General features: G+C 45.3%; 6 protein-coding genes and 1 long non-coding RNA gene across 10 annotated transcripts; 5 read left to right on the top strand and 2 right to left on the bottom strand.

The window, feature by feature from the left end:
- Window positions 1–1,280: 1,280 nt before the first annotated feature.
- LOC121546005 (thymosin beta) lies at window positions 1,281–4,138 on the top strand. Its single transcript, XM_041856967.2, has 3 exons — window positions 1,281–1,459; window positions 3,053–3,157; window positions 3,653–4,138. The coding sequence occupies exons 2-3, from the start codon at window positions 3,058–3,060 to the stop codon at window positions 3,688–3,690; spliced, it is 138 nt and encodes a 45-aa protein (XP_041712901.2). The 5' UTR covers window positions 1,281–1,459; window positions 3,053–3,057; the 3' UTR covers window positions 3,691–4,138.
- A 3,769-nt stretch (window positions 4,139–7,907) lies between these two features.
- On the top strand, window positions 7,908–13,017 carry LOC121545996 (protein Wnt-8a-like). Its single transcript, XM_041856956.2, has 7 exons — window positions 7,908–8,205; window positions 10,205–10,338; window positions 10,478–10,511; window positions 10,774–10,909; window positions 11,131–11,256; window positions 11,500–11,642; window positions 11,938–13,017. The coding sequence occupies exons 1-7, from the start codon at window positions 8,185–8,187 to the stop codon at window positions 12,511–12,513; spliced, it is 1,170 nt and encodes a 389-aa protein (XP_041712890.2). The 5' UTR covers window positions 7,908–8,184; the 3' UTR covers window positions 12,514–13,017.
- Window positions 13,018–13,439: 422 nt separating this feature from the next.
- LOC121545985 (protein Wnt-8-like) lies at window positions 13,440–16,009 on the top strand. Its single transcript, XM_041856947.1, has 6 exons — window positions 13,440–13,538; window positions 13,646–13,679; window positions 13,998–14,136; window positions 14,660–14,785; window positions 14,894–15,036; window positions 15,227–16,009. The coding sequence occupies exons 1-6, from the start codon at window positions 13,468–13,470 to the stop codon at window positions 15,782–15,784; spliced, it is 1,071 nt and encodes a 356-aa protein (XP_041712881.1). The 5' UTR covers window positions 13,440–13,467; the 3' UTR covers window positions 15,785–16,009.
- Window positions 16,010–39,461: 23,452 nt separating this feature from the next.
- LOC123481827 lies at window positions 39,462–53,561 on the bottom strand. Its single transcript, XR_006657332.1, has 3 exons — window positions 53,288–53,561; window positions 40,168–41,138; window positions 39,462–39,796 (listed from the first exon to the last, which is right to left on the bottom strand). It is a non-coding gene; the product is annotated as an uncharacterized LOC123481827 (long non-coding RNA).
- LOC121540248 (synaptonemal complex central element protein 3) lies at window positions 43,859–45,336 on the bottom strand. The gene is made up of 3 exons (XM_041848976.2): window positions 45,254–45,336; window positions 44,731–44,839; window positions 43,859–44,464 (listed from the first exon to the last, which is right to left on the bottom strand). The coding sequence occupies exons 2-3, from the start codon at window positions 44,837–44,839 to the stop codon at window positions 44,310–44,312; spliced, it is 264 nt and encodes an 87-aa protein (XP_041704910.1). The 5' UTR covers window positions 45,254–45,336; the 3' UTR covers window positions 43,859–44,309.
- LOC121538126 (MORC family CW-type zinc finger protein 3-like) lies at window positions 52,712–74,298 on the top strand. 2 transcript variants are annotated; one of them, XM_045206935.1, is made up of 16 exons: window positions 52,712–52,967; window positions 53,117–53,189; window positions 60,743–60,875; window positions 61,301–61,521; window positions 61,662–61,809; window positions 62,183–62,345; window positions 62,647–62,775; window positions 62,994–63,113; window positions 63,372–63,475; window positions 63,608–63,751; window positions 63,957–64,073; window positions 68,776–68,853; window positions 69,811–70,077; window positions 72,371–72,911; window positions 73,132–73,301; window positions 73,415–74,298. In XM_045206935.1, exons 1-16 carry the CDS (start codon window positions 52,929–52,931, stop codon window positions 73,572–73,574), a joined length of 2,607 nt encoding a protein of 868 aa, XP_045062870.1. In that variant the 5' UTR covers window positions 52,712–52,928; the 3' UTR covers window positions 73,575–74,298. The 2 variants fall into 2 exon arrangements, with proteins under 2 accessions (XP_045062870.1, XP_045062869.1); XM_045206934.1 differs by having other exon boundaries at window positions 52,713–52,967; window positions 69,811–70,122.
- Window positions 74,299–74,543: 245 nt separating this feature from the next.
- Window positions 74,544–97,022, top strand: LOC121540228 (coagulation factor VIII). Of its 3 annotated transcripts, none has more exons than XM_041848930.2 (26): window positions 74,544–74,920; window positions 75,121–75,221; window positions 75,349–75,471; window positions 76,731–76,943; window positions 77,421–77,597; window positions 77,723–77,826; window positions 78,028–78,148; window positions 78,348–78,609; window positions 79,159–79,324; window positions 79,425–79,512; window positions 79,904–80,121; window positions 80,309–80,459; window positions 80,590–80,799; window positions 81,021–82,302; window positions 82,754–82,919; window positions 83,259–83,507; window positions 83,696–83,924; window positions 84,095–84,277; window positions 84,480–84,596; window positions 89,418–89,489; window positions 89,872–89,957; window positions 90,163–90,324; window positions 91,429–91,573; window positions 91,839–91,987; window positions 95,879–96,061; window positions 96,334–97,022. In XM_041848930.2, the coding sequence occupies exons 1-26, from the start codon at window positions 74,769–74,771 to the stop codon at window positions 96,487–96,489; spliced, it is 5,265 nt and encodes a 1,754-aa protein (XP_041704864.2). In that variant the 5' UTR covers window positions 74,544–74,768; the 3' UTR covers window positions 96,490–97,022. The 3 variants fall into 3 exon arrangements, with proteins under 3 accessions (XP_041704864.2, XP_041704873.2, XP_041704883.2); XM_041848939.2 differs by having other exon boundaries at window positions 79,186–79,324; XM_041848949.2 differs by lacking the exon at window positions 96,334–97,022 and having other exon boundaries at window positions 91,429–91,589; window positions 95,879–95,971.
- Window positions 97,023–116,746: the final 19,724 nt, after the last annotated feature.

Genomic DNA, 116,746 nt, shown 5'->3' on the forward strand with positions numbered 1-116,746 from the left:
GACGCAAGCCATGACTCATTGATGATTACACAGTGACAGTAAACCACCCATCACCTTGCCTATTCAGGACATCACAGATGAACACCACACATATCACAATGTACTGTATGACCCTGGAGGGATACTATCAAACAGATCTGTTCCCATCCTGGAGTATGAACTCAATGTGTGTATGTGTGTGTGTGTGTGTGTGTGTGTGTGTGTGTGTGTGTGTGTGTGTGTGTGTGTGTGTGTGTGTGTGTGTGTGTGTGTGCGGGTCACCAAATGTCAAAAACCAAAGTCCTGCTATAGACGAGTCATGTCATATTTTAATCCACTGTTCCAATGGTTGGAGAGATATGAGTGAGCAGCCTGTTCTAAAATAGACATGAGCAGGGGTCATCCCCTGTTCAGCCATGCCGTATGTAATAGCCTGTAATACAGTCCTCTGGGAGATGTAAGTGTTTTAATCAAAAGAAAGGTATGATGTCAGCTAATAGATATAGTGTATGTGCTGTGTACAGAGGGTTTATTCCTACTGGATGACTCCTTCTATTGGGTCTGTTCAGACGTGGTACACACTATCCCCTACATAGTGGTACACTATTCCCTACATAGTGGTACACTATTCCCTACATAGTGCACTACATTGGCCCTGGTATAAAGGGAATAGGGTGCCATTTGGAACAAAAACAGGAAACAGATTAGAAAACGATATACTGTACAGACAAATGACAGTATTTAGAAAAGGACAATAGTTCCACCATATGTATTATCAAAACCAATTTACTTATTGTACTTATGAAAAATATATAAATAATTGTATTTTGAGACATTCAAGTGTTACGTCATCTGTCCCTGACCTCAGAATGCCAATACCCCAAAATCACCTCAGTGCATTGATTAAATAATGCATCATATACTTTCTTCATGAGCAGCACAGCAGCTTGCTATTGGTTGGCTCTTCCACCAATGTCTTCCCTGGAGAACATGAATATTAACTAGATGAAGAAAGAGAACGGAGACGGCAGACCTCTCTCTCTCTCTCTCTCTCTCTCTCTCTCTCTCTCTCTCTCTCTCTCTCTCTCTCTCTCTCTCTCTCTCTCTCTCTCTCTCTCTCTCTCTCTCTCTCTCTCTCTCTCTCTCTCTCTCTCTCTCTCTCTCTCTCTCTCTCTCTCTCCCTCTCTCCCTCTCTCTCTCTCCCTCTCTCCCTCTCTCCCTCCCTCCCTCCCTCCCTCCCTCCCTCCCTCTCTCCCTCTCTCCCTCGCTCCCTCCCTCCCTGCCCATCTTTTACTGCTTCCTCTCTCCCCCTCCCTTTCTTAGTTTCTCCTTCCTCCCTCCTCCCTTATTCTCTCTTAAACCCAAACCCTGGTGCAGACCTAGACGTGAAGACACTGGAAGACACTCACAGCCTTGCCTACCTCCATCTCTTTCCATCCCTGCCCTGGAGGATTAAAGCACACTGCTGTGTGTAACAAAGGTAAGCCTCAGTCTCTCTCCTCTCTCTCTCCATCTTTATTTATTTGGCTTTGTCTCTGTGTACTGAAACAAAGGATCTGAAGACTGAAGTGTACTGATCTGATGGGATAGAAGGATAGAGAGAATGGATGGATGTGTGGATGGAAAGATAGATGGAGAGAGTAAGAGGTGCTGTTGGTAGGATTTCAGTAGAGCAGGGTTATGTAGTGAGCAAGGCAGGATTGGGTTGAGTTGGTCTGGGGCTGAGGTAGGGCTGGGATAGGGCTGAAGTAGGGCTGGGATGGGGCTGAGGTACAGCTGGGATGGGGCTGAGGTAGGGCTGGGATAATATAATAATAATAAAAAATAATATGCCATTTAGCAGATGCTTTTATCCAAAGCGACTTACAGTCATGTGTACATACATTTTTACGTATGGGTGGTCCCGGGGATCGAACCCACTACCCTGGCGTTACAAGCGCCATGCTCTTCCAATTGAGCTACAGAGGATGGGGCTGAGGTAGGGCTGGGATGGGGCTGAGGTAGGGCTGGGATGGGGCTGAGGTACAGCTGGGATGGGGCTGAGGTACAGCTGGGATGGGGCTGAGGTACAGCTGGGATGGGGCTGAGGTAGGGCTGGGATGGGGCTGAGGTAGGGCTGGGCTATGAAAGGGGCAATGCTAGCCAGGACTGCATTTTAACATTGTGGAACAGTGCTGAGACTCAGGAGGAGAAAAGACGGCAAGGATGCAGAGATTAGAGGGTGAATAGGGAGAGAGAGAGAGAGGAGAGAGAGAGAGAGAGAGAGAGAGAGAGAGAGAGAGAGAGAGACTGCAGAGCGATTGAAAAAGAGACCAGCCCCAGTGAATGGAGAGAGAGAGAGAGAGAGAGAGAGAGAGAGAGAGAGAGAGAGAGAGAGAGAGAGAGAGAGAGAGAGAGAGAGAGAGAGAGAGCTAGAGGCAGAATGGCTGCTTTCATGCTAGAGGCAGAATGGCTGCTTTCATGCTAGAGGCAGAATGACTGGTGTCATGCTAGATAGCGTGTGTGTAAGCATGGTGTCATGCTAGATAGCGTGTGTGTAAGCATGTGGAAAGGTGTTATGATGGAGACTAACACGTGCTGGGGCGGTTGCAGCTCATGTGTGTATGTGGGAACAGGGGAGGGGGAGGTGTGTGTGTGTGTGTATATGTGTGTGTGTGTATATGTGTGTGTGTGTGTGTGTGTGTGTGTGTGTGTGTGTGTGTGTGTGTGTGTGTGTGTGTGTGTGTGTGTGTGTGTGTGTGTGTGTGTGTGTGTGTGTACGAAAGAGGAAACTGGCTGTGACCTTCACTCTGTGTTCAGTCTCTCCCATTAACCTTTCTTGCAAAAAGCACATATCTGTCATCTTCTGTTTTCAACACGATGGCATACATATAAGCAGAAAGGATTCTACCAACGTTCCCGACGCAAGATTCTGCCTGTGTAGCTTGTTTGTCAGCTGGTCTTAGAGGGACCAGCCAAGGTCAAATAACTGACACATGTTGATTTCTCTCTGTCCCTCTCTCCTTTTCTCTCCCTCCCTCATTTCCTCCCTTTCTCTCTCCCTCCCTGCTCCATCTCTCGCTCTCTTTCACAGCAACTATGTCTGACAAACCTGACCTGACAGAGATCACCTGCTTCGACAAGACCAAACTGAAGAAGACCGAGACGAAAGAAAAGAACCCACTGCCAACCAAAGAGAGTGAGTGACCATGGCTGGGGCTGGGTCTCTCTCTCTCTCTCTCTCTCTCTCTCTCTCTCTCTCTCTCTCTCTCTCTCTCTCTCTCTCTCTCTCTCTCTCTCTCTCTCTCTCTCTCTCTCTCTCTCTCTCTCTCTCTCTCTCTCTCTCTCTCTCTCTCTCTCTCTCTCTCTCTCTCTCTCTCTCTCTCTCTCTCTCTCTCTCTCTCTCTCTCTCTCTCTCTCTCTCTCTCTCTCTCTCTCTCTGCTGTCAACCTTTCTTTAGCCCTGCAGTATACAAACACTTGTCTACTACAAATCACTGAATCAGCAGCATCACTCTCTCCCTATAGGCCCTGGTCAAAGTAGTGCACTATATAGGGAATAGGGTACCATTTGGGACAGACACTGTATCGTCTCTGCATTGAAACCACACACCTAAAAACTCACATTCTCCCTCCCCAACATCTCCATACAGATGTGTGCACTGACATATGTGTCTTCCTGTCTTCTGTTTCAGCCATTGAACAGGAAAGGAAAGGGGACGCCACGCCTTGATGTGACTTGGTGCAGAGGAGGAGAAGAGGAGGAGAAGAGGAGAGGAGGCAGAGATGCCACCAACAAAAGCACTTTGTTTTGACTGTCTGTCTCAGTATTCTACTCTAAGTCACTTTTTGTTGTATAACAGGGTGCTGTAGGTCCCCAGGAGATGCAATAGTGGAGGGTACATGGGATGCATCCCAAATGGCACCCTATTCCCTATATCGTGCAATACTTTTGACCTGGTCCACTATATAGGGAATATGGTGCCATTTGGGACACAGAATTTCATCTTCACAGGGGTCTATCTATCATTAGGGGAATATAGCTGTAGCCTGGCTGCCAGGATGGTTCTGCTTTAAATAACAAGTATTGGGCCAGAAACAACACCTAATCTCTACCCCCTTACTCCCTAGCTTCTACCCCCTAGCCTCTACCCCTTTACCCCTATCCTTTACCCCCTAGCCTCTACCCCCTAGCCTCTACCCCTTTACCCCTATCCTTTACCCCCTAGCCTCTACCCCCTAGCCTCTACCCCTTTACCCCTATCCTTTACCCCCTAGCCTCTACCCCCTAGCCTTTACCCCTTTACCCCTATCCTTTACCCCCTAGCCTCTACCCCTAGCCTCTACCCCCTTACCCCCTAGCCTCTACCCCTTTACCCCTATCCTTTACCCCCTAGCCTCTACCCCCTAGCCTCTACCCCCTTACCCCCTAGTCTCTACCCCTTTACCCCTATCCTTTACCCCCTAGTCTCTACCTCTTTACCCCTATCCTTTACCCCCTAGCCTCTACCCCCTAGCCTTTACCCCCTAGCCTCTACCCCCTTACCCCCTAGCCTCTACCCCCTTTACCCCTATCCTTTACCCCCCTAGCCTCTACCCCCTAGCCTCTACCCCCTTACCCCCTAGCCTCTACCCCCTTTACCCCTATCCTTTACCCCCTAGCCTCTACCCCCTAGCCTCTACCCCCTTACCCCCTAGTCTCTACCCCCTTTACCCCTATCCTTTACCCCCTAGTCTCTACCTCTTTACCCCTATCCTTTACCCCCTAGCCTCTACCCCCTAGCCTTTACCCCCTAGCCTCTACCCCCTTACCCCCAGCCTTTACCCCCTTACTCCCTAGCCTCTACTCCCTAGCCTTTACCCCCCTTACCCCCAGCCTTTACCCCCTTACTCCCTAGCCTCTACTCCCTAGCCTTTACCCCCTTACCCCCTAGCCTCTACCCCCTAGCCTTTACCCCCTTACCCCCTAGCCTCTACCCCCTTACCTCTACCCCCTTACCCCCAGCCTTTACCCCCTTACCCCCTAGCCTCTACCCCCTTACCCCCTAGCCTCTACCCCCTTACCCCCCAGCCTTTACCCCCTTACCCCCTAGCCTCTACCCCCTTACCCCCAGCCTTTACCCCCTTACCCCCTAGCCTCTACCCCCTTACCCCCAGCCTTTACCCCCTTACCCCCTAGCCTCCAGCCTTTACCCCCTTACCCCCTAGCCTCTACCCCCTTACCCCCCAGCCTTTACCCCCCTACCCCCTAGCCTTTACCCCCTTGCTCCCTAGTCCTTATTTCCTAGCTTATACCCATCCAAACCACTCAGAACTACCAAAGGTACTAGGGTAGGGGCTAAGGGCTAGGGGCCCTTGTTGTTGAACACCAAACCAAGTCAGGGATCCAGGCTAAGAGAGGTCGAGGAGAGGAAGGTGGGGGGATTATGGAGATGTTTTCATATTTCACTTTTTACTTTTCTTTATGAAATAAAGACAAAGGGGTGTAATACAAAACAACAGATTTGGGTCTGACTTTCTCTTACGATGAATGATGTTTGAGAATAATATAGTAGTCTCAAAGGGGGTATGGACAGTCCCTACTTAGAATATGTAGTACATTAGACAAATACAGAACATATGTACAAAATTAGGCTACCAATACAATAAATGAAATTATGAAATAATACATGATTCTTGAGTGGATAGAATTAACATGGCAATAGTGGGGTTTTGCAGACAGTTTTGCCCAGTAGAGGAAGACAGAAGTTAAATCGGCATATTCACACCTACAGTTCAGACATGTCATGAATCATAATTAATACAATTACAAGCCTGATATCCCTGTAGTATTGAAAACCAGGTCAAAAACTCGGTCTAACAATTAGAGATATATTTATTGCCCATATTCTTCTTTGCAAACACACACCCATAAGGTAGGCTGGTACCATTTATAACATAGATCTTATTGTATTGTTTTAATGCTTGTTAAATCGCAGGGCCGGTTCCAGGTATATGTGACATAAGTGGTCGCTTAGGGCCCCCGGCTGCTAGGTGTCCCCTAACCAATTATTACTAAAGAAATTTAGGAACTTAGTCGGGGTCTCAACTTACTATTGAGCGTTAGAATAGTAGAATACACCAGGTGCAATTTCAAAATGTGGTTGTGCATAGGGCTGGGCCGTATACCGTATTTTACGATATACCGGTATTGATGCACGGACCCGTTTGGGTTTTTACTTGACCTTCTGTAACGGTATTTGAATCTTTGGTTTGTTAAACGTGATACGCCGTGTGTAACGCACATTTGTATAGTTTACTTCGCTACTTGAGTCATCTCTCTTCGCTCTCTCCTTGCCACTTTCCACACAGACCTAGCCCCACCCCCCGTATTTGTTGTTGCTTGACCACAAGACACTTATGTTCAGTCTGCGTGGTCAATGCAGCGCATGCAACAATGTTGATGACAATGATGCTGTTTTCACTTTGCTTCTTAATATAAATCCACAAGTGTTCTATAATTACACTATTAGTTTGTGTTTCTTACATCTGCAAACAGCCAGTTTGTCTTTTCTTAACAAGTTGGGCCTAAATCTTGTTAGCCGCTAATGCTAATCGCTAGTTAGCTAGCTAGCTAATAAACATACAGAGTCAGAGCAAACGTAATTAGCTATACAGCCTGATAATACCAGTGACAGTGTCTTCTAAATCAAAGAGGAATACGCAAAGCATGAATATGTTAGCTACATGAAGTAGCTAAGAGAAAACATTAAATGTAGCCAAAGATTATAGGGTCCCCTAGGAAACACTTTAGTTCCTACCCTGTCACAATAACTCCTCCCTGGCATTTTTATTCGTTGTCATGTCAAACAACACTGTATTCAAAGTGACCACTATTACAGTATATTCTAACTATAGAATTAGAATAATAATTCTATTTCCAACAGTTCACCCAAGTGTTTTTCTCTAAATCACAAGTCAAATCGCAATTGCAACATTTGGTTAAATATACAAATGATTTTAAATTAGTGCAGGAAATGCAGACATTTCTGAAAATGCTGAAAATTATTATCTACTCATAAAGCAAATGTAGAACTTTTATTAATCAAAAAATACTGTAAAATACTGTCATACCGTCCATTTTTCCCCCCATGCCGTGACATGATATTTTGGCCATATCACACAGCCTTAGTTGTGCATCATTAGTTGTTCTCTTGTTATGTCTGTCACTGATAGTCACTCAATTAGCCATGTCAGCTAACAATTGGTAGATTGGTAGTTAGCTGGCTAGACTATCTAACCTTGTAATAATCATGACCTAATACTGACCATGCCCAGGGGCCTTGACCTCCAGGGGGCCCCCATTTATTTTGTTAGTCATTCTCACTCAGATCATATAAGCATGGCATAAGTCATTAAGAAATGTGTAGACTTGCAGGAAATTAGCTTTAAAGAAGGGGGCCACTAAAATGTTTTGCCAAGGAGGTGGCAAACGATTAAGTGCACTACGTTTAACCAAAGCCCTATGGCTATGGTTACTAGTGTTGGGCCAGTAACCAAAAGGTTGCTGGTTTGATTCCCTGAGCTGACTAAGTGAATAACCCTTGAGCAAGGCACTTAAACCTAATTGTTCCAGTATGTCTGTTAAGATGTAGGTGTGCCCTCCCCCCACCACCAAATCTCGCTTAGGGCACCCAAAAGGCTAGAGCCACCTCTGGCTAATGTGTAATAGTTTGTGAGGCAGGCTCTCTTTTGAACTACCTGGGTCGCTGGCGTCGCCAGTCCTGCCACGTCTAGCCTCTCACCTCCTGCTCCCTTTATCAGTTTTATGACTCCGCTTATCACACCCTGCACCATAAATATAGCCTAGCCTAGGCAACTTGAGGTGAATAACAGCTGCGTAAATCGCCAATCACCACACCATGGACGCGCCTAATGAGTCTGAAACGTCAGTTAGAACAATTTAATTAAAACGCGTTTTACATGTTTATCTTAATCTGTGATGCGGGTCGATGTCCAGTGCTTTGAACCAGTCCGTTGGATAATACACATCACTCAATCAACGTGTACTGACTGTAGTGTAGGTAGTGTATTGTATATTAGCCCCAGAAAATCCCCAATGTCCCACTACTATTATTTTATATTCCTGTTTGTATGCAATCAATGTAAAGCCTGTCTGTCTGTGTGAGCCATCCGCACTGACCCTGATCATTAGCGACAGCTGAGTGAGTCCTGAGAGGAAGACAACATGGAATACCTGTGCGAAAAGGTGAGCACATTACTGGGCTATATTAGCCTACTTATTTGATATCATTTTAAGTTATCAACATGCGATGCCCCTTTTGAGTTGTAGTGATGATTTATCAACTTGTAATGAATTTAAATAATAGCCTATCGACTCATTCACGATCAATATTGATTGATTTATTTCGCAATGAGCTTCTGTTTGTGTTTTGATTAAGTTTCGATGTTTATATAGGCTTGTAGCATCAATGTAAAATAACGCCCAGATTGATGGACTATTGTTTTACAGGTTGTTATGAACCCATAAAGCCAGTAGCGGCAAAGCCTATTTGTAGGTGTCTACAGACAGAAATGGGTTGAGATCAGCCATCAAAGATAATCGTTTAATCGCCTTTTATTTTTCTCGGCTAGGTGTGGGAAATGTAGCTTTCAGCTACAGTGGAACGGCCAAGTGGCCGATATCTAATTAGTCCGGATTATCGTCACCTGCGCGCGCCTATATTGTCCTACAAAGACGTTGCTATTGTCTGACCGTGGAGTGAGAAGTTGTTTTAGGGGATTTTGAGTGACTTATAGAGGATTTAACATGCCCCAGTGATCTGATTGAAATGGAAACTATAGGCTAGGCCAATGGTAATCAATAGTGATCACAGGTTAGGCTAATCTTTCTCATATCAAATCCGATATGAATGTGAATTAGGCCTAATAGAAACTGGCAGATGATGACCGGTGATTTGAAATAAGACAAAACTGCATCAAATCATGTCAGTGAATATCAAGTTTACCCATCATTCAGACACTCATGGCAAATTTGTTAACATATATTTAATTTAGAGGATTGAAATGAATTTTTTGTTTGTTTCAACAGTAGGCCTAGGCTATTTAAAATATAGAGTATTGTCAAAAATATTGCATTTCTTACAAATGGCCTACATTGTCTCTCTCATTTCGTTTTACATCCCCATCCTCTCCTTAAATTCCAGACTATTTTCACACCGACTTCGTTCCCATGGAATCGGCTATTATCTTATTATCGCGGCGGTGCCAATGTCGCCGATGTGTGAGGCTTTATTTACATGACTCTTAGCGAACGGTGCTGAATGAATTTATGACTTTGTAGTCACCCAGTCCCTCCCGAGACCGCAGTGTTATTTCCCCAAGAACAGAGCTCCTACCAGGTCAGACAGACAGACGGACAGGGCGGGAGACTCCCTAGGGGATGAAGTCAGTATAGGGGACACACACATATTCAGTCTGATTATAAATACTATGTATTATTGCTAAATAAATATATTATGTCATATTATGACATCTAATAAGTTGGTATAGAGAAAAGGCCTACCCTGAAGAGCCAAGTGTATGCATGTGGGGACAATATACTCTGTGTAGGCCGATTGTAGTGTATTTTGAATGGAAATATAGGCTATGTTCCTACACAATATATCCGTGTATATCCAGGTAAAAGACAGCGACTAAAATGCACACATTTAAATGTTGCGCCAACAACCATATAGTGTTGTTTGGGATGTGTATCCATGCAAGGGCCCATTTCACATCCAGAAATGGCTGCACGTTTAGGCTACACAACCTCGTTGAATGTGTATTGTAGGCCTATAGATCCGAACCCAATATAGTTAATACTAATCATGCTACTATACTACTACAACTAATAATAATAATCAACTCTGCAATTTAGCACTTGATACACTTATTCGTGGGAAAAGTCTATAAAGAGTTACCCCTGGGAAATGGAATGAATGGATGGATGGATGGATGGGGGCTGTTAAAACTGTGTCTGTGCTGAAGCTTTGAAGTGCAGTTATGCACCGACGTGTTTCCTATGTCTCTATATAACACGGCATTCAATGACATGGTTGGCGCATTTTCACAGTGAAACGTTACCAACAGAACAAATCTGTCAATCAAACACAACGACACTATAAATGTCTTTACGGTCCAGTCACAGAGCTCAGTTGCATCTAGCCTACTCTTTCTCTCTCTCTTTCTCTGACCGCCCGCCTCAGTATTTACGCTTGGGATACTCCACGGAGGCCGTTGTTTTGGACGCAGAAGACTCATTAGCTGCCATGGGACCGTGCCAACTGCTGACATCACTGGTCCTGTCCATGTGTTGTCATGTTCTGTACGCTACCGCATGGTAGGCTTTTTACCTGTTGTCGTTGGCATTTCATCAGTTATGCCACGACCAGTTATATAGGCAATGGGGTGGGAAAAATCAGTTTACACGATGGCACTATTACCATGTCTTGACTGTGTTTGGTTTCTGTTTTCCATAGGTCGGTGAATAACTTCCTGATGACTGGACCAAAGGTAACGGATCTTTATTTACTTATTGGGCTCGTGCACTTAGACTGCTTGGTTAAAATAGCCCTTAGGGATTCAGGTACAAAAGGAATATCACGTTGCAAATGTTTTCGCTGCAACTTAACGGGAAATGTGTTTTCTAATAAAAACAAAAGAATAGCTCAAACAAGGATGCCAAGCTGGAAAACACATTAAATGTTTGGTCCAATACTTATAACGAACGAGAACCTGTGATTTACACTGTCTCTGTATCCGTGTGCCCCTCCAGGCCTATCTGACGTATGCCAGTAGCGTGCAGGTGGGCGCGCAGAGCGGGATTCAGGAATGCAAACACCAGTTCGCGTGGGACAGGTGGAACTGCCCGGAGAGCGCGCTCCAACTGTCAACTCATGGACTGCGCAGTGGTGAGAATAGATTTATACTTACCAGGCAGCGCTCTATAGGCTGCCTAATCCCTCGAAATAAAAACTTTCCAATGGCAAATAGACTAGGCTTGTAGTGAGTCGGTCTAAGGAAATTACACATAGCAATTTACAAGAGTCTGATATTTACCAATGTCATCACACTGACCGTGTGTGTTAACTTTAACCATAACATTGACAACCATGATCTCTTTAAATTCCAGCCTCAAGAGAGACGTCTTTCGTCCACGCCATCAGTGCTGCAGGGGTGATGTACACTCTCACCAAGAACTGTAGTATGGGGGATTTTGATAACTGTGGATGTGATGACTCCAATATTGGACAGATAGGTGAGTTTATATACCATTACCATCTGACTTTATAACATTGAGTGTAGCAACCTATTTGAATTATGTGACCATGTATTATATTCTCAAATAACAGAATTGCACACATTTACACCATTACGCACAGAACCAAAAATGGGCAGAATTACACATAGAAGACATCACTGAAATTCTACAGAAGTAAGGGCAGTAATACTTGGACATGGACATACTTACATAGACTAACCCTGCCGTATCTCTCTCCAGGTGGTAGGGGTTGGATCTGGGGGGGCTGCAGTGATAACGTGAAATTTGGGGAGAAGATGTCCAAACAGTTTGTGGACGCGCTGGAGAACGGCCACGACTCACGCGCAGCTGTGAACCTGCACAACAATGAAGCTGGTAGACTGGTGAGTGACAGATCTCATACAAGCTATACTGCCGGTGGTGATCTCATACAGGCTATACTGCCGGTGGTAGGCCTATATGTGTTTACTGTTTGTTTAAATTATGTTATTTCCTTGGAATGTTTTGTACATTTGCGGGCAGATGTCATCTGTTTGGACTGGATAACTATTTTGGTTATCATTTGGATTCGTTGTTGTGGAGTTTTCGTTATTTTCAGCCTATCAGATCGAACATACATTTACAAATGAACTGGTGTGAGGTATTATTGAATACATAACTGACTGAAGCTCTCTCTAGGCGATCAAGGCGACCATGAAGCGAGCCTGTAAGTGCCACGGCGTCTCTGGGAGCTGCTCCGTCCAGACCTGTTGGATGCAGTTGTCTGACTTCAGAGACATCGGCAACTACCTCAAAGTCAAACACGACCAGGCGCAAAAACTGGAGATGGACAAGAGGCGGATGAGGTCCGGGAACAGCGCCGACAACAGGGGCGCCATCGCGGACGCTTTCAGCAGCATCGCCCGGACAGAGCTCATTTACCTGGAGGAATCTCCAGACTACTGTACCAAGAACAAGAGCCTGGGGCTCCAGGGCACCGAGGGGAGGGAGTGTCTGCAGGGGGAAAATAACCTCTCCCAGTGGGAGAGGAGGAGTTGCCGCCGGCTGTGCCATGAGTGCGGCCTGAGGGTGGAGGAGAGGCGGATTGAGATAGTCAGCAGCTGTAACTGTAAATTCCACTGGTGCTGCACGGTCAAGTGCGAGCGGTGCACGCAGGTCGTGACCAAATACTACTGCGCGCGCAGGGACAGGGGGCGCAGGCCTCAGAAGGGCACGAGGAAAAGTGGGAGAAGGCACCGCGTGCAGCGCAGTTGATTTGCGCCTGCACAGACTGTGGCTATCTATGCATGAGGATAATTATGAAGGGGACAGTTTATTTTCATATTCGTTATTTAAACATGTTTTATTAGTTAATTTAATCCATATTCATCTGTCTGGGATTGTATGAATTGTATGATGTTACCCAAATATTTGACACGTGATTTCTCCTGTAACTTGTTCATGATCAACATGTATTCTCATCCATTCCACATCGGGTGACAGACTATTTCCACTTTTGTCCCTTATTTAAAATGCACTTTATAGGCTCTAACATTTTGACAATCCAATAGATTTATGATATGTTCTAAAAAAATAATAATAATCATTCCTGTGATAAATGTGTATTTATCATCACAATGTTATTTTGTTCATGCTCGTTTAAGTTTACTTGTCACTTTGGGGGTGTATGCAGATAAATATAGTTGTCTAAATGGGTTAGAGGCCTGTGTGTAAATTCGGTTTGTCAATTTTTTTATATAAATTATGAAATTGTTTTAAGTGTCATTATCACGTTATGTTTTATTTTTGTACTGGGAATTGCATATTAAATATTTGAATCTTATTTCGAGTCCTGTTCTGAATTTACATCCTGTGCCGACGAAGTTTGTTGCTTTTAATGTTCTGATTCGGCAGTCTGTTTTTGTTTATTGGTGGTGTTGAGGGCGAGGTCTCCACGGGAGGCCGGGATCATCTCATTAATCTGGCCGCTGGTGTCATCGCCTGAGGGAAGAAAATAAACTGTCTTGTCCTGACACCCTTTGAAGTTCTCAATAGGCGTTTCCTCCAGTCTTATGTGGCCATTGTCCAATCAGCATCCTCGGAACACCGAGACAAAGGACAAGGTACCCATTTGTTTCTGATTCCTTCTCTTAAATTAAAGGCGAAAGCTGCGTGTCCTCATCACATGCCCAGATCTCTCCCTTAGGGTTGGAGGTAAAAACACTCACAATGGTCTTCTGTTCGTTCCTTTGTCTCCTGGTACTTTTCCTTCTCCACAACACTCTTATTGGACATGCCTGGTAAGACCCCACTTCTAAACACATTTGATTTATAACGTCTTTAGTTTTCATTTAGCTAGTGTCTCGGTTTTAAAAGGTTGTTTCAGGCTATATTTTCTCTCTTTTAGGGCCGTGAACAATTTTCTTATGACTGGACCCAAGGTAAGATTTTTATTCGAATTGTTTGCTTTATAAGTAACCTTAGGGAAAACAAGTGTTCCAAACTATTATGCAAAGATTCCCAAAAGGTACTCCTGGCATCATGAGTGCACAAAACATTTGTCTATTTCAATAGGATCGTTTCAGTAGTGCGTAATGATGGACGAATGCATAACCTGCTTTAATAGCATTTTTCATCACAACTCAATGCGTATTCAATAGTAGAAAGGTATTCATCTCATCCAAATGTCACTTGGATTATTCTTTTTTAGTTTTGAGGATATTCAATTGTGGATTTAACATGCTCTCTCTTATCTCCAGGCCTATCTGACGTATGCCAGTAGCGTGCAAGTGGGCGCTCAGAGCGGGATCCAGGAATGTAAACACCAGTTTGCGTGGGACAGGTGGAACTGCCCGGAGAGCGCGCTCCAACTGTCTACTCACAAAGGCCTTCGCTGCGGTAGAATGTCTCAGAATACATAGCCTACTGTAGCATTTACGTCTGAGAATGCAAGTCTCTGTTGCCTATGTTACAAACAGAGCTTTGATACCCAATGAGTAAAATCTAATGCATAGAATGTAATATGTATGCGAGTTGTGAAGCCCTAACGCCTTGATTACATCTACAGTGTTCATGCGTTTTGGTTCACCAGAAGTACATTAATTTCCAACGGAACGCTGCGGTTGCCTTGCAGCACTGCGTTGCAGAGGCAGTTGCAGTGCGTTCTGTGTGGTGCATACATTGGATAAATCGAACGTATGCGTTGATGGCTTGACAGAAATGGTAGCAGAAGGTAAATGTTGAACTTCTGTTGCACACATATCCAGATTATGCAGCGAACCATTTTACACAATGACGCCGTAGGTGTGTTCGAGGCTATGGCTACACCATGCATACCATTAATTTATATTTACCTGACATTGTGTAAAAGTGAAATATTTGAATACATATTTATATGTTCGATGTCTATCTATTCCTGTAGCCACGAGTGAGACCTCTTTTGTGCACGCGATCAGCGCAGCTGGTGTGATGTACACACTGACCCGCAACTGTAGCCTCGGGGACCTGGACAACTGCGGCTGTGATGGCTCGAGAAACGGTCAAATCGGTAACACACACAACAATGAGAGAGTAGACCTGAATAAGAAAGTGATAATATTCTTGCATCCTGCTATGTGTGCCCATACTCATGTTTTTGCTTGTCTCCTGTCCCCAGGGGGGCGTGGGTGGTTGTGGGGTGGCTGCAGCGATAACTTGGACTTTGGGGAAAGGATGTCAAAACAGTACGTGGACGCGCTTGAGACGGGCCAGGACTCACGGGCGGCTGTCAACCTTCATAACAACGAGGCGGGTAGACTGGTGAGTTATTTCGTTCCAGACTCCTGCATGGAGAGCTATGGCATTACGCATGGGTTGACCATGGTATTACCCATTAGTTAATCTTATTATTACACATGAATTGGCCATGTTATGACGCATTGGTTGTGTGCTTTCATTCAATCACACTTTTTAGTTATTACCCACTATAACCCCTGTGTCTGTTGAGCAGGCGGTGAAGGCCACCATGAAGCGCATCTGCAGGTGCCACGGTATGTCTGAAAGTTGCTCCGTTCAGACCTGCTGGATGCAGTTGTCTGATTTCAGAGACATCGGCAACTACCTCAAAATCAAACACGACCAGGCGCAGAAACTGGAGATGGACAAGAGGCGGATGAGGTCGGGGAACAGCGCCGACAACAGGGGCGCCATTGCGGACGCGTTCAGCAGCATCGCCCAGACGGAGCTCATTTACCTGGAGGAATCTCCGGACTACTGCGGTCAGAACGTCAGCCTGGGCCTTCACGGTACTGAGGGCAGGGAGTGTCTGCATCACGGCGAGGGCTTGAACCAGTGGCAGAAGAGGAGCTGCCGCAGACTGTGCCATGAGTGCGGCCTGAGGGTGGAGGAGAGGAGGACTGAGATAGTCAGCAGCTGTAACTGTAAGTTCCAATGGTGCTGCACGGTCAAGTGTGAGAACTGCTCTCAAGTGATGGTCAAACACGTGTGTGCCAGAAGAGAGGGAGGCCACGGACACAACTACAGAAGGAGATACCGAGGACCTAAATGATTGAAAAGAGACAGGGCTATAGCGTTATTCTATGCAAACTATTATGATGGCAAATGTAAAATCATGAGCATATGTGTGTCAGCTTATTTCGAATCTATCTTTATTCACAAAGACTGTCCTCCACTCCACGTGATTATGTGAAACGTTGTTCTGCACTTTCCCACCTCACCTGACCACGTTTGTCTTATTGTAGGCCTATATGGATGTAAATTATATATTTATGTATGTGAGTCATTGGATATATTTAATAAACAAATATAAAATATACTTGGTTGTTTTTGCTTCTCAATAATTATTTATGGGACTACATACAAATCTTCTGATGAATAAACAGTTAAGAAACATTTATTTTTGCTCAATGACTGCATTTTTATCCTTCTGCATAACAAATTAGGACAACATGAAATTCACTTAGTAAAATAATAGGTGAATAGGAAGGCAGCGGTGAATACATTAGAAGGGGTTGTGTAGCTCAGTTGGTAGAGCATGGCGTTTGCAACGCCAGGGTTGTGGGTTCGATTCCCACGGGGGGGGCAGTATGAAAATGTATGCACTCACTAACTGTAAGTCGCTCTGGATAAGAGCGTCTGCTGAATGACTAAAATGTAAAGTAAATTATTACCATGTAGCCGTTCACACCTCGACCAAGGCTCAACTTCAGCGTTGATTTAACCGCACTTTGATATGATGGCATGTTTAAGGATTGGAATGAGGATCAAGCCTTTTGAAGGAAACTGAAAGGAAGCCTCTTTACCGGTATGTTTATATGTGTTTGCCATGGTAATCCGGGACACTGCTGTGACCGTGTACTTTGTCACACTTGAAAAGCCAGTGCAACTGCATCACAATAAATCAAAGCGGAACGCTACATTGTAAAGACAAGACTATGGGAAGGAATGCATCTCAACATATTTTTTTAATTGTAGCCAATTATGAAAGATTGCCTGTCAGCATTTTGCGTAACGTAGCCAAATGTGTAATGAAGTAATCTTCACTTAAAAGCTGCACTCCATCTTTTGGATAGTATGAACGCTAGTCTGCTACAAAAAGTGGAAGGTAGTTATCGCCGACGTGTTTCAGGAACATTTCAATTTTACCTAATGAAATTATTGGAAGGACATTGTTTGGATTGGCTATGAGCATACTACTATGATGCGTTCTATTTGTTGCAATGATTTTCTGTGCCACTAAAGTAAATCTAACGGTTTTCAGAGGATAGAGAGAGAGCATTACCAGGAGAAAGCAAGCATAATACTATTCCATTGTCTCTCTCCTCTCTCCTGTAGATCACTCATTCATCCCCTCCACCCTCCCCTGTTTCTCCCTCTCTGCTGGACATGCCATAAACCTGCCACTGGGTTCCTGATCAGTGGCTGATGTCAAGGATATTACCCCACCCAGGGGTCTGCCTCAGAGAGGAGAGGAGAGGGAGAGAGAGTGGGACAGGGAGGGGCAGTGTAGTTGTGGAGAGGGAGGTCTGGCTGATGAGAGGGAGAGAGAGTGGGACAGGGAGGGGCAGTGTAGTTGTGGAGAGGGAGGTCTGGCTGATGAGAGGGAGAGAGAGTGGGACAGGGAGGGGCAGTGTAGTTGTGGAGAGGGAGGTCTGGCTGTGGGAGGTGAAGAGGGGGAGAGGAGATGTAGGCTATACCCTGTGTTTTGTGCATCATGTGACATAGCAAGATTGTATCCTGTATTTTAAGCCTTATCCAGAAATAGGAATTACACCAAAAATGTAATGAATTGTCTGAGGTGGTGCTGGACCATCTGACATCTCTGTGTGACATCTGTGACACGTTGTGACACAGAGAAGACCTGCTGAGGCCCTGCGAGTCAACCAACCAACACACCTTAACACTGTTCTCTAGAGGCCCTGAGGGTCAACCAACACACTGTAGCACTGTTCTCTAGAGGCCCTGAGGGTCAACCAACACACCGTAACACTGTTCTCTAGAGGCCCTGAGGGTCAACCAACCAACACACAGTAACACTGTTCTCTAGAGGCCCTGAGGGTCAACCAACCAACACACCGTAACACTGTTCTCTAGAGGCCCTGGGGGTCAACCAACACACCGTAACACTGTTCTCTAGAGGCCCTGGGGGTCAACCAACCAACATACTGCAACACTGTTCTCTAGAGGCCCTGAGAGTCAACCAACCAACATACTGTAGCACTGTTCTCTAGAGATCCTGAGGGTCAACCAACATACTGTAGCACTGTTCTCTAGAGGCCCTGGGGGTCAACCAACCAACACACTGTAACACTGTTCTTTAGTGGCCCTGGGGGTCAACCAACCAACACACAGTAACACTGTTCTTTAGAGGCCCTGAGGGTCAACCAACCAACATACTGTAACACTGTTCTCTAGAGGCCCTGAGGGTCAACCAACCAACATACTGTAGCACTGTTCTCTAGAGGCCCTGAGGGTCAACCAACCAACACACTGTAACACTGTTCTTTAGTGGCCCTGGGGGTCAACCAACCAACACACAGTAACACTGTTCTTTAGAGGCCCTGAGGGTCAACCAACCAACATACTGTAACACTGTTCTCTAGAGGCCCTGAGGGTCAACCAACCAACATACTGTAGCACTGTTCTCTAGAGGCCCTGAGGGTCAACCAACCAACATACTGTAACACTGTTCTCTAGAGGCCCTGGGGGTCAACCAACACACTGTAACACTGTTCTCTAGAGGCCCTGAGGGTCAACCAACCAACACACTAACACTGTTCTCTAGAGGCCCTGAGGGTCAACCAACCAACATACTGTAACACTGTTCTCTAGAGGCCCTGAGGGTCAACCAACCAACACATTGTAACACTGTTCTTTAGAGGCCCTGGGGGTCAACCAACACACTGTAACACTGTTCTCTAGAGGCCCTGGGGGTCAACCAACACACTGTAACACTGTTCTCTAGAGGCCCTGAGGGTCAACCAACCAACATACTGTAGCACTGTTCTCTAGAGACCCTGGGGGTCAACCAACCAACACACTGTAACACTGTTCTCTAGAGGCCCTGAGGGTCAACCAACCAACACATTGTAACACTGTTCTTTAGAGGCCCTGGGGGTCAACCAACACACTGTAACACTGTTCTCTAGAGGCCCTGGGGGTCAACCAACACACTGTAACACTGTTCTTTAGAGGCCCTGGGGGTCAACCAACCAACACACTGTACCACTGTTCTCTAGAGGCCCTGAGGGTCAAACAACCAACACACTGTAACACTGTTCTTTAGAGGCCCTGGGGGTCAACCAACCAACACACTGTACCACTGTTCTCTAGAGGCCCTGAGGGTCAACCAACCAACACACTGTAACACTGTTCTCTAGAGGCCCTGGGGGTCAACCAACCAACACACTTTAGCACTGTTCTCTAGAGACCCTGGGGGTCAACCAACACACTGTTACACTGTTCTCTAGAGGCCCTGGGGGTCAACCAACACACTGTAACACTGTTCTCTAGAGGCCCACATAGGTTTCACACACCTTATTTCCTATATAGTGCACTACTTTTAACCAGAGATGGGCCCTGGTTAAATGCAGTTCATGGTATGGGTAATAGGGTGCCATTCAGCAGCAGCCTCTGTGTGAAGGAATGTCTCTCAATATGGTGGAGCCTGGAGGATGGGGGGCAGCCTTTGTTAGGACCCCCCAGGGGTACGGCTGTATTCATACCCAGACAGCCCTGCATGCCTGGGGGTTCACTGATCAGCCTTCCCCCCTCTATCCCCTCCTCTCTCACCTTGGTGTGACATACCAGACTCAGCAGTGGGCTGCATGTTGGGCTGGCTATCTGTGCCATCACAACAGTCTGCAGGCTTGGTCCCTGTAGATAGAAATGCAGTAAAATAGATATTCCAATTTAAATACTATGATCCAAGTGGGACATTCGGCCACCATATTGGAGTGTGAAGAATATAATGTGGGGTTTAGAGCTACATTCATCTGTTATTTTATTTCTATGCGTTTGGTTTTCAAACACAGGCAAATCAAATCAAATCAAACAGGCTGATTAAGACATGAAATACTGGAAACAGGCTGAATAAGACATGAAACACAGGAAACAGGCTGAATAAGACATCAAATATTGGAAACAGGCTGAATAAGACATCATTGGAGCCATAGCCTGCGTTTAGACAGTCAGCCCAATTCTGAACTTTTTCCCACTAATTGGTCTTTTGACCAATCACATCAGATCTTTTCACACCTTATCTTTTTCAGAGCTCATCCGATTGGTTAAAAATATCACAATTGGACTGCCTGTCTAAACGCAGCCATAGAGACTCAGGACACAATCACATATCTAATAATCACTGTTGCTGGGCAGATATTAAACTCAACTTACTATATAGTAATAGAGGCACAAACTGTCTTTCTGTCCCTAAACAATCTTACAAGAGGAGGGTACAATGAGAGTGAGACTAGCAACTGTAGCTAGGTCTCTGTGTTCGATGACACATATTAGTCTGAAATGTAATGTTAGATCTAAGCAGGCTGAGTTACTACACATAGCACCCAGTCTGATGCAGAAGGAGAGGACCATATGATAAAGGACCAGATCAGAGTCAATTATAATGACCTTAGACCTGGTTTACGACATATTGATATTACAGATGATCTTCTATAACCCTTAAAGTCACATGGTAGTTATACATTTAGCCACTCATCATCAGCTTCTAAGTATAGAGAAGGCCCGTCTATAGGCCTACACAGTGAAGCAGGCTAGCTCTTGGTTTGCGTCCCAAATGGCACCCTATTCGCTATATAGTGCACTACTTCGACCAGGGCCGATAGAGGGCCATTTGGGACGCACTCCCTCTCCTCTTCTTCCTCTGTGGCCTATAAAACTTACTATTTTGACTGCCTGTGACAGGATAGGCAGGGGGTGACAAACTGAAGTCCACACTGCCTCCTCCACTGAACTCACATTTACAGAGCCACCAGAGAGGCCTGTAGAAACAGTACCATTGCCAGTTAACTAATGCTAAGTATTTATCTATCCACTTATATGGCTAACAGGATGAGCATGGTGTAGCAGCTAAGGACTAACACAAGACTAACAAGGGGAGACTTACTGTTAACTCCCGTCCACATTCACTGAGGTGGATCTGATTCCCTTGTGTGGATTGTCTAGGAGGAAAGCCCTGGAACTTACTCACACTTGAGAAAAGCCTTGGACTTTACTAAAAACTGTGGATCTTACTAAGAGAAGAGCCTTGGACTTTACCAACAGAAGAGCCTTGGACTTTACCAACAGAAGAGCCTTGGACTTTACCAACAAAAGAGCCTTGGACTTTACCAACAAAAGAGCCTTGGACTTTACCAACAAAAGAGCCTTGGACTTTACCAACAAAAGAGCCTTAGACTTTACCAACAAAAGAGCCTTGGACTTTAACAACAAAAGAGCCTTGGACTTTACCAACAGAAGAGCCTTGGACTTTACCAACAGAAGAGCCTTGGACTTTACCAACAGAAGAGCCTTGGACTTTACCAACAAAAGAGCCTTGGACTTTACCAACAAAAGAGCCTTGGACTTTACCAACAAAAGAGCCTTGGACTTTACCAACAAAAGAGCCTTGGACTTTACCAACAGAAGAGCCTTGGACTTTACCAACAGAAGAGCCTTGGACTTTATCAACAGAAGAGCCTTGGACTTTACCAACAGAAGAGCCTTGGACTTTAGCAACAGAAGAGCCTTAGATCAAGGAGAAGAGATTTGGACTCAAGGCTTACGAAGACTCGAGGAAAGCTTTGGACAGAAGACGAAGATGACAATGTATGGTCTGTGTTCTTCTGTAGATAATGCATCTCTTAACATCAGTGGTTCATCAGAATTACAATTCCCATCTTTCTTTTTATTTTGGTTTAGAACTGAATTGCCCATATGAGTGCCAGCAGTTAATATGAGACAGATCAGGGCCTGTATGATGCCTCTCAGAGTAGGACTGCTGATCTAGGACCAGTTTCTCCCGGTCCATTCATTATAATCTAAAAGCCAAAACTGGTCCTGGATCAGCACTCAGGCACTTTATGAATACAGACCCAGCTCATTTGCATGCATTATGAAATTGAGTGTGAGCTCTGTCCTGATGTGTGACGTTCTCAGCTGAGGCTGTCCAGTTGTGACAAAGTGGTGATGAAGACCAGCACAACTGGGGCATGCTTTCTGGTAAGAGTGTGTGTGTCAGTGTTATAGTACTCGAGACCGGTCTCGAGACCATATATTGAGTATCTCGGTCTTGTCTCGGTGTCGGATACATTTGTATAACAAACCAAACAGATGCCTCACATGTCCTCAACTGGCAGCTTCATTAAATAGTACCCGCAAAACACCAGTCTCAACGTCAACAGTGAAGAGGTGACTCTGGGATGCTGACCTTCTAGGCAGAGTTGCAAAGAAAAAGCCATATCTCAGACTGGCCAATAAAAATAAACGATTAAGATGGACAAAAGAACACATACACTGGACCTTTTCTTTGCAACTCTGCCTAGAAAGTCACATCCCGTAGACGCCTCTTCACTGTTGACGTTGAGACTGGTGTTTTTGCGGGTACTATTTAATGAAGCTGCCAGTTGAGGACCTGTGAGGCATCTGTTTCTCAAACTAGACATTCTAATGTATCTGTCCTCTTGCTCAGTTATGCACCGGGGCCTCCCACTCCTCTTTCTATTCTGGTTAGAGCCAGTTTGCGCTGTTCTGTGAAGGGAGTAGTACACAGCGTTGTACGAGATCTTCAGTTTCTTGGCAATTTCTCGCACGGAATAGCTTTCATTTCTCAGAACAAGAATAGACTGACGAGTTTCAGAAGAAAGTTATTTGTTTCTGGCCATTTTGAGCCTGTAATCGAACCCACAATTGCTGATGCTCCAGATACTCAACTAGTCTCAAGAGTGCCAGTTTTATTGCTTCTTTAATCAGCACAACAGTTTTCAGCTGTGCTAACATAATTGCAAAAGGGTTTTCTAATGATCAATTAGCCTTTTAAAATGATAAACTTGGATTAGCAAACACAACGTGCCATTGGAACACAGGACTGATGGTTGCTGATAATGGGCCTCTGTACGCCAATGTAGATATTCCATTAAAAATCTGCCGTTTCCAGCTACAATAGCCATTTACAACATTAACAATGTCTACATTGTATTTCTGATCAATTTGATGTTATTTTAATGGACCAAAAAATTGATTTTCTTTCAAAAACAAGGACATTTCTAAGTGACCCCAAACTTTTGAACGGTAGTGTATGTAGCAAGCTAAAAACACGGAGCCTAACGTTAGCTAGATAGCTAGCTGCTAGCAGGATGTCATGTCATGCCATTGGAGGAGTGGGTGAGTGAATTACTTTTTCCCCTCATATTGTTTTTCGGTGGCTTTACACAGCTAGAGATGCAGCTGTCATTTGGTTAGCTAGCAAGAACTTGAATGACTGTTATCCAGTTAGCATACAGTGGGGGAAAAAAAGTATTTAGTCAGCCACCAATTGTGCAAGTTCTCCCACTTAAAAAGATGAGAGAGACCTGTAATTTTCATCATAGGGACACGTCAACTATGACAGACAAATTGAGAAAAAAAATCCAGAAAATCACATTGTAGGATTTTAAATGAATTTATTTGCAAATTATGGTGGAAAATAAGTATTTGGTCACCTACAAACAAGCAAGATTTCTGGCTCTCACAGACCTGTAACTTCTTCTTTAAGAGGCTTCTCTGTCCTCCACTCGTTACCTGTATTAATGGCACCTGTTTGAACTTGTTATCAGTATAAAAGACACCTGTCCACAACCTCAAACAGTCACACTCCAAACTCCACTATGGCCAAGACCAAAGAGCTGTCAAAGGACACCAGAAACAAAATTGTAGACCTGCACCAGGCTGGGAAGACTGAATCTGCAATAGGTAAGCAGCTTGGTTTGAAGAAATCAACTATGGGAGCAATTATTAGGAAATGGAAGACATACAAGACCACTGATCATCTCCCTCGATCTGGGGCTCCACGCAAGATCTCACCCCGTGAGGGTCAAAATGATCACAAGAACGGTGAGCAAAAATCCCCGAACCACACGGGGGGACCTAGTGAATGACCTGCAGAGAGCTGGGACCAAAGTAACAAAGCCTACCATCAGTAACACACTACGCCGCCAGGGACTCAAATCCTGCAGTGCCAGACGTGTCCCCCTGCTTAAGCCAGTACATGTCCAGGCCCGTCTGAAGTTTGCTAGAGTGCATTTGGATGATCCAGAAGAGGATTGGGAGAATGTCATATGGTCAGATGAAACCAAAATAGAACGTTTTGGTAAAAACTCAACTCGTCGTGTTTGGAGGACAAAGAATGCTGAGTTGCATCCAAAGAACACCATACCTACTGTGAAGCATGGGGGTGGAAACATCATGCTTTGGGGCTGTTTTTCTGCAAAGGGACCAGGACGACTGATCCGTGTAAAGGAAAGAATGAATGGGGCCATGTATCGTGAGATTTTGAGTGAAACCTCCTTCCATCAGCAAGGGCATTGAAGATGAAACGTGGCTGGGTCTTTCAGCATGACAAACACACCGCCCGGGCAACGAAGGAGTGGCTTCGTAAGAAGCATTTCAAGGTCCTGGAGTGGCCTAGCCAGTCTCCAGATCTCAACCCCATAGAAAATATTTGGAGGGAGTTGAAAGTCCGTGTTGCCCAGCGACAGCCCCAAAACATCACTGCTCTAGAGGAGATCTGCATGGAGGAATGGGCCAAAATACCAGCAACAGTGTGTGAAAACCTTGTGAAGACTTACAGAAATCGTTTGACCTGTGTCATTGCCAACAAAAGGGTATATAACAAAGTATTGAGACTTTTGTTATTGACCAAATACTTATTTTCCACCATAATTTGCAAATAAATTCATATTATAAAAAATCCTACAATATGATTTTCTGGATTTTTTTCCCTCATTTTGTCTGTCATAGTTGACGTGTACCTATGATGAAAATTACAGGCCTCTCATCTTTTTAAGTGGGAGAACTTGCACAATTGGTGGCTGACTAAATACTTTTTTCCCCCAATGTATCTCTTGCGTTCGCAAATTCACTCTGGCTATCTATTCTGATTTCAGAGCACTCTCGTCTGTGTGCTAGAGCGCAGAACAACTGATGACTTTAAGAACGCTCAACACCCACTGAATATGACCGGTGTCAGTAAACTTAGGCAAAAAAAGTAGTAGTTAGTCAAAATCGCTCTAAATAACAAGTAAACAGCCTAACCAGCTCTGCTACGATGAGTAAAATGGTCAGAGTGACATGTTCTCTCATTTGTGTCTGGAAGTAGCTAGCTAGCAAGCTAGCCAACTTTAACCAGTTAGCTTGGATGCTTGGTTGGGACTAGCATGCATTGGCAGGCAAGCTGCAGAAGGACGAGGAGGCTACAATTCCCCATCGTTTATCAGTGCAATTTTGATGGCCAACTAGCTGAAAAAGTTTGAGAGGGTTTATCTAATGTTCCTTCGTTAGATTTGAGCTCATCTTGCTCTGGCTAGCATTAGTTGTTGATCTTGTTGTTGTTGATGTGCATAACTAGGGAGAGAGAGCCTACCTTTTTATTGTTGTTTGATCAATAGGACTGTAAAGTTCCCAAATGTAAGAGGACTCCCGTGGTGTTTACATACAGTATTTACAGAAATTCATTTGATGTATTTTGTGGCTTTTGGCGAATGCGTTCTAATGATCTAAAGTCGCGCTGTTGTAACTACCTGTAAACACACAGTCCAGTTCAAAGTGAATGATGGCAGGCCCGTGTGGCAAATGGCTTGTTTGTATAAAGGCCTACTGTAGCTCTGATTGGCTATAGCGCTCCGGTCTGTGTAGACTCCGGTCCTGGACAAGACAGATGTTCTTATTCGGTTTTATTTACTGCAGTGTCTTCATTGTCCAAACACACGGTCGCTTTCCCACTCTATATTACTATACATTTTCAAATGCCTTAGTATACGTCATTCCCTAACATTCTATGAATTTATGAAAACGTGAAAATGACCATATCTAAGCGGTCGCTTGTCAGAAAACGTTTTAAAAAGTGTAATATTCTTCCTGGGGGTGTATATGAACAGATTTGAATAAGATTTCATGTTGCTAAAATGCTTTCATTTCCTTTAAATGCAACAATATTTCACACACACAAGTTATTTTCAAAGAGATGGCTAACAACAGCAAGAGCACTGAAATAAAAAACACAGTTCCACTCACAAGATGATGATAGTTTGAAAGTTAACTTCTCGTTGAAAGTTATTCTTGAAAAGGGAGAAGCTAACAAATTAGCAACAACATCCTCTTTGATAACACCTGCTGCAGCTGCTGCAAACTAGCCGACAACAAAATCTAGCTAGCTAGCTAGACCATGGGAAAACTACTGCTCATTATTGCGCAGTGACCTGTTGGCCTTCAATAAGGCAGAAATTTACATACATTTTTGTAAAAACCGTCCCACCCGTTAAGTCAAAATGTGATTGGTTGATTCCACTGTCACTCGAAAATGTTGCCCTAATACAGTTGAATAGCAGATTACTTTACCTCGACTTCTTGGCGCTGACGGAAACATGGATTACCACTGAAAACACTGCTACTCCTACTGCTCTCTCCTCGTCTGACCATGTGTTCTCGCATACCCCGAGAGCATCTGGTCAGCGGGGTGGTGGCACAGGAATCCTCATCTCTCCCAAGTGGACATTCTCTCTTTTTCCCGTGACCCATCTGTCTATCTCCTCATTTGAATTCCATGCTGTCACAGTCACTAGCCCATTCAAGCTTAACATCCTTGTCATTTATCGCCCTCCAGGTTCCCTTGGAGAGTTCATCAATGAGCTCGACGCCTTGATAAGTTCCTTTCCTGAGGATGGCTCACCCCTCACAGTTCTGGGTGACTTTAACCTCCCTATGTCTACTTTGACTCATTTCTCTCTGCCTCCTTCTTTCCACTCCTCTCCTCTTTTGACCTCACCCTCTCACCATCCCCCCCTACTCACAAGGCAGGCAATACGCTTGACCTCATCTTTACTAGATGCTGTTCTTCTACTAATCTCACTGCAACTCCCCTCCAAGTCTACGACCACTACTTTGTATCCTTTTCTCTCTCGCTCTCCTCCAACACTACTCACTCTGCCCCTACTCAAATGGTAATGCGCCGTCGCAACCTTCGCTCTCTCTCTCCCGCTACTCTCTCCTCTTCCATCCTATCATCTCTTCCCTCTGCTCAATCCTTCTCCCTCCAATCTCCTGATTCTGCCTCCTCAACCCTCCTCTCCTCCCTTTCTGCATCCTTTGACTCTCTATGTCCCCTATCCTCCCGGCCGGCTCGGTCCTCCCCTCCTGCTCCGTGGCTTGACGACTCATTGCGAGCTCACAGAACAGGGCTCTGGGCAGCCGAGCGGAAATGGAGGATAACTAGACTCCCTGCGGACCTGGCATCTTTTCACTCCCTCCTCTCTGTTTCTGCTGCTAAAGCCACTTTCTACCACTCTAAATTCCAAGCATCTGCCTCTAACCCTAGGAAGCTCTTTGCCACCTTCTCCTCCCTGCTGAATCCTCCTCCCCCTCCCCCCCTCCTCCCTCTCTGTGGATGACTTCGTCAACTATTTTGAAAAGAAGGTTGACGACATCCGATCCTCGTTTGTTAAGTCAAATGACACTGCTGGTCCTGCTCACACTGCCCTACCCTATGCTTTGACTTCTTTCTCCCCTCTCTCTCCAGATGAAATCTTGCGACTTGTGACGGCCGGCCGCCCAACAACCTGCCCGCTTGACCGTATCCCCTCCTCTCTTCTCCAGACCATCTCCGGTGACCTTCTCCCTTACCTCACCTCGCTCATCAACTCATCCTTGACCGCTGGCTATGTCCCTTCCGTCTTCAAGAGAGCGAGAGTTGCACCCCTTCTCAAAAAACCAACACTCGATCCCTCTGATGTCAACAACTACAGACCAGTATCCCTTCTTTCTTTTCTCTCCAAAACTCTTGAGTGTGCCGTCTTTAGCCAACTCTCTTGCTATCTCTCTCAGAATTACCTTCTTGATCCAAACCAGTCAGGTTTCAAGACTGGTCATTCAACTGAGACTGCTCTTCTCTGTGTCACAGAGGCTCTCCACACTGCTAAAGCTAACTCTCTCTCCTCTGCTCTTGTTCTTCTAGACCTGTCTGCTGCCTTTGATACTGTGAACCATCAGATCCTCCTCTCCACCCTCTCCGAGTTGGGCATCTCCGGCGCGGCTCACTCTTGGATTGCGTCCTACCTGACCGGTCGCTCCTACCAAGTGGCGTGGCGAGAATCTGTCTCCGAACCACGTGCTCTCACCACTGGTGTCCCCCAGGGCTCAGTTCTAGGCCCTCTCCTATTCTCGCTATACACCAAGTCACTTGGCTCTGTCATATCCTCACATGGCCTCTCCTATCATTGCTACGCAGACGACAAACAACTAATCTTCTCCTTTCCCCCTTCTGATAACCAAGTGGCGAATCGCATCTCTGCATGTCTGGCAGACATATCAGTGTGGATGACGGATCACCACCTCAAGCTGAACCTCGGCAAGACGGAGCTGCTCTTCCTCCCGGGGAAGGACTGCCCGTTCCATGATCTCGCCATCACGGTTGACAACTCCGTTGTGTCCTCCTCCCAGAGTGCAAAGAGCCTTGGCGTGACCCTGGACAACACCCTGTCGTTCTCCGCTAACATCAAGGCGGTGACCCGATCCTGTAGGTTCATGCTCTACAACATTCTGAGAGTATGACCCTGCCTTACACAGGAAGCGGCACAGGTCCTAATCCAGGCACTTGTCATCTCCCGTCTGGATTACTGCAACTCGCTGTTGTCTGGGCTCCCTGCCTGTGCCATTAAACCCCTACAACTCATCCAGAATGCCGCAGCCCGTTTGGTGTTCAACCTTCCCAAGTTCTCTCACGTCACCCCACTCCTCCGCACACTCCACTGGCTTCCAGTTGAAGCTCGCATCTGCTACAAGACCATGGTGCTTGCCTACGGAGCTGTGAGGGGAACGGCACCTCCGTACCTTCAGGCTCTGATCAGTCCCTACACCCAAACGAGGGCATTGCGTTCATCCACCTCTGGCCTGCTGGCCCCCCTACCTCTGCGGAAGCACAGTTCCCACTCAGCCCAGTCAAAACTGTTCGCTGCTCTGGCACCCCAATGGTGGAACAAGCTCCCTCACGACGCCAGGACAGCGGAGTCACTCACCACCTTCCGGAGACACTTGAAACCCCACCTCTTTAAGGAATACCTGGGATATGTTAAGTTGCGTCAATTCAAATCTGGTATTAGGAACAAAATAGGTCAATACACGTCTTCTAAAATAGACTAGTATTTTAATTAATGCAAACCACTTCAATGGTAAATATGATGTTCGTATATACGGGTCCACTGAAATACCACGCAGGGCACTCAGAGAACTGATCCATTGTTCTAAGTTCGTCTTCAAATACTCTGACAGAGATAGTTCCCGCTCCCTGCTGGCCAATCAGAGTAGAGACTGAGCGTGGTTTAGACTTACTCAGCCAATCGTTGGCGCACAGGCTGGTCCCAGATCCTTGGCGCTTCACTGTTGCACACTGTTGCCAGGCATAAGTTGTTATCATCACAACCTGTAGAGTTAGCACCCATAGACACTGTTCCCCTGTACTCTTTGTACCTACGTCCTTGGACGGTTCACAGATCACAAAGAGGCAGTGTTCGTGTATGTGAGACACAAGTTCTTATCTCCCCCTACTCCCTAAAACAGCTCCTCACATTAATCACAGCTTGTTAGGTTAAACAATTTATATCAGTACAGTACAAATATTTTATGTTTAATCATTAATGCATTCTTTCTAAGCTAGGCATCACATCTAGATCCCCACAGATAGGATAAAGTAATCCTTCTACCCCCCCTTACCCCACCCCAAAGAAAGAAGAAAAAAAAAGAAAAAAAAGAAGAAGAAAAAAAGACATATTGTAAAGTGGTTATCCCACTGGCTATAAGGCGAATGCACCAATTGGTAAGTCGCTCTGGATAAGAGCGTCTGCTAAATGACGTAAATGTAAAAATGTAAATCTGGCTTCTGATGTCCTAGCCAATGGCTGACTTAGCTCGCTAGATTTATCTCCACAGAGACCAGCAGTGTTAACCCTTTCCTTTCCAACAAAAACTGAAGAGATTAAATCAGAACCTAATTGTTATTACAAAATATTATTAGAATCATTATTTTATAAATCCTTAAAGTATTTTATACATCTGAAGGCATAGAAGGCCCATTGTTCCCCACAGTGTTTGAGTTAGTAATAATTTGTAGACTGGCTCTATTTTCCATCAGCATGCATTCTTTCACTATTCTGAATCTCTAAAGAATCCATATGTTGTTCTGAAATATGAACACAGAAATACTGGACATTTTGAACTCTTCTTATGTGGTGATTTGACAAAATTACAATCATGGTCTTGAATTGGAATCGCAGTCTTGACTCGGTCTCGAACCCCTTGTCCCCCTCCCGGTCTCGGTCTTGACTCGGTCTCGGACCCCTTGTCCCCCTCCCGGTCTCGGTCGTGACTCAGTCTCGCCCCCCCTCCGGTCTTGACTCAGACTCGATTTGCTCCAGTCTTGGTCTTGAATCGGTCTCGCTTTAGATGGTCTTGAACACAACACTGGTGTGTGTGCATTGGTGTGAGGGGTTGTGCTGGTGTTGAGCATGTGTGTGTGTTTATTTGTGTGGGTATGTGAGGGTTTGTTGGTTTTGTGTGTGTGTGTGTGTGTGTGTGTGTGGGGGTGTGTGTGTGTGTGTGTGTGTGTGTGTGTGTGTGTGTGTGTGTGTGTGTGTGTGTGTGTGTGTGTGCAGCTGCTCTTGCTTTCATGAAACTCTTGTATACTGTGATACAACTAAGATGGCTAATTCAATTTATTGAATGATCTATGCTGTTACTGTAACATTACAGAAGATGACAGAGAGGGATCTTCAGAAGTTTCCCACCATTCATATTCCGTAAATCTAAAGTCAAAACGATTTAATTTTATATTCAGATAAAGTAACCCTTGTGAAACAACTCTGGTCCCTTAAGCAAGTCTTAACCAGTCTCCTCTACCACACAAAAACCTCCTTGAAAGTCTTTTACTGAGATCATTTAATCAGTATGTTAAAGAGGGTGGAAATTATGGTCACCCACATATAAATACAGTTGGTTTGGACATGGTCGTGTGTGTGTAAAGGAGGTCACGCTGCTTGCTTAGCGAGTACCGCTTCGGCCCATACCTGGCACGGACTTGGGACCTCTACCTCACAAACACACGTGACCATCCTCCCTCAAGCGTTTTAGCCGATCGCGCTACCTAAAGCTAGCTAATGAGGCGATGCAAGCGGGACACTTCAGGCTGAGGAGTATGTTTCACACATCCCCATGTGCTACGTGTGTGTGCGTGTACTGTATCAGTCAGCGGCTTATAATAACCGTCATGTGGTGTGGTGTGGTTACTATATGTTGTGTTGTGTGGTGTGGTTACTATATGTTGTGTTGTGTGGTGTGGTTACTATATGTTGTGTTGTGTGGTGTGGTTACTATATGTTGTGTTGTGTGGTTACTATATGTGGTGTGGTGTGGTGTGGTTATTATATGTTGTGTTGTGTGGTGTGGTTACTATATGTTGTGTTGTGTGGTTACTATATGTGGTGTGGTGTGGTGTGGTTACTATATGTGGTGTTGTGTGGTGTGGTTACTATATGTGGTGTTGTGTGGTGTGGTTACTATATGTGGTGTGGTGTGGTTACTATATGTGGTGTGGTTACTATATGTGGTGTGGTTACTATATGTGGTGTGGTGTGGTTACTATATGTGGTGTGGTTACTATATGTGGTGTGGTGTGGTTACTATATGTGGTGTGGTGTGATGTGGTTACTATATGTGGTGTGGTTACTATATGTGGTGTGGTGTGGTGTGGTTACTATATGTGCTGTGGTTACTATATGTGGTGTGGTGTGGTGTGGTTACTATATGTGGTGTGGTTACTATATGTGGTGTGGTGTGGTGTGGTTACTATATGTGGTGTGGTGTGGTGTGGTTACTATATGTGGTGTGGTTACTATATGTGGTGTGGTGTGGTTACTATATGTGGTGTGGTTACTATATGTGGTGTGGTGTGGTGTGGTGTGGTTAATACAGTTGAAGTCGGAAGTTTACATACACTTAGGTTGGAGTCATTAAAACCAGTTTTTCAACCACTCCACAAATATCTTGTTAACAAACTATAGTTTTGCAAGTCAGTTAGGACATCTACTTTGTGCATGACACAAGTAATTTTTCCAACAATTCTTTACAGACAGATTATTTCACTTATAATTCACTGTATCACAATTCCAGTGGGTCAGAAGTTTACATACACTAAGTTGAATGTGCCTTTAAACAGCTTGGAAAATTCCAGAAAATGATGTCATGGCTTTAGAAGCTTCTGATAGGCTAATTGACATCATTTGAGTGAATTGGAGATGTACCTGTGGATGTATTTCAAGGCTTACCTTCAAATTCAGTGCCTCTTTGATCCTAACTGACCTAAGACAGGGAATTTTTTACTAGGATTAAATGTCAGGAATTGTGAAAAACTGAGTTTAAATGTATTCGGCTAAAGTGTATGTAAACTTCCGACTTCAACTGTATGTGGTGTGGTGTGGTTACTATATGTGGTGTGGTTACTATATGTGGTGTGTGTGATGCTGGAGGAAGTGTAGCCGTGAAAAACCTGTTGAATCTTCTAATGAAAAGGCAGAGCGAGAGAAAGAGAGAGAGAGCAAGATGGTGTGTGTGTGTGTGTGTGCCTGAGAGAGAGAGAGAGAGTTGAGAGAGAAAGAGAGAGCGAGAGAGAGAGAGGAAACAAGAAAGAGGGGGATGAGGTGGGCGAGAGAAAGTACTGAATTTGATAACGTTGTGTTACTCAATTATTTCAATAAATTCTCGACTCATCACTAAGATCTGTAGCGAGATCAACAGGAGTGAAGTGAAGAGGGGGTTTGGTCAGAGGTGAGAAATACTAATCTACTAGCCTAGATCCATCATGAGAACTAAACTCTGCTGTGTGACAGGACAGCAGAGACACAGGACACACCCATGTTCCTCATGTCTTTAATAGATCAAAGGAACATAAGAACCATCAACAAGGTAAACAGAACTGTACTGTACCACGGCTCCTGCCCCACTGCCCTAACACTACAGCTACTATATCTCAGGAGAAACATCTCCCTCCCTCTCCTCATTGTATGGTTGGTTTTCTCTCTGTAGATTGTGTACAAGAAGAAGAAGCAGCCTGGGATTCAGAAGAGTTTGAGAGTCTGTGTACTGTAAAACACTCTCACTTTTACATTACATTGCTACCAAGCCACATATCCATCCACACAATGTAGAAATGTAGCTTTACATCATCAATAGAAGACCCTTGTCATCAAAACCATATCACTAATCACCAACCTGTCATTCTACATTTCCCACCTCTCCTCTCCTCTTCTCCCCTCTTCTCTTCTCCTCTTCTCTTCTCTTCTCCCCTCCTCTCCCCCTCCTCTCCCCCCTCCTCTCCTCTCCTCTCCCCCCTCCTCTCCCCTCCTCTCCCCTCCTCCTTTCCCCTCCCCTCCTCTCCCCCCTCCTCTCCTCCTTCCCCCCCCCCTCCTCGTCTGTCAGGATATGAGTGATAACGACTATGAGAACCTTGAAGAGGACGACAGTTATATCTGTGCCTTGTCTGACCGCCTGCCACCCCCACCACCAGCAGCACCTGCAGAGGGAGAGGAGGCTACAGAAGAGATCCCACGCCTCCTCAATTTCACCAAGCCCCTAGGAAACAGTGACTATACAGGTACAGTAGCTGTACAATTAACCATTACTGACTGTCTTTAGTGAATACATACTGTCGGTACTATAGCTCAGCTGTGTGTGTGTGTGTGTGTGAGGGTGTTTGTTTGTTTGAAGGTCTGTCAGTAACCCCTCCAGTTGGAAGGACTCCCAGACCACCCCAGCGCTCCTGTCCTCAGGCCCCCAGTCGTAACATGGTGAGTGTCTTCTTCATCATAGTCTTCATTACAATATCACTATCTATTTTTTCCTCTTCTCATCCTGTCTTCTTTACAGACCCCTACCGTTTCATTCATGTTACCATCCGTCCATCTCATACCCTCCTCACTCTTTCTGAAATCAATCATGGTTAATGAAGCTTCCAACTCTCTCCCGCTCTTTCCCCCCTCTCTCCAGCTGGCCAAACCTCCCACATCCAGACTAGGCCCCTCCCATTCAAAGCTGCAGGCAAACGTAAGTCATTCTTACCATGATTCAAATAATCAAAGCTTGTTGATGAGTTGGTTATGTGAATCAGCTGTGTAGTGCTAGGGCAAAAACCAAAACGTGCACCCAGGGGGGCACCAGGACCGAGTTTGGGAAACCCTGGTTTAGAGGTAGATCAAGCTCACCGACGTAAAATTAGGACAAAAAATCAGGACAGATTACATTTTTGTTATTTAGCAGACAATCAGTGCATTATATGAGGTAGCATTCAACGAAGGTAGGTAAAACCATAGAATTAAAATGACTAGAACGGACATGGCCTAATCTAATTCCATGGTTTTCTCTACCTTAGTTAAAACAACCTGTCAGATCATACCTCTGCAACATCTTTAAATGCTTATTAGTGGTTTGTTTGAGACATTTCTTCCTAAATATCTACCTCCCCCACCCCCAACAGGCCCTTCTGTCCCCCTGATCGACCAAAGCAAGAAGTCTGGACAGCCTCCTCCCCCCAAGAAACAACCTCCTCATCATCACACAAACACCAAAACAACTCCTACAAGTAATGCTCTGTCAACTGTCTGTTGTCCTGTTGATTTAGCCTCCTAGTCTGTTTATTCAGGTCAAGTCTTTTCAATTCAATATTGAAAAAAATAATATATATTAATACCTAAGGGGCAATTAAAAAGGCATTGTCAGTGTGTGGAGACCCATTATGCTATATATTATAGTTGCCTTGCAAAGACAAAGAAAAGTCAGCTTCGGTAGGAACTGATTGCCACCATTATGGCTACTGTTGACTAGTAGGTTGAGAATGCCTAACTTCTATATTTTCTGTGTCTGTTTGGTGACTACCCACTGTGTCCAGGAGAGGGCAGTCCATTCCGCTTTCCCCAGGCGGCCATAGTGAAGCCACCTCAACTAAAGGCCCCAAAGTCACTAGACTATTCTAACTGGTAACCTAACCCTGACCTCTCCATTCCCGTTAACCCCTTGGCTGTATCTCAACAGTCTAAAGGCGCTTCTTCCCCTTCTCAGTTGTTCTATTGAATAGAAAGTCTTGATGACAACAAAGGAATTTTGTTTTTACCGGTTCAAGTTCCTTCAGTAAATTCAGAGAGTGAGAATTAGAGGAGAATAATTGAGATGTAGATCGAGCCAATCCTCCTAACATATTGTACTATGATATCTTCTCTACCAACAGATCCAGCTCAAGTAAACCTCCTGCTCCTCCTTCTTACCCACCTTCAAAGGTCCCCAACACAAAACCAGGCACATGGAAGGTGACAGATCAATCAATCAAATGCCCTTTTTACATCAGTAGTTACATCAGCAGAGCCTTTATGCAATCCATACGGTCCATACCACTTTTCAAACGTTATTTACATAAACATACAATACATGTAATAAAATGAGCAAAACACCAAGTTTTACTGATGAGAATGATAAAGGACATGTAATTAGCGTCACTGGCCACTAGATGGCACTGTTGCAGAATACAAACACTAGGGCCACGGCTGCATTCGTCTTTTAGGGTCCACACACAAAACACTACAAAACCGACCAAGCACAACCAGGCATAAAAACCCCATAGATACAGTGCCTAAGAATTTAACATCATTAAAAAACAGGTGTAAAAACCGCACACTAGAGAAGACAGGTGTGTGTGGTCTAGAATGTTGGTTTTTACACTTGTTTTTGAACAGCCTACTAGTTGTTCCTGCACAACCAACACGTGGATCTAGACACAATGGGTTTTGTCTTTTTATTTTGTATTCTAACTCTGTTGATCGGTTGCTGTTCCCTGCTGTGTAAAGGGCATGGTCCCTGTGTGGTATGGAGGACTGGTCACCAGAGGCCAGGCTGAAGCATCTCTCAGATGGGTTAACAAGGTCAGGAATCCCCCTCCCCTGGTGGGCTTCACTAACACACACAGTGTGTATCAACGTAGCTGTGTGTGTTTCAGGATGGAGCGTTTCTGGTGAGGGACAGTTCCAAGGGCTCTCCTGAGCAGCCCTACACCCTCATGGTGCTGAACCAAGGCAAGGTCTAGAACAGGGGTGTCAAACTCATTTTAGCTCAGGGGCCACATGGAGGAAAATCTATTCCCAAGTGGGCCGGACCGGAAAAATCATGGTATACATAACTTAAAAACAACAACTTCAGATTGTTTTCTTTGTTTTAATACGATCAACATACAACATAAAGCTGGAGCCTGAGGACAGTGTGTCCAAAATAGTACAAGCACAACATCACTATTAATCATAAAACACGTCAAGTTTATTTGAAAATTCTAAAGAAAAAGAACACACAAACACACAATGCCTCAGTGATTAACAGAACTGTTTCACAGATCACAGAACTATATCAGGGTGTCATTTTTCAGGCAGAAATGTAGATAAAAATAATGAAATCCTGTTCCCCAAACAAGTGCAAGAACCACAGAGTCAAGAATAGGTTAAATATACAAATAAAATAAAAACAATTAAAAACAATAGCACATCAACATAAAACATATAAACATAAATCTGAAAGCGTTGCTCAAACTCCCGTAACAGTCCCGTTATTTTATCTTTGAACCGCTTCATGTCTGCCACATGTTGGGTCGCGCACACATTTTTCAGACAGGGGAAGTGAGCTGCATCACCACCGGCAAGTTGCGTCTCCCACAATGACAGCTTCCACTTGAAAGAACGTATGCTGTCATAATACTGCGTGACAAGTTATTCAGGTGCTCTGTAACATCTACCATAAATGCAAGGTCCGGCATCCATTCTGCGGAATGAAATTCTAACACTGGTTTGCCCTTTTCTTCCATGAACTGTTCAATTTCTTCTCGGAAATCAAAGAAACGCCTCAGCACAGCACCTCGGCTTAACCATCTTACCTCAGTGTGGTATGGCAGGCCATAGATGTGGTCTTTCTCTCTGAGAAGGCTGTCAAACTGACGGTGATTCAGGCTTCTGGATCGGATGAAATTAACAGTTTGGATGACCACCTTCATGACGTTATCCATCTTTAATGACTTGCAACACAAAGCCTCCTGGTGCAAAATACAGTGAAAAGTCAAAAAATCACGTCCTCCATTTGCAGATTGCACTTTCTCTCTGAACTTTGTCACAACGCCTGCTTTTTCCCGATCATTGAGGGCGCACCATCTGTAGCCAGGCTGACAGCGCGGGACCAGTCCACTCCGACCCTGTCCAGCGCGCCCGACGAGTGCGGTAAAAATATCAGCTGCTGTCGTTGTATCTGTCATCGGCACCAACTCCACGAACTCCTCGGTGACGGTCAATGTGTCATCAACTCCGCGGATGAAAAAAATGGCCAGTTGTGCAACATCTGTAATGTCCGTGCTTTCATCAATTGCAACCGAAAACGCAATAAATGACTTTACTTTTTGCTTCAACTCGCTGTCCAAATCCACTGAAAGATCGGAAACCTGTCTGCAACTGTGTTTCTTGTCAGGCTGATATTTGCAAAAGCCTGCCGCTTTTCAGGGCACACAATCTCCGCTGCCTTCATCATGCATGTTTTTACAAATTCACCCTCACTAAATGGTTTTGAAGCCACTGCGATTTCATTAGCAATGAGGTAGCTAGCTTTCACTGCAGCGTCACTGATGTCTCGGCTGTGAGTAAACACAGACTGCTGTTTCTTCAGACCCGCCAACAGTTCATTCACCTTCTCTCATCTCCGCTGTCCTTGAAAGTTGTCATATTTGTCGGCATGAAGACTCACATAGTGGCGACGAAGGTTATATTCTTTCAGCACTGTAACATGCTCTGAACACACCAAACATACAGCTTTCCCATTCAATTCCGTGATTAAATAGGATGACCATTTTTCTTGGAACACTCTGCACTCTGCGTCCACTTTTCTCTTTTTTGACAGAGACATATTGGGGCAATGAGGGTGCCAAAGCACATAATGTTAAAAGTAGAAGCCATAATAAATATCGCGGGCAAAACAAAGTAGCTCATTGGCTGCACGTGCTTGACCTACTTGCTCTGCCCCGGTATAAACAGTTTGCTTGCTTAACACAATTGCTATTGCGCCATCCAGTGGACGCAATTGGAACAGCAGTTTATTTTATTGAAAAATTGCAGCGCATTTTTATACTTTACAAATAATACATTTTTTTTTTTTTTTTTTTATCATCTCGCGGGCCGGATTAAACCCGTTTGCGGGCCTGATCCGGCCCGCGGGCCGTACGTTTGACACCCCTGGTCTAGAACATCCAGATACGTCACCAAGGCAACACATACCACCTGAGCACCCGCCTCATGGGTAGCGCGGTAAACAAATAGCCTCCTCTCTGCTCCGTCAAGGGATTCCCTCACAAACAAGAATTCGACTTCTTTAAAAATAAAAATAAATATTTTAAATGATTTTATTGAACAAGATAGAGGTTGTGTCAAAGGTAACTAAGCCGGATTTAAACCTTTGCCGACACTGTGTGCTGGCGTCATTACCACTAGACCAGCCAGGCCACAGAATTCAAGGGTTTTCAGCTTAGCATGCAAATGCAATTAAACATTGGTCATCTAGTTAACAGCCGCTTTTATTACATTTTACATTTTAGTCATTTAGCAGATGCTCTTATCCAGAGCGACTTACAGTTAGTGAGTGCATACATTATTTTTTTATTTTTCATACTTGCCCCCTGTGGGAAACGAACCCACAACCCTGGCGTTGCAAACGCCATGCTCTACCAACTGAGCTACATCCCTGCCGGCCATTCCCTCCCCTACCCTGGACGACGCTGGGCCAATTGTGCGCCACCCAATGGGTCTCCCAGTCGCGGCCGGCTACGACAGAGGCTGGATTCGAACCAGGATCTCTAGTGGCACAGCTAGCACTGCAATGCAGTGCCTTAGACCACTGCTTACAGCTTACAGTTTACAAACAGATCTGGCACTCAGGATGTAGGGTTTATTGGCTGTGCACAGATAAACACCACCCACTTGTTGACTTGATGCCTTAATGGCCCAGTGCAAGATTTTGCTGTGTTTTATATATATTTCCACAATATGATATTGGAATAATACATTGAAATTGTGAAAATGATAATGTCCTTTTAGTGTAGGAGCTGTTTGAAAAGACTGCCTGAAATTTCAGCCTGTTTTTGTGGGATGGAGTTTTGGCTTGCCTGGTGACATCACCAGGATGTAAATTAGTTAATAGACCAATAAGGAAGAGTTCCAAACCTCTTTGCCAATAACAGCTATTTTTCAGTTTTCCCCTCCCTACTCAGACCACTCCCAGACAGTCCTGGCAAAATTATTGCTTCTGAAATTGCTCTTCCAGCTACAAGGTCAAAATTATCTATATCTTAAAAATTCATGAAAACAAACATTTGCTTTTAGGTCTTCATTTAAGGTTAGGGTTAGGCATTAGGGTTAGCAGTGTGATTAGGGTTGAGGCTAGGGTTAGGTTTAAAATCAGATTGCATGACTTTGTGGCTGTGCCAGCTAGTGACCACTCTGCAGAGTTCATGACAACAAATGCCAACCTGCTACCACATCATAAACTAACCAATGGGCCTTTCCATTATATGCTGCTGTGTTGCTGATGCAGAGTTTCCCAGGAGTGAAGGAGATGATAGACCACTACACACACACACCTCTGCTGCTCATAGACATGGAGAGAGGAACTGGAGCACAGAGCCAGTGCTGCCTGCTGCACCCTGCACCACTCTGACCATAACCAGCAGCACAGGAGACACAGTGTGTGTTCCTTTATGACTCACCTGGTTATATAAAGGGAAGAAAAAAAGGAGTGTATAAAGTAGCTTGTAGGGAGAAGAGAGGGAACCAGATTTGTATTAGGTACAGTCGCCAATTCACAATGGAGGGTTTCTTTTCATGTTATAAGGTTAATGTTATGAAGTTGCATGTCGTAAGTTAAATGTAGTGAAGTAGTATATATTACACTGGTCTTCACCTGTCATTTTTAGGTTGTGATCATTAAGCTGAGAGAAAAATGTGTTTGATTACAAGTGTGACTATGTGGACTAATGATGGTCCCTATCCAGTTCTATAACCCACTGGCTCCATGCTTTCCTCTCACACACACACACACACACACACACACACTTCCTCCTTTCCTCTCCTTCTTCACCTTCATTTACTCTCCATCCTCCTCCATCTTCTTCATCTTCTCCTCCTCCTCATCTTCTTCCTCACTCCTCAGCCTGAGGTCATGTTTGGCCAGGTCACCCACCCCCTGTTCCACTCTGTTCAGAGAGGCCATCTTGTCACACGATCAGGTCACACTGTCTCAGCTGTGTCCGCACTGTGAACCGCACTGAACAGAAGAAAACATTCACAAAAAAACACACTGTAAAATAAACTTCTGTCTATTAGACAAAGCTGGCCTAGCTCTGTGCACTTTTTAAAAGAGGTTTAAAATCAAAAGGACTGAGTCTACCAAAATGTATGATTTTTATTTAAGAACAGTTGATTTGTTGATTAGTTGAACTGCATGTGGCATTGCAGGGCTAGAACAAGAATGTGGATTGTCTGACGGTTCCCTAAGTAGGAGAGGATTGGGAAACACTGTAGTAGATAAAGGAGAGGGTTGGGAACACTGTAGTAGATAAAGGAGAGGGTTGGGAACACTGTAGTAGATAAAGGAGAGGGTTGGGAAACACTGTAATAGATAAAGGAGAGGGTTGGGATCACTGTAGTAGATAAGGGAGAGGGTTGGGAACACTGTAGTAGATAAAGGAGAGGGTTGGGAACACTGTAGTAGATAAAGGAGAGGGTTGGGAACACTGTAGTAGATAAAGGAGAGGGTTGGGAACACTGTAGTAGATAAAGGAGAGGGTTGGGAACACTGTAGTAGATAAAGGAGAGGGTTGGGAACACTGTAGTAGATAAAGGAGAGGGTTGGGAACACTGTAGTAGATAAAGGAGAGGGTTGGGAACACTGTAGTAGATAAAGGAGAGAGCCCAGAGGGGTAAAGAAGAGAGATACAGATGTATCTACAAGCCAGTCTGTCCAGACACTCAGACATGGAGTCCAGCCCCTTCAGAATGTGGTCCAGATCAGTAGTCACCCTGTTCTGTACTCCTCTCGCTTCTCTCCATCTGAAACACAACAGACAGTCAACAACTGTATATTACATTCAGTCAGTGCAAAGTCAACGTGCATGGCCACTGGTTCACATAGAAAGAAATAGCCTACATTCAAACATTCACATTCATCAACATACACTGAACAAAAATATAAATGCAACATGTAAAGTGTTGATCCCATCTTTCATGAGATGAAATAAAAGATCCCAGAAATTGTCCATATGCACAAAAAGCTTATTTCTCCAAAAAGAAATGTTTTGCCCTGTTAGTGAGCATTTCTCCTTTGCCGAGATAATCCATCCACCTGACAGGTGTAGCATATCAAGAACCTGATTATGATCTGGGGACAATAAAAGTCCACTCTGAAATGTGCAGTTTTGGCACACACAATGGCACAGATGTCTCAAGTTGAGGGAGTGTGCAATTGGCATGCTGACTGCAGGAATGTCCACCAGAGCTGTTGCCAGATAATTTAATGTTTATTTGTCTACCATAAGCCGCCTCCAACGTCGTTTTAGAGAATTTCAGTGGGCAAATGCTCAACTTCGATGGCCACTGGCACACTGGGAAGTGTGCTCTTCACGATTGAATCCCGGTTTCAACTATACCGGGCAGATGGCAGACAGCGTGTATGGCGTTGTGTGGTCGAGCGGTTTGCTGATGTCAACGTTGGGAACCGGGTGCCCCATGGTGGCGGTGGGGTTATGGTATGGCCAGGCATGAGCTACAGACAACAAACACAATTGCATTTTATCAATAGCAATTTGAATGCACAGAGATACATGACGAGATCCATTGTCGTGCCATTCATCCACCACTATCACCTCATGTTTGTATGAAAAATGTATGCACTCACTAACTGTTAGTCGCTCTGGATAAGAGAGTCTGCTAAATGACTAAAATGTAAAATGTAATGTTTCAGCATGATAATGCAAGGCCCCATGTCGCATGGATCTGTACACAATGCCTGGAAGCTGAAAATGTCCTAGTTCCTCCATGGCCTGTATACTCACCAGACATGTCACCCAATGAGCATGTTTGGGATGCTCTGGATCAATGTGTATGACAGCGTTTTCCAGTTCCCACCAATATCCAGCAACTTCGCACAGCCATAGAGTAAGGTTACATGCACACAATAATGTGATTGTGGATAATCAGATTAATTTAACAGTTTGATTAAAACGTTTATATGCTTTGCAAGAAGAACGATTCCCTTAATAATCCTGTTTACATGGACACATCTGAAGTCAGGCTACCTGATGGCACTCTGATAAATGGAGAAAATCGCCAATCAAAATAAACGTTCTACCACAGCGAACACGTTATTTTTGGTAAGCATATTTGATTCTGAGTTCGGACATAACGTTTGTATGTGAAAACTAGTTCTACTATGCTACATTCAGTTGTTCCGAACTCACTTCACTCGCACTAATACGGGACGCTCGCTCAGCTGGTGCTTACACATGCGCAGATCAAATACACAGCTGGAACGCTGATTAAGGTGTTTACATGTCCTAATAATTCGAACGATTGCTCAGAAAACCAGTTGTTTTAATCGGCATATGCTTACTTCGATTTTGACCTTACGCCGATTAAGATAAACAGAGTAAGGTATTTAAATGACTATTGCATAATCTGCCTACGTTATATGGGCATTGAATTGGTGAAGGCCAGGTAGGGGAGGAGATAGGGATAAATTACTTATCCAAAGAGAGACATATTGGATAGACCGCATGTGCACGCTTGCCCCAGCAGGCCTTAATGAGGAATGTTAATTTTCTTGTTGTTTGTAGTATGCTATTATAGTATGCTATATAATATAATAGGCCAAACACTTTGGTAATGGCATCTTAATGTAATTGTATTGTGTGTCTATGTATCTTTATTAGATTGTCATGTTTCCCCCACAGCTCTCTCTGCTGGGATCTCTTGATTGGGCCAATACTGACTGGGAATTTAGAATTATGCCCACCGGTGTGAGTTCTTGTTGTGACATTGATTGACATTGCCTTGCACACTGAAGAAGGGCTCATACCCGAAACGTTCGTGCGACAATAAAAATATGTCATTTTAAGTTTATTTACCGGAGCGCTGTCCCATTACTGTTCTTTGGATTATATACCAGGATCCAGCACCTGATTTAAATTGATATAAAGTGGAGTCGAGCACATTGTTTATCTTTTCATAATCTGCCTACTGCCATAATCCGTTTATCTAATTATTAGTGTACATGTAAACGTACTGATTGACGAGGAGTGGGACTACATTCCACAGGCCACAATCAACAGCCTGATCAACTCTATGCGGAGATGTGTTGGGCTGCATGAGGCAAATGGTGGTCACACCAGATACTGACAGGTTTTCTAATCCACGCTCCTACCTTTAAGGTATCTGTGACCAACAGATGCATATCTGTATTCCCAGTCATGTGAAATCAATAGATTAGGGCCTAATGAATTTATTTAAATTGACTGATCTCCTTATATGAACTGTAATTTAGTAAATTCTTTGCAATTGTTGCATGTTAAGTTAATATTTTTGTTCAGTGTAAATACTACTCTGAAGAATGAGATAAAGGCTTTAGAAACTGTAAGCCTTAAGTACAACGCTACAGTACCATGACTGCTGGGGGTATGACTAGGATGTGACTATCAAGATGTAGAATGTCAACATGTGTATGCACATTTTACCAACTCCTTTTGGCATCCCAATAAACAAGCTAACAGTCAATATTCTCGATTCAAGTTTTATCTTATTATTTGACCAAACAGGCAAACCACAAATTCATAACACAACACTAAAGTTAATTGAACACCCTGTCCTCAGGTACATAAACAACCATAATCTACATATAACAGCACCATATAACAGCCTGCTGCTCAGTTTAGACAGCATGCAGTGTGGGGCAGGAGTCATCTATCTCAATCATCTATCTCCTGTGGCTTCTGCTTCTGTCAAAGAGAGAGAGAGGCTGCAGATATGGGACTCTAGTCTACATATAACCAACATTGTAGACAAGCATACAGGGCACAGGCTACTAGCTTTGGATTAAGGTCAATTTCAGAACATCAGACATTCCCGGTGAATCACAGCCAATCACATTTCTGTCAGTGAGATGGAGGTGGTATGTACAGGTCTAGGACACTCCATCCCCATCACTTGGTTCAGCCCCTGTCCCAGTTCCTATCCCATCCCCTGGTTCAGCTCCTGTTCCCCAGGGGAGCCACAGATGACAGCCCTGCAGCGGAGGAACTCTTCCTCCAGCCGCTGTAGGGAGTCCCCCAGATCAGGACTGGTCCGCTGCACCACCATGTCATAGGCCATCCACGTCAGCTGTACTGGGAAACCAAAGGGGAGATGAAGGACAGGGCTGTTGGTGTCAGTAGTGGGCTGTACTGAGTATGATTTAAAACACAAGGCAGAATTTAGATTTAATGGATGTGTGTAATTCACTTTTCTAAATGTAATAAAAAAAAGGGTGGGTAGTAAATGGAATGGCGGTGGAGAGTTAGGGTTTAGCTACTATTTTCTATTTCAGAATAACTGTTATTCAATAACAGTAAGTACATTATACAGATGCTCTTAATAAAGTTAGTTACCATACCTGATATATTTTCCACGTCTTCAATCATTCTCTCTAAATCCTTGTTCAACTCCATCATCTCTTCTCCCCAGTCCTCTTGATGGTCGCTGGATGAAGGAGAATCGGCCATCTACAAACCCCATATATTCTCATCAAGATTCGAAATACTAACGTGAACTAATAACGTTAATGCTTCCAACCAAAACCAACCACACTGTAAATGATTAATGAACGTACCAAAGTGATTGGGATAAATACATATAAGTTATGGACGTGGATAAAGTAGTTTATACATTTTCAAATCCGTTTTATTTTGGTGACATTTGATTGACAGGTTCACGTCGTTAGCTAGCTAAGTAAACTAGCTAACTAAACTAGCTAACGTTAGCTAGCTGGCTGCAAACCGTTGCTAAAATTTATCCAAACAAATTAAGTCTGTAAGCTTGTCGTACTAATCTTGGTTTAAATAACACAATGTAGAGTACCTTAACAAAATAAGCACCTTATTTATGAATATTTAAAAATGAAGAAAAAAAATACTTACGATGCTCTAGCTGGCGGTCTCTTCCTTTTATCTTGGTTGTTTGTCATCAGAAATTGCGCGCGCACTGAGGAACAGATTCGTCATGCCAATGAAGAAAATGTAAATTGAATTGAAATTAAATGAGAGAGAGTAGTGTAGCAAGTGGGGATAGCGTCAATTCCATGGTAAAGGAATTATGCTGAGACGCCGACTTTCTGCTTTAAAATGTATGCAAAAAAAACAACATTGATTTAAAAGTCTAACAAACCATACAACTCTATGCACAATGATTACTTCGAACAATTTACACATTAAAAAAATACATTTTACTGGAAAAACTGTGCAGATATGAAAACGTTGGTAACAAAATTGCTATAAAATCTCCCTCGAATTGTATTCTGTGGAAATTGTTAAAAGTAGTCATTGTGCATAGAGTTCTATGCTTTGTTAAACTTTGAAATTAATGGTTTTTGTTTGGTATACCTTTTAAAGTGACAAATGAGTCTCAACTTAATTTCGTTACAATGGAATTTCCCAGAGACAAATCGAACCCAGCCTGTCCTGTGCTGGAGCCAATGGCCATTAATTGATAGGCATTTGAGAGTAGATCATCTCTCATCATAGCCCAAAGAAATTCCTCATATTCAGTACTATACGGGTTGTTCAAAAAGCACAAGAAAGAGGATTTCGACCCCCACCATCTCAGATTGTCTGAAATAATGTATGTAGTTAGGAACAGATATGATTAGCATTCCTGAAACATTATTTTGTTTCAATATAATTTGATCTGAGAAATTAAGCTAATTGATTGCACCTAAATTGGCCATTTAAATTTATAGGATTCAGATAATATTCAATGAATATAGTACCCAACGTCTGATTTGGACCAAATGTCTTCCTACCAATGAGTAAGACACAAAGGAATCCTCCCAAAATATAAAAATCACCCATCGACCCCCACACCCCATGCCAATCCCACCCCAACAACCAGTATACAGTATCAGTTGGCTCTCTATGTTTGAGAAGTAGTATGAAGCTGTGGCTTGTAGTGTTGCTTCTCCATACTATGCAATGTATTACCCTGTGAATCTGGAGATTTCCCTTTGTTCAGAGAAATTAGTAATTGAAGTTGAATGGATTATTTACCATAAAGTAGGGTGAAAGTACAAGGTTTTGACCACTAGATGCCACTGTTTCTGCTCCTTTGCAACTTTGGGTAGAAAACCAATAGATTTGTCTCATTATGAAAATACACTACATGACCAAAAGTATGTGGACACCTGCTCGTCGAACACCTCATTCCAAAATCATGGGCATTAATATGGAATGTCATTGTATGCTGTAGCGTTAAGATTTCCCTTCACTGGAACTAAGGGGCCTAGCCCAAGCCATGAAAAACAGCCCCAGACCATTATTCCTCCTCCACCAAACTTACAGTTGGCACTAAGCATTCAGGCAGGTAGCGTTCTCCTGGCATCTGCCAAACCCTGATTATTTTCCCACATTTTGTTACGTTACAGCCTTATTCTACTAATGACAAAGCGAAAAAAGGTTTCTAGACATTTTAGCAAATTTATTACAAATAAAAAACAGAAATACCTTATTTACGTATGTATTCAGACCCTTTGCTGTGAGACTCGAAATTGAGCTCAGGTGCATCCTGTTTCCATTGATCATCGTTAAAACGTTTCTACAGCTTGATTGGAGTCCACCTGTGGTAAGTTCAATTGATTCGACATGATTTGGAAAGGCACACACCTTTCTATATAAGGTCCCACAGTTGACAGTGCATGTCAGCGCAAAAACCAAGCCATGAGGTCCAAGAAATTGTCCATAGAGTTCAGAGACAGGATTGTGTCAAGGCACAGATCTGGGGAAGGGTACCAAAACATTTCTGCAGCATTGAAGGTCCCCAAGAACACCGTGGCCTCCATCATTCTTAAATGGAAGAAGTTTGGAACCACCAAGAGACTCTTCCTAGAGCTGGCAGCCCAGCCAAACTGAGCAATCGGGGGAGAAGGGCCTTGGTCAGGGAGGTGACCAAGAACCTGATGGTCACTCTGACAGAGCTCCAGAGTTCCTCTGTGGAGATGGGAGAACCTTCCAGAAGGACAACCATCTCTGCAGCACTCCACCAATCAGGCCTTTATGGTAGAGTGGCCCGACGGAAGCCACTCCTCAGTAAAAGGCACATGACAGCCCGCTTGGAGTTTTCCAAAAGCCACCTAAAGGACTCTGACCATGAGAAACAAGATTCTCTGGTCTGATGAAACCAAGATTAAACTCTTTGGCCTGAATGCCAAGCGTCACGTCTGGAGGAAACCTGGCACCATCCCTACGGTGAAGCATGGTGGTGGCAGCATCATGCTGTGGGGATGTTTTTCAGCGGCAGGGACTGGGAGACAAGTCAGGATCGAGGGAAAGATGAACGGAGCAAAGTACAGAGAGATCCTTGATGAAAACCTGCTCCAGAGCGCTCAGGACCTCAGACTGGGGGGGTGGAGGTTCACCTTTCAACAGCACAACGACCCTAAGCACACAGCCAAGACATTGCAGGAGTGGCTCTGAATGTCGTTGAGTAGCGCAGCCAGACCGGGACTTGAACTTGATTGAACATCTCTGGAGAGACCTGAAAATAGCTGTGCAGCGACGCTCCCCATCAAACCTGACAGCGCTTGAGAGGATCTGCAGAGAAGAATGGGAGAAACTCCCCAAATACAGGTGTGCCAAGCTTGTAGTGTCATACCCAAGAAGACTCGAGGCTGTAATCGCTGCCAAAGGTGCTTCAACAAAGTACTGAGTAAAGGGTCTGAATACTTATGTAAATGTATTATCTGTTTTTTATTTTTAATAAATTAATTTGTTTTTCTAAAAACCTGTTTTTGCTTTGTCATTATGGGGTATTGTGTGTAAATTGATGATGGAAAAAAAAACATTTTAATCCATTTTAGAATAAAGCTGTAACAAAATGTGGAAAAAGTCAAGGGGTCTGAATACTTTCCGAATGCACTGTAACTGTTTGTTACATGCAATATGCTTTGTGGACTTCACCAGACAGAGGTTGCTCTCCGGTTTTGTGATGAAACAAAGGTGGTCGAATTTATTCTGCCAGTGTCTTCTTGTCTCGGCCTTTAGGCCTATATGTCGCAAGGCATATGAACAAACAGGTTATAGAGCAAACTATGTAATTATCACAACAAATAGGTTGTAATATGGCTTTTCTTTCTGGCTTCCCCATTTATTGTACCCGCTACTGATTGTGTGGTCATCCTCACAGTTCATGCCAGTCCTCCGTGAAAGCAATTCAGTTTATCGATCTCTCTTAGCAACCTATTGCTTCAACCCAACTCTCCTTAAATAGATCAACAAGTGGCCGCACTCTGAGAGGGCTATCCCTATGGTGCAATTCTCATATGAAGACTTTTCCTACAAGCCCAAAACTTTGATGTAAAAATGGTCTAGGGACTAAAATGTTGTGACAACCCTAATAGAACCCAACACCCTTACCATTGCAAAACACTATACAGTGTGTGTTTGGAACTTTTACCATTGAAGACCATTTGAGACCATAACATTGAAACCATTAGAACTGCTGTAACCTAAAGCCGCCGGCATACTAGGTTCTGTTTCCTCCTAGCAGAACTCGGCTAGGCAAAGCGAATGTCTGTGCCTCACATACTCCCTTAAAAGACCTTCGCTTGAAAAACAAGAAAAAAAACAGCAATATTACTGTTTGTCCCTATTGAGACGCTGTAGCAAAACGTAGCCAGTATACAGTACACTTCCTCAAAATCAAGAAATCTTTCATTAATGCAGAGGAGGTCTTAGTCATGCAATTTTACATCTAACTAAGGTGTTTTGTGCAGTACTTCTCAAGTGAAAAAATGTGCATGAAAACTAGTCGTCTCTCATTGAATGACAACAAACACTTAATTGAAGAATCCCGTCCACTACTAGGAGTAGTACTGTTGACCAATCAGCAACGAAGGGTAGTAGACTTCGGCTACCGAACTTCGACTTGCCCCAGCAAAAAAAATGGTGTAAGCGAACAGCCGAAAAAGCCCTGCCGAACACCAAAACTAACAAAAGCGTCATATGTCGTCATAATATATGCTCAAACTGTTTTGACTGGGAAGAATGTGTGGTTTGCTTGTTCACCAAGAATGATCTAACAGTAACTAATCCAGACTTTTTTGAAGGGAATAAACCACAGATAAAGCATAAAAGAAGGACAAACTGAATTGCTTTCATGGAGGACTGGCTTGAATTGTGTGGGTGACCAAATCTATTGGTTTTCTACCCAAAGTTGCAAAGGAAATGTTGTGATGTATTTAATAAATACAAGAGACCAGGGCCCGGTTTCCCAAAAGCATAATCTTAAGGCTAAATTCATCGTTAGAACCTTGGATCCTATGGTGTGGTGATATAGCAGGAACAGCGGCATCTAGTGGTCAAAACATGGTACTTTCACACTACTTTATGGTAAATAAAGCAAGTGACTTCAATTACTTATTGAAAAAAACATTACCAGGTTCACAGGGTAATACATTACATAGTATGGAGAAGCAATACTCCAAGCCGCAGCTTCATACTACTTCTCAAACATAGAGAACTGATACTGTATACTGGTTGTTGGGGTTGGATTGGCATGGGGTGTGGGGGTCCGTGGGTGGCTTTTGACCGTTTTTGGGGGATTCCTCATACTCATTGGTAGGAAGAAGTTTGGTCCAAATTGGACGTTGGTGCTATATTTATTGAATATTATCTGAATCCTATAAATTTAAATGGCCAATTTCGGTGCAATCAAATAGCTTAATTTCTCCAAGATCAAATTACATTTCAACAAAATAATGTTTCAGGAATGCCAATCTTACCTGTTTCTAACTACAGAAACAATTTCAGAACAATCTGATAGTGGGTGTCATGGCTTGCTGAAATAACATGGAACAACTTGTAAAGTGCGTTCGGAAAGTACTCAGACCCCCTGACTTTTTCCACATTTTGTTACGCTACAGCCTTATTCTAAAATTGATTAAATTGTATTTTTTTCCTCATCAATCTACACACAATACCCCATAATGATAAAGCAAAAACAGGTTTTTAGAAAAACGACGGAAATATCACATTTACATAAGTATCCAGACCCTTTACTCAGTACTTTATTGAAGCACCATTGGCAGCGATTACAGCCTTGAGTCTTGGGTATAACGCTACAAGCTTGGCACACCTTATTTGGGGAGTTTCTCCCATTCTTCTCTGTCAGGTTGGATGGGGAGCGTTGCTGCACAGCTATTTTCAGGTCTCTCCAGAGATGTTAGATCGGGTTCAAGTCCGGGCTCTGGCTGGGCCACTCAAGGACATTCAGAGACTTGTCCCAAAGCCACTCCTGCGTTGTCTTGGCTGAGTGCTTAGGGTCGTTGTCCTGTTGGAAGGTGAACCTTCACCCCAGTCTGAGGTCCTGAGCGCTCTGGAGCAGGTTTTCATCAAGGATCTCTCTGTACTTTGCTCCGTTCATCTTTTCCTCGATCCTGACTAGTCTCCCAGTCCCTGCTGCCGAAAAACATCCCCACAGCATGATGCTGCCACCACCATGCTTCACCGTAGGGATGGTGCCAGGTTTCCTCCAGACATTACGCTTGGCATTCAGGCCAAAGAGTTCAATCTTGGTTTCATCAGACCAGAGAATCTTGTTTCTCATGGTCTGAGTCCTTTAGGTGCCTTTCGGCAATCTCAAAGTGGGCTGTCATGTGCCTTTTACTGAGGAGTGGCTTCCGTCTGGCCACTCTACCATAAAGGCCTGATTGGTGGAGTGCTGCAGAGATGGTTGTCCTTCTGGAAGGTTCTCCCATCTCCACAGAGGAACTCTGGAGCTCTGTCAGAGTGACCATCAGGTTCTTGGTCACCTCCCTGACCAAGGCCCTTCTCCCCCGATTGCTCAGTTTGGCTGGGCTGCCAGCTCTAGGAAGAGTCTCTTGGTGGTTCCAAACTTCTTCCATTTAAGAATGATGGAGGCCACGGTGTTCTTGGGGACCTTCAATGCTGCAGAAATGTTTTGGTACCCTTCCCCAGATCTGTGCCTTGACACAATCCTGTCTCTGAACTCTATGGACAATTTCTTGGACCTCATGGCTTGGTTTTTGCTCTGACATGCACTGTCAACTGTGGGAGCTTATATAGACAGGTGTGTGCCTTTACAAATCATGTCCAATCAATTGAATTTACCACAGGTGGACTCCAATCAAGTTGTAGACACATCTCAAGGATGATCAATGGAAACAGGATGCACCTGAGCTCAATTTCGAGTCTCATAGCAAAGGGTCTGAATACTTATGTATATAAGGTATTTCTGTTTTTTATAAATTTGCAACAACAAAAAAATCGACAACCTGTTTTCGCTTTGTCATTATGGGGTATTGTGTGTAGATTGATGAGGAAAAACGTTTATTTAATCAATTTTAGAATAAGGCTGTACTGTAACAAAATGTGGAAAAAGGGAAGGGGTCTGAATACTTTCCGAATGCACTGTATATGAAATTGCCCAATGTTTTAATGTCTGTCGAACAGTTATTCCATTAAATGTGACATATTTAGGCCTTGCTGCTATTATTTTCGATGTGATCGTTTTATCCAGAGACCCTGCTTTTTCAAGGACCCTCTGAAAGTTATCTGAGGCCCCTGGGGGTCCTATAGGCCCACTTTATTATTATTATTATTATTATTATTATTATTATTATTATTATTATTATTATTATTATTATTATTATTATTATTATTATGTGAATCACAACCCTCCGTGTAGCTCAGTTGGTAGAGCATGGCGCTTGCAACGCCAGGGTTGTGGGTTCGTTTCCCACGTGGGCCAGTATGAAAAAAATAATAATGCACTGACTAACTGTAAGTCGCTCTGGATAAGAGCGTCTGCTAAATGACTAAAATGTAAATGGCCTGGACTAGAGGAAGTTGTTTGTATGGCTGAATGGTGCAACATTCTGTGGTCTGTTTCAATACCCAGGAGATAAGATCAAGGTGAAGGTTCAATGTGCACTAGACAAGAACACACAGCCCTGCTTTTGTTTGTCCGAACCAAACTCACCTCTATTTTAAAAAAGGCAGATAAATAAGCTAGTTATGTGCGCACTAGGTTCGTATTGTGCTATGAGTTTTAGACCACAGCAGTTTTAGACCACAGCAGCACTTACTACTTTGGCACTCATTGTCGATAGAAGTTGTTATTCTGCGAAACGGCGGCCACCGAAGGCTTCTCTGTAATTTGAAACCATAGGTCTAAAACACCAGAATAGCAGGTGCACCACCTTGGAAGTCCCCCGGGGGTTAGCAGTGTGGTTACGGTTAGGGGTTTGTTCAAAATAAAAAAATAATTTAAAAAAATAGAAATGGGCGGGGTTTATGACTTTGCATCTGTTCAGCCCCGGGTGGGCTGAACAGATGCCGCGTGTATGTACTAGTCGGAACTAGGAAACTGGCATTTCCGACTTGCTATCTGGTTGAACGCGGCACTTGTATAACTAGCTACAACCAGTTAGCAAGTCGGACATTTCAGAGTTCCGACTAGTACGTGAATGCGGCAAGACAGACCTTTGCGCGCCGCCTGTCTCTACGTAGGTCACAGAGTTTAAACTCTGTACTGTCTTTGACGTCGGTGTCGTTGGCCTGCAAGTGGCTTTAACTGTAAAACATGGCGAGGCTTAGCGAGCATGGGATTCGTCTCAGTTCCGTATGTATTTTTAAAATAAGTTATTTACTGTACAGAAAACGGGTTATAAGCTATTGCATTTGTATTCGTTCTTATAGGCTAGATAGGTTGTTGACGTTTTGTTTTTATTATAAAGGAAAATACTAAATATCGAAGTTGTTTTTTTGCAGATGAGTCCGTCCTTCCTGAATAGTAATTCAACAAGTCATACGTGGCCTTTCAGCGCAGTTGCAGAACTAATAGGTAACAACAGAAAACTTTCATTTTGATACTTTCTGTGTTTTCATTTCCCCTTCTGCTGAAGACAGGAACGTTGCAAATGTTTGTGTGTAAAAACTTACTGGTGGCATGGCTTCCGCGTAATAAAATACAATAGACGCCTTGTCTGGGTCTGTGGTGAGCTCTCTTCATCGACAGTCTGTCATCCACCTGTTAATTTCTCATCGCAATATGTGTCACATATACTTAACTTTAGTTATACTTAAGTTATAAAATGTAAATATAATCAAGTGAAGTGCCATAACTTACAGAGGAGAAAAAGTTCTGCATACAGTAACGTTGACATGACGTCAGGCATGCAGAAAATATTTTCATCAACGCAGTAACACCACTTGCAATGTGCGTAAAATATGTTTTATATTCATGTCTGTTTTTTATCTAAATTCGGTAGATATGTTTCAACCAATCAGCGCTGAGAAGGCTCCACTCTGTGCATGATCATTGGTTGGAATAGACCAGTTGGTTCGTGCCGTGTGCATTGTCTGTTGGTCACCTTCAAATTTGTAGTAGCCTGCGATTTGCATACTTGGAATAACCCGAGTGCGGTGCACCCTGGAGACTTGCATTTGGTTAAGCAATGCAGTGCTTGACTTGGGCAGGAAGTCACCGTAGCTGAGTACCAGCATCTCAAATGTTCTACTGCTTGAGCTGTTCGCCTTAGAATATTAGCTCAAAAGTATTGTGGAGCTCCTGCACCTGAATATAAACAGTACCGGCACCCAACATGTGTACCTGCACCTATTTTAGTCAAGCACTGAATATACATACTGGGTGTGTTTTGAGCAAATCACTTTTGTCAAGGGTGTGTTTTGAGCAAATCACTTTTGTCAAGGCGATGGTCACTACCTTCCAAAGTGTGTTGCATTATGGGGATACAAATAGTCTGACTTGCACCTACATGATGACTGCATGGACTTGACAAAAACCATGTGATCAATGGTCATGAAGTTTTGTCTGCAGTCGCCTGCAAATTTCTGCAGTTGCTCTTAACCAACTTCATCCTGCAGCCATCACCTGAATTGTGGGAGGCAATTGTCAACTAATCATTAGGGTGTTTTTGTTTGACCCACACAAACGTGACCAAAGAAGTGACTAAAACAGGAACTAACTTTGCTACGATTCATGTATAGTTGAATGTGATATTTGAGGCTCTCTTTCACCAATTTATAGTACAATGTACACACCTATATTTACTGCTTTTGAGTGTGTGATATGGGGATTGGTGACGTGTTTATTTTGACGTTACAAAGAAGCTTTTAGAAACCACAGCAACACTGCCATGTTGCACCGAGCCTTCCTGTTGCAAAACCACATCCTTGTCCGACTTTAGGCTGTCCCAGATGCACCTCCCCCGACTTCACTCGTCGACTCAAAACAAGCCCATTGTGTTGTAACTTTGATTAAAGGCCCAATGCAGCTGTTTTATATCAATATCAAATCATTTCTGGGTAACAATTAAGTACCTTACTGTAACAGATTTCCATTCAAATGGGCAAAAATAGCTTTTTAGCAAAAAACTATTTCTCAAGCAAGAATTTTGCAAGGACTGTCTGGGAGTGGTCTGAGTGGGGAGAGAACTGAACTAACTGTTATTGGCAGAGAGGTTTGGAGCTCTCTTTGTTATTGGTCTATTAACCAATTTACCGCATGGTGATGTTTCAAGTACAGTGAAATGCATTTCTTGCAAACTCAAAACCCAACAATGCAATAATCAATAACAATGTAATACTAGAAGAAAAAAAAAACACGAGAAATAAGAAGAAATATGAAGAACACAATAAGTAAGTAAGCATACTATATACAGGGTCAGTTCCAATACCATATTTACAATGTGCAGGGATACTGGAGTGATGGAGGTAAGGTGACTATGCGACAAGTAGCCTAGCGGTTAAGAGCATTGGGCCAGTAACCGAAAGGTTGCTGGTTCGAATCCCCGAGCCGACTAGGTGAAAAATCTGTTGATGTGCCCTTGAGCAAGGCGCTTAACCCTAATCGCTCCTGTAGGTCGCTCTGGATAAGAGCATCTTCTTAATGTCAAATGTGAATAGGCAACAGGATATAATATAAACAGAGTAGCAGCAGCTTGTATGTGAGTGGGTGTACGTGTGTGTAGAATCAGTATAAATGTATGTGCACAATATGAGTGAGTGTGTGTGTGATTGTGTAGGGCCCTGTGAGTGTGCATAGAGAGTGCAAAAACAAAAGGTCAATAAAGATACAAGGTTAACTCAAGTCTGTGTAGCTATTTTGTTAGCTATTTATCAGTCTTAGCTATTTTGTTAGCTATTTATCAGTCTTATTGCTTGGGATATAAGCTATTCAAGAGCCTGTTGGTGCCAGACTTGATGCACCGGTATCGCTTGCCGTGCAGAAACAAAGAGAATAGTCTATGGTTCGTGTGGTTGGAGTCTTTAATGATTTTCCTGGCCTTCCTACCACACCGCCTGATATAGATGTCTTGGATGGCAGGGAGCTCGGCCCCAGTGATGTACTGGGCTGTCCGCACCACCCTCTGTAGCACCATGCAATCGAGGGCGGTGCTATTGCCATACCAGGCAGTGATGCAGCCAGTCAATATGCTCTCAATGGTACAGCTGTAGAACCTTTTCAGGATTTGAGGGCCCATGCCAAACTTTTTCAACTTCCTGAGGGGGAAGAGGCACTGTCGCGCCTTCTTCACGACTGCGTGTGTGTGTTTGGACCATTTTAAGTCTTTAGTGATTTGGACACCGAGGACTTTGAAGCTCTCGACCTGCCCGTTTCCTGTAGTCTACGATCAGCTCCTTGGTCTTGCTGATGTTGAGGGAGAGGTTGTTGCTCCGGCACCACACTGCCAGGTCACTGACCTCCTCCCTATAGGCTGTCTCATCGTCGCCGGTGATCAGGCCTACCACCATTGTGTTGTCAGCAAAGTTGATGATGGTGTTGCAGTCGTGGGTTACAGCAAATACAGGAGGGGACTAAGCACACACCCCTGTGTTGAGGGTCAGCGTGGCAGAGGTGATGTTGCCTACTCTCACCACCTGGGATCGACCCGTCAAGAAGTCCAGGATCCAGTTGCAGAGGGAGGTGTTCAGACCCAGAGTCCTAAGCTTGGTGACAAGCTTGGAGGGGACAATGGTGTTGAACGCTGAGCTGTAGTCAATGAACAGCATTCTCACATACTGTAGGTATTCCTCTTATCTAGGTGGGTGAGGGCAGTGTGGAAAGCAATTGAGATTGCGTCATCTATGGATCTGTTGGGGCAGTATTCAAATTGGAGTGGGTCTAGGGTGTCTGGGATGATGGAGGTAATGTGTGCCATAACCAGCCTCTCAAAGCACTTCCTGATTACAGAAATGTAGTCATTGTGGCATTAAGCCTTAGAGTTCTTGGGGAAAGGAATGATGGTGGTCATCTTAAAACGTGGGGATTACAGACTGGGACAAGGAGAGGTTGAAAATGACAGTGAATATGCCTGCCAGCTGTTCCACGCATGCTCTGAGAACACGCCCTGGAATACCGCCGGGCCCCGTGGCCTTGTGGGTGTTGACCTGATTTAAAGACCTTTCTCACGTCTGCCTCGGAGAGTGAGATCACTCAATCCTCTGGGTCGGTGACGGCCCTCACACAATGTTGTTGTCAAAGCGTGCATAAAATGCATTGAGTTCGTCTGGTAAGAGGCATCGTTGGGCAGATCATGGTTGGATCTTCCTTTTTAATCCGTAATGGACTAGCCCCTGCCACATGCGGCGGGCGTTGGAGCCTGTGTAATATGATTCCAGCTTATTCCTATATGTCACCATGGAAAGCCGAAACTCCCACCCATACAAACTTGCTGATTAGAAGGTCCTGTGTAGATTGTATTTTCGACCAGCAACTATCAAGAAATAACACTGATCAAATTTGTTAACACTGTGATGTCACGAGAGGCTGTGTCCTGGAGGGACGTTACATCCCCCTGAGGTGGCTGCAAACCCAGACAGCTATGGCTCCATCTGCTGGTATGGTCGGGAACTCCACCCCTCTATGGCCAATCTTCCCACGCAGCTGAAACAAATGAGGAGCTGATGAGCTGAAGGTTGGGGAAGGGAAGAGACACAGTCTCCAACCTGGGCTCTCTGGAGGACAAGAGTGCTGCACGTCCACTTCCATGAGGAATATAAGGATTTGGAGATACTTACCTTTGGGAAATACTCACCTTTGGATATATGCACCTGTGGAAATACGTGAGAGACATTTGGAAGGACTTTTTGCTGGGTTGGCCACTAGCTGCAACGTGGACTACAGTAAGGCTGGGGAAAAGTTATCTGAGCGAGTGAGAATTATGATTTTGGATGTGGAAGAGACATCCCTGAACTGTTAACCCTTAAAGAGCCACAAGAGAACAGAATTTTGTTATATTTTCGTTAATTTCCCAAGACCTATAATAAAATCCTTGTTTTGTTTGAACCTTGTCTCCTTGCACTACTTGAGCAATCCCGCTGAAAGCTGTGTAGCCTCTCGTGACGTCACAGATGGTGGAGAATACGGGCACGCCAAGCGTTAATAGTGCATGTCAGAGGAGGATACCGAAGGTTTGATCACCCAGTTTTCCAAGTTGGCCGTAGGCTCCCCGCCGACTGAAATGGAGGACATATTGAAAGCCCTTGTTGCTGGCCAGCAAGCCCAGATGCAAGCAAACGTGGCTCTCTTGGAGGAGCAAAAGAAAGCCAACCTTCTGAAGGCAGAGGAATTGCAGTTGCAGAGACAGAGGGTGGTCCAAAATACCCGCCCAATAAAGGCAAGTGACTTTATATCTAAGATGGGAGCTACCGATGACATTGAGGCATACCTGCATGCATTTGAGGCCACGGCCACTAGGGAAGCCTGGCCCAAGCAACAGTGGGTTGGTCTGTTAGCCCCCTTTCTAACCGGGGAATCGCTGAATGCTGTCCGGGACCTGGGCCCTGACCAGGTTACTGACTATGATGCCCTGAAGTCTGAGATCCTCAGCAGATATGGACTCACAAAGTTTGGTATGGCCCAGCGCTTTCACAGCTGGACCTTCCAACCAGACCAACCTCCTCGGGCGCAGATGCATGAACTTGTCCGAATCGCAAGGAAATGGCTGGATCCGCAGAGGAATACAGCAGCGGCGGTGGTGGAGGCCGTTGTGGTGGATCGTTACCTACGCGCCCTGCCTTATGAGGCAAAACGGTTCATCAGTCAACAGGCCTTGACCACGGCTGATCTGACCGTGGAAGCTGTGGAAAAGTACCAGGCCACAGCGGAGATGCTGAATGCTTCCCGAAAAGACCCCAGGAGTGCGGCCCCACCACAAATGGGAAGAACCCGTCCAAAGGACCCCAAGGTCTCGAACCCAGCCACGTCAGGACTTATCCCGGCTCCAGGGGGAGCCAGAAACCAGGCGGGTCCAAGAAGAGTACACCAGGAGGGGGGAAACTCGACAGTGTTACCGGTGTGGGGAGATGGGACATATCTCCTGGCAGTGTGGGAAACCAGCCGAGGAACCTATGCCCACTGCGGAGTCCTCCAGCTCAGCACCCACACACCGCTTTTGCCTCGCTCTTGGGAGTCGTAGATGGCGGCCCAGATCGACCCCCCACCTGCCCGGTAACTGTGAATCACCATGATGTGGAGGCCTTACTGGATTCTGGTAGCCGGGCCACCCTGGTGCGTAAGGATTTGGTGGGCCCAACGTCTCTGACCCCCGGGGAAAGTCCTCCCAGTTTCCTGTGTCCATGGGGACACCAGAGAATACCCCATTACTGAACTTACAATGACCAGCACACGGGGAACCATACACACGACGGCGGGGGTGGTTGATTCCCTCCCCGTCCCTGTCCTAATTGGACGAGACTGCCCAGCCTTTTACCCACTCTGGAGAGAGTCTCAGGAGAGGATAACCCGAGTACCTCGGAAACGGAGAGGCAAGACTCATCCTGGGAAGGCTCCGGTGCAATCCTCCGAGTTACTCACTCCCGCCCCGGGCTCTGATAGGGATGGCAGGTGCCCAGACCGACACAGAGACGGAGCTACAGAATCTGGACAAAGAACTGTCTGGTCTGAAGGGGACCGCTGAGAGGTATCGTTTGTTAAAGCAACAGTTAGACATGAAGACAGAAGAGTTAGATATCCTCCAGGCTAAACTCCAACAGAGCTCCTTCCCTAAGCAACAGGAGGAGCTGGAGAGGCTGCGCAGGACCATCGAGGAGTGTGAGGAGACCCTGCGCAGTAGTAAGGAGGTCCAGAAGAAGGCAGAGGAGAAGTACAAGGTGTTGGAGAACAAGATGAAGAATGCGGAGGCAGAGAGAGAGAAGGAACTGAAAGCTGCTCAACAGAAGCTAAACTCTGCTAAAACCAAGGCTGATGCGTTCAGTAAGAAACTCAAGGAGAGACAACAGGAGGCTGAGTCCCTGGTCCTAGAGTTGGAGGAGTTGAAGAGAGAGCAGTCTGGCAAGCACCACGGCAATGCGGACGCCCTCTCCCGGCGTGATGCCTTCTTCGCTGCCTTTACCCGACGAGGACGTCGGTCCCGAGGAGGGGGGTGTGATGTCACGAGAGGCTGTGTCCTGGAGGGACGTTACATCCCCCTGAGGTGGCTGCAAACCCAGACAGCTATGGCTCCATCTGCTGGTATGGTCGGGAACTCCACCCCTCTATGGCCAATCTTCCCACGCAGCTGAAACAAATGAGGAGCTGATGAGCTGAAGGTTGGGGAAGGGAAGAGACACAGTCTCCAACCTGGGCTCTCTGGAGGACAAGAGTGCTGCACGTCCACTTCCATGAGGAATATAAGGATTTGGAGATACTTACCTTTGGGAAATACTCACCTTTGGATATATGCACCTGTGGAAATACGTGAGAGACATTTGGAAGGACTTTTTGCTGGGTTGGCCACTAGCTGCAACGTGGACTACAGTAAGGCTGGGGAAAAGTTATCTGAGCGAGTGAGAATTATGATTTTGGATGTGGAAGAGACATCCCTGAACTGTTAACCCTTAAAGAGCCACAAGAGAACAGAATTTTGTTATATTTTCGTTAATTTCCCAAGACCTATAATAAAATCCTTGTTTTGTTTGAACCTTGTCTCCTTGCACTACTTGAGCAATCCCGCTGAAAGCTGTGTAGCCTCTCGTGACGTCACAACACTTTTACAGTGTTAGTTTCATTAGCTGTTGTACAATATGATATAAAACACAGGAAAAATATAATTTTGACTGCACAGGGCCTTTTAAGAATAGAATAGATAGCAGTTCACCTACTTCACACCATCTGATAGGCTATACTATCCAGAAGGGTTTCCCAAACTGGGTCCTGCAACACTTTTACATAATGCACACCCATGCTTCAGGATAAGTTGTTGAACTGATTTTAATAATTACAGTACACCCATGTCTAGACAGCGTTACTGTGAAGCACTGTGTGACTTTTACAACTTGTTCTACAACAGTTTTTACAACAGTTTTTTATGTAGAAAGGGCTTTATAGATGCATTTAATGATTGATTGACTGAGTGACTTTGTGCTGTGTAGATAATGCATCAGACCCGGGCGTGACAGCCAGGCAGATCTGGATAGATGTGGTGGAGGAGCAGCAGCAGCTTTGTCTGGCCTTCACTGACAACGGCAGCGGTATGACCCCCAGCAAACTGCACAAGATGCTCAGGTGAGAAACACACACACATATGTACGGTTGGCTACACACACACACACACACTGCTGTTTGATCATCCATGTTGCAGCCTCTACACACATACACACACACACACACACACACACACACTGCTATGTGAACTGTTATACTGTAATAACCATACATAAACCACAGAGATGAGTTACTAACACATAGCGGTCCATTTTGTCTTTTTTCACACCCTTCTTTTCTCTCACTCACGCCTACTCTCCCTCTCTCTCTCTCTCACATAAACACATGTGAACACACACACAGTCATTCTCTTTCTCCTCACACACATACACACACACACACACACACACATCCTACACACAAACTATCTTTCTGCACACCAATACAGACACACCTCTCCAACTAACGTTGCAATCTCACCCCACTCTTTCTCTTTGTCTGTTCAGTTTTGGTTTCACAGAGAAAGGTTCTGGTAAGGGCAGCCACCTGGCCATCGGTGTCTATGGAAACGGCTTTAAGTCTGGCTCCATGCGTCTGGGTCGTGACGCTCTGATCTTCACTAAGAACGGAGGCTGTCTGACTGTCGGCATGCTGTCTCAGAGCTACCTACAGGCTATAAAGGCACAGGCTGTCATCGTCCCCATAGTGCCCTTCAACCAACAGACCAATATCCTTACACACACACACAGAGAGAGAGAGAGAGAGAGAGAGAGAGAGAGAGAATGTGTGTATGTGAAAAAGTGTGTGTGTGCGTCCGTGTGCTTGCCTGTGTGTGCATCCTGGTTGCTCTCCTTAACTATGTCTTACAGGTGCTGGTAGTGACTGAGGACTCTGAGGCCAGTCTGAATGCCATCCTGACCCACTCTCTGATCCACACCCAGCAGGAGCTGCTGAAGCACTTTGACTCCATCCTCTCCAAGAAGGGCACCAAGATCCTCATCTGGAACATACGCAGGTCAGGATGCACACACCCATGTAACAGGTGTGAAATGGCTAGATAGTTAGCGGTGCGCGCTAGTAGCGTCTCCATCGGTGACATCACTCGCTCTAAGACCTTGGAGTAGTTGTTTCCCTTGCAGCTTTTGTGGAGCGATGGGTAATGATGCTCTGAGGGTGACCGCTCCAAGCCCAGGTTAGGGCGAGAAGAGGGGCGGAAGCAAAACTGTTACACACACATTCTGCTTATTTTTTTGTAATGACACAGTATTGGGTATCATCTCTGAAAGCAGAAGGGATCAGTAATTAAAGATGAATTGCAGATAAGTATTTTATCATTCTATGAAGAAGGAAGCTGACATGAGTAATGAGTTCTACAATATCACATACAGGAACAAAGATGGTAAGCCGGAGCTGGATTTTGAGACAGATGAGTTTGACATCCGGATGCCAGAGATCCACTCAGAGGAGACCAAGACTAGAGGCAAGAAGAAGAGCTTCCCTGGACCGCAGAGGACTGACCACACTATCCCAGAGATGGACTATTCCCTGAGAGTGAGTGATACAAAAAAAAAGATTAGTGGATGGAGTTAGGTGTTACAATGAGTGAGTGATGAGAGACAGGTTAGGATGGTTAAGAGAAAGTAAATTGTCAACTTTTCAGTCACTTTGCAACTCTATTCACCAGAAGATTGTGACCTTGAATGTAGCATAGCCATACAGGGTGATAAAGGAAGGTGAGAAGGTTTGATGGTTTGAATAGGATTCTGAACAGGAAGTCCCCTCCTCACACGTCTATAAAGTATCATTCATTCACACCTTTTCTTTCTCTCACACTCTCTCACTTTCCACACAGGCCTACCTCAGCATCTTGTACCTGAAGCCTCGGACTCAGATCATCCTGCGACAGAAGAAGGTTCAGACCAAGCTGGTTGCCAAGAGCCTGTCGCAGATCGAGAACGACGTTTATAAACCCCAATTCAATGTATCCTTCTGTAGCACTAGAATCTGTTTGTCCAATCATTTCTATCCCAAAACGAATCTTGTGTTTATCAAAGTCTTATGTAAGTAATAGAACCTAACCTCAACCTTAAGCTAACTTAACTTACATATCGACGATGCGAAGTACTGTGGTCACTTGTACAGGCTTCAGTCTCGGTGTATGCCCAGAAAACGTAACTTAACCTTAACCATTTCAATCAGAAAGACAGGGTTAAGGTCACCTTTGGGTTCAACCGTAAAAACAAAGACCACTATGGTATCATGATGTACCACAAGAACCGCCTCATCAAGTCCTATGAGAAAGTTGGCTACCAGATCAAGGTACAGATTAATTAAAGACTGTAATGTTGAGTTTATCTGTCAACAGCTGGGGCCACAAACACATATTGCATGAGGGTTTGGTGTGATAGTTATAGACAATACTGTGCTCTCTCTCTTCAATCCTCTCCCTCTAAATCTCCCTCTCTTTCTACATCTCTCACTCCTATATTTACCGCACTCTCTCTCCACCTCTCCCTCTACTTTTCCTTTACCTCTATTTCTCTCTCTTCTTCTTTTTTCTTCCTCTCCCTGTTTCAGTCGTCAGGTCAGAGGGCAGGGGTCGGGGTTATTGGGGTCATTGAGTGCAACTTCCTGAAGCCGGCTCACAACAAGCAAGACTTTGAATACACCAAAGAGTACAGGTACAGCACACACTTATACACATACATTAATCTGTATTATCATGAATCAGATGAGCAGATTATCAGGTTTACATGCTATTTTTAGTTCTGGATGGGAACCTCCTCGCTGTATTTGTGTGGTTTGAAACACAGGCTGACCCTGTCTTCCCTGGGGCTGAAGCTCAACGACTACTGGAATGAGATGATGGAGAAAAGGGCGAGAGAACGAGAGTTCCTGGCAGCGGAGAAGAGGAATGAGGTGGAAGATTCGGATGAGGAGGAGGAGGAAGTGGAGGAGTGAGTTTTTATGTTTGTCTTTAGGTTGACTTATGTTGGATGATTAATGCTACAGAGTGTCAACTTTCCATGACATCACAGTGCGAGTACTGGGCTAACATGGATGGCTCGTGGTTAAGTAAGAGGAAATGAAAAGTGTGTGTTTAACTTGTGTGCCTATAACAAAATGTGCCGTGTGTGTGCATGTGTTTGTACATGTGTGTAGGAGTCCAGTGTGGCTGCAGTGTGAGGACTGTCTGAAGTGGAGGCGTGTCCCAGAAGGCCATTACAGCTCTACCCCAGAACACTGGAACTGCAGCCAGAACCCCAACACCATGCTCAGGTACATGAGAGAGAGAGAGAGAGAGAGAGAGAGAGAGAGAGAGAGAGAGAGAGAGAGAGAGAGAGAGAGAGAGAGAGAGAGAGAGAGAGAGAGAGAGAGAGAGAGAGAGAGAGAGAGAGAGAGAGAGAGAGAGAGAGAGAGAGAGAGAGAGAGAGAGAGAGAGAGAGAGAGAGAGAGAGAGAGAGAGAGAGAGAGAGAGAGAGAGAGAGAGAGAGAGAGAGACTACCAGAACCCACTGGATACTCCAATTACATTCAATGAACTACAGGACAAAATACAAACCCTCCAACCCAAAAAGGCCTGTGGTTGATGGTATCCTAAATGAAATGATAAAATATACAGACCACAAATTCCAATTAGCTACACTTAAACTCTTTAACATCATCCTCAGCGCTGCCATCTTCCCAGTATTTGGAACCAAGGACTGATCACCCCAATCCACAAAAGTGGAGACACATTTGACCCCAATAGCTACCATGGGATATGCGTCAACAGCAACCTTAGGAAAATCCTCTGCATTATCATTAATAGCACACTAGTACATTTCCTCAGTGAAAAGAATGTACTGAGCAAATGTCAAATCGGCTTTTTACCAAATTACCGTACGACAGACCACGTATTCACCCTGCACAAAAAACAAACAAAATAACAACAACCTTATTTACATAAGGATTCAGACCCTTTGCTATGAGACTTGAAATTGAGCTCAGCTGCATCTTGTTTCCATTGATCATCCTTGAGATGTTTCTACAACTTGATTGTAGTCCATGGTGGTGGCAGCATCATGCTGTAGGGATGTTTTTCAACAACAGGAACTGGGAGACTAGTCAGGATCAAGGCAAAGATGAACGGAGAAAGTCCAGAGAGATCCTTGATGAAAACCTGCTCCAGAGCGTTCAGGACCTCAGACTGGGGCGAAGGTTCACCTTCCAACAGGACAACGACCCTAAGCACACAGCCAAGACAACGCAGAAGTGGCTTCGGGACAAGTCTCTGAATGTCCTTGAGTGGCCCAGCCAGAGCCCGGACTTTAACCCGATCGAACATCTCTGGAGAGACCTGAAAATAGCTGTTCAGCAATGCTCCCCATCCAACCTGACAGAGCTTGAGAGGGTCTGCGGAGAAGAATGGGAGAAACTCCCCAAATACAAATCAAATCAAATTGTATTTGTCACATGCGCTGAATACCGTGAAATGCTTGCTTACAAGCACTTAACCAACAATGCAGTTCAAGAAATTGAGTTAAGAAAATATTTACTAAATAAAATAAATAAAGTTACAAATATAAGAAAAAGTAACAATAAGATGACAATAACGAGGCTATATACACAGGGTACCGGTACCGAGTCAATGTGCGGGGGTACAGGTTAGTCGAGGTAATTTGTACATGTAGGTAGGGGTAAAGTGCACGGATAATAAACAGCGAGTAGCAGCAGTGTAAAAACAGGGGGGGGGGGGTCAATGTAAATAGTCTGGGTGGCCATTTTATTAATTGTTCAGCAGTCTTATGGCTTGCGGGTAGAAGCTGTTAAGAAGCCTTTTGGACCTAGACTTGGCGCTCTGGTACCGCTTGCCGTGCAGTAGCAGAGAGAACAGTCTATGACTTGGCTGACTGGAGTCTTTGACCATTTTTCGGGCCTTCCTCTGACACAGTGTAGTATATAGGTCCTGGATGGCAGGAAGCTTGTCCCCAGTGATGTACTGGGCCGTACACACTACCCTCTGTAGCGCCTTATGGTCGGATGCCGAGCAGTTGCCATACCAGGCGGTGATGCAACCGGTCAGGATGCTCTCGATGGTGCAGCTATAGAACTTTTTGAGGATCTGGGGACCCATGCCAAATCTTCTCAGTCTCCTGAGGGGGGAAATGTGTTGTCGTGCCCTCTTCATGACTGTCTTGGTGTGTTTGGACCATGATAGTTTGACACTAAGGAACTTGAAACTCTCGACCCTCTCCACTACAGCCCCGACGACGTGAATGGGGGCGTGTTCGGCCTTCCTTTTCCTGTAGTCCACGATCAGCTCCTTTGTCTTGCTCACGTTGAGAGAGAGGTTGTTGTCCTGGCACCACACTGCCAGGTCTCTGACCTCCTCCCTATAGGCGGTCTCATCGTTGTCGGTGATCAGGCCTACCACTGTTGTGTCGTCAGCAAACTTAATGATGGTGTTGGAGTTGTGCTTGGCCACGCAGTTGTGGGTGAACAGGGTGTACAGGAGGGGACTAAGCATGCACCCCTGAGGGTGTTACTTTTGTCCAGGTGGGAAAGGGCAGTGTGGAGTGCGATTTGAGATTGCGTCATCTGTGGATCTGTTGGGGCGCTATGCGAATTGGAGTAGGTTTAGGGTTTCCGGGATGATGGTGTTGATGTGAGCCATGACCAGCCTTTCAAAGCATTTCATGGCTACCGACGTGAGTGCTACGGGGCGGTAGTCATTTAGGCAGGTTACCTTCGCTTTCTTGGGCACGGGGACTATGGTGGTCTGCTTGAAACATGTAGGTATTACAGACTCGGTCAGGGAGAGGTTGAAAATGTCAGTGAAGACACTTGCCAGTTGGTCCGCGCATGCTCGGAGTACACGTCCTGGTAATCCGTCTGGCACCGCTGCCTTGTGAATGTTGACCTGTTTAAAGGTCTTGCTCACATCGGCTACGGCGAGCGTGATCACACAGTCATCCGGAACAACTGGTGCTCTCATGCATACTTCAGTGTTGCTTGCCTCGAAGCGAGCATAAAAGGCATTTAGCTCGTCTGCTAGGCTCGCGTCACTGGGCAGCTCGCGGCTGGGTTTCCCTTTGTAGTCCGTAATAGTTTGCAAGCCCTGCCACATCTGACGAGCGTCAGAGCTGATGTAGTAGGATTCAATCTTAGTCCTGTATTAATGCTTTGCCTGTTTGATGGTTCGTCTGAGGGCATAGCGGGATTTATTTTAAGCATCCGAATTAGTGTACCGCTCCTTGAAAACGGCAGCTCTAGCCTTTAGCTCGGTGCGGTTGTTGCCTGTAATCCATGGCTTCTGGTTGGGATATGTACGTACAGTTACTGTGGGGACAACGACGTCGATGCACTTATTGATGAAGCCGGTGACTGAGGTGGTATACTCCTCAATGCCATTGGATGAATCACGGAACATATTTCAGTCTGTGCTAGCAAAACAGTCCTGTAGCATAGCATCCGCGTCATCTGACCACTTCCGTATTGAGCGAGTCACTGGTACTTCCTGCTTTAGTTTTTGCTTGTAAGCAGGAATCGGGAGGATAAAATTATGGTCAGATTTGCCAAATGGAGGGCGAGGGAGAGCTGTGTGTGGAGTAAAGGTGGTTGCACATGTGACATGCTGGTAGAAATTAGATCAAACGGATTTAAGTTTGCCTGCTTTAAAGTCCCCGGCCACTAGGAGAGCCGCTTCTGGATGAGCATTTTCTTGTTTGCTTATGGCCTTATACAGCTCGTTGAGTGCTGTCTTAGTGCCAGCATCGGTTTGTGGTGGTAAATAGACAGCTACGAAAAATATAGATGAGAACTCTCTTGGTAGATAGTGTGGTCTACAGCTTATCATGAGGTACTCTACCTCAGGCGAGCAATACCTCGAGACTTCCTTAATATTAGATATCGCGCACCAGCTGTTATTGACAAATAGACACACACCACCATCCCTCGTCTTACCGGACGTAGCTGTTCTGTCCTGCCGATGCACGGAAAACCCAGCCAACTATATTATCCATGTCGTCGTCCAGCCACGACTCGGTGAAACATAAGATATTACTGTTTTTAATGTCCCGTTGGTAGGATCATCCAGTTTATTCTCCAGTGATTGCACGTTGGCCAATAGAACGGATGGCAGAGGCGGGTTACCCACTCGCCGACTAATTCTCACAAGGCACCCCGATCTCTGCCCCCTTTATTTCCATATTTTCTTCATGCGAATGATGGGGATTTGGGCCTGGTCTCGGAGAAGCAGTATATCCTTCGCGTCGGACTCATTAAATAAAAAATCTTCCTCCAGTTCGAGGTGAGTAATCGCTGTTCTGATATCCAGAAGCTCTTTTCGGTCATAAGAGACGGTAGCAGCAACATTATGTACAAAATAAGTTGCAAACAATGCGAAAAAACACAGTTGGTTAGGAGCCCATAAAACGGCAGCCATCCCCTCCGGTGCCATTATCACAGCTTGTAGGTGTGCCAAGCTTGAAGCATCATACCCAAGAAGACTCGAGGCTGTAATCGCTGCTAAAGGTGCTTCAACAAAGTACTGAGTAAAGGGTCTGAAAACTTATGTAAATGTGATATTTCAGGTTTTTAAAAATATATACATTACCAAACATATTTCTAAAAACCTGTTTTTGCTTTGTCATTATGGGGTATTGTGTGTAGATTATGAGGATGTAAAAAAAAATCCATTTTAGAATAAGGCTGTAACGTAACAAAATGTGGAAAAAGTAAAGGGGTCTGAATACTTTCTGAATGCACTGTATGTTTCTCATGCCAATAAAGCCCATTGAATTGACAGAGAGAGAGAGAGAGAGACAGAGAGAGAGGGAGTCAATGTGTGCTTGCGTTCAAGCTTTTCATGAGTGTGTTTGCATGTTAGGTTCTCATCAACTGTACTTCGTCACCTGTCCTGTGGTGTATTTCAGGGCTTCGTCACCTGACCTGTGGTGTATTTCAGGGCTTTGTCACCTGACCTGTGGTGTGTATTTCAGGAGCTGCTCTTTGCCAGAGGAAGCAGAGGAGAGTGAAGAAGAGTTAACGCCAAGCTACCAGAAGAAGACCTACAAGAAGTAAATCTACCACCACCCGCCCCTACTCTCACCTCCATCCTACTCTCACCTCCACCCTACTCTCACCTCAACCCTACTCTCTCCTCCTCCACCCTACTCTCTCCTCCTCCACCCTACTCTCTCCTCCTCCACCCTACTCTCACCTCCACCCTACTCTCTCCTCCTCCACCCTACTCTCTCCTCCTCCACCCTACTCTCTCCTCCTCCACCCTACTCTCTCCTCCTCCACCCTATTCTCTCCTCCTCCACCCTACTCTCTCCTCCTCCACCCTACTCTCTCCTCCTCCACCCTATTCTCTCCTCCTCCACCCTATTCTCTCCTCCTCCACCCTATTCTCTCCTCCTCCACCCTACTCTCTCCTCCTCCACCCTACTCTCTCCTCCACCCTACTCTCACCTCCACCCTAGTCTCACCTCCACCCCACCCCACTCTCACCTTCACCCCACTCTCTCCTCCACCCTACTCTCTCCTCCACCCTATTCTCTCCTCCACCCCACTCTCACCACTACCCTACTCTCACCTCCACCCCACTCTTACCTCCACCATACTCTCACCTCCACCCTGCTCTGCTCTTCATATACTGCAGATGCACAGCCAGTTAACGTCTGCACTGGCACTTTGTTTGATGTTTGTGTATGGGTGTGGCTAGTGGCTACACGTGTGTGCATGCCTGGGTGTGTGTGTATGCAATTCCATGTATCTGCACTCTGTGTGCATGTGTCAGTTTGTGGTTTTGCGCCTGTGAGTTTTACGTCGTTATTCTCAGTATAAGTGTGAGAGATTCAGTGTGGTCAAAACCACAGTGTCAGAGCAGACCTGACTTCCTCCTTCAGTTGAATCTTTTCTTTATATTTATAACAGACTTCAGGCCTACTCTACTATGCTTATCTATACTGTACTGAGCCCTGTAGCTTGGTTGTTCCATTCACTTCTGTTTCCACTCTGTGTCTAAAAAGGGACCAAGGCCTGGTCAGAAAACGAGGCCGTCCACGGAAGCTACATGTCCTCCCCCAAGGCCTGTCTGAACCGGTCCTCCTCCGCCCTCTACCCCCTGATGCCCCCCTCCCTCTGTCTGAACCGGTCCTCCTCCGCCCCCTACCCCCTGATGCCCCCCTCCATCTGCTCACAGAGGAGACTGAGGACAGCGAGCTGAATAAGACAGTGGCTACACTGGTGGCCGCTTTGGAGGATGAAGAGGACAACATGGCACAGTCCAAGTCTGGGTCAGACGCATGCGCACCCACACGCGCATGCAAACGCACATACAGGTAACTGCCAAAATAAAGGAAACACCAACATAAAGTGTCTTAATAGGGTGTTGGGCCACCACGAGCTGCCAGAACACCTTCAATGAACCGTTGCATAGATTCTACAAGTGTCTGGAACTCTATTGGAGGGATGTGACCCCATTCTTCCACGAGAAATTCCATCATTTGGTGTTTTGTTGATGGTGGTGGAAAACGCTGTCTCAGGCGCCGCTCCATAATCTTCCATACGTGTTCAATTGGGTTGAGATCTGGTGACTGAGACACACACACCCTTTAAACTGCCTATGCTCCTTTGAGACCCCTCTTTCAAAGTCACTGAGATCTCTTCTAACCATGGTAGCCAAAATAATGGGCAACTGGGCATTTTTATACATGACCCTAAGCATGATGGGATGTTAATTGTTTAATTAACTCAGGAACCACACCTTTGTGGAGCACCTGTTTCAATATAATTTGTATCCCTCATTTACTCAAGCGTTTCCTTTATTTTGGCAGTTAACTGTACATATAAACACACACACACACACACACACACACACACACACACACACACACACACACACACACACACACACACACACACACACACACACAACAAATACACATATACAGATCCTTGCAAAAGTATTCATCCCCCTTGGCGTTTCTCCTATTTTGTTGCATTACAACCTGTAATTTAACATACACAAAATAGTCCAAATTGGTGAAGTGAAATGAAAAAATGTACTTATTCTAAAAAATAAATAACGGAAAAGTGGTGCGTGCATATGTATTCACCCCCTTTGCTATGAAGCCCCTAAATAAGATCTGGTGCAACCAGTTACCTTCAGAAGTCACATAATTTGTTAGATTGCACACAGGTGGACTTTATTTAAGTGTCACATGATCTCAGTATATATACACCTGTTCTGAAAGGCCCCAGAGTCTGCAACATCACTAAGCAAGGGGCATCACCAAGCAAGCTGCACCATGAAGACCAAGGAGCTCTCCAAACAGGTCAGGGACAAAGTTGTGGAGAAGTACAGATCAGGGTTGGATTATAAAAAAATATCTGAAACTTTGAACATCCCACGGAGTACCATTTAAATCCATTATTAAAATATGGAAAGAATATGGCACCACAACAAACCTGCCAAGAGAGGGCCGCCCACCAAAACTCACAGACCAGGCAAGGAGGGCATTAATCAGAGAGGCAACAAAGAGACCAAAGATGACCCTGAAGGAGCTGCAAAGCTCCACAGCGGAGATTGGAGTATCTGTCCATGGAACCACTTTAAGCCATACACTCCACAGAGCTGGGCTTTACGGAAGAGTGACCAGAAGAAAGCCTTTGCTTAAAGAAAAAAATAAGTAAACACGTTTGGTGTTCCCAAAAGCCATGTGGGAGACTCCCCAAACATATGGAAGAAGGTACTCTGGTCAGATTAGACTAAAATTGAGCTTTTTGGCCATCAAGGAAAATGCTATGTCTGGCGCAAACCCAACACCTCTCATCACCCAGAGAACACCATCCCCACAGTGAAGCATGGTGGTGGCAGCATCATGCTGTGGGGATGTTTTTCATCGGCAGGGACTGGGAAACTGGTCAGAATTGAAGGAATGATGGATGGCGCTAAATACAGGGAAATTCTTGAGGGAAACCTGTTTCAGTCTTCCAGAGATTTGAGACTGGGACGGAGGTTCACCTTCCAGCAGGACAATGACCCTAAGCACACTGCTAAAGCAACACTTGAGTGGTTTAAGGGGAAACAGTTAAATGTCTTGGAATGGCCTAGTCAAAGCCCAGACCTCAATCCAATTGAGCATCTGTGGTATGACTTAAAGATTGCTGTACACCAGCGGCACCCATCCAACTTGAAGGAGCTGGAGCAGTTTTGCCTTGAAGAATGGGCAACAATCCCAGTGGCTAGATGTGCCAAGCTTATAGAGACATACCCCAAGAGACTTGCAGCTGTAATTGCTGCAAAAGGTGGCTCTACAAAGTATTGTATATAAGTATGTATAGTTATGCACGTTCAGGTTTTCTGTTTTTTTGTCTTATTTCTTGTTTGTTTCACCCCAAAAAATATTTGGATCTTCAAAGTGGTAGGCATGTTGTGTAAATCAAATGATACAAACCCCCCCAAAAACCAATTTTAATTCCAGGTTGTAAGGCAACAAAATAGGAAAAATGCCAAGGGGGGGTGAATACTTTCGCAAGCCACTGTAGATAGATACACACACTCAGTCTCTCTCTGTCTCTCTTCAGCAATAAGCGTAAGTCAATATGGCCGCCCAGGGACATGGACAAGCGACCACAACCATGGGCGGAGCCACACCCGTTCGCTGACGAGGTCCAAGAGGTGCAACAACCTGGGAAAGACGTCTACGGACCACAGACACTGACTGGACTGACGGACAAGACCAAGGGGGAGAAGGCACTACTGGGGGCCACCAGAGTAGGCCCTTCCCAGCCCAGCTCCACCCTTGCCTGGCCTCCCTCCCTCCCCTCAGCCCAGACAGTGGTGGTGTCCCCCCTGAGTCGTCCGGAGGGTCCCTGGCCCCGGACTCTGACCCTGGAGGGGGCTGGGTCAGACAGGGGAGCCCTGGTCCAGAGACTGGCTGGACTGGAGAAGGAGGCTCAGAGGCTGAGGAGGATACTGGGTTCCACCGCACCCCCAGCGACGCAGGACACCGTGGTGATGACAGAGGCTCCCTCTGGGGATAAGGCAGCTGGTGGGGATAAGGCAGCTGGTGGGGTGGCGGCAGAGACACCGGTGGCCATGGTAATCAAACTGGACCAAAAGGAGGTAAGTAGAGTTAACTGTGAATTTCCTAAAGGTCTGATTGTTTTACAAGATTAGTGAAATCAAAAGACATACTATCCCCATTAGGATACATGAAGAACATTTTATAAAATAGTTAGTTCCAAGCCTTCTTATTGGTGAAAACTGGTATTCTAGCTGTAAATTGTTCTGAATTTAAACTTTTATAGAGAACTTTATCCCGTTACCTCTTGTCTCTCTACAGTGTGAGAGTGCATCATCCCCTGGTGGCCAAGTGGTTCCAGGGCTGGTTGTGGACACTGTCCAGCCCCAGAGAGAACAGCCTGAGCTGGGCAGACTAAGGAGGGAGAAGGCTGACCCCCAGAGCAGGCTGAGACAGACTGACAGCCCAGTGACCAGGGACCAGAGCTCCCGGTGTGTTTACCCACACAGAGACAGAAACACCCACAGACAGAAATGCACACACAATCCATCGGTTCTCTAGCTTTGCATTCTCTCTCTAACTTTCTACTCTCTGTATTCCCCAGCATTGTGCAGGAGAATCTCCACAAAATCCGAGGGAATGTGGTGGCTCTGCTGTCAGCCATCCTGCCCCACCTGGATCTGCAGGGCATCAGCCTGGACACGCCAGACGTAGACAGCATCCTGCAGCAGATCATAGACGCCAACTCACTGTCTCCACTCTAGAACCCACTCTCAGCGCTCTAGAACCCACTCTCAGCGCTCTAGAACCCGCTCTCAGCACTCTAGAACCCGCTCTCAGCACTAGAACTCACTCTCAGTGCTCTAGAACTCACTCTGCGTTAGTACTTATTCTCACCAGTCTACCGTAGGTAACATAGTTTCCTTGTTCATACCAACCTTGAACCCCTATGGCTCTGGTGCAATGTCCACAATACATTATCCACACACTGACACATTGTAACTGCTGACCCTCCAATAGCCCTACTGACTGGCACATTGCATTATCCCAACTGACTCTCACATTGTAAATACTTTATCTCCAATTGACCCTGCCTCAGTTCAGATGTGTTATACTGTACTTGCTGAGTGTGAGATGTTGTTGAAAAGTTGTAATACTGTATTCAGATCAGCTTTCTATACTGTATGTTTTACCTTCACCATATTGGTAACCAGCGGTCTCTGCTTCATTTATCCTCATGTGTTATTACTTGTCAGTCAGAGACCCTGGCTTGTGTGAGAGAAGCTGAGAAGCATATTACTGTTTGTTTTTCATCATTGCTGCTGTTTTTAATATGTTTGTTAATTGTTTTGTCATTTTAATATCTTTAACTGTGCCATGAAAAATTCAAAATACTGTAAGGCTGAACTTAACCAACCCTGTCATTACAATGTTTTATCATTCTACCATTTGTTTGCTTGTATATCTTTTTAAAGAAAATCTACCAGATATCAGGATTTTGTGATCTTTTGTCTGGCTTGAGTGTAACAGGCAACATTTTTGTTCTAAACACCTTACCCCTCCTCTTGTCTGAAGAAAGTTGTCAAGTGTGTTTGAATTCAACCAATGAGAAGTAGCTAACAAAAGTTCATAATATTCTGCAGTAGACAATATTGACCACAGGGAGGCAGAGTGGTCATCATTATTATTACTTCTACTGTGAGGAGCTCTGAAACATAACTTCACTATTTCCATATCACTACAGACCCTATACATACTCTCTCTCACCCTCTATCTCTCACATGTATACACACTGTCTTTCTCTCTATACCTGTGACTATCTCTCTGGTTTGGAACTTTCCCTTTAAATATCCCCCCTAACGGAAAATTAAGTAGTAAGCTGCCTGCTACGGTCCGGTCAGGCTATCTGACTTTTCGAGCACCAGTGAATTTACGTGCAGTCGGACGGGTGCCTTGAGATGAGAACGCTGTTGATATCACTCCTCTACCTCCTCAGCGGGGTGGAGGAGACCGTGGCCGTACCTGCCACGAGAGACTTTTATATCGCTGCGGTTGAGATCGGTTGGGACTATCTCTACTGGGGCAGCGCTGACCCAGCGTCGGAACAAAGGTGAAGTTTTCTAAAGTCATTACCTAATATCTATCCCCTTTAAAAAAAAAAATGTTTGGCGTCAATATTGTAGTAGGCTTTTCTATTCAACTAACATGTTCAGATGTATATCACCATGCAGCCTATTTTATTTGTTTTCATGTTTTAATCATTGCTTTATAAGCCTATTTTAAATATCCATGTTGATTATGAATTTGTAGGAGGAGGTCCAAGGATCCCCCTCAGAAATACATAAAAGCTGTTTATAGAGAATACACAGATTCCACATATTCAGTCCCCAAGCCTATACCAACATGGGCAGGTATGTGTACTAATTGTATGAATTAATGTTTTATTACTTTAAGTATACCTTTGGAAATATAAGCTACCACACACACGTTCACACACTCACAGAGAGAGACAGCTAAACAGAGTGTTTTGTGTTGCAGGTATCCAGGGTCCGGTGATCCATGCCCAGGCCAATGACAGGGTGGTGGTGCACTTTAAGAATCTGGCGTCCCAGCCCTACAGTATCAGCCCTGTTGGGGTCAGCTACTGGAAACAGTCTGAGGGTAATGTCTTTATGTCTACATACTAACTTACTACTGGAAACAGTCTGAGGGTAATGTCTATGTCTACATACTAACTTACTACTGGAAACAGTCTGAGGGTAATGTCTTTATGTCTACATACTAACTTACTACTGGAAACAGTCTGAGGGTAATGTCTTTATGTCTACATACTAACTTACTACTGGAAACAGTCTGAGGGTAATGTCTTTATGTCTACATACTAACTTACTACTGGAAACAGTCTGAGGGTAATGTCTTTATGTCTACATACTAACTTACTACTGGAAACAGTCTGAGGGTAATGTCTTTATGTCTATCTACTAACTTACTACTGGAAACAGTCTGAGGGTAATGTCTTTATGTCTACATTCTAACTTACTACTGGAAACAGTCTGAGGGTAATGTCTTTATGTCTACATACTAACTTACTACTGGAAACAGTCTGAGGGTAATGTCTTTATGTCTACATACTAACTTACTACTGGAAACAGTCTGAGGGTAATGTCTTTATGTCTACATACTAACTTACTACTGGAAACAGTCTGAGGGTAATGTCTTTATGTCTACATACTAACTTACTACTGGAAACAGTCTTAGGGTAATGTCTTTATGTCTACATACTAACTTACTACTGGAAACAGTCTGAGGGTAATGTCTTTATGTCTACATACTAACTTACTACTGGAAACAGTCTGAGGGTAATGTCTTTATGTCTACATACTAACTTACTACTGGAAACAGTCTGAGGGTAATGTCTTTATGTCTACATACTAACTTACTACTGGAAACAGTCTGAGGGTAATGTCTTTATGTCTACATACTAACTTACTACTGGAAACAGTCTGAGGGTAATGTCTTTATGTCTACATACTAACTTACTACTGGAAACAGTCTGAGGGTAATGTCTATGTCTACCTACTAACTTACTACTGGAAACAGTCTTAGGGTAATGTCTTTATGTCTACATACTAATTTACTACTGGAAACAGTCTGAGGGTAATGTCTTTATGTCTATCTACTAACTTACCAACTTACCGTAAACACTAAATCTGCATGTCTACCTACTAACTTACTGTAAGCCACTGTCACATTCTAGAACTGGTGTTATAAAGTAGACTGAATCCAATAAAGGGCTTACCCACTATTTACTGTCTTGAATTAAGTGTACGTGTGTGTGTGTGTGTGTGTGTGCGTATCTGCTACATCAGTCTCTGTGTGTACATGCGTATATTCCTAGCGGTATATCTCTTTCTCTCTAGGGGCCGGATACGATGACGCCACGTCTAGCCAGGAGAAGGAGGATGATGCGGTTGCTCCAGGAGGATACTACAAGTACGTCTGGGACATCAACCCTAAAGACGGTCCGACCGTGGGAGACCCAGAGTGCCTCACCTACTCCTACTCCTCCCAGGTGGACACTGTACAGGACTTCAACTCCGGGCTCATCGGGGCTCTGCTCATCTGCAAATCAAGTTAGAGACACAGCTTTATTCCTGCTATGTTACTCATACACACCTTACAGTCAGATACTCCACAACTTTCTCTCTATGTATCACACTCACCTTACAGTACAGTCAGACCCACTGTGACACATATTTGCCTGGTGAAGGGGACATATTATGTGCTCTGCTCTCAGTCATACACTGATCATATCCTACCTAATGGAAAGGCTATATGAAAAGAAAGAGGTCTGAATCACATAATCACCTTACTAAGTAGGGATTGTCAATAGTTTACTGCACATGATGAAGCTTAAAACCCAGACTACCACATGGCCTGATTATTAAACAAATGAGTAATTTGATCAAACAAGTAATTTCACCAATTGCATCATTTCACCAAATGCGTCAATTCACTAAATGCGTCAATTCATCAAATGTACCCTGTGATATTCAGAGCTATCGACTAATGTGTTACCTATATTCTCTGCTGCCCTTGGGTTCTCCCAGCTGCATTTACAGATAATGGAGTTCGGAAAAGCAGAGAGTTTATTCTGCTCTTTGCTGTTTTCGATGAGAGTAAGAGCTGGTACGGAGAGGTGGGGAGTTTCCGGGAAAGATTTAAGAAGGCCAGCGCAAGAAATCAGTATCACACTATCAATGGATACATCAACTCAACTTTACCAGGTCAGAAGCTAGTTTAGCATGTTACTGTATAGAGTCAACAGTTCAGAGTCCTGTTGTCAAGTATGTTGTAGTAGAAGACTCAAAAATCTATTTTTGTGTGGGTTGGTTGTTTGGTATGTGTGTAGGTCTGACGATGTGCCAGGGACGAGATCATGTGTTCTGGCATCTCATTGGAATGGAAACGTCTCCAGAGATCCACTCCATACAGTTCCAGGATCACACTCTACAGGTACATCAGATAATTCAAGTTCAAATCAGGGTTTACTTAAAGTTGTAAACAAATCATAACTAATGGTCATATGAGACAATTAACCAAGATTTTCCTTTTCATAATGTTTTGCCAGTTCAGTTGTTATAAGTCGTTTGTGAGAATGTGTAACCAGTTCGGCAACATTTCAGTCTGAGCCTAACTCTATCCTTGTCATTCCAGGTGATGGCCCACCGTAAGGTTACTGTGGAGATGACCCCTATGACCTTCACCACGGCGGAGATGAAGCCCAGCACTCAGGGGAAGTTCCTCATCAGCTGTCAGATCCAAGAACACCGCCACGGTAAGAGTATGTTCTCTCAAAGTTGTGAAATAAAGTTTTGATCAATTTGAAAGTTCCCAATTTGATTTGAAACTTGTACATTTGAGCCAGAGTAGTATTAATTATTATGTGGTTGAGAATGTGCTCTAAGGTGTTCATAAGGCATCTATAAGGTGTCTTATGAGTTGCTGTAAGGTGTCTCTGTACGTTTTTGTTCCAGCGGGTATGAGTGCAGTCTTTAAGGTGGAGGACTGCCCAGAGCCTGTGACGGTGCCCGGTCCTGACGTGCGTCGGGTCCAGCAGTCTGAGGATGAGGTGGACTATGAATATGGAGATGACATGTTTGAGACCTTCGTGTTTAAGCCTGTGAAAGGTCAGGCTGTGGGGCGCTCCCGAGGGGTGGAGAACAAAGTCTGGGTCCATTACATCGCTGCTGAGGAAATCATCTGGGATTACGCACCCCACCTCAGCCAGGAAGACAGGTACCAAACCCCACCTCTGTAAGGGAGACCGGTACAAAACCCCACCTCAGTGAGGGAAACAGGTAGGAAACCCCACCTCAGTGAGGGAGACAGGTAGAAAACCCCACCTCAGTGAGGGAGACAGGTAGGAAACCCCAACTCAGTGAGAAAGACAGGTATGAAACCCCACCTCAGCGAGGGAGACAGGTAGGAGAGAGGGTAAAGGGGCGACACAGAGAGATAGAGAGGGAGAGATAGAGAGGGAGAGATAGAGAGGAGAGATAGAGAGGGTGAGATAGAGAGGGAGAGAGAGAGGAGAGATAGAGAGGAGAGATAGGGAGAGCGATATAGGGACAAGAAGGAATAGATGGGAAGGGTGGGAGAATGGAGTGAAAAGGAAATGGAAAGTTAGAGTTCAGTTGGAAGGGAGGACTGAGAACGGGAGAGGGTCAGAGAGAGTGTGTACAGCCAGAAAAAGACTAGGACAGGAAAGGGAGAGATAGCATTGTTCAGAGTTCATGACCCTAACAATACTGATAGTACCCTCCCTCCATTGTCTTTGTGTTCAAGTCAACTGTTATCAGAATACTTCCCCAGGAGTCCTCATCAGCTGGGTCATGAGTATAAGAAGGTGGTGTATGTAGAATACACTGACCAGACCTTCACCAAGAGGAAATCACCTGTTAAAAGACTGCTGGGACCACTGCTCAGAGGACAGGTGGACGAACACTTCCAGGTGTGTGTACCACAATCAACAAAACAAACAAACAAAAAGCATGTAAACCAAAAAGATGGAGCTGAATAGAAAGTAAAGATCATTCTCATTGTTTCTTCAGATAGTGTTCAAGAACCTGGCAAGTCGTCCTTTCAACATGTATCCAAACGGCCTCACCAGTATTTCTCCACTGAGGAAAGTAGGGAACGGTAAGATAAACAAAAAAGTGACATTATGATAAGATGAAGCAAGATAATATTACTGGCTATGCATTTAAGTTTGGAATCATAACTAAATCCTTCATGGAATATAGTCATCATATCTGGTGTATTTGTATGTTGGGGTCTGGAGAATCTCATAAAAAGTCATTTTATAGTAATTGTACTAGTCTAATAGTCATTCTATTAGACTAATAAAATCTCTTAGTCATTCCTAAATAATTAACATCCCTGTTTCCCCCCGTGGTGTGTGTGTGTGTGTGTGTGTGTGTGTGTGTGTGTGTGTGTGTGTGTGTGTGTGTGTGTGTGTGTGTGTGTGTGTGTGTGTGTGTGTGTGTGTGTGTGTGTGTGTGTGTGTGTGTGTGTGTGTGTGTGTGTATAGAGGGTGAAAAGGACCTTCGCTCCCTGGCTGTACCCCCCAACGGGACATATGGGTACGTGTGGAAACTAACAGCAGAGGACGGGCCCCTGGAGGGAGACCCCCAGTGTCTGACCCGTCTGTACCAGAGTACCGTCAACCCTGAGAGAGACCTGGCCACCGGCCTCGTAGGACCCCTCCTCATCTGCAAGAAGGACTCCATGGACACCAGGGGACGGCTGGTGAGAATCGCCACTTAATATGAGACATAGGGTTGATTTTTCGGACACAGATTAAGTCTTGGAATGAGAATAACTTTCAATGGAGAATAGAGATGTGTCTGGGAAACTGGCCCAATATGACATATCAGTGCATTATCTCTCCTGCAGCTTGCTCAAGTCATACACTGATAACTTGTCCAACTTGCAGGTGGGCCCAGATAAAGTGAAGCAGTTGATGTTTGCTGTGTTTGATGAGAACAAGAGTTGGTACATCAATGACAACATTCAGAAGTACAGCAAAGACCCCTCCATGATCAACCCTACAGACCCTGACTTCTACAACTCCAATGTCATCTACAGTAAGTGGGGTTTTCCTGCATAGTTTTCTTGTAGGCTAGCTTCCCTTATTTCTTGTGGTGACACCTCCTTCATGTCTGCTCTGTCACCCTTTTTGTGTGCTATGTTTTTTTATCTCGTTTTTGTTTACAGATGTGAACGGCATAATGTTCAACGGGCAGAGGATCCAGGTGTGTAAGGATGACGTGATCTTCTGGCACCTGGCCAACGTGGGGACGCAGAGCAACTTCCTGTCTGTCTACTTCACAGGAAACCCCTTCATGAGGGACAATGTGTATGAGTCCGTCCTCACACTCTTCCCAATGTCCGGGGAGACTGTTACCATGGAGACCGAGCTAATCGGTAAGGTCAATTAACAATGTTTGTTTGTCAACCATCGCTGTGATTGATTCTGCTGCAGTTGTGTTCAGTAGGCATCAAATGGAAGAAAATGTTTTGAAACAGAGAGGTGCTACAGGTCCATTAAAAACAGGTTTTCACTACGGTGCGCCCTACTAAAACCTGACCCTAACCTGAGAGATTTTTTCTGGAGCTTTGTGAGCTGAAGTTTATTTAATCCTCAGGTGAGTGGGAGATCAGTGCGTTCGACAGCAGCCTGAAAAGCCGTGGCATGAGCACCCGCTACTCCGTCCTGTCTTGTAACATTGAACTGCTGGTGGACAGCGAGGACCTAGAGTACGACCTGGAGGACTTCCTGCCTGATTACGTCGACCAGTTCTTCAAACCCAGATCCCTCCGCCCCCAGCTACAGAACAGGACCGTAGCCGTCAGAGTCTGCAGGAAGCAACCCAGCTTAAACCAGAACACAACAACACCAAAAACAGGAAATTACACAGATAACGAAGTCGCCATCGGAGAATCAGGGGACCACGGGTCTAATAACAATGTCACATTTAAGGCAGGGGACCAGAGGTCAATCTGTGAGGTCAGGTATGTGACAGTGTCGTCTGCTGACGAGGAGGCCAACCTACTAACCCAGGGAGGGATCCCCACAGATGTTCTGGAGCAACTGGAGAAAGATGGGGAGTGGAAGGCTTCAGAGACCCAGGAGGGAGGGGGCCTGGTTGGGGAGCAGGGGGAGGGGAGACAGAGACGCCAGGCCGGTGGAGAAGGAGGAGAGGATGGGGAGGAGGAGGTAGAGGAGGGAGGTCTGGGCAGGGAGCAGGGGGGGAACGAGAGACAGAGACGCCAGGCCGGTTTGGAGGGTGGAGAGAATGGAGAGAGCAACAAGCTGGTGGAGAACTGTGAGGAGGAGGTGCTGAAGGAGTGGAAGGGTCGGGTGTATGGGGAGGCGCTGGAGCAGGAGCAGAGAGAGGAACAGAAGGTGGAGGTGTTGGATCAGCAGGAGGAACAGGGGGAGGGGTTCTTGAAGATGCAGGAGCAGAGGGAGGGGCAAAAGGGGGAGCTGGATGGAGATCCACATCCCCTAAGCACAGGCCCTCTACTCTTGGAGTTAGATGGATGGAGGGATCTAGACCCCCTGAACATCACTTTGAAAGTTCTCCCGGATCCACTGAAGGTGCAGCAGCAGAGGGAGGAGCAGAAAGCTGGGGAGCTGCATCCCCTAAGCAACAACACTCACACTGATCCAGACACACCTCTACTGGATTTGTTGGATCTAGACTTCTCCAATGTCTCCAAGGACAACGAGACGGCTCCCAGGAACGCAGTGTCTCTGGAGTATGATGACTATAGTGAGGAGAACACTGGGACGGCCTACATGGGGACAAAGGACAACCTGGACCTGAGGACCACAGATGGACATTACCGCAGCTACTACATCGCTGCACAGGAGATTGAATGGGACTATGGAATCAGGAAACCACATCAGCTCATAAAAACAAGGTAGTGTTTGGTTTTTGTAAGTATCTGGTTTCTTGGACACTTATGCTTAGTCTTTGAGCAGCACTTTCAATGGAGAATCTCGATTTAATATGCTTCTTAGTCTAGAACTAGGCTTAATCTGTGTCCCCAGCTGTTTGACTATTCATTTTTGATAGGTTTCTAAAGAAATCCTGTTTCTGATTGATGAGCTCAATTTAAGAGAAAAGGAAAAGCTGCTCTCTAGTAGCTCCGATGCAATACTTTATTCACCAACGTTCCAACGGCAAGCTGTCTTTTATCAGGGTATTGATCAACGGCAAGCTGTCTTTTATCAGGGTATTGATCAACGGCAAGCTGTTTTTTATCAGGGTATTGATCTGGAGGACATCCTGCCTGATTACGTAGACCAGTGATCAATACCTTTTACCAGAGTATTGATCAGCTCATCAATTCTCAACTGTTCCCTCCCCAGAGAGCAGCGTAGGGGAATGAGGAAGTTCCTGACGAAATATAAGAAGGTGGTATACAGGGCCTACAGCGAGAGTGACTTCCAGATCCCCGTCACCAGAGGAGAGCTGCAGGAGCATCTGGGACTCATGGGTCCTATCATTAAAGCTGAGGTCAACGACCTCCTTACCGTGAGTGGAGATCAATGATCATCTTATTAATTCACTGATGTTTCAAATCAATTCATATTTTAGTGGCCTTAGCTCAACTACTAATTGCCTCGTCAAGGTGTTTCGGAGTTCTTAGTGTAATGGCTAAGGTGTTGGACAGTTGCAGGAACCCTGGTTTGATTCCCGGTTGCGTTACCCCCTGAATGGACTGCAATATTATTTTCATGGCATCTACTCAGATATCACGTTCTGTATGTGTTCTGTATATAATGCTGTTAAACATTCACTTGATCTTAATCTTGATCCTGATCTTAATCTTGATCCTGATCTTGATCTTGATCCTGATCTTGACCTTGACAGGTGACGTTCAAGAACATGGCGTCCAGGCCGTACTCCCTGCACCTCCATGGGGTGTATGATAAGAGCCAGGGTGATGGTTGGACCCAGACCCAGTGGGGGTCCTCCGGGGCCGGGGTGGCGGGGGTCCCTGGGGAGGCGGTCCAGCCTGGGGAGGTCAGGGTCTACACCTGGAGGATCACCAGGAAGCAGGGGCCCACCGCTGCAGAGTTTGACTGTAAGGCCGGGGCCTACTACTCTACACAGAATAAGGCAGGTGTCACTGTCAACACTTCCTGTATATTACAAAGCTAGCTCATAGTTAGGCCTCGTAAGTGTGCATTTTCATTTCATGAGACAGCTTATCAGTGCTTTGACATGCTTTTCCCTGCATGCACTTGTTGTACTGGCATGTCAATTTGACTGTGTGGCTTTGTGTTCTGTTCTCACCCCCTCAACAGGAGAAGGACCTCCACTCTGGTCTGATTGGCCCCTTAGTAATCTGTAAGCCAGGCACCATCCACCCCCAACTGAACCTACAGCCCAACGTACAGGAGTACGCCCTCCTCTTCCACACCTTCGACGAGACCAAGAGCTGGTACCTGGACGAGAACATCCGTCAGTACTGCACCCCGCCCTGCCAGGCCCGGAGAGATGACCCCTGGTTTCAGCTCAGCAACAAGTTCGCAGGTACAGTAGAGTTACTCAGACTCCCTCCTAATATCAATAATAGTTTCATAATAAATAATTAAAATAGATTTCCAGTGAATTTCTCTGTTTGTTTAGGTTCATACTCATATCTGATCGATTGTTTGTGTTTGAGATGAATTTCTCTGGAAAATCTTTCCTTGTTACCATAGCGATAAACGGCTACGTGGCAGAGACACTACCTGGTCTGACGGTTGCCCAGTACCAGCAAGTCAGGTGGCACCTGCTGAACGTCGGGGGTAACGGGGAGTATCACGCCGCCCACTTCCACGGTCTGCCCTTCAGCATTCACAAGGCGCAGGAGCATCGCATGGGGGTGTACAACCTCTATCCTGGTAAACACACACACTAAAAAACACACACATACGCAAACACACACACAACCACAGTTACCACACACACACACACACAACCATGCAAATGCACACACACACACACACATACATACACATGCCCACACAATAAAATAATAGTAAATCATAATGAATCAATCAAGAATGTCACCTGTCCCACCTTGGTCTCTGTCACCCTGTCCAGGTGTGTTTGGCACAGTGGAGATGTGGCCGACCACGGTGGGGACCTGGATGGTGGAGTGTATTGTAGGAGAGCACCAGCTGGCCGGCATGAGGGCTAAACTACTGGTCTACAACCCACGTAAGTAGCCTACCACACTTCACAACCCATGTAGGTACCACATCTCCCAACCCATGTAGGTACCACACCTCCCAACCCATGTAGGTACCACACCTCCCAACCCATGTAGGTACCACATCACCCAACCCATGTAGGTACCACATCCTCCAACCCATGTAGGTACCACATCCTCCAACCCATGTAGGTACCACACCTCCCAACCCATGTAGGTACCACATCCTCCAACCCATGTAGGTACCACACCTCCCAACCCATGTAGGTACCACATCCTCCAACCCATGTAGGTAACACACCTCCCAACCCATGTAGGTACCACATCTCCCAACCCATGTAGGTACCACACCTCCCAACCCATGTAGGTACCACACCTCCCAACCCATGTAGGTACCACATCTCCCAACCCACGTATCAAATCAAATCAAATTGTATTGGCCACATGCGCCGAATACAACAGGTGCAGACATTGCAGTGAAATGCTTACTTACAGCCCTTAGCCAACAGTGCATTTATTTTTAATAAAAAGTAAAATAAAACAACAACAAAAAAGTGTTGAGAAAAAAAGAGCAGAAGTAAAATAAAATAACAGTAGGGAGGCTATATATACAGGGGGGTACCGGTGCAGAGTCAATGTGCGGGGGCACTGGCTAGTTGAGGTAGTTGAAGTAATATGTACATGTGGGTAGAGTTAAAGTGACTATGCATAAATAATTAGTAGCAGCAGCGTAAAAAGATGGGGTGGGGGGACAGTGCAAATAGTCCGGGTAGCCATGATTAGCTGTTCAGGAGTCTTATGGCTTGGGGGTAGAAGCTGTTGAGAAGTCTTTTGGACCTAGACTTGGCACTCCGGTACCGCTTGCCGTGCGGTAGCAGAGAGAACAGTCTATGACTAGGATGGCTGGAGTCTTTGACAATTTTGAGGGCCTTCCTCTGACACCGCCTGGTATAGAGGTCCTGGATGGCAGGAAGCTTGGCCCCAGTGATGTACTGGGCCATACGCACTACCCTCTGTAGTGCCTTGCGGTCGGAGGCCAAGCAGTTGCCATACCAGGCGGTGATGCAACCAGTCAGGATGCTCTCGATGGTGCAGCTGTAGAATTTTTTGAGGATCTGAGGACCCATGCCGAATCTTTTCAGTCTCCTGAGGTGGGAAAAGGCTTTGTCGTGCCCTCTTCATGACTGTCTTGGTGTGTTTGGACCATGATAGTTTGTTGGTGATGTGGACACCAAGGAACTTGAAGCTCTCAACCTGTTCCACTACAGCCCCGTCGATGAGAGTGGGGGCGTGCTCAGTCCTCTTTTTTTTCCTGTAGTCCACAATCATCTCCTTTGTCTTGGTCACGTTGAGGGAGAGGTTGTTATCCTGGCATCACACGGCCAGGTCTCTGACCTCCTCCCTATAGGCTGTCTCATCGTTGTCGGTGATCAGGCCTACCACTGTTGTGTCGTCGGCAAACTTAATGATGGTGTTGGAGTCATGCCTGGCCATGCAGTCATGGGTGAACAGGGAGTACAGGAGGGGACTGAGCATACACCCCTGAGGGGCCCCCATGTTGAGGATCAGTGTGGCAGATGTGTTGTTACCTACCCTTACCACCTGGGGGCGGCCCGTCAGGAAGTCCAGGATCCAGTTGCAGAGGGAGGTGTTTAGTCCCAGGATCCTTAGCTTAGTGATGAGCTTTGAGGGCACTATGGTGTTGAATGCTGAGCTGTAGTCAATGAATAGCATTCTCACGTAGGTGTTCTTCTTGTCCAGGTATGAAAGGGCAGTGTGGAGTGCAATAGAGATTGCATCATCTGTGGATCTGTTGGGGCAGTATGCAAATTGGAGTGGGTCTAGGGTTTCTGGGATAATGGTGTTGATGTGAGCCATGACCAGCCTTTCAAAGCACTTCATGGCTACAGACGTCAGTGCTACGGGTCGGTAGTCATTTAGGCAGGTTATCTTAGTGTCCTTGGGCACGGGGACTATGGTGGTCTGCTTGAAACATGTTAGTATTACAGACTCAGTCAGGGACATGTTGAAAATGTCAGTGAAGACAATTGCCAGTTGGTCAGCACATGCTCGGAGTACACGTCCTGGTAATCCGTCTGGCCCTGCGGCCTTGTGAATGTTGACCTGCTTAAAAGTCTTACTCACATCGGCTACGGAGAGCGTGATCACATAGTCATCCGGAACAGCTGGTGCTCTCATGCATGCTTCAGTGTTGCTTGCCTCGAAGCGAGCATAGAAGTGGTTTAGCTCGTCTGGTAGGCTTGTGTCACTGGGAAGCTCGCGGCTGTGCTTCCCTTTGTAGTCTGTAATAGTTTTCAAGCCCTGACACAACCGACGAGCGTCAGAGCCGGTGTAGTACGATTCAATCTTAGTCCTGTATTGACTCTTTGCCTGTTTGATGGTTCGTCGGAGGGCATAGCGGGATTTCTTATAAGCGTCCGGGCTAGAGTCCCGCTCCTTGAAAGCGGCAGCTCTACCCTTTAGCTCAGTGCGGATGTTTCCTGTAATCCATGGCTTCTGGTTGGGGTATGTACGTATGGTCACTGTGGGGACGACATCATCGAGGCACTTATTGATGAAGCCAGTGACTGATGTGGTGTACTCCTCAATGCTATCTGAAGAATCCCGGAACATGTTCCAGTCTGTGCTAGCAATACAGTCCTGTAGCTTAGCATCTGCGTCATCTGACCACTTTTTTATTAACCGAGTCACTGGTGCTTCCTGCTTTAGTTTTAGCTTATAAGCAGGAATCAGGAGGATAGAGTTATGGTCAGATTTGCCAAATGGAGGGCGAGGGAGAGCTTTGTATGCGTCTCTGTGTGTGGAGTAAAGGTGGTCTAGAGGTTTTTTTCCTCTGGTTGCACATTTAACATGCTGGTAGAAATTAGGTAGAACGGATTTAAGTTTCCCTGTTTTGAAGTCCCCGGCCACTAGGAGCGCTGCCTCTGGATGAGCGTTTTCCTGTTGACTTATGGCCTTATACAGCTCATTCAGTGCAATCTTAATGCCAGCATTGGTTTGTGGTGGTAAATAGACAGCTATGAAAAATATAGATGAAAACTCTCTTGGTAAATAGTGTGGTCTACAGCTTATCATAAGATACTCTACCTCAGGCGAGCAAAACCTCGAGACTTCCTTAGTATTTGATTTTGTGCACCAGCTGTTGTTTACAAATATACACAGACCGCCACGCCTTGTCTTACCGGAGTCAGCCGTTCTATCCTGCCGATGTAGCGTATAGCCCGCTAGCTGTATGTTATCCATGTCGTCGTTCAGCCACGACTCGGTGAAACATAAGATATTACAGTTTTTAATGTCCCGTTGGTAGGATAACCATAATCTTAGGTCATCCAATTTATTTTCCAATGATTGAAGATTGGCCAATAGGATTGATGGGAGCGGCAGTTTACTCGCTCGCCGTCGGATCCTTACAAGGCACCCCGACCTACGTCTACGATATCTCCGTCTCTTCCTCATGCGAATGACGGGGATTGGGCCTTGTTGGGTGTCTGTAGGATATCCTTCACGGCCGCCTCGTTGAATAAAAATTATTCGTCCAATACGAGGTGAGTAATCGCTGTCCTGATATCCAGAAGCTCTTTTTGGTTATAAGAGACGATGGCAGAAACATTATGTACAAAATAAATTACAAATAACGCGGAAAAACACACATAATAGTACAATTGGTTAGAGGGCTGTAAAACGGCAGCCATCTTCTCCGGCACCATTCTATTTTAATGTAGGTACCACATCTCCCAACCCATGTAGGTACCACATCTCCCAACCCATGTAGGTACCACACCTCCCAACCCATGTAGGTACCACACCTCCCAACCCATGTAGGTACCACACCTCCCAACCCATGTAGGTACCACACCTCCCAACCCATGTAGGGACCACATCTCCCAACCCATGTAGGTACCACATCTCCCAACCCATGTAGGTACCACATCTCCCAACCCATGTAGGTACCACATCTCCCAACCCATGTAGGTACCACATCCTCCAACCCATGTAGGTACCACACCTCCCAACCCATGTAGGTAACACACCTCCCAACCCATGTAGGTACCACATCACCCAACCCATGTAGGTACCACATCACCCAATCCATGTAGGTACCACATCCTCCAACCCATGTAGGTACCACATCCTCCAACCCATGTAGGTACCACTCCTCCCAACCCATGTAGGTACCACATCCTCCAACCCATGTAGGTACCACATCCTCCAACCCATGTAGGTACCACATCCTCCAACCCATGTAGGTAACACACCTCCCAACCCATGTAGGTACCACACCTCCCAACCCATGTAGGTACCACATCCTCCAACCCATGTAGGTACCACATCCTCCAACCCATGTAGGTAACACACCTCCCAACCCATGTAGGTACCACACCTCCCAACCCATGTAGGTACCACACCTCACAACCCATGTAGGTACCACATCCTCCAACCCATGTAGGTACCACATCCTCCAACCCATGTAGGTACCACATCACCCAACCCATGTAGGTACCACATCCTCCAACCCATGTAGGTACCACATCCTCCAACCCATGTAGGTAACACACCTCCCAACCCATGTAGGTAACACACCTCCCAACCCATGTAGGTACCACACCTCCCAACCCATGTAGGTACCACACCTCCCAACCCATGTAGGTAACACACATAGTTATCTAACAACAGCCTTACTTAGTAGACTGAGACAGAAGTGTGAATTAAGTTCTTTGGAATGTCTTAGAATGGCATTGTTGGTTATTCTTTTGTGAAATGTGGACAATACAAATAATAGAATGTAATATCCTGAGATTGCCTGGCAGGATGCATCCAGCCTCTGGGGTTGAGGTCGGGAAGAATAGACGATACCCAGATCACGGCATCAGACCACATAGGTAAGCAAGCTTCAGCAATGCAAGAATGTTACCACAAGATAGCTGATGTGTGGTGAGCGTTTTGACAGAAAAAAGGTTGCCGTGCATCACCCTAGGGTGCTTCACATTGGTGGTGGAAGAGGTGAGTTTCCACCTTGCTATGTAAAAGCACTATGAGCACTGGAAAAGTGTTATATAAATCTAATCAATTATTATTATTATTAATTATTAATTTATTTGACGTCAGGAAGTAGGCTCACACAGATAAGTAAGCTTCTAGAATGGAGAAATGTTACCATGATGAATCAGTGACTTCATGTTTATGAAAACACAGTATACTCTACTCTGTGTTAGGCCTGCATACAGTTAGCCAGTGGGATTGAATGCATATATGTGTTACCAGGTAACTGGGAGGCCAGGCTGGCGAGGCTGGAGCTATCTGGTTCTGTCAACGCCTGGATGGGCACGAATCAGAAATCATGGATCCAGGTTCAACACTAAACTTCCTGTTCTCCTATGAAAGATCCTTGTAGATTGAAAGGCCCTCTGGTTTAGCTGCCCCTGTCTTCTGCAGGGTTGGGGTCCATTCCATTTCGATTCAGTCAATTGTTGTTTTCCTCAGTTCACTTCCTGAATTGACTGAATTGAAATGGAACTGGCCCCAACCCTGGTCTCCTGTGTGTCTCATATGCAGGTGGACCTCCAGAGACCCACCCTGCTCCATGGGATCCAGACCCAGGGTGCCAGAGCCTCTCTGGGCCTGAAGGACTACTTCATCATGCACTTCACCCTCTCCTACAGTCTAGACCAGGAGACCTGGAGTAGCTACAGGGGGAACAGCACCAAGCCCGCCTACGTCAGTACCTTACATGTACCTTAACCATCTGTACCACTATCTACTGGCTAGTACTCTACCCACGAAGCATGAGCTTCATTGTGTACAATACAAACCAGCAGTCAGAGAGAGAAGGTAGTGAGAGCAGGTGCATGTATCTTTTTGTTACTGTAAATGTCATCAATGCCCTAAATATTTCTGAGTAATTCTATGCAATACTGTGGTGTAGCTGTTCTTAGCCCCCTAAGGTTCATGGCCACCCCCGCGCAAAAAGCGAATTAGCATAATAAAAAAATCCCCATAAAAATCTGTCAGTGTAAGCTAGAGATATGTTTTTTTTTTGCATTGGATGCGTCTCAATCTGTCGCATCCGGCTATGTCGCTCTTCAGCATCTGCGGTGAAAGGTGACAGAGCTAGAGCAGTGTTTGTCAGACCATGAGACATCCCGGAAATCGGTCTTCTCACAAAACCCCTCTATGGAAAGATGAGACTCACGAACACCATGTTGGTCTCCGTTTTGCTCTACGACCTCCACAAGCGTCTTGGGACTCGTCTGAAGTCGGTATCGCCGATCTGCCAACTTCTGTCTGTAGCGTCCGAACCGTTTGGGCTACACACTAATATGTGTGCACAGGTGAGACCCCTCTGTGCAAAGGTGAGACTCCCACAAACATGTACATGGTTGTTCTGCTCTAGGACACCCACAGGCCTCACAAGACTCGTCTGAAGGTCCCCAGGTACCAGTTCAAAAAAATGATTGGAAATATATGGAGACTGTTTAATGCCAAATATTCTTTTTTTTTATACTTCAAGGGATCTTAAAATTCAAAATCAAATCCTTGGTATGACCTTCTTAAAACAATTCCATATAGCTTAGTAGAACCCCTCCCAAGGCTTAGAAAGGGCTTAGACTCTGATGGCTTAGTAATACGAGGGGAATCCAGTGTGAGGAATATGTGAACCCTGGGCTTGTTTATTTACATTTTGTACTGTACTCTTACATTGCATGTTCTGTTTCTCCCTCCTGTTATCTCTCTTAAAGGGGCACACACTCATTTAACATGAACATCACAAATACTACAATGCTACCTCTTATACTTACTGTTAACTTCTGTTTATTTCAGATATTTAACGGTAACCTGGATGGCTCCAAGGTGAAGGAGAACCATCTGTCTCCCCCCATCCTGGGGCGCTACATCAGACTGCAGCCTGTCACCATCCAGAGGAACCCTGCTCTCCGCATGGAGCTGCTGGGCTGTGACCTCAACAGTGCGTCCCTGTGGCAGTTAGGAACACCTTTGTAACAGTTTGTAACAGCTCAGATCGCGTTTAATGGTGGTGTATGTTGTGATTAGATGATGATGTGAGTTTGAGAGGTTCATCAGCAGGTAGTCAGGGGTTGGGGGAAAGGAGGAGGTGCAGGGACGGACAGATCTCAGGTGCTGGTGAATAGAATCCCTGAGAGAAGGAAGAACGAAAAGAAAAACATGAGAAGATGCCCGCGGTTTCAATCAAGGATCTTTGTGTGTCTCAGGCTGCTCCTTCCCCCTGGGTCTCCAGAGGAGGTTGGTCCCAGACAGCAGCTTCAGAGCCTCCTCCTTCCTGCAGACCTGGAGGCTCTCCTGGAGCCCCGCCCTCGCACGCCTCCACCAGGACGGCAGCGCCAACGCATGGCGCCCCAAGGTACACACACACTTACGCACACACATATACACCAACACAGAAACTCAGAACACACACACACACAAAGTCAAACCACACACACTTTCCTGCCATCACCTCCCTCTGTTACTGGCACTTCTATTTTTTTATGATGTTTCAAGTCTCTCTCTCGCTCAATTCAATTAAATCAAAAGGGGCTTTATTGGGAAATGTGTTTACATTGCCAAAGCAAGTAAAATAAACAAAAGTGAGAAGAATTTAACAGTAAATATTGCACTCAAAAAGGTTTAAAAAAGATAGACATTTCAAGTATTATATTATCTGCTATATATCAGATATGATCAGTTATATTAACTATATTGCTTTCTTCAAAAGACTAGTGGAAAGTACATATCATATCAATGTTTTAGCAATGTGCAAATAGTTGTACTACGAATAGTATGGGAAGATAAATAAACAGATAAATATTGGTGGTATTTACAATGTTGTTTGTGCTCCACTGGTGACCCTTTTCTCATGGCAACGGGCCACAAATCTTGCTGCTGTGATTGCACACTGCGGTATTTTGCCTATCAGATATGGGAGTTTATCAATGTTTCAAATACTGTGGATCTGTGGGAAATATGTATCTCTAATGTGGTCATACATTTGGCAGGAGGTTAGGAAGTGCAGCTCAGTTTCAACCTCATTTTGTTGGCAGTGAGCACATAGCCTGTCTTCTCTCGAGAGGCATGTCTGCCTATGGCAGCCTCGCTCAATAGCAAGGCAATGCTCACTGAGTCTGTACATAGTCAAGGATTTTCTTAATTTTGAGTCAGTCACAGTGGTCAGGTATTCTGCCACTGTGTCCTCTCTGAGTAGGGCCTGATAGCATTCTAGTTTGCTCAGTTTTTTTGGTTGATTCTTTTCAGTGTATCAAATAGTTATATTTTTGCTTTCTCATAATTTGGTTTGGTATAATTGTGTTGCTGTCCTGGGGCTCTGTGGGGTCTGTTTGCGTTTGTGAACAGAGAACCAGCTTGCTGAAGGGACTCTTCTCTAGGTTAATCTCTGTAGGTGAGGGCTTTGTGGTGGAATGTGTGGGCATCGCTTCCTTTTAAGTGGTTGTAGAATTTAACGGCTCTTTTCTGGATTTTGATAATTAGCGGTTATTAGCCTAATTCTGCTTTGCATGCATTGTTTGGGGTTTTGCATTGTACACAAAGTATATTTTTGCAGAATTCTGCATGCAGTCTCAATTGGGTGTTTGTACCATTTTGTGAAATCTTGGTTGGTGAGTGGACTCACACCCATAGAGGGCAATGGGTTCTATAATTGATTCAAGTATTTTTTTGCCAGATCCTAATTGGGATGTTGAGTTTTATGTTCCTTTTGATGGCGTAGAAGGCCCTTCTTGCCTTGTCTCTTAAATCGTTCACAGCCTTGTGGAAGTTACCTGTGGTGTTGATGTTTAAGCCGAGGTAGGTATAGTTATTTTTGTACTCTAGGGCAACGGTGTCTAGATAGAATTTGCATTTGTTGTCCTGGCTACTGGACCTTTTTTGGAACACCATTATTTTTGTCTTACTGAGATTCACTGTCAGGGCCCAAGTCTGACAGAATCTGTGCAGAAGATCTAGGTGCTGCTGTAGGCCCTCCTTGGTTGAGGACAGAAGCACCAGATCATCTGCAAACAGAAGACATTTGATTTCCAAGTCCAGTAGTAGTGCCCTCGCCAATTCATTGATATAGAGTATATGTTGAAGAGGGTGGGGCTCAAGCTGTATCCTTGTCTCACTCCACGGCCCTGAGGAAAGAAATCTGTGTGTTTATTGCCAATTTTAACTGCACAGTTGTTGTTTGTGTACATGGATTTGTATAGCAGACCCTCATGCGAAATTGAGTCAAAAGCTTTTTGGAAATCAACAAAGCATGAGAATACTTGTTTGTTTGTCAATAAGAGTTTGCAGGGTGTATACATGGTCTGTCGTACGGTATTTTGGTAAGAAGCCAATTTGACATTTGCTCAGGACATTGTTTTCACTGACTGAGGAAATGTTGGAGTCTGCTGTTGATGATAATGCAGAGGATTTTCCAAGGTTGCTGTTGACGCATATCCCACAGTAATTATTGGGGTCAAATTTGTCTCCACTTGTGGATTGGTGTAATCAGTCCTTGGTTCCAAATATTGGGGAAGATGCCAGAACTGAGGATGATGTGAAAGAGTTTAAGTATAGACAATTGGAATTCGTGGTCTGTATGTTTTATCATTTCATTTAGGATACCATCAACACCACAGGCCTTTTTGGGTTGGAGGGTTTGTATTTTGTCCTGTAGTTAATTCAATGTAATTGGAGAAGCCAGTGGGTTCTGGTAATCTTTAATAGCTGATTCTAAGATTTGTAGTTGATCATGTATATGTTTTTATAATATATATTATATTATATTATATTATTATTATATTATATATGTTTTTGCTGTTTGCTTTTTGTTATAGAGCCGAAAAGATGTGGTTTATCCATACATCTCCATTTTGGATAGATAACTCTTCGTGTTGTTGTTGGTTTAGTTTGTTCTAATTTCCCCAGAAGTGGTTAGAGTCTATGGATTCTTCAATTACATTGAGCTGATTTCTGACATGCTGTTCCTTCTTTTTCCGTAGTGTTTTAGTGTTTCACCATAGTGAAGGCGTAGGCTCAGGTATTCTGGGTCTCTGTGTTTTTGGTTGGATAGGTTCCTTAATTCCTTTCTTATGATTTTGCATTCTTCATCAAACCATTTGTGATTGTTGTTAATTTTCTTAGGTTGTCTGCTTGACATTTTTTGATTTGATAGAGAAGCTGAAAGGTCAAATATACTGTTTAGGTTTTCTACTGGCAAGTCTACACCTTCACTATTGCAGTGAAACGTTGTGTCCAGGAAGTTGTCTAAAATGAATTAGATTTGTTGTTGATTGATTGTTTTTTGGTAGATTTGTACACTACTTTCCTTCCATCTATAGTGTTTCTTAATAGTATGCAGTTTCCTCGGCTTTGATGCCTCATGATTGAGTATTGCTCTGTTCAAGTAGGCTGTGATTTTGCTGTGATCTGATAGGGATGTCAGTGGGCTGACTGTGAATGCTCTGAGAGACTCTGGGTTGAGGTCTGTGATAAACTAATCTACAGTACTACTGCCAAGGGATGAGCTGTAGGTGTACCTACCGTAGGAGTCCCCTCGAAGCCTACCGTTGACTATGTACAGACCCAGCGTGCGACAGAGCTGCAAGAGTTGGGACCCATTTTTGTAGGTTGTTTTGTCGTAGCTGTGTCTAGGGGGGAGGGAATGCTGTCACCTCCAGGTAGGTGTTCTCTCTCTCTCTCTCTCTCTCTCTTGGCCCCTCTCAATTGTCTCTCTCTCTCCTTCTTTAGCTAATCACATTTACTGCCTTCCTCTGAAAACACTGGACAATGGTGATTTGCCATTTTATCAGACTGGTGTGTTTCTTTTAAGGGTTGGTAGGATGTGAGCAACACTTGTGATTGCTAAAAAGAGGTCAACTGTGCCAAGTGTTCTCTGGAACTGAATAGTTAAGGATAGGTGGAGAAATAATGTAGAATCTGTGTCCAATATCTACTGCGAGAGTGATCTTTTTTGAGCTTGATGTTCTTTCCCTAGAAGACACTCTAGCAATCAATCAAGAGATACAATTGTTTGTAATGGTCACATGCTGTGGTGTAAGTGTTGTAAATTAGTTTTTTTTTTCTGTCCCAGTGTCAGTCTCCCAGTCTCTACTCTCCTCCGTCCTTTGTTTCAACTGTTTTTACTCTTGTTTTTTAATACTTGTTCCTGCCAAAACCAGCATCTGGACCTAGACGCACTGCTGTGCGCAGTGTATCTCTTAACGTTTTGCACCTGTTATAACACACCCCCCCTACCTCCTCCCTCCTCCAGGCCAATAACCCCCATGAGTGGCTGCAGGTGGACTTCCTGGTTATGAAACGCATCACAGGGGTTGTGACTCAGGGGGCGCGGTCTATTCTGACTCAAATGATGGTGACAGAGTTCTCCGTAACCATTAGCGACGAAGGCCACTCCTGGTCCAACGTGGTTGACGAGGGATCACAAAGAGAGAAGGTATTACACACATCACTCATTATCATCAGATTTATCACAGGCTACATCTCAGTACACACACACCTTCCTTAGCATGCAGGGTCAAATGTGATTTGAAACATCAAAGAAGTTAAGATTCTTAAAGGCAAAATTCCACCAGGCAGATTTACAAAACCTGATGTTGTAAAGAGCGCAAACAGTGGCAAAGCTGTAACATGTTTAACTTTGCGAGTTTACGAACTGTGATTTATGTGAGCCAGCTCTGTTTGACTCTGCCTCCTCCTTCCTCCCAGATCTTCTTGGGGAACAGTGAGCCAGATGAAGAGATGCTGAACCTCTTTGATCCTCCTCTGTTCGCCCGCTTCATACGGATCCACCCCAGAGGCTGGGTCAACGACATAGCCCTGCGCCTGGAGTTCATGGGCTGTGACACCCAGCAGCGCCTCTGAGACACTGAGAGACAGGGCAGGGGGCCCCACTGTGCAGCTCCACACTCAGGCCCACCTCATCATCATCTCTTCCCTAGGGAAGAACATAGCAGTGACGTGATGATCATGAAATAGTCATGTCATTGATGGATGAACAGAGTGAGTGAATCTAGGTAAAAGGTTTGTTTAGCTAGGGTCAGAGTCATATATGGTATTATTTATATGTTGTAGTAACTGTCTATTGATGAGCTTCAGCTGAGAATGGCTCTTAGGTCTGGTTACGCCACTATCAACACATTACGGCAGTTTATGAAGATTGACACTCACAGACAGTTTGTTTGTCTCATTTACAATGTATACTACTACTAGTAACACTATGACTTCTGACATTCCAGCTGTGATCAACCACATGTAAATAGTACAATATAATTATTATTTTCTGTCTAGATGGATATATGCACCGTATACAGTACAGTACTTTACATGCAATGTATCATATGCACTGAGGGGAGAGGGATAGAGTTTATATTGTTAAATAAACAGAGGTCAGTGTTGCCTGATTTCAGAGGTCAGTGTTGCGACGCACGCACACACATCCATCCTCCGCTTTCTCTTCCTGTCCTGTTCACCATCTCCATGACAGGAAACAGTTCTCTTTGCTTTTGTTTTGTTCCTTTGCTCCAGCCCAGGGGGATACTGGCAGTGGCTCTGTGTTTCTCTATGATTAGGGAGGGTTGGTTCACCTTCCTTTACTTCATTCCCGTCTCTCCCGACTGTTATTCAGTCTTATCCACTTCTCACAGTCTCTCAAGCCATTGGCAACTGTGATTGATTTGGCCATTGTTCCACTCGTAAAGAAAATGAAGAGTAACAATATAAAGATGAAATACGGTTCTTCAGAAATCTCTATAATCTATACTGAACAAAAATATCAACGCAACATGTAAAGTGTTGGTCCCATGTTCCATGAGCTGAAATAAGATCCCAGAAATGTTCCACAAAAAGCTTATTTCTCTCAAATGTTGTCCTCAAATTTGTTTACATCCCTGTTAGTGAGCATTTCTCCTTTGCCAAGATAATCCATCCACCTGACAGGTGTGGCATATCAAGAAGCTGATTAAACAGCATAATCATTACACAGGTGCACCCTGTGCTGGGGACAATAAAAGGCCACTCTAAAATATGCAGCTTTGTTACACAACACAATGCCACAGATGTCTCAAGTTTTGAGGGAGTGTGCAATTGGAATGCTGACTGCAGGAATGTCCAACAGAGCTGTTGTCAGATAATTTTATGTTAATTTCTCTACCATAAGCCGCCTCCAATGTAATTTTAGAGAATTTAGCAGTATGTCCAACCGGCATCACAACCGCAGACCACATGTAACCACGCCAGCCCAGGACCTCCACATTTAGCTTCTTCACCTGCAGGATCGTCTGAGACCAGCCACCTGGACAGCTGATGAAACTGTGGATTTACACAAACAAAGGATTTCGGCACAAACTGTCAGAAACCGTCTCAGGGAAGCTCATCTGTCTGCTCATCGTCCTAACCAGGGTCTTGACGTGACTGCAGTTCGGCATCGTAACCGACTTCAGTGGGCAAATGCTCACATTCGATGGCCACTGGCACGCTGGAGAAGTGTGCTCTTCACGGATGAATCCCGGTTTCAACTGTAACGGGCAGATGGCAGACAGAATGTATGGCGTCTTGTGGGCGAGCTGTTTGCTGATGTCAACGTTGTGAACAGTGCCCCATGGTGGTGGGGGGTTATGGTATGGGCAGGCATAAGCTACGGACAACAAACACAATTGCATTTTATCGATGGCAATTTGAATGCACAGAGATACCGTGACGAGATCAATTGTCGTGCCATTCATCCGCTGCCATCGCCTCATGTTTCAGCATGATAATGCACGGCCCCGTGTCGCAAGGATCTGTACACAATTCCTGGAAGCTGAAAATGTCCCAGTTCTTCCATGGCCTGCATACTCACCAGACATGTCATCCATTGAGCATGTTGGGGATGCTCTGGATTGATGTGTATGACAGCGTGTTCCAGTTCCAGTTCCCGCCAATATCCAGCAACTTCGCACAGCTATTGAAGAGTAGTGGGACAACATTCCACAGGCCACAATCAACAGCCTGATCAACCATATGCGAAGGAGATGTGTCGTGCTGCATGAGGCAAATGGTGGTCACACCAGATACTGACTGGTTTTCTGATCCACACCCCTACTTTATTTTTTTTAAGGTATCCGTGACCATCAGATGCATATCTGTATTCCCAGTCATGTAAAATCCATAGATTAGGGCCTAATGAATTTATTTCAATTAACTGATTTCCTCATATGAACTGTAACTCAGTAAAATATTTGAAATTGTTGCATGTTGCGTTAATATTTTTGTTCAGTGTAGTAGAAAAACAGACACAGAGAAAGACAGCAGTGTGAGAGAGATAATAAAAAAGAAAGAGAGAGAGGAAGATAGAGAGAGACTGCAGTGTGTGTGAGAAAGGGAGTACAGTGAGCAGTGTGTTTGTGGACACTGTGGGCACATAAATCCTTTCGTTATCAGCCCCTCACTGAGGAAGTTGACCACAAAGCTATGTTGTTTGGTTTGGTTGGGGAGAACCGACAGACAACACTGCTTGACAAATGTTGGCAAAAACATCCCACTGGGCACAAACTGGTTGAATCAACGTTGTTTCCACGTCCTTTCAACCCAAAAAATCAATGTGATGACGTTGAATCAACGTGGAAAACTGATTGGATTTGAAAAAAGTAATCAATGTAACGGCATTTCAAATTTTTTTCAGCCAACTAAATCCAATGACATGGTGACATTTTTTGTTGATTTCACATTGAATTCTCGTTAGTTGACAGCTCAACCAAATGTAAATCAAAACTAGACGTTGAGCTGACGTCTGTGCCCAGTGGGATGACAGACAGACAGTAGCACAACATGTCACACTTTATCCCTGTCCAAACAATAACAGAACACAATCCCTATCACCATGGGAACAGGAACATGTATATTTCACTTGGTTTTTAGCTCCAATAAAACCTTAACAGGTCTTAATCATACTAGCGTCCTGTCCAGGGGGTGTACTTCCTCACGCTACAGAAACAGGACATATGCCGTATGGGGACAGGAGATAGGCCCTAACTATGGGCCGTTCTGGTTCGGACAAGGCTTAGTCATGTAAGTAAAGATGACTGGACTCTCTCTGTTATTACTTGGCAAACCCTCTTCCCAATGTGTGTGTAAGTTAGTTTGTAACGGCAATACAGATCATGTGACACCATCAAAGGAGCTCCAGGTCCTCTAGAGTCAGATTGGTGTGAGAGAAGTTTTAGAATAGGAAGGAAGTTAGTAGGTGTGACTCGTACCACTGGGGACTACTCTTATGGCCACACTCTTATTATTTATCTTACATTGCTTCCTCCTGGAACCTCAGGCCCCATGTCCACAGAACAATAACTCTCCAGGAACCCTGAAGCACACACACACACACACCAGTTTCTACTTTCAGTAATTTAAGTATTAACAGATGGTCTTTATGCTAAATGAAGTAAAGGGATTTCTATGTAACTGATTATTCTGCGTAGTCTGGTAGTAGTTTCCACAGTACATAAAATGAGCCAAATCCCTGAAGGTAGATTTCACAATGTGGCAAGAAATGTATGGTTATGCAATCTGAGATAGTTCAGTTGATCTGTGTGTGGTAATACTGTACTATGGCATAGTGGGTTTTTATTTGATTTCTGCATGCTCCATCACATAGTGAACATGACATGTCAAGTTTAGCCCCTTTTGGGTTGTCCCTAGAAACAGTAGGGTTTAGTCGTGTTCAGTAGGACTACTGTATGACTCACTGTGTTCTGAAGGGGAGAAGGCTCCCTCTTCTGGAGACACTGTGCTGGTGCATCAGTTAGCTACTGCTGGGTCCTTACAGGCCAACCAACCTATACTTCCTACAAGAGCCATCTATACTGAACAAAAATATAAACGCAACATGTAAAATGTTGGTCCCATGTTTAATGAGATGAAATAAAAGATCGCAGAAATTTTCTATACGCACAAAAAGCTTATTTCTCTCAAATCTTGTGCACAGATCTGTTTACGTCCCTGTTAGTGAGCATTTCTCCTTTGCCAAGATAATCCATCCACCTGACAGGTGTGACATATCAAGAAGCTGATTAAACAGCATGATAATTACACAGGTGCACCTTGTGCTGGGGACAATAAAAGGCCACTCTAAAATGTGCAGTTTTGTCACAACACAATGCCACAGATGTCTCAAGTTTTGAGCGAGTGCGCAATTGGCATGCTGACTGCAGGAATGTCCCCCAGAGCTGTTGCCAGATAATTTTATGTTCATTTCTCTACCATAAGCCGCCTCCAACATCGTTTTAGAAAATGTGGCAGTATGTCCAACAGGCCTCACAACCGCAGACCACGTGTAACCACACCAGCCCAGGACCTCTACATCCGGCTTCTTCACCTGCGGCATCATCTGAGACCAGCCACCCAGACAGCTGATGAAACTGAGGAGTATTTCTGTCTGTAATAATGCCCTTTTGTGGGGAAAAACTCATTCTGATTGGCTGGTCCTGGCTCCACAGCGGGTGGGCCTATGCCCTCCCAGGCCCACCCATGGCTGTGCCCCTGCCCAGTCATGTGAAATCCATAGATTGGGGCCTAATTCATTTATTTCAATTGACTGATTTCCTTTTATATTTTGTTATCTCAATGGTTGAAGTCAAACACTTCTTAAATCTTTTAATAATTCCCAGAGGTGTAAATCTCTAGTTTAAATTAAACAAAGACCCCTTATTGCAATCGTCAGTCTTTATTCATGAGAGCGCTCTGAAAATCATACAATGCACAACGTTTTTTATACCTCTACTACGCCCCTAAGTGGGCCAATGAGAAAGCTCCTAGCCCATATTTAGGCAATTGTCACATTTCTCTGTAAGCTTACACAGCAACCTAGTTGTTTCTTCCTGTACTGGTTTCAGAAGACACAAATACTCTGTTGCTGGGCAAATATGCATCTTATACAGGCACATACGGTGGGGACATGCTTCTGAGTGTCTAGTTTCACATCCTGTTTTCTGTTATTGGTTTCACAGTTGCCTTCTGCTTGCATAGATCTAAAAATAAGCCAAAGCCCTCGTTTTACTTCTAACTAAGCTTAACACATTATTAGATTATAGTCTTATTATTAATAATATAATAATAATAATAATAATATGCCATTTCAATCCACCCTTTGACTAAATATTACACACACACACTCAAAATACATATAATACATACAAATAAATCACACACATTGAAGCATATAAGTTGATTTGCATATAAAATAAATCACTAGTACAAAACACACTATAATAACACAATTTGCCTGGCATGCTACCAAATTTTACTTCCAACCATAACACTTCTTGTTTAGATTTTCGTTATGGTCTTCATTTGAAAAGATAGTATACTAAACATAAAAAATGGTCTCATTTAATACAGGTTCATCACGATTGAAATCTTCTGCATCGTCCACCAGAGCGGGAGGACATAGGTCGTCATTCCATTGGTCTGAGTAGGGAATGGGCCCATAGGTCACCATCTGCTGGGTTACTGCTTTTTCCAATGACCTAAACACAAGACCTCTCACACACGGAATTAAGCAGCATCCACATAACATCAACATGAACATCCCAGTCAGAATCCCCCCTAAGAAAGTTGCAACAATAGCTTTCCATTTTCCAAACATGTTATCAAACCAACCGGTTAGTGAGTTATCAATACCCGAGTTCTCAGCCAGTTAATTCGCCAGCGTGGTGAGTCCCTGAAGAGCCTTGGTCACTAACCCGTCAGGTGCTGTATTATTGGGGATGAAAGTACAGCACATAGATCCAAACAAAACACAAACCCCACCCCTTTCAGCCAAAAGCATATCTAAAGCTATTCTATTCTGCCATGCCATTAAGCTTGTTGCCGCTGTCTGCTCAGCCAATCCCTTTATTGCATCACGAGTGTGATTAATACATCTCTGTTGGTTGTAGTAGATGTAGTTTATCCAATCCACATTCTTAATCATTGTTGACCACCAGAAAATACTTGATTCAAAACCAGCAGCGATCTGATTCCTAGCTTTGAATTCTTCTGGAACCCCTCGAGGTACTCCTATCCCATCAATATATACCCTCTCATCAAAGGATCCCGGAAGGAGGTCTCGCTTTCTACGCGACAACCCACCAGTCTCTGACACGTTAGATTGTTTGATGAGAGTGAAAGGCATTACCAGTTGAGCTAAAGCACAGGTTCCAGTCCAATTCGCATGTAGGTTAGGCCATAGTCTGTTACCACCACACAACCACCAGATGTCAGCGCGGGCCTGATTTTGGCTCCTAAAATCCTCTGTCTGCAACAAAGAGGAGAGATTGGTCATGGTCTCTTTAGTTGTGACATTCTCAGTGTGGGAGCAAGAGCTAAGATGCCCTACCTCGTACCCCATCTTGTCCATCCTAGAAAAGCAATAATATGCCGCCACTGATACTTCAAAAGGGGGTAATCTAGGTCTAGGAGACTTTGACACTGGGGGATACAGATAGTGCAAGTTAACACAAGACTCCTTCACCACATTCCCAGGTGACTTGAGCAATTTAACCATGCAAGATAAACCTGACGGAGTGTTAAAGCCCGTCAAGGGGAACGGAGTAGTGGTTAACCTAGGTTTAGCTGTCCCACAGGCGTAACAGTCCTCTTGGGACATAGTTATTACCGTATACTGTATCCATTCCAACCATAGGTTCGGATCCCTATACCCGGTCTCCACCGCTACTACTTCCTTCAGGTCTATAGTTTGCACTATCTTCACCACGGCCACGGTCTCACTCCCTCCCTCAGAAATGTGTACTCTATAGGGTGCCCTAGTTGAAGAAGATATTTCACTCGTCGGGACTGTAACATCCGCTTGGTTGATCACTACCCGGAAAGTTACTAATGGATCTTCACAACATTTGCGGTCAAATCCACTATACCACAAGCCCTCATCCGTAGCCTTTACCTGTTTTAGTGTAATTCTGACTTTTAGACAGTACTTACCCTTGTATGGGTCGCACTGCCATTTCTGGAAATTCCCTACTTTCACAATACTCCACCTGTCTTTGAACTGGGTATGGTGATTCACATATCTCCCCCTCTCGGTATGAGCAACTACATGGTCCCAGGATGTACATGGTGACATACATATACACTGCTCAAAAAAATAAAGAAAACACTTAAACAACACAATGTAACTCCAAGTCAATCACACTTCTGTGAAATCAAACTGTCCACTTAGGAAGCAACACTGATTGACAATACATTTCACATGCTGTTGTGCAAATGGAATAGACAACAGGTGGAAATTATACGCAATTAGCAAGACACCCCCAATAAAGGACTGTTTTTGTAGGTGGTGACCACAGACCACTTCTCAGTTCCTATGCTTCCTGGCTGATGTTTTGGTCACTTTTGAATGCTGGCGGTGCTTTCACTCTAGTGGTAGCATGAGACGGAGTCTACAACCCACACAAGTGGCTCAGGTAGTGCAGCTCATCCAGGATGGCACATCAATGCGAGCTGTGGCAAGAAGGTTTGCTGTGTCTGTCAGCGTAGTGTCCAGAGCATGGAGGCGCTACCAGGAGACAGGCCAGTACATCAGGAGACGTGAAGGAGGCCGTAGGAGGGCAACAACCCAGCAGCAGGACTGTTACCTCCGCCTTTGTGCAAGGAGGAGCAGGAGGAGCACTGCCAGAGCCCTGCAAAATGACCTCCAGCAGGCCACAAATGTGCATGTGTCTGCTCAAACGGTCAGAAACAGACTCCATGAGGGTGGTATGAGGGCCCGACGTCCACAGGTGGGGGTTGTGCTTACAGCCCAACACCGTGCAGGACGTTTGGCATTTGCCAGAGAACACCAAGATTGGCAAAGTCGCCACTGGCACCCTGTGCTCTTCACAGATGAAAGCAGGTTCACACTGAGCACGTGACAGACGTGACAGAGTCTGGAGACGCCGTGGAGAACGCGTTCTGCTGCCTGCAACATCCTCCAGCATGACCGGTTTGGCGGTGGGTCAGTCATGGTGTGGCGTGGCATTTCTTTGGGGGGCCACACAGCCCTCAATGTGCTCGCCAGAGGTAGCCTGACTGCCATTAGGTACCGAGATGAGATCCTCAGACCCCTTGTGAGACCATATGCTGGTGCGGTTGGCCCTGGGTTCCTCCTAATGCAAGACAATGCTAGACCTCATGTGGCTGGAGTGTGTCAGCAGTTCCTGCAAGAGGAAGGCATTGATGCTATGGACTGGCCCGCCCCGTTCCCCAGACCTGAATCCAATTGAGCACATCTGGGACATCATGTCTCGCTCCATCCACCAACGCCACGTTGCACCACAGACTGTCCAGGAGTTGGCGAATGCTTTAGTCCAGGTCTGGGAGGAGATCCCTCAGGAGACCGTCCGCCACCTCATCAGGAGCATGCCCAGGCGTTGTAGGGAGGTCATACAGGCACGTGGAGGCCACACACACTACTGAGCCTCATTTTGACTTGTTTTAAGGACATTACATCAAAGTTGGATCAGCCTGTAGTGTGGTTTTCCACTTTAATTTTGAGGGTGACTCCAAATCCGGACCTCCATGGGTTGATACATTTGATTTCCATTGATAATTTTGGTGTGATTTTGTTGTCAGCACATTCAACTATGTAAAGAAAAAAGTATTTAATAAGATTATTTCATTCATTCAGATCTAGAATGTGTTATTTTAGTGTTCCCTTTATTTTTTTGAGCAGTGTATATCTCCCGCCCCTTACGATATGACCAGCCAGTAGTCCCCAACTCCCCAACTGGTCCGCAAAGACCTCAAAGGTGATGTCCTTTCCTACAGTCACTAGTACTTCCCCTTTCCCCATGTCAAGCTGTATTTTCTGCCTGCTTTTGTCTTCCCTGGGCATGTCCTTTCTAACTTGAGTTAGGTTAACTACTACTTCTGGCGGGTCAGGCGGGTTTGAGTGTGCTAGGAGTATGGCCCCCACAATCAGACAGCTACCTACCATTAGGAGATTTCTGGCGGGTCCCCACCCTCGCCCTGCGAACATGTCAGACGCCAGAGGCCAACCCATTGCTTTACCTTCTACCGAACTCACACAGGGATGATCAGACAGGGTAAGGGAATCTTCGTTAAGGAGCCAACCCCCGAGCCCTAGTGGTGATCGGTTCTTTCTCCTAACTCTGCGTTTGTTCGTCAGGTGTGGCTGGGTTTACCTTTTTGCAGTGTGTGACATGCACCCAGGTTGATCTTTCCGCAATTCTTACAGCGAAGGCCGTCACCAACAGGACATGATATGGACCTTCCCAACGGGGCTGCTTCCAGTCTTACTTCTTTAAGGATTGGATCCACACCCAGTCACCTGGTTGGATAGAGTGGGTTACCTTCTCCTTTAGTTCTCCTGTGGGGCACAAAATCTTTGACATTCGGGTTTGGTTAACAAACAGTCTCCTCATATGTTCTGCCAATGTGCCTTCTGCCTCTATGTCTGCCTGTTCTAGTCTACCTAACTCGGGCATTCTATATGGTCTCCCAAAATCCTTCTCGAAGGGGGATAACCCATCTTTATCTGGGGTTACTCTAATGGTGATCAACACTATTGGTAAGCATTGTACCCAATTTCTTCCCTTCACTCCGTGATAACTCTATAAAATCAATTTCCAATTGCTGGACTGGATATTTTGCCAGGGGATATTCCCCCTGGGGTGCTCTCTGTCTACCTTGGTGATTATTCTGTCCACAGACGACACATCTGTAACAAAAATGTTTTATTTAGTAATTCGTTATACCCTAGGCCACAAAGTGTTTCCTAGGTGTTTCCTAAGTGTTTCCTAACCTGTTCCTGCTCTACCAAAGTTTTTCAAGGGTGTTCTTTCACATTCCTCAACACTGCATAAACAATATGCATTTCCATAAAACACCTCATCTAATTGTGCCACAAAGTTGACAAGTCCAAGAAAAATACCAGGGTTGGTGGAGCCCTCAGTTTCATCTTTGCCTCGCAAAGCTAACTCAAACACTCCGCAAAACTTCACACACTGGATTAGCCGGCTGAGGATGTGGCGGTTCTTGCTAACCTCATCGTTGTGGCGGCGGACAGCTAGCCTGTATCCCTCATCCAGTTGAGTGGCAATGTTCACTCTCCCCAAAGCAGACAATCTCAAACAGCTATCCATGTGGGTCTTTGACAGCTCATGTTTCTTAATCTTTTCTGAAAGATGGTGCATGTCCGTTACACCAGTCGCTGTCCAAGCGGTGCTGTCTGCCGTGCCGCCTTCAGGGTGAAAGAGTAAGCAGGGGTAGCAGAAGACAGCATTAGCTACATCGCAGCCTGCTAGCCAGGTTTTTCGTTCGTACCAATTTTTGGAAAATCCACGGGTGTAGGACTTTCCCCCTTTAGTAGAAACCTGTTGAATTATTAAATTTGGTCTGGGAGGTCCTAATTGTTTCGTTGCCAATTTATCTTGATTTGTTCGCCGACAAAAAGGAACTTCTTTCAAAGAGACAATCGAGTTGCACTGAACGCTAGCCATCTTGACAGTAGTACGTGAATTGATTGACGCTGCTACCCGCTCTTTTCTTAGTTACGTTCATGGTTATGTTACGTATGACGAAAGCGCGTAAGTGCAAGCCCTCCCGGAACCCATAGAGATTGTATTGAAAGCTCTGATATTTGAAAAAAAATATTTTACATGAGAGTCTATGAGAGACTTCTGGGGCGATTTTCAACCTGACTGAAATCGCCCCAAAAGGGGCGGGGCCATTTGAAGCACGACTTTAGCCTGATTGGACATTTAGTGGCAGATCAGACGTCTAGATTGGAACACTGATAACTACTGTTGCCGTGATATAATTGATTAGAAAAAAATCCCTTCCTTTTCCCCTTTGGCAGTGCGTCGCCCATATCGCCCTAATGAACACACCGCCCCTGGGCGGATCGCACAATTATTTTCTCCCCATCAACCCTCACTCCCTCTGGTTTGTCTGCTGCACAGATTGCTGTCCTGCAAGCCCCTGTATCGCATAGGAATTTACTTTTCTTACCCATTACTGTCAATGTCAAATAAGTTTTCTGTTCCTGTTGAAGTGCTAGGTCAATAGTAGCCAATTCAAACACCTCACAACTTGGATCAATGGGCTCCTCAGTCTCCTCCTCACTAGAATCTACTCCCCCTCCCTCTAGTGCTAGTCACGCCTCATCTTCCTCTTCTTCATTGTCAAAGCCGGGGGGGTGGGCGTCTGTAAGGCTTCTCTCCCTTTCCTCCCCGGTTATCCTTCTTGCCCTTTCCTTTATGTCTGCAGTGGAGAGGTTTATGCCCTGTCATGCCACAGTGTTTACACGGGACCTCACATTCTCTGGGAAGTGCCCTTCCTGACTACAGTTAAAGCACTTATTCTGCTCATGATGGATTGCATATCTTTTAACCTCAGCTAGCGGTGCCGTTCCCCACCCTATCAAAGTATTTTGAATGGTCCTGCTTATCTCTGGTCTCATTCCACTGAGGAACGCTATTTTTAATTGCTGATGGTAGGGCGTATCATTCCCCTGTCTCTGGTCTTGCTCGGGTATGCCACTGTTTGCGTTGAACAAATCCTTAAGCCTCTCTAAGTATTGGCTAACAGTCTCACTCTCCTCTTGTTTACACTCATGTACTTTAGAGAAGTCTGCATGACGATGGTAATGTTCCCTGAGGCTATTACACAATTCAGTTATTTTCCCAACATACTCTCCGTGATCGGCCCATGGCAAAAGTGCCCTCTGGGCATCCCCTGGAACCCACTGGCCTCTAACAGCAGCCCAATCCTTTTTTGGGGTGGATCATTCCTTCTACCGCTCGGGCCACATCCCTCTGTGTCCATGGCCTGTATACAGTGGGGAAAAAAAGTATTTAGTCAGCCACCAATTGTGCATGTTCTCCCACTTAAAAAGATGAGAGAGGCCTGTAATATTCATCATAGGTACACGTCAACTATGACAGACAAAATGAGAATTATGGTGGAAAATAAGTATTTGGTCAATAACAAAAGTTTCTCAATACTTTGTTATATACCCTTTGTTGGCAATGACACAGGTCAAACGTTTTCTGTAAGTCTTCACAAGGTTTCACACACTGTTGCTGGTATTTTGGCCCATTCCTCCATGCAGATCTCCTCTAGAGCAGTGATGTTTTGGGGCTGTCGCTGGGCAACACAGACTTTCAACTCCCTCCAAAGATTTTCTATGGGGTTGAGATCTGGAGACTGGCTAGGCCACTCCAGGAACTTGAAATGCTTCTTACGAAGCCACTCCTTCGTTGCCCGGGCGGTGTGTTTGGGATCATTGTCATGCTGAAAGACCCAGCCACGTTTCATCTTCAATGCCCTTGCTGATGGAAGGAGGTTTTCACTCAAAATCTCACGATACATGGCCCCATTCATTATTTCCTTTACACGGATCAGTCGTCCTGGTCCCTTTGCAGAAAAACAGCCCCAAAGCATGATGTTTCCACCCCCATGCTTCACAGTAGGTATGGTGTTCTTTGGATGCAACTGAGCATTCTTTGTCCTCCAAACACGACTAGTTGAGTTTTTACCAAAAAGTTCTATTTTGGTTTCATCTGACCATATGACATTCTCCCAATCCTCTTCTGGATCATCCAAATGCACTCTAGCAAACTTCAGACGGGCCTGGACATGTACTGGCTTAAGCAGGGGGACACGTCTGGCACTGCAGGATTTGAGTCCCTGGCGGCGTAGTGTGTTACTGATGGTAGGCTTTGTTACTTTGGTCCCAGCTCTCTGCAGGTCATTCACTAGGTCCCCCCGTGTGGTTCTGGGATTTTTGCTCACCGTTCTTGTGATCATTTTGACCCCACGGGGTGAGATCTTGCGTGGAGCCCCAGATCGAGGGAGATTATCAGTGGTCTTGTATGTCTTCCATTTCCTAATAATTGCTCCCACAGTTGTTTTCTTCAAACCAAGCTGCTTACCTATTGCATATTCAGTCTTCCCAGCCTGGTGCAGGTCTACAATTTTGTTTCTGGTGTCCTTTGACAGCTCTTTGGTCTTGGCCATAGTGGAGTTTGGAGTGTGACTGTTTGAGGTTGTGGACAGGTGTCTTTTATACTGATAAGAAGTTCAAACAGGTGCCATTAATACAGGTAACGAGTGGAGGACAGAGGAGCCTCTTAAAGAAGAAGTTACAGGTCTGTGAGAGCCAGAAATCTTGCTTGTTTGTAGGTGACCAAATTCTCTCTCTCTCTCTCTCTCTCTCTCTCTCTCTCTCTCTCTCTCTCTCTCTCTCTCTCAGTGCATGCTGGGAGTTTTTTGGAGTTTGAGTGTTTGGTGTGGAGGGCTTGTCCTAACTAATTTGTTTGTTTTCCTTCCTTGTTTTCTCTCTTCTATGGTGGAGGGTTAATGCACTGTTTGTTTTAGTGGTACCCATTGGTTTTTATTTTTCAAAGTTAGAGAGGAAGAGGACAGAGGTTTAGTTTCTTGGGGTTTTGAACGGTGAGGTGTGAGCGATGGCTTCGCAGCCTAGCGCGGAGGAAACGCTGTCGTTACGGAATGGATTCAGGTGTGTTCCCGATAATGGAATTAAGGTGGAGGGAGGTTCTGCTCAGGTCGGTGAACAGGTAGGAGCCGAATTTATACATTCCGCGTCCAGAATGAACAAAGCTGTGGTTGTGTTCATGAAAAAGGGTACATTTGGTGAGTAGGCTCATTTCAAGCGGAATATTTGTAAGGGATGTGTTGGTGCCAATTTCTCCTCTTTCTACCCCTTCGACCAGGGTGGTAGTTGCAAATTTGCCTCCGTTTATTACGGATGATCAAATCAGGAAGGAGTTGAGTCGTTTTGGTAAGTTTGCTAGCGGTTTTCGTGGTACTGTCGGCAGGTTTTCAGGCAGATGCCGTCAAGCACGTTGTTTCATTCCAGAGGCAAGTGTTCATGTTTCTGAACAACAATGAGCAACAGTTAAATGTGAACTTTAAAGTGAGGCATGGGGAGGGGCTCTACGCAGGTTTTGCCAGCACAGATAGCCTACGGTGTTTTGAGTGTGGGGATTTGGGGCATAAGAGCTTGCGTGCCCACACATAAAGGCCGTAGACAAGGTGAGGGTTCAAGCGCCAGTGGGGGGAAATAGAGGTCAACGTGCAGGAGGCAATGAGACACAGGCAGCAGAGGCTGGGTCTAGTCATGCGACAGATGGTGGTGTAGTTAAGGCTGGGTCTAGTCATGCTATAGGTGGTGGTGTAGATGGGGCTGGGTCTAGTCAGGCTATAGATGGTGGTGTAGATGGGGCTGGGCCTAGTCATGCTATAGATGGTGGTGTAGATGGGGCTGGGTCTAGTCGTGTGATGGATGGTGGTGTAGCTGAGGCTGGGTCTAGTCATGTTATGGAGTGTGGTGTAGATGAGGCTGCGCCTAGTCATGCTATAGATGGTGTAGATGAGGCTGGGTCTAGTCATGCTATAGATGGTGGTGTAGATGAGGCTGGGTCTAGTCAGGTTATGTTAGTGGATGAGGAGAGTGTAGTGGGGAAGGGGGAAGCGACTAGGAGGGGTGGAGGAGGGTGTCAAGCGGAAGAGGAAAAAAGGGGGGAGAAGAAAGGAGGTGGGAAGGCAGAGGCTAGTGTGATGAAAGACACCAAGGAACCTTTGCCTGGTGCGGGGGGGGAGGCCCCGACTAGAGAGGAAGGGCAGGTGGTCAGGTTGCCTGGTGCGGGGGGGGAGGCCCCGACTAGAGAGGAAGGGCAGGTGGTCAGGTTGCCTGGTGCGGGGGGGGAGGCCCCGACTAGAGAGGAAGGACAGGTGGTCAGGATGGGAGATGGAGATGAGGAGGAGGAAGGTGAGTCTGAGGAAGTAGACGATGAGGAGGATTTCTTTTCAGACTCCTCCGCAATGGGTCCAGAGCTGACAGCCAGTCAGTCAGAGGAGTCAAAGTACACAGTGAGGGAACTGTCAAGGTTCCTGAAGGAGACTAAGGGGAAAAAGGTTAATCTTGAGGCTTTCTTTTGCGATCCGGGAAAGTTTGTAAGATCAGTGCAACATGCAATGAAAAATGAGGGGCATGGTGTCCTCTCACCCAGGAAACGGTTTAGGTTAAGGAAGTGGGTCACAACTGTGCGTAAAGGTCTACCTTCAGACACTGTCTAGATGAAAGTTTTCTTTCTGGCACTGGAGCTTTTTGAGCTTTGCTATTGGTCTCTTTCTTTGCTGGCTTTTCTCCCACTTCTTATGGAGACTCTTTGGGTAGGCTCGCTTAATATTAATGGCGCCAGAGATGCGGGAAAGAGGAGTGTGTTGGGTGAATATGTAAAACAAAAAAAAGTACAAGTGTTGTTTCTGCAGGAGACGCATAGCGATGTGGTGAATGAGGTTGATTGGGGGCTCTGGTGGAAAGGGGCAAGTGTGCTGAGCCATGGAACAAATGTTAGTGCAGGGGTGGCAGTCCTTTTTGTACCGGGTCTGTCTGTAAAAATTTGCTCCTCAAAAGAGGTGTGTACAGGTAGACTGCTTGTAGTAAAGGCAGAAATTAACAACAGGGGGTTTTGTCTTTATAAATGTGTATGCGCCCAACACAGGGAGAGAGGGGGCTTCTATTTGGGTGTCTTAGAAAGGAACTCTCACAGGTAGCGCCTGAGGAGACGCTGGTGGTCGGCGGGGACTGGAACTGTACGATGGATTTTACGAAAGACAGAAATGGGGAGGAGCCTCATTCAGGCTCAGTGGGGGGTGTTAAGGGACATTTTTAATCAATTTGACCTAGTTGATGTTTGGAGAACTAGACATCCCAACACAAGACAGTATACATGGGTGAAGGTCTTTGGGGCTAGGGTGAGTGCAGCCCGACTTGATCGATTGTACATGTCCAGGAATCAGAGCAATAGGTTGTTGGGCGCTACCATTCTCCCGGTGGGTTTTTCGGATCATCACATAACCATGGCTCGGCTGTCTATTTCACCAGGGCCTCGGCAGGCATCCTATTGGAAGTTTAATGTAAAGCTCTTACAAGATGCCACTTTTGCTCAGGTTTCCAGACTTTTTGGGAAAGGTGGGGGCAGCGAAGAGAGGAGTATGAGTCTCTGAGTCAATGGTGGGATGTGGGAAAAGTCCAAATTCGGCTTTTCTGCCAACAGTATACAGCTCTGTCATCCTCAGAGGCTAGGAGAGTATTGGGGAACTCGAACGTAGTATTAGTGAGATGGAGGTAGAGCTGGTGGGGCAAGGCAATGTAGGCCTCCAGGTTAATCTAGCTGAACTACGTAGGGACCTGGGCAGTTTTTTCCAGGTTAAAGCAAAGGGAGCACTTGTAAGAGCTAGGTTCTCCATGCTCAAGGAGATGGATGCTCCCAGCTCCTTCTTCTTTGGTTTGGAAAGACAGAGCGGTGAAGCCAAGGGTATGCATTGTCTACGGCTTTCGGATGGGCGGGTGACCTCTGTGGTGGGGGAGATGCGGGAGCGGACTGTGGAGTTTTATACTGAATTGTATAAGGCAGAACTGTGTGATCCTATGTGTGCTCAGGTTTTGTTTGCCGAACTCCCTAAGCTCTCTCTGGTACAAAGGGATGAAATGGACATTCCCCTGTTGTCCCATGAACTGGCAGAGGCCGCAACCCAGATGTCCCCGGCCGTGCACCGGGGTCGATGGACTCCCAGTGGAGTTTTATAAAAAATTCTGGGGAATAATTGGACTGGACTTCTTTCGCGTGTTGCGTGAATGCGTCGGGGGTAGGAGAGTTGCCGATGAGCTGCCGTCGGGCGGCTCTGACTCTCCTGCCCAAAAAAAGGGGACTTGTGTGAACTTAAGAACTGGAGGCCTGTGGCATTGCTCTGTGCGGACTACAAGATATTTGCCAAGGTCCTCGCTAACAGACTAAAGTCCCATCTGGACTCTATAGTACATAAGGACCAGACATATTGCATACCAGGACGCTTAATCACGGACAACTTGTTCTTAATCAGGGACATGTTGGACTTGTTTGAGAAGTTCTAATGTGAACTTTGGTCTGGTCTCTTTAGATCAAGAGAAGGCCTTTGATAGAGTGGACCATGAGTATCTGTTTAATGTGATGTCTGTGTTTGGGTTTGGGGAAAGGTTTTTGGCCTATGTGAAGATGTTGTATGCTGGGGCATCATGTATGGTTAAGGTGGGAGGGGGGCTCAGTAGGCCAGTCTGGGTTAGGCGGGGCATTAGACAAGGATGCCCTCTATCAGGGCAGTTATATACACTAGCCATTGAACCTTTTTGGGCCTGCTACGCAGGAGACTGAAGGGAGTGTGCTGGACAGGCATAGCAGTGTCAGCGTATGCAGATGACGTTTCTGTGATGGTCAGGGATGGTCAGGATATGCAGGCACTGGAGAATAGTCTGAAGGTGTACGAGGGAGCTTCGTCAGCCAAGGTAAACTGGGGAAAGAGCAAAGCTCTGTTATGTGGGGCATGGGGGATAGGGTCCCTCCTCTGCTTCCAGGGGGTTGCAGTGGGGTTGTGAAGGGCTTAAAATATTGGGGGTGTACCTGGGCTCGGAGACGTGGGTCAGGAAGAACTGGGAGGGGCTGTCACAGGCAGTGGTGTCAAGACTGGCCAGGTGGAGGTGGCTCCTGTCCCAAGTGTCATATAGAGGGAGGGTGCTGATAATCAACAACCTGGTGGCATCTTCCTGTGGCATAAACTGGCTGTCCTCAACCCCCTGCTGGGCTGCTCGCAGACCTGCAACGCAAGCTGGTGGACTTCTTCTGGTCGGGCCATCACTGGCTGAGGGCGGCAGTGTTGTATATGTCCGTAAATGAAGGGAGGACAGGGCCTGGTGGAACTGGAGAGCAGGGTGGCTGCATTCCGACTAAAGGCGGCACAGAGACTGCTGTACCATACTGATGTCGGATGGAGGGAGCCAGCAAGCGCGCTGCTGAGGAGAGCTGGCGGATTAGGGTTGGACCGGCAGCTATTCCTCATGAGGCTGGAGGGGCTGAGTACAGCAGGACTCTCTGATTTTTACTCTGGGTGCTGAGGGCCTGGCAGCTACTAAGGCCCACACGAAAAGGGGGTGTGGAGCCTGGGCTGTGGGTGTGGGAGGAGCCTATCTTCCACAACCCAGTCATCCTTTTGAGATCGGGTTCAGTCAGCCACCCTGAAGAGGCGACTGATGGCAGCGGGATTACTAAGGCTGGGTGACCTGCGACTGCTGGGAGAGGATGGATGGAAAACCCCAGAAGTCCTAGCAAAACAAACAGGACTAACGTCTCTTAGGCTGCTGGAGAGATTCCTGGGGGAAGTCCAGGAGGCACTGTCCGAGCCGGTAAGGGGGGTGTTTGAGCAGCCAAAGGGGAGGGGCCACCAATGTTTCCGCCACTGTACGTGACGGCAGAGACTGGGGACTGGCAAGGGGGTCTGGAGGACTTGTTAGATTTTAACACTCCGAGCCTGGGCGAGTTTGAGGGGTGGGAGGTAAAGCCCTCTACAACCTCTGCATTAAGGTAAGGAACATTAGGAGCCTAACAGGAGTGAAGGCACATCAGTGGCAGGGGGCATGTGGAGCGGAGAGTATGATTGGTTTTAGATGGAGGGGGGCTCTACAAACTCCCAGTACCAAAGAGGTCAGGGGACCTCCAGTGGAGGGTTTTACATGGAGCCCTGGCCACTAACAGCTGGTTAGCACGGGTTGAACCGGGGAGTCAGACAGGGGGTGTCCTTTCTGTGTCATGAGTGAAACTGTGATTCATGTGTTTTCTGTGTGCGCCAGGTTAATGCCTTTAATGTCTCAGTTGGAATGTCTGTGTGAGAGGTTGGGGGTGGTTTTTACTGTCGGGATGTTTATAATGGGGTACAGGTATTCAAATAAGGAAAAGGAAAAATGTGTGTTGTTGAATTTTCTGTTTGCTCAGTCAAAGTTAGCTATTTGGCTAACAAGGAGGAACAGGGTCAAAGGTGGGGGGATAACAGACCCTTTACTATTATTTAATGGGATGGTCTCTGCGCGCCTTAGGGTGGAATTTGAGTTTTATAAAATGATAAAAAGTGTGGAGATGTTTCAAGAAATATGGTGTGTTGGGGGCTGTCTGTATAGCTGAGGAAGATTGTCTGGATATACGGTTGTAGAGTTGGTGAGGTTTGGGTTATTGTGATGTGTGGTGTTGTTTTTGTAACATGGGGTAGAGGAAAAGGTGAGTATGCAGTACAGGGGATATTGGTAATCGTGTACTTTATTTTAAGGGGGTGGGGTGGGGTTTTAATTAGATGAGGATGTACCATTAAAGAAAGACAAAAAGTCTCTCTCTCTCTCTCTCTCTCTCTCTCTTTCTCTCTCTCTCTCTCTCTCTCTCTCTCTCTCTCTCTCTCTCTCTCTCTCTCTCTCTCTCTCTCTCTCTCTCTCTCTCTCTCTCTCTCTCTCTCTCTCTCTCTCTCTCTCTCTCTCTCTCTCTCTCTCTCCTCTCTCTCTCTCTCTCTCTCTCTCTCTCTCTCTCTCTCTCTCTCTCTCTCTCTCTCTCTCTCTCTCTCTATATATATATATATATATATATATATATATATATATATATATATAGCCCCATTCACACACACAGGAGAAAGCAACAGAAAGTAACAAAAAACAATCTGTGCAGCATTTTGGCAACAACCCTGTTGTGTCCATCCACACAGTCCCCTACTCCCCAACACTGTTCTACTTAAAACCCATTCACACAGTACCCTGCTCCCCACCACTGTTCTACTTAAAACCCATCCACACAGTACCCTGCTCCCCACCACTGTTCTACTTAAAACACATTCACTCAAACTATTCATCCATCCATCCATCCCAGTACAGGCCAGGCTCAGACATGCTTAGCCTGATTGTAAGCCACCAGAGAGGGGTGCAACAGGGTAGTACTACATGCCTGGCTGCTGGTAGTTCTAAGAACTGAACAGATTTCTGGTGGTTCTTTTCTGGGGCATTCAACGGAGCGTGCTCGCTAACTCATGTTTGATTGGCCGATTGACTGCTGAGTGAGTAAAGTGGGTCAAATGGGAGAGCGGGGAGCAGAGGGAGCGAACGTCTGCACACACAGACACAGCGAACACACACAGAAACACAAACAGTGAACGCACAGACAGACACACACACAAGTCAAAATGCCACCCTATTCCCTATATAGTGCACCCTATGGGCCCTGGTCAATAGTAGTGCACTATAAAGGAATAGGCTGCCATTTGGGACGCAGCCAAC

This window comes from Coregonus clupeaformis, chromosome 3 (genome assembly GCF_020615455.1).
Source record: "Coregonus clupeaformis isolate EN_2021a chromosome 3, ASM2061545v1, whole genome shotgun sequence".
NCBI classification, from domain to species: domain Eukaryota; kingdom Metazoa; phylum Chordata; class Actinopteri; order Salmoniformes; family Salmonidae; genus Coregonus; species Coregonus clupeaformis.

What these genes read in the sequence shown, in the direction of transcription:
- LOC121540228 (XM_041848930.2), top strand. Translation starts at nt 74,769, where the DNA reads ATGAGAACGCTGTTGATATCACTCCTCTACCTCCTCAGCGGGGTGGAG. An exon ending in TGGACACCAGGGGACGGCTG is followed by an intron (nt 80,122 to 80,308) that starts GTGAGAATCGCC and finishes TCCAACTTGCAG; the next exon opens with GTGGGCCCAGATAAAGTGAA. An exon ending in AGGGATCACAAAGAGAGAAG is followed by an intron (nt 96,062 to 96,333) that starts GTATTACACACA and finishes CCTTCCTCCCAG; the next exon opens with ATCTTCTTGGGGAACAGTGA.
- LOC121545996 (XM_041856956.2), top strand. Translation starts at nt 8,185, where the DNA reads ATGGAATACCTGTGCGAAAAG. An exon ending in GTTCTGTACGCTACCGCATG is followed by an intron (nt 10,339 to 10,477) that starts GTAGGCTTTTTA and finishes TGTTTTCCATAG; the next exon opens with GTCGGTGAATAACTTCCTGA. An exon ending in AACTCATGGACTGCGCAGTG is followed by an intron (nt 10,910 to 11,130) that starts GTGAGAATAGAT and finishes TTTAAATTCCAG; the next exon opens with CCTCAAGAGAGACGTCTTTC.
- LOC121540248 (XM_041848976.2), bottom strand. Translation starts at nt 44,839, where the DNA reads ATGGCCGATTCTCCTTCATCCAGCGACCATCAAGAGGACTGGGGAGAA. An exon ending in AGACGTGGAAAATATATCAG is followed by an intron (nt 44,465 to 44,730) that starts GTATGGTAACTA and finishes TTGGTTTCCCAG; the next exon opens with TACAGCTGACGTGGATGGCC.
- LOC121538126 (XM_045206934.1), top strand. Translation starts at nt 52,929, where the DNA reads ATGGCGAGGCTTAGCGAGCATGGGATTCGTCTCAGTTCC. An exon ending in AAACTGCACAAGATGCTCAG is followed by an intron (nt 60,876 to 61,300) that starts GTGAGAAACACA and finishes TTGTCTGTTCAG; the next exon opens with TTTTGGTTTCACAGAGAAAG. An exon ending in AGATGGACTATTCCCTGAGA is followed by an intron (nt 62,346 to 62,646) that starts GTGAGTGATACA and finishes CTTTCCACACAG; the next exon opens with GCCTACCTCAGCATCTTGTA.
- LOC121545985 (XM_041856947.1), top strand. Translation starts at nt 13,468, where the DNA reads ATGGTCTTCTGTTCGTTCCTTTGTCTCCTGGTACTTTTCCTTCTCCAC. An exon ending in CTCGAGAAACGGTCAAATCG is followed by an intron (nt 14,786 to 14,893) that starts GTAACACACACA and finishes TCCTGTCCCCAG; the next exon opens with GGGGGCGTGGGTGGTTGTGG. An exon ending in ACAACGAGGCGGGTAGACTG is followed by an intron (nt 15,037 to 15,226) that starts GTGAGTTATTTC and finishes TCTGTTGAGCAG; the next exon opens with GCGGTGAAGGCCACCATGAA.
- LOC121546005 (XM_041856967.2), top strand. Translation starts at nt 3,058, where the DNA reads ATGTCTGACAAACCTGACCTGACAGAGATCACCTGCTTCGACAAGACC. An exon ending in CCCACTGCCAACCAAAGAGA is followed by an intron (nt 3,158 to 3,652) that starts GTGAGTGACCAT and finishes CTTCTGTTTCAG; the next exon opens with CCATTGAACAGGAAAGGAAA.